At 40.1% G+C, this 144179-nt stretch overlaps 3 protein-coding genes across 3 annotated transcripts; 2 read left to right on the top strand and 1 right to left on the bottom strand.

Annotated features, from left to right (window-relative positions):
* The first annotated feature begins 20837 nt into the window (after window positions 1–20837).
* On the top strand, window positions 20838–24661 carry LOC109431601 (protein lethal(2)k10201). Its single transcript, XM_062856307.1, has 3 exons — window positions 20838–21074; window positions 21132–21333; window positions 24195–24661. Exons 1-3 carry the CDS (start codon window positions 20893–20895, stop codon window positions 24564–24566), a joined length of 756 nt encoding a protein of 251 aa, XP_062712291.1. The 5' UTR covers window positions 20838–20892; the 3' UTR covers window positions 24567–24661.
* On the bottom strand, window positions 24579–42160 carry LOC109623445 (delta-like protein 1). Its single transcript, XM_020077984.3, has 4 exons — window positions 41857–42160; window positions 25504–25801; window positions 25248–25439; window positions 24579–25190 (listed from the first exon to the last, which is right to left on the bottom strand). The coding sequence occupies exons 1-4, from the start codon at window positions 41974–41976 to the stop codon at window positions 24673–24675; spliced, it is 1128 nt and encodes a 375-aa protein (XP_019933543.2). The 5' UTR covers window positions 41977–42160; the 3' UTR covers window positions 24579–24672.
* Window positions 42161–57648: 15488 nt separating this feature from the next.
* On the top strand, window positions 57649–112257 carry LOC115267930 (autophagy protein 5). The gene is made up of 5 exons (XM_029875664.2): window positions 57649–58247; window positions 58305–58429; window positions 58501–58598; window positions 73495–73600; window positions 111789–112257. Exons 1-5 carry the CDS (start codon window positions 57892–57894, stop codon window positions 111899–111901), a joined length of 798 nt encoding a protein of 265 aa, XP_029731524.1. The 5' UTR covers window positions 57649–57891; the 3' UTR covers window positions 111902–112257.
* The last annotated feature ends 31922 nt before the right edge of the window (window positions 112258–144179 follow it).

Below are 144179 nucleotides of genomic sequence, written 5' to 3' on the forward strand. Positions count from 1 at the left end.
TCGTGACAAAGTCTGGCCACCCCACGAACATTTGCCCGGAAACCAGTTCATTTAACTTCCTTAGGCTACCCCTCCAAAATCCCCATATATGTCATGTTCAAATATAAAAAGTAATAATATGGAACGAACTCACCGGGTAATCCTGACCAGCTGGTTTTCTATGTTTGGCTTTGGTCTAAGCATGCAAACGGTCCAAACCATATTAGATGTGCACTCGTTCACACCACTCGCTAATTCTCCGATCGTCCATCGAAGAATCCGAAAAAAATACATAAGCGAGAATACCCGACGCACTGAAAAACAATCTCTTGGATACTAGCATTTCCGAACTCGGAATAACGACGAACACGAGCACCACGACGCGGGCAATGTGGTCTCTTGCCACCGAGCCATCGTCGATTGTTTACACAAAGTGCGAACAAAAAACACAAAGGATGTCTCACTTTGTTTGGAGTACGAAAAATATAAATATTTTGTTTTCTAAAACACCATTTGCCGAAGAAACTTCAGATAGAAATTTTCCTAAAGGAGTAGCCGAAGGAATAATAAAATGAATTGTTTATGAAATTTCTTAATAAGTTTTCGTGAAATATCAAAGAAATTCGTCTGTTATTCTGCTTGGATTTTTTCTTCAAGAAAATTCGACAAAAAATCGTAGGTAATATATCAGATATAATTTTGTTATTATTCCTCTGGAGACGAATTTCTGCGAAGAACTCCTGACAGAATTAATGAATGGAAACTGTACAGTTGTATTTTCTGGAGATTCCTTCAGTCATTATTCAGATAAAATTCACGATTACCAAGCAAATATGTTTTACTGACTTCACTTGAGATGGCCGAAATCCGGATCCGGAGGAACTGGACCAGGATCCGGAAGTGGCCATATGACCTCGGTGAGGTCTAAACCGGTCACCACTCGCATGCTTATTGAAAATAGATGTGAATTGATATGTCACACCGTATATTTTACTGACTTCACTTGAAATGGCCGGAATCCGGATCCGGAGGAACTGGACCAGGATCCGGAAGTGGCCATATGACTTCGGTGAGGTCTAAAATGGTCACCACTCGCATGCTTATTGAAAATAGATATGAATTGATATGACGCACCGTATATTTAGCTGACTTCACTTGAAATGGCTGGAATCCGGATCCGGAGGAACTGGACCAGGATCCGGAAGTGGCCATATGACCTCGGTGAGGTATAAAATAGTCATTACTCGCATGCTTATTGAAAATAGATATGAATTGATATGTCGCACCGTACATTTAGCTGACTTCACTTGAAATGGCCGGAATCCGGATCCGGAGGAACTGGACCAGGACCGGAAGTGGCCATTTGACCTTGGTGAGGTCTTAAATAGCCACCACTAACATCCTTACCAAAAATAGACATGAGATGATGTGCCGCACTCCATATTTAGCTGACTTGATTGAAAATAGCCTGGTGCGGAACCCGGAAAACCAGGTTCGGGACCTAAAAGTGGCCAAAGAGGCCACTTCCCGTCACTTGCCGGTCACGAGACCATCACCAATCGATTTAGCAAGGTTTTTTCCTTTGGGATACATACTTTTTATTGCTTCAAACCAGCGGCAAAAATAAGTTCCGTTTTTTGGCTCGATTTTGCCCACTGTGCGTCGTTTGGAAAATTTAAATACCACCATCACATGTCATCATCAATTCAGCGGCTACTCTCGAGAAAGAGCTGGGATAATCTACCGACACTACCCCCAGCAGTGCGGTGGTACGATGCGGCGCACTCAGAACGAATCGCCTAACTAACATCGATGGGAGATTTCCACTATTATTGCCGTGCGTTGTTGAGTTGGCTGGCTGCCAGTCAGGGGGAAAATCTTATGCCACCAGAACAGAAGTGATATATTGGATTATTTGTAGATTGTTGCTTTTCATTATCTGTCCCATAAAGACACTTAAATAAGCAAAGGGAGAATGCCCTCACAAGGGCCACACTGGGAAACTGATAATATAGAACAGAGCTATTTCATGAAATTAGGGGAATTTCCCGTGCGTCCTCGTGGCGGCGACGACGTTGATTCGAACCACTTGAGTGTGAAAAGCTGGTGGTTGGTGGTACGAAGGTAGATGACAATAGCATACCGGCTCATAGGGGTCACGCACCAGGAACCAGAGTCGGGTCAATTGACGGCGCGCATGCATGCATGCGCGCGAAAGCGGACGGAATGTGAAATTGATGAAGGTAGGAGCGAGCGGAAGGATCGCACCCCTTGAAACGATTTATGTTTGTAACTTCCCTCGTAATCACTCCTAATTGGGTTTAAATATTTCGCCCGGGGAGGGTTTCGGCTTTTGATTCGGAGCTGCGGGTTGATTGTTTTTGATTACTATTCAAATTTGAAAACTTTGACACGTGATAGTAAACTCTCTTTTTTAATGTAATGTGGTGGGGAGTGGGAAGTTCTTTAATTAGAGACTTTGGTCCTAAAGAGGTAAAAGGTGCTTGTGAGAGATGAAATTCCAATTGCAGTCTGTCGAACTCAATATTCAAAATATGTATATCGATTTTATTGTTAACTAGCTGTTCCGGCAAACGTCGTATTGCCTGCTTACTATGTTTTTGACATGCAGTTCTGGAGAGAAAAATGGAAAAAATATGGAATTTCTGGAATTTCTAATTCTCCCGGGCGATTTTTGCAGTACGAACACGTCGGACCACTGCACGATTTGTGAAAGAATTATGTAGATCCGTTGACCCGCTCTCGAGCCAAATCGTGACATACAAACTTGGATGAAATCTTAGGATAAGCTCCTGTCGAAATCAAGGAAGAAACTTCGACAAACCTACAAGAACTCAAAGAAGTACTCCGGGAAGAATTCAGTAAGAAGAAGAATTTGTGCTAGAAATGCAAAAAGAAAATCCATTAGGAATTCAAAGAAGAATCATATATAGCATAATTTGAAATCTCGCCCAGTGATTTCAATTCTCTGAAGCGCATCTTTTTGTTGAAATAGCATGCAGTTGATATTTTGGAGAAATTTCTGAATGAATTCCTGAAAAAAAACTTTTTGGGTATTTTTGTGGCGTTTCTGTCTTTCGGGAATCAAAACCAACTATATGTTTTCTACTACCAACGTTTCGATCCTTATTGGATCTTCTTCAGGATATTTTATTGAACGTTTACATTGATTTTTAACACGATACGCAACACTTAAAACATACCGAATAAGTCGTTGTTTCTTCGTCTAGTAGTTGTTTTTTTTTAACATTTTAACTGTCATTTCTTGTTTTTGCTATAAAAGGTTATTGGTAATTAAGGAATACCTAATCGTCACTTACTGTCACTTAGTAAGTGACAATTAGGTATTCTTTAATTAGCAATAACTTTTTTAGCAAAAACAAGAAATGACAGTTAAAATGTTGAAAAAAACTACTACCGTCTACCCCCGTTGGTTTGAACGACACCTCATGCAAACCATCGGGGTTCGTTTATAATTTGAACTTCTAGAAACCCTGTGGGCATCGAAAAACACACTAATGGTAACCCTTTTGGCTGTTTTGTTTTGATTCTGCGTTCCGTTTCACCCCGTTCCATAAGCAGAATGGCATTTGAACCATTTTTAGTTTGAATGATGTGCAGATTAGCGGGGGTCAAATTAAAAAGCGTTCAGATTAGATGTGGTCAAACCAACGGGGGTAAACGGTAAACGAATAAACAACAACTTATTCAGTATGTGTTGAAGTGTTGCGTAACGTGTTCAGAACCAATGTAAACTTATAGATTCCCTGAAGAAGATCCAATACGGATCGATACGTTGGAAATAGAAAACATATGGTTGTTTTTAATCCCCGAAAAGACTACCCCGAAAAATACCCAAAAAGTCTACCAAAGAGTCAACGCTGAAAAATACGGCTGAGAGATTCCTGTAGGCTTGAATACATGGATGAATGCACGGAACATATTCTGAAGTAATCTCTGTATTACATTCAGCTAGAACCACTGATAAAAATAAACATTCTTGAGGCTGTGGAGGATTCCTGTAGATTTTTTAGAGGCAACTCTGAAGGCATTCTTGCAGAAGTTCAAGCAGGAATTTCCGATGGAATCTCTGCAGAAATTCTTAACGAATAACGAATTCTTAAAAATGCTTGGAAAAATAATACTTCGCCGATGAATTTTCAAAAGGATCGCTAGTAAATTTTTAGAGAGTATCCCACAAGGCAATGCTTCTTTTTGAAGGAATCCTCAGAGGTATATCTGAAGGGATCCCAAAAGGAATATATTAAAGATCTTTGGCAGATTTTATGAAGAAATTCCAGGAGTGATTTCTGGAGAAATTCTGGAATGATTCCTAAAACAACCCGTGGAGCAATTTTAGAAGGAATCTACGGAAGGTTTCGTAAAAGAATACTCAGATAAATTTCTGAAGGAACTTTAGAAACATTTCTAGAGGAATCTCTGGAGTATTCTCTTCAGGAATTCCTGGAAATATTCCTGAAACAACGGGATGAATGAGAAGTTAAAGGCCAAAATTAAACAAACAACCACGCCGTTTTTGAAAGAAACTTTCGATGAATTTCTAAAGACATCTCTACTGAAGGAATTTTGAATTTCTGATCGATGGAATCACCGGTGAATTTCTAAACAAATTCCAAAAGGATCCATAGTGGAATCTCTGAACTTGAATCCATGAAGCAATTTCAAAGGAAATCTGTGTCGCTATTTATGGAGCAATCTCTTGGTTAAATCCTGAAAAAAAACCCTGGAAAATTTCTAAAAACCGCTGAACTTATAAAGGAATTTCTGGAAATTTTCTAAAACCATCCATACTGTAATTTCTAAAGAAATCCATGGAAGGTTTTAAGATATGATTTTTTCAGATATTTTTGGTAGAGATTTCTAAAGGAATCCATAATAAAGTTTCAAAAAGAATTCCTTGGAGATTTTCTAGAGGAATCCCAGGAGGAATTTCTTAAAATAACCATGGAAAACTTTCTATAGTATTCAAAGAAGATTCTGAAGTTCTGAAAGGAACATGTGAAGCACTTTGTTGTAAGTTTTTTGTAAATACATCTATCTTGGATGATTCGTGGAGTGATTTCTTCAAAATGCATGAAGAATTTTCTGAAAAAATCACAAGCAATCTTCGGAAAAATTCCAGAAGGAATCTCAAAAAGAGTTTCTGAAGGAATACATGGAGAAAGAATAAAGGGCAATCATTTTTGGGATGTGGTCAGTCCTATGTACACTAATAATTTATATGTTATATGAGAGATCTAAGCGAAACAAGAAATGTCTATATGGGGTGAAAATTCTGTATACCGGGAGAAACTATTAATAGTAGAAAAAAATGGGTTGGGCATGGTAATATTTTTTTCATTCTAATATAAGATTTTGTAAAAAAAACAATCCTGATAGAATTTCCTAAGGGGACATTGGAGGAATTTTTAAATAAGTACTAGGAATATTTTTACTGAAATCCTTGATGAAATATGGAAACAAAATCCTTAGATTAGTTTATTAAACTGAAAAAAAAACCTGAAAAATTTCCTTCAAGCTGCTCTGGAGGCATTTCTGAAGGAATCTTTTCTAAAGCAAATTACGGAGCGTTTTCCTAAAAGAAATCCATGGAAGAAACCCTTTGAAAAATCTCTTGGGACACCGAAGGATTTTTGATGAAATCCCAGGAGATTTTTTCTAAGAGCCTTTCTGGAAAACCTTCTGAAAAGAAAACTTCTGAAGGAGTTTTTGGTGAACTTCCTTAAACAATCCCTAATACATTTTCTGGACGAATCCCTAGAGGTATTCTCAGAGTAATATATGACAACCTTTTCAATGGATTCAATAGAGAAAACTTTGATGGAATACTTAGAAAGTATTTCTCAAAGAACTCCTGGAAGAATTCTAGAATGAATTATTGGAAGAATTCTTTAAAGACTCCTTGGAAGATTTTATTAATGAATCTTTTGAGCAACTTGTCAGTTAACCTTTGATTTTTTTTTCTGAAAGAATTCTTGAAGGAAACTTTGAGGAAATTTCCTAATTCTATCCTAGAATATTTTCTTGAAAAATAACAGATATAAATCTGAAGCAAAGTTTAAAGAAAACTTGGAAGATAATCTTAGAGAATTTTTTGGAGTCATGGCTGAAGGAATTCTGGGGGACTCCAGTTAGCCTAGTGGTTAAGGCTATGGATCGCCAATCCGGAGACGGCGGGTTCGATTACCGTTCCAGTCGGGAAAATTTTCTCGACTCCCTGGGCAAAGCGTATCATTGTACTTGCCACACAATGTACAAATTCATGCAATGGCAGGCAAAGAAAGCCCTTTAATTAATAACTGTGGAAGTGCTCAAAGAACACTAAGTTGAAGCGAGGCAATCAATGTCCCAGTGGGGACGTAGAGCAACAAAGAAGAAGAAGAAGATGTGGAGGAATCCTGTAGAAATTTATAGAGGAAAACTTGAAGAAATTACTGCAGAAATTCATTCAGAAATTTCACCCCAGCTTGAGAATCACTGAGTTTTGCACTCGCCACTTTATTGTAATAATTGAATCTGAAAGCCATTGTAACTTTCTCATGGCACTCTAGATTCTTGAGAAATTAGCCCGTGACCCTAGATTGGAATCTTCTGAGATTCACAACACCACTTTATTACAATTAGTGCTTCTTGTGATATAGAATTTAAAAAAACATTCAGACTTTCTTCTCGGAATTTCAATTCTTGCGAAATCAGCATGGCCCGTGACACCAGCTTGGGAACCACTGAACATTGCAACGCCATTATACTGTGATAAATGCTTCTTAAGACGCAGAATCTAAAAACCTTTTTCACTTTCTGATCGCACTTTCGGTACTTGAGAAATTATCATGGCCCGTGGCCTATGCTTGGAAACTACTGATCTGTGCAACACCACTTTATTGTAATACATGTAATATACATGCTCCTTGAGACGCAAAGTCCAAAAAAAATCTTACACTCTCTTAGTGGATGTCCTTAAATTTCTTCTTTAAGATTCTTACCGGCATTTTTTCCAAAATTACAGTAGTTCTTTTCGGAATTTCTCACGAGGTTTACCCGGAAATCCTCTTGCATTATTTTCAAGGAATTATCGTTAGCGCCCAGGATATTTCTTAAAGGTTCTCTCGGTTGAAGCTCTTCTTAAGTTTCACCCGGTTCATATATTTGAAGATGCCTTCAAATGTTGCTACCGGCTTGTCTCGCAGAGCTGTTTCCGGAATTTCTTAATGTGATCCTCCTAAAAATTATCTAACAGATTTTTCCAAGATCACTTCCCCAGTGTACTTCCCATAATCCCTGCCGAGAATCATCCTGGACTTGTTCTAAGTGTTCCATTCGGAATATCTCCAATAGAGGAGAGTTCTTGATCGATATTTCTAGGAGATTTCTAAGATCCCTGCAAAATCCGTGGGAGATTTTTTTTTATCTCTGGTAAGAACCCCGGGTATTCAGCATGACCATGCTGAGGGTGACGGGTTCGATTCCCGGTCGGTCCAGGATCTTTTCGTAAAGGAAATTTCCTTGACTTCCTTGGGCATAGAGTATCTTCGTGCCTGCCACACGATATACAAATGCAAAATGGTCATTGGCAGAGGAAGCTCTCAGTTAATAACTGTGGAAGTGCTCATAGAACACTAAGCTGAGAAGCAGGCTTTGTCCCAGTGAGGACGTTACGCCAAGAAGAGAGAGAGAGAGAGAAGAACCCCGTGTAAAATATCTGTAGAAATCCTAGGATAAAAATTCTAGGAACAAATTTCAGAAGTCCCACAAGGATCACCGAAAGAAACTCTGTGAGCTTATCCGAAAAAAAAACCCTTGGATGGAATATTGGGATAAGCTCCTGTTGAAATCTAGATAGAAGCTTCGACAAACCTCCAGGAATTAAAGGAAGAACTGCGTGAAGAATTCAGTAAGAAACTGTGAAAACTTCTAGATTTATTTGTATATAAATCCTGCAGAAACGATTCTGGAGAAATTTCTGGATGAATTCCTGAAAACATAAAAAAATTTCTATAGATATACTTGAAAGAAATTCAAGAATGATTTCTGAGAAAATACATGGATGAATACCCATAGAATTTTGGCTGTATGAATTTTAGCTGGAATTTCCTGAGGAATACTGCAGAAATTCATAGAGGAAAACCTGAAAAAAATTCTGCAGAAATTCATTTAGAAATATCCATTGGGATCCCTGAAGAAAATCGTGTAGAAATACCAATTTGAATTTCAGAAGGAATCTTTGGAAAAAATCTGAAAAAAATGTTTGAATGATTTGCTGGTGGGTTTTCAAATGAAATGCCTGAAAGATGTTCAAGACGAATTCCCGAAGGCTATTCCTTTTTCTAAGGAAATCCCCAGATGCATATCTGAAGAATTGCCTGGATAATTTCTTATAGTATCCTTGGCATTTTTTTAAGGAATTGAAGGGTAAATTGGAATTTGTGAGAGATTCTTTGAAAGAATAACAGGAGAATTTTCTTAAAGAACCCATGGAATTTTGGAAAATACTGTAGAAATTTCTGGAGGAATCTCTAGAGTAATTTCTAAAGCAATCCCTAAAGTATTTTCTTCAAGAATCCCTGGATACATTAACGAAGGAAACTTTTTATGAGATATCTTTGGAAGATTTTTTATAGGAATCATTGGAGAAATTTTTGAAAAGAATTCTGAATTTCCGCTTTTCTGAAGGAATCACTGTGTAATTTTTTGAAAGAATTCGTCAAATAATTCCAAAAGTATCCCATTTTTACTGGATAAGCATTCAATAGAGCTTCCTTCCAAAAGCTGTTGCTCCAAAAGCTGTGAGGGCCTGTCCATAAACTACGTAGACTCGGAGGGGGGGACGGGGGGTTTGGCCGAAGTCTACGGTCCATACAAATTTCGAAAATTTTGTGTGGACGAAAGTCTACGAGGGGGGAGGGGGGGTGTGAGAGTGTCAAAATTGAGTCTACGTAGTTTATGGACAGCGCCTGATGCAGCTGGGCATTTTTTTTTATTACCGTACGGGTTTGTGCCGAAGGGTCTTAGATTTTTATGAAACTTTTCCCACAGGCAGGGCTCTTGGATATAAGAACAATAAAAAAATTGAGAAAAATTCAAGGTCTCCTATTTTCTCGGAAAACTGTTTTCCCCTGACGCTACTTACACTCCCGTTCAAAAGTTTGGGGTCACCCCCTCAAAAACATGTCATTTTTTTAGGCCCATATCTCCGCTAATTTGCGTCCGATTTCAAAACTTTAGGTTTCATTCATAAGATAATAAGTCAAAGAAACTTTGAATATGATTTAAAAGAAACTTTTTCTAAAAATTTTGTATGTAAACTTAATCCAAAGTTGTCAAATTTTCTAAAAAATGAATATAAACCTACGGCAGTGTCACTGGAAGTTGGGTCGAACAAATTTTAAGATGAGAGCGGTAATATAACCCATTTTCTTGGCTTTCAACTGCTTTTTACAGAACTTAGCTAAAAAATCTAGAAAAAAAGTTATCAAGTAAATTAATCCTTGATGTCATCGACCAAAAGTTTGGGGTCACCCCTCAAAATGCTGTATCGGCCAAAAGTTTGGGGTCACTATCGTAAAACATGGAAAAGTGATTTGTTGATATCTTTGTCATCTTTCATTCAATTTTAATTCTTCTTGGCTTATTTGAAACAAAATGAATGATACTTACTGCATAGACATTGAACCACACACATTTGTTGAAATTTACATACTAAAACTTAACGTAAAGTTGCCTCATTTTTTGAAGCGTGGTAATATGTGCTAACTTTACATAACATTTTTATATACAAAAATCGTTAAATACGTTAAGTTGAAGACAACAAACGTAAATTTAGTTAATTATCTTTGAAATGAGCCAAAAATCATTAAAATTGAACTATATATGACGAAGATATCACCAAATCACTTTTCCATGTTTTACGAAAGTGACCCCAAACTTTTGGCCGATACTTCATATTGAGGAATGGCCCCAAACTTTTGGTCGATGACATCAAGGATTAATTTACTTAATAACTTTTTTTCTAGATTTTTTAGCTAAGTTCTGTAAAAAGCAGTTGAAAGCTAATAGAAAATGGGTCATATTACCGCTCTCATCTTAAAATTTGGTCGACCCAACTTCCAGCGACACTGCCGTAAGTTTATATTCATTTTTTAGAAAATTTGGCAACTTTGGGTTAAGTTTACATACAATTTTTTTTGAAAAAGTTTCTTTTAAATCATGATCAGTTTCTTTGACTTATTATCTTTTGAATGAAACCTAGGGTTTTGAAATCGGACGCAAATTGGCGGAGATATGGGCCTAACAAAATTACATGTTTTTGAGGGGGTGACCCCAAGCTTTTGAACGGGAGTGTACTTTGAAAAATCATAACTCAAGTACGATTGATTTGTCTTTATTAAAGAGACTTTCAGCCCTTGGCTATCCAACTTAAGTACGATGCATCGTAGAAACAAAGTTTTTCTTAGAAAATGAAAGCAAATTTTCTCAAAAATCCAAAAAAAAATATATGAACTGAAAAAAGTTTCCACAACATTTTCTACAGTTGAAAAAAATCGTAAAGAAAAGCCGGAAAACCCATGTCCAGACTCGTGGAAAATTATCAAAAAAAAAAAATATTTTGGAAAGTTATTTCATAAGCTTTAATCGTAGAAATTTTTGGAATGCATTTTTTTCTTTCCTGAGTTATGGCCAATTTTGTGAAAAATGATTATATAATATATGCGTACATGGTCATTTTTCACAAAATTGACCATAACTCAGGAAAGAAAAAAAAAGTGCATTCCAAAAATTTCAGCGAACAAAGCTTGTAAAATTACCTTTATAAAGATATATTTTGAAAATTTTCCGCTAGTTCGGGCATAATTATTCCGGCTTTTCTTTATGAATTTTCTCAACGGTGGAAAATTTAGTGGAAAACTTTTTCCACTTCATATTTTTTCTGGATTCCTGAGAAAACATGCTTTCATTTTCATTAAAAAAAACTATGTTTCTACGATGCTTCGTTCCTGAGTTATGATGTTTCAAAGAAAAGGCTTATATGGCATATTTGGACATTTATCAACAAAATTGGCCTTAACTCAAAAATGAAAAAAAGAGCATTCCAAAAATCTACCTGAGTTTTCCGGGAAAATAGGCGACCCTGAATTTTTCTCAATTTTCTTTTGCTCATATATCCTTGAGCCCTGCCTGTGAGAAAAGTTGCATGAAAATCTGAATCCCTTTGGCCCAATTTGCACGATAATAAAAAAAATCCCCGGTTACTTTGGGGCTGTCCATTAATTACGTAAGGGTTTATAGGGGGAGGGGGGGTTTGAATAATCTTACGAGCCATACAAAAATTTTTTGGCTCTCATACAAAAAATCTTACAAGGGGGGGTGGGGGTGTCGAAAAATCGTAAAAAATCCCTTACCTTATATTATGGATAGCCCCTTTTGTTAGTAGAGCGTGGAAGGTCTGAACGAATCCATGGAGCAATTTCTGAGGAATTCTAAGGAAAATGATTTAGAGGAATCCTTGGCGAAAGTTGTGTAGGAATCCCTTGATGAAATTCTGAAAACTCACTGATTCCTAAACGTTGCTGAACGTCTGAAGGAATCCCTGGAAGATTTTCAATAGACATTCATGCTGGAATTACTGAAGAGGCATGGAAAGTTTTTTACTGTAATCTTTAAAGAAAATTCTAGCAGGCGCTGATGATTTTGTGAAGGAATTCCCGGAAATCTTTTGTGAAACCTCCAGGCGATATTTTTGAAAAAATCCATGATGAATTTTGTAAAAGAATTCCTTGAAGTTTTTCATAAGAATCCATGGAGGAATGTATAAAGAAACCCTTAAAAACTTCCCAAAGTATTCAATGATTTTTTTTTAGGAAATTCTGATAGAAACAATAATTTCCTGAAAAAAAAACCTTCTTTGAAGAATGATTGAAAGATTCCGGATCTGATTTTTCAATATAAATGGAAGATTTCCAAAAAAAAAATCTCAGGAGGAATTTTTGGAGGAGTTGCTGAGGGAATCCTTTGGGAAAATTCTTACGGAATCTGTAGATGAGTTTCTAAGAACGTTTTGGAGATATTTCTTTGTGAGCTCCAGGAAGATTTTCTCAATATCAATCCTGATGGAATTTCCGAACGAAATTCTGAAGGAATTTTTTAATACATCCCTGAATTTTTTTCTGCAGAAAATAATGAAGGAAATTTTAAAGGAATTTTTGAAAAACTTTTTATGAGAATTTTGAGAAAAAATTAGATTAACTTCTGAAAAATGTACTGTAAGCCGCTCTCCATGGTCGGTTTTCTAGAGGAACCCTTCGAGAAATTTATGGGGAATTCCTGGACATTTTCGTTGAATGTCTCCATGGAAAAGCTTTAGAAGGGGGCGTTAGTGAATTTTCTGCAACAACCCCAAAAATATTTTCCGGTAGAATCTTTGGAGCATTTTCTGAAGAAATCCATGGAAAACTTTCTAATGGACTGCATCGAGAAAATTATGAAGAAATTTTTACAGGCATACAGGGCTCTTTGGAAGATTTTTTTTAAAGAACCTCTGGACGAATTTTTGAATGAACCAATGAACGAAATTCGAGATTGAAGTACATATCGAGAAATTTGCGATAGATTTTCTGAAAAAAAAAGCTTTGACGCAATTGCTCAGTGAATCCTAAAAATCCTGATAGAATTCCTGAAGGAAACTTTGGAAAAAAAATGTTAATACTTTCCTAGAATATTTTCTTAAGGAATAACTATAATAATTTCCAATGGGAATTCTGGAGGAAGTTCTGAAGGAATCCTTGTAAGATTATCTTTGATAGTCCTTCACGGCTTGAAGAATTGTAAATTTCTGATTTTCTGAAGGAATCGCGAAGAATTTCTGAAGAAATCCGTAAAAGATTTTCCAAAAGGATATCAGGTGGAATTTCTGGAAGACTCTCTATAAGGGTTCATGAAGGAATTTCCTAAACAATTTCTAGATAAATTTTTGAAAAAAAAACGTGAGAGATTTTCTGAAAGGAATTCCTCCAGGTATCCATGGGACAGCTTCGGAAGTAATCCATGACAGGTTTTCTAAGGTGTTCGTCTATGTGTTCAAACATTATTCAACTTTCATGCATAATATATAACTTTAAATGTTAAATGTAGTAAAATAAATTTGTATGCACTGCATTTTCTTCATCTACACTCGTTTAGCAAACACACATGCGCTGCACCAACTGAACAAAGCACAGGCAAATTATGGCATTGCTTAGAATTCGTGTGGGAAAATCCAAACCGAAACACCGGTTCGAACAATTCCTATCTGTCGTTTCAAATTGCCTCAACAAAATGCATAAAGGAAAATCCCTCCTGCCTGAGCATATCTCCAACAAACAAAAAGGAAACACATGTGTCCAAATGCGAACCCGGGTACCTAAGCATTTCCACCCGCTTGCCTCTGTGCCGTGGTTCGCATTCATTGACGCCAAGGTTAATTCTCTCTATGAATCAGCTCTACGCTCGGCACTAGGATATGCCTCAAAGCCATGCGCCAAAAAAGCATAAAAGCCATACCTATACGGGCGGATTGGGAAACACTTCTCGGTTCAACCAAAACGTTGCACATGCCGTTGGTTCCCAGGCACATATTCCCGCCACCACCACCTCGGTTCGTTCTTCGTGTAGTTATGCCTTTTTCACTTACTGGCATGCATGTTGCTTTATACATTTGGTAGTTGTCTCGAGTTTGTCATTCTACGAGCTGCGTTGCGTTGAATGAAGTCAACTACGTTTGGCTCGGTACGAGTCATATCTTCTAGGAGGAGTGGAAATCGGTGCGTGGAAGAATTAAACTGTGGTGTGTAAGAGCTAAATGGCACCCCGACGAGAGCAGTTTAAATTTCTTTGGTGAACACGTGTACAGTTCGAGTTGCCTCCAGCAGCGAGAGTATCAATTTGGACTTCAACGAAAATTTGCTACTCAGCAAAGAGAAGCAGTTATAAAGTTTATTGTTCTTAATATCATCAGATGTTTAATTTTTTTACAGCCTATGTCCAAAAATCTATTTTGTCGTATGCTCGAAGGGGAAGAAGCATAAACGCATATTTGGTATGAAATGAACTGATAGCGGGAAGTGTCTAAATTAGGGCCCTGTGCCCAAATGTTCCAAAAGACAAGCATTCTCGAAACATGTTGCAGATAAAAGGAAAGGAGCAAAATAAAACGAACATCGTCAATGTTTTACGCCTTACGGTTAGGCAATCTTCACCACAAAGAGAACTGTATAGAGTTCCAAGCCGATGCAGCTTTCATTGTAAAGGGAAAATTAAGTATAACATGCATATTCTGGTTTAGAAAATATCAAACAAACAAACACACGTTGCTACTTTGTGGGAGGCGGAATCTTTCAAAAGACTACGTAGATGGGGAGGGCTTGTCGTGGTCTAGTCACATGGTTGTCATAGGTATCTTGAAAATATTGTCTGTTCTGTATAAAACAGACAAGTTGTTGCAGTAATAGGACAGATCGGTGAAGTACTGGATTTGTAGTAATGAGCTGAATTTTAGTATGGTGAGAAGGTCAATTCTCCGTTTCTGCAATGCAATGGTGCAAAAAACGTGGGTATTATGATTCTTTGCCTAATTTGATGCTGTTTGAGCAAAACTTTGGGCAACAGTGTTGTTGTTTTCTCCTTTTCTTGCAACATAAACAACATAGTTATCCAAAGTTTTGCTCAAACAGCATCAAATTATGATTCACCCACGCTTTTTGCACCATTTCATTGCAGAAACGGAGAATTGACCTTCTCACCATACTTATATCACAGAGAACAGACATCCAAGTCTAGTTCCAAAACTGTGTAAGGAATTTAACGACCATTTCAAATCGGCAACACAAGTGGCAATAGCGTGGCGCTGCAATCGGTTAAGTTCCCATACTAATTTAATTCACCACTTGAAATGTTTCAATTCACCACTGATTGTGGCAATATGGTGTTTGGTGGCGTTAGTGTTGTCATCGTGTATTGGTTTGTAACCTTACTCAAGTAAAGATTCAAATCCTTACACAACTTTCCGAATGAAATTTGTTCTAGCCTGGATGTCTGTTCTCTGTGCTTATATTCAGCTCATTACTACAAATCTAGTACTACACCGAACGTGCCCCATAGACTTGGAAATTTGGAGCCTAATATCAAAGCAACGAAATTTTGAGATCATTTTTGAGGTTTTGTGTATCTTCCGGCCACTGTGAGTTTCGAATGTATTCAGTGGCGTAGCAAGGGGGCTGTGGAAGGTGCGGTCCACGCCGGGCCCACGAATTCAGGGGGCTTCCAAATCAGGGAAGATTTCTAACACCAATTTGCATAAAGTACAAGCTAAATACTTCGCGGATCTGCTAATAGTTATGTAGAAGCCTCTTTGTGATTATCAAGAGACTTTGAAATGGGGCACACATATGGCTAATATAAAATCTTATGAATAACAATTGTAAATGTACATTGAAATGTCCCTGATAGCCCAAATCATTCATGCAGTAAACTTTCTAGTAAACTGCATTCAGTAATAAATACTTGGCTCAAGAATGATTACATTTTTTTTAGAATGCGACGAATTTTGGATTTTTAAATATGTTTTTAGCTGTTATGCAGCTACATTTATTACTTGAGCAGTGACAGTTTTGACACAATTGTTTATATTTATACATCAAATTCTTGCTGATTCTCTAAGTTTTCTTTTATAAGTGCTAGGTTATGACTAGATCTTGCGTTCTTATTTCACCAGCTACCTAAAACACGTCAAAAATTCAAATGGCCATTACATCACTTTGCAGATCTACGGTTCATCTGTGAAAATACACTATTTTCTGAAAATACTTGCTGGACTTGAGGAATACAAAAGTTAATCTCCAAGGATTCCCTCAACAATTCGTCTGAGAATTCTTACGAAAATTTCCCCAAATACTACTTGGACAATTCAAATAAAATTTTACAGAAGTTCTTCGAAGAAATTTTCAAATTATTATTCCGGAATTCATTCAAGGATTCCTTCGTGATTTTTTTCCAATTGCCTTTTCAAAGATTCCTTTAATTTCCTTTAATTTTATCAAGTTTTTCGTTCTAGGTATCCCCACAGAGAACAGACATCCAAGTCCAGTTCCGAAACTGTGTAAGGAATTTAACGGCCACTTGAAATCGGAAACACAAGTGGCAATAGCGTGGCGCTGCAATCGATTAATTTCCCATATCAATTTAATTCACCACTTGAAATGTTTCAGTTCACCACTGACTGTGGCAATATGGTGTTTGGTGGCGTTGGTGTTGTCATCGTGTATTGGTTTGCAACCTTACTCAAGTAAAGATTCAAATCCTTACACAACTTTCCGAATGAAATTTGTTCTAGCCTGGATGTCTGTTCTCTGTGGTATCCCTTACGAGTTTCCAGAATTCCTTCCTTCGATTTAGGTAGCAGTTACCACAAGGACTGTAACAAAAATACCTCTAATATTGAATTCAGATACAACGGTTGCTTCAGAAATTCTTCAAGGCGTTGATTTGGGAATACTTCCAATGATTCCTTCAGGAACTCCTCCGAATCTTTCTTTAGGAATTTCTTCAAGCATACCTTTAGGATTCCTTCATAAAGTCCTTCAAGGAATCCTTCAGATGAACATTATCGAAATTCTCCAAGAATTCCTTTAGAGAATTCTACAAGGAAGAATTTTGTAGAAGTTCATGAAAAAAAATCTTTGATAAATTTCTGAAATCATGCTTAGAGTCATACCAGATAGCAAGAATCTTTGAAATACATCCTCGGAGACAACCCTGAAAGAATTCCTGAAGGAATGCAAAGAGAAATACTGAATGACAATCTTGTATTAACCACTTAAAAGATTGTTGAACGTAATTTATTCTTTAAGTAAGATTCCTTAAAGAAAACGGTTTCGAAACAATTCTTCAAAATAAAATCTTACGTTCATTGATATAACTCCGGGATGTATCTTTGCAGTAATCCCCGAAGAAATTCATTCTTCCGGCCTTTTTTTGGGTTTCTTAGTTGATTTCACCCGGGATTCCTTTAGGGATTCTTCCTGGATTCCTCCATTGATTCTATCTAAATTCTTTTAGGGATTTCACCTGGAATTCCTTCGAGGATTTTCCTGGATTTTTTTTCTGGAATTTCACGATTTTTTCGTTGATTCCTCCTGGGATTTCAGTTGAAATTTCTTCCGGGATGCCTACCGGGTTATTTCTCGGATTATTTCCAAGATTTCTCCCAGGATTTATTCAGGATGTTTTTCTTCATCCTTAGATTCCATTAGAAATTTCTCTCGGGATTTCTCCCAATATTCCTTCCTTATTATCTGCCGGGACTCCTTCAAAGATCTGTTTCGAAATTTTTTCGCGCATTTTTCCTGAGTTTGTCATGGATTCTCCCATGAATTCCTTCAGAGGTACCTCGCAGGTCTGCTTCATTGATTTCTACCGAGATTGTTTTGTGGATTTCTTCCGGATTTTTTTCTCTAGATGTCTTTATCAACTTTTCCCGGAATTCTTTTTAAGATTGTTCCCAGATTTTCTATAGAAATTTCTCCATTATTCCTTCTGATTTTTTTTCTGTGATTCCATTGAAAATATCACTCGGGATTCCTTCCGGAATTCCTTCAGCGATTTTTTCCGGTTTTTTAATGGATATTTTCCGGCATTCCATCAGGGATTTCTTCACGAATTTCTTCCAGGATTCCTTCCAAATTCTTCCATAAACTTCATGCCAGGATCCCTCCTGGATCCCTTCCGAAATTCTTTATATGAAATCTTTCGGAGTTCCTTCAGGGATATTGTCCAGTATTCCAACAGGAATTCCCCTGGGATTCCTTCAATAATTTCTTAATTGATATTCCCCAGGATTTCTTTACAGCTTTCTCTTGATATTCATTTAGGGATATTATATAGATTCTTCCAGGGATTGTTTAAAAAAATTTACTGTAATTCCTTCGTTGATTTTTTTCGGGAATCCCTTAGTGGATTCTCCCGAAATTCATTTCTACAATCTTTCAGGTGTTTTCCTCAAGATTTTGAGGAATTTCCTTTGGCATTTCTCCTGATTTTTTTTTTTTTTTTTTTGAGAGGTTTCTTTAGAAATTACTCCTAAGATTCTTCACTGATTCCTCTCAGATTCATTTTAGAAAATTCTCCCAGAACCTCTTCAGGGATTTCTTCCGAGATTCTATTTGAGAAAAATATGTACTGCAGAATTCTGGCATACATTGCACTCGGAATTGTATACACAATTTCTTCAGGAAATCTTTCAGTATTCTCTCTGGGACTTCTCTTCAGATTTATTTACTCCAAGATTCATGCATTGATTGCTCTCGGGATTTTCTACCAGGATTCCTCCTGGGTTCTCTCAGGGATTGGTTAGGAAATCGTCCCGGGATTTTTCCCGCGCTTTCTTCCGGGGATTTCTCCAGGAATTCTTCAGGGAAATATCCCGAGATTCCAACTGATATTACTTCTAGGATTTCTCCCGGGATTTTCCTGAGACTAAGTAGATTCCCCTAGGTTGAATTTTCGGGATTCCAGTAAGGATTACTAATGTGGGGGAGACAAGGGGACTTTTCGATAATGTACACCGTTAGGCAAAATAAAGTGTAGGGTAGCGAACCACTTGGGCAGCGCCCGGTATTCTGCGCACTCTTCGCTATAACTCAGCCAATTCTAAACCAATTGACTTTAAATGTTGTACACGACTAGATACTATGCGTATCTCATCGCGTTTCAAAATTGTGTCAATGGATTAACTACATCGGCTGTTTTCCTAGTCTCCGCATCGACCAATGTGGCGCTAGCTTCTATGCGCGAAAAATCGCTAAAAGTAAATCGCAAAAATATTGTTAGCGAATAGCATCTAAAGGCAAATTTATCGAAGTGGAATACATTATTCGAAAAAATATTTGGTAGTGGTTGTGCACAACGGTGACTACTATTGTGCCCACCAAATATTTTTTCAGTTAAAGCTTTCTACTTCAAGTAATTCAAGTTTAGATGTTTTTCACCATACAAAATAAAATAAATTTACTCCTGCTGATCAACTGTGGGTGTGCGCCAAGCGGGTAGTCCATTGGTTCAGAATTTTAGCAGAAAAGTGCCCAAAATGGGACCCCTGCCGAGATAGTTTCACTTCCCTAATCTTTTTGATACCTTATCTTTGATAATCTTCCAAAGTTATACCTTTATATGAGAAAATAGAATGCTCCGAAGGGTAGAAGAATGTTGAATGTTGAAACTTTATAAATAAAATGCAAGGTCATGTATGATTTTTTTTTTCATTACAAAAAGATCCTAGGTTGGCCTAGGAAATCTAACTCTGACAGTCTTAGCGCAGAGAACAGACGAACATGCTCGAACAAAATTGCTTGAAAATCTTGTGTAAAGAAAAAATAAGCTCAGTAGCGATATCGACGGTGACTTTCCCACATAAAAACTCCTTCCGACACCATGATGGCCCTTAATTGAGAAATATTTCAGAAGCGCACCTTCAAATATTCCTACACAGAGATTGAGTTTTTGCTCAAAAAACAAGATGTGTATGATTATTTCACTAATTCAGCAACACAATTTCAGCAAACCGTTGAAAATTAGTTTCACCACTATCAATTAGAAATGAGTTGAACAACAATACAATTATTATTTCCCTTGTAAACTCACAAATTCTCTCGGTGGAACTATGTTGGGGTGCACACTTGGCGATACTAGCGCCAAAAGATAAAACATCGGCGAATTCGCACCGCGATTCGAAATGTTACAGCGCCGCGTAATGGCCACATTGCAAGGTATTTCAAAACAACCGTTGCAATTCTTTACACAACTGCACTTCATGAGCTTGGACGTCTGTTCTCTGTGGTATAAGGTAGGACTAGTCCTTAAGAACGTGGGAGGCGTCGTCCGATGTTAAAGGCGGACGCCAGAAAGATAGGAGGGAGAAAGCTAGAGGAAAGTGGTAGGAAAGTAGGACGTCAAGAGAAAGTGAATAAAAGTGTAGCTAGAGCACGAATATAGAGGGAAGCTGACCTAAAAGTGTTTTCTTTTCCCGGAGTGTCACGAGCGTCTTGCCGACCCTGAGACTTGAAGACGGGGGTTTTATTCTTGCTGGAAGTAACGTGGTACTTGCTAAATTACAAAGATTGAATTTCTCTATTAGTTTTACCAGATTCGTTGCCCAAACTATTTCAAATTAAACGACGTCCTAGAGAGAGAATGCAGAGAGAGAATTGTCCTAATTTCACTTTAGATAGCGTAAAGCAAAAGTGTAATTTGGACAATTGCACAATTAGTCCAATGAGTATCTAATGAGTATCTAAATAAATATTACCAGTGAGCGAAATTTGGACCCGCGTGAAATTAGGGCACCCCACGGTAATCCTGACCAAGATTTAAATCTGTCCAAGAATTGCTTCAAGAGTTTGTGCTGGAATTCCATTAATGATACTGATATAATTTTCACCACGTACGTACAAATTCTGTCAGAAGTAGAATTAGCAATCATTCGATTAAATCTCGAGAAAAAAAAAACAAAATATCATACCTAAATGAAATTTCAGATTTTAACTAGTTGAATTTGAATATATACTATAAAAAAGAATATTCAATCTCACGAAGATAATCCATTTCGAAGAGCTTTCACCAACGGCTCACAACACTACCGAAGGGAAATCAACGCCATCTCTTACCCGACACCAGGAAACATTTTGACACACGAACCGACGAACAAATACACAGAAAATAAAAATATTCGATACATTTTTCCCCTCTTTCGATATTCATTCGACCCAACGAGAGCCGGCCTTTCATAAATATGCGTTTATTTGTTTGTAAACAGATGCTGTATAGTACGTAGAAGCTTTCTCTTCGAAAATGGCCAATTACACCCCGGCGGACGTGGTTCTCTCGCTACTGGACCGGTACGGAACCGGATTCCGCCCAAAAGATGACCCCTTTTTCACGGAGGGCAATTTCTACCTCAAAAAGTTCGTCAAACTCGGTGTGCTCAGTGAAATTCCTCAAATCGAAAATGATCAGGAAGATCAAAATGAGACGTAATTAATCAACGACATTATTGAAAGTGAGTTATTTCAAGAAAATAATTATTACAGAAAAATCGTCTGCAACGTACCGGACTGTCGGTACAGTTCCAGCTCGGTTGGCGATTATGAATCGCACTACAACTCCCAGCACCGGTATTCGTGTGCGGAATGCAAGAAGACCCTACCCAATGCGCACCTGTTGGATTTGCACCTTTCGGAGTCGCACGATTCCTACTTTGCCGCGCAGGTTCAATCTGGAAAGCGTCCGATGGTGAGTACTCACATGTGGTCTAACTTTTAACTAAGTAGGCCGGTATCATTTCGCGACTACGAAGTGGTCGAATGTGCGTGAAGGTTTACGTGAGAAAAAACGAGAGGGAAATATTTTTTGTCTATTTTTTTTTTTTTTCATGTGCCTACATTCTGAGAGTTCCTTACGAGGTTTTTCATTAGAGCTACAAAAAGTTGAAATCACTTTTACCTTCGTAGTCGCGAATCTAAAGTTAAAAGTTTTGTCCAAGAAAAACAGAGTTGGCCAAGTTTATGTGTAGAGAGTGAATGTTTCAGTTATCAGTAGATTTATTTTTTCAACATGTTAATATAAATTATAAGTTTATCTATAAGGCTATCTGACGTTTGATCACCTTTCCCTGTTTCGCTCCCGGAGAGGATAGGATAGGATTAGGGCTCAAATAACCATCATTCAGTCATCAGCAATCATCAATTATTCAAAAGCAGTTTTCTTACTAGAAATCCAAAAACCATTAATGAAAATTATTTCACTGCAATCCAGATGCTGAGTAGAGTACAGTGATAAATTTCCATTGCCATTGGTTGTGATTTCAGCGAAAAAAACTGCTTTTGATTTTCTGGTAAAGGATGATGGTTTGTTTCCTCTTAAACAAAAAAAATTGCTATCCTCTGTGACTGCTTGAGAGAGAAGGGTGATGAACGCTAGATTGCCTTATAAGCCCAGTTTCTTTTTTAAAAGTGCTCATACAGCCACAGTTGTAAAGGCGTGTGTATTCAGCATGTCCATGTTTAAAGTGTCGGGTTCGATTTCCGGTCAATCAAAGAACTCGTCGCCACACGATATACACATGCAAAATAATCAGTGGAGGATGAAGCTCTCAGTCCATAACTGCGGAAAAGCTCATATAACACTAAGGACCGATTTCTTCACCCTGACTAAACCAGTAGGCCAGGCTTACCAATATAGTTAGACTTGGTTTAACGCTTAAGCCAGGGTGAAGAAATCGGCCCTAAGCTGAGAAGCAGGCTGTAGGACGAACTTTGCAAGGCGAACTGCAACAAAAAACGTGAAGCTACCCTACTACACATCCCATGAACTCTACTGAAGCCCCTTAAACCCAAACCTGGAATCCCCAGAAACCTCTTGGAACGCTCAAAAAGTAAAAAAAAAAACGCCAGAGATACCCGTAGCCTTCTCTTAAAGTATTGAAGTCCCTCAAATCCACTGAAACGTCTTGAAATCTATAAAAAAAAACTCAGCCTCTGTAGACTAGGGATTCCCGCAGTATTCTCTTAAGCTCTACTGAAGCCTCAGACATCCTACACCCCTTAAAACTACTGCAACCTCTGAAACCTTTTGAAAATCATTGAAATCCCCTGGCCTTCGTGGATATTCCTTGAATGCAACTGAAACCCATCGAAACGTCTTATAGCCCTCCTCGGAACACTCTGCAACCCTAGTACACTTCTCTCGAACTCTACTAAAGTTCCCTAGAACCACATGGAATCACTCAGACCGCTTCAAAACACCTCAGAAAACCTGCCTGAGATCCCCGTAGTCTTCTCTTAAACTTTTCTAAAGCCCGTGAACTCCTCTGAAATCCACAGTAACTGAAACTTCCTGAAATTCCTTGGAACCTTGGAACTTTGAAATTTCTCTGAAGCCTAGTCTGCAGCTCTCCTGAAAGTCGGTTAGGCCCTCAAAACCCCCTGCGAACCTTCGACCTTATCTGAAAAGCCTTTGATCCCTCTGAAATACCGTCTACCCCCGTTGGTTTGAACGACATCTCATGCAAACCAACGGAATACATTTTTAATTAGAACGTCTAGCAACTCTGTTAGCATCGAAAAACACACTACTGGCAACCTGATTTGGTGTTTTGTTTTGGTTCTGCGTTCCGTTTCACACCGTTCCATTAGCAGAATGACGATTGAACCATGTTTAGTTTGAACTATGTGCAGATTAGAGGGGGTCAAACTAAAAAGTGTTCAGATTACATGCGGTCAAACCAACGAGGGTAGACGATAGTCTGTAACTCTTCTTCATAATACTTCAGTCAACCCCTTCGAAACCGTCTAGTCCTCAAAAGCCCCTTCAAACTCTCTGAACCCCGCATGGCATCTACTTCAATTTTCTAAACAACTCACTGTGCTGAAGCTGTCTGGCATGCTCTTCAGAACTATTCCCACTACCAAGTTTACACCCAATTCCTGACACGCGCTCGCAAGACTGGAGAAAAGTTCTACCGTCCGAAACTTGTAGTACTTGAATGTGTACTAGGGTAGCAGGGGTATTTTGGAGGGGTTCCAAGGCACAAAGCTCAGGGGATTTAACTGATGGATTTCAATGCGTTCCAAGAGGTTTTAAGGTTTCAAAAAAGTTTGAAGGAAGTCTAGGGCTTCAGGAAGGTTTTCTGATAGGTTTCAAGACGTTTCAGGAACTTCAGTAAAGTTTAAGAGAATACTACGGGGATCATCAGACAGGTTTTTTGAGGAGTTTTAAAGCGTTTCTAGAGGTTTCAGGGGGTTCTGGATGGTTTTTTGGGGGGCTTCAGTAGAGTTTTAGGAAAGTCTATGAGCACCTCAGGAGTGTTAAGGGTTGCATGGCGTACCGGGTGGTTTCAGTGGATTTTAGGGGCAAGAACAAACCGCATTCGGAGTTTTAAAGAGTCTTAACAGTTATTGAACATAGTTACGTAAAGCTATATGAACATGAACTTCGTTTATAGTGCTTCGCATTCCTAGAGTTACCTATGATTGCAGATCTAGTGACCTATACCCGAAAAATTTCTTTAAATTCCTTAGCCTTCCAACCGATCCCACGTTATTTTGTTATAGTTTTAACCGTATAGTTCTAAATGAACTTATGTTTTTTTTCAGTTTTCCTGCTTCCTAGAAGAGTGCAAGCACAAAAGCCAAACCCCAGAGGAACGTCGCGATCACTGCATCAAACAGCACAAATTTCCTCACAATTTCCGGTTTGATCAAAGAGTGTCCACTCAGAAGAAACCGGCCCGTTCGAGGGCGTCCCTATCCGAGTCATCCACCACAGATCAAATGGAAGTCGAAACTGCTGCCAGTGCTGCTAGTGCTGATTCCAATTCCAGTTCCGTAGCGAAAAACACCAAAAACTTCAACTTTGGACACTCGAAGGTGCGCTCATTCAAGCCGGACAAAACTGCCAAAAAGTCCGACATTTTGGAAAGCAACCGCATGGTGGTCGACTTGCTGGAAAGTCTTCCCAAGGACTGATGGCAACACTGATTTTTGTTTATAAATAGTTTATTTTGTCAAAATAAATAAGTTAAATAAATATGAATAAATAAATGCTCGCTTGAAAATTATGACATCCCACGTTTTAAGCTTCGTTGTCGACGTCTTCGGCACTGTATTCTTCGTTCAGGTAGTCTGCGCCTGGATACTGTGTCGTAACATTCCCCAACTGTAGTCTCAGGCTTGTCATCTGTTCATGTTCGTCGATGGGCGTTGGCGAAGTGCTAACCGTTGCCACCGTCGTCGTTGTTGACGACGAAGTAGTCGTCATCGACGGCGGTAGAATCTCACAGTTCTGACCCTTATAACCGGACGGACACTCGCACTTGAAGCTTCCGTCGTCCTTGATCAACGAGGTGCACTTGCCGCCATTTTGACACGTGTTTGGATTCTTCTCGCAGTAGTTCAACTCCTCGTCGCACAGCATTCCTCCCCAGCCGGGTTTGCAGTTACACTCCCAAGGTCTACGGCAGTCGCCGTTCTTACATCCCGGGTACGGATGACATTTGCCGCAGTCCTCACCCATCCATCCCACTCGGCAACGGCACTCTCCGGGACGTCTACAGTAGCCGTGCTCGCGGCTGCAGTTCTTGGCGCAGATGGCTACAACGGAAATTCGTTATCAATCAAGGCATATCTAAAGAAGGTACAACATCTTACGCGTTTGACACAGGATTCCAGTCCATCCAGGAAGACACTTGCATTCTAAAGGTTTGGTGCACGTTCCGTGCATACAACCTGGCAGCACTTGACAATCACGGCACGTGGATCCAGCCCATCCAAGTCGGCAACGACATTCCCCGGGCGCCTCGCAGTATCCACGTGATGGGTGGCAATCCTCTCGGCAGATAGCTGAAATAATCATAGTTGTTCACTGACCCTTGTTCAACCACGAAAACACCCCTATGAAACTCACGTTCCGAGCAGAAGATTCCGTCCCACCCCTTGTGGCAGACGCACTCGAACGACACCTTGCAGCTACCGTGCTGACACCCGGGCAGTGGAATGCACCGGTTGCAGCTATCGCCGTAGAAACCGAGCTTACAGCGGCACTCGTTCGGTCGCTTGCAGTAGCCATTCATTGGATCGCAGCCCTTCTTGCAAATCGGAACGTCGCACAGATCACCGGTCCAGCCAGGGAGGCACTTGACATCGCCGTTGTCGTCGCACACGTAGTGCGAGTACTCATTCTGGGAGTTGGGGATCTCGCAGGCCTGCAATTGATAAAGTTCCTTGTTAGTAAAAGAGAGTTCAGAAATGAGTGAATTTAAGATTTGGTGTTTCCGTGCATCAACAAATATCAACCTAGGATTGGCCTAGGATCATAAAAAATCCTACACAAATAAACAAAAAAGAAATGTACACGTCATGTAAACTTCATTTTAGTCACGTAAACTTCCAGATATGATGGGTTACATGATATATCATGTAAATTTGTGTTATGTGTCATGTAATAACTCTGAGTCATGCTGAATTACATGATATATAATGGAAGTTTACATCATATTTCATGAGATTTACATGATATATCATGTAAAATTCTGTGAAATCCCACGCTCCAATTATGTGCATTATATGTCACAGAAATTTACACTATCTTTTCGATCTGTGTAGGTTGGAAATCACCAAGCATTCCAATACCACTACATTGATGAAACTGCTTCCTAAGGCGAAACTGGACGCATTTATTCATTTTCTTCCCCTGAGTAAACCCTGAAACGCCACTGAGACTTCCAGGTATCTTCCCAAAGCCTGCTGGGACCTCCTGAAATGCCCCTGACACCCACTAAAATTCCCCTGAGATCACCAGGAACGACCCTGGGACCCCTTAAGCGTCGTTGAGACCCCCAGGTCTTGGACTATAGTGAAACCGTAGATCGGTAGACTAAACAACAGGTCTTAACTGGTTGACGAACAGAACGATAATAACTATTTATTGAACTATCAAATATTGTAACTGTTTTTCAGTGCTTGATTGGTTGCTAAGGATGTTCTCCGTCGCCTTCTTGATTTGCACCGCCATCACCAGGGACGCTTCTGAGACCCCTGAGACCCCTGAAACCCCTCTGAAACGCCGCTGAGACTCCCTAAAATACCCCTGAGACCACCTGGAAGTGCCACTAAGACCCCATGGAACCTCTTGGACCCCCCTGAGCCCCTTTTATGGCTCCTTAGATCTCCCAGTACCCTCAGAAACACCTATGGGACCCTTGGAAACACTTCTGTGATCTTCTGGTATTTCCTGAAACCGTCTGATACGCCTTTTAAATCCGCAAAAAGCAGTAGCCCGAAATGGAAGGCTGTTAATTTGGGACATTCTATTCCAATTTCAATTTAGTATTACATGTTACTTTAAATTAAAACTGAATCAATAATTTCTCGCCACAACACTAAGTTCTTGGCTGCAGTTCTCCATCCTCGATCGCGTCCCACATTTGCCAGATAGTTCTGTATCTGGCCCGCCCATCTTGTCGCTTAAAGCAGCCCTGTGAGTTTCCCGGAGAAGCCGTTCTCTACCATGATTTTCCAGCTCTGTGCTGTCGGTACTGCCGCACGCGCTGATGATGTGTTGGGGCCAGGGATGCCAGATATTTTTTTAAAATCTGTACCACTCTTTTGAAAAATCTGTATCCCATACAAAAATAAAATATCCCCTCTAGCTCAAATATCTGTATTTCATATAAAACGAAATCTATACGAATGCTCAAAAATCTGTACAATATAGATAAATCTGTATAAATGGCACCCCTGGTTGGCTTGATAAATTCCCACAAATTTGTTTACTTTAGGTATAAGACAATGGAAGAAGATCTGGGATAGTAATTTGTAGGCGGCAATCACAATTATGATCGTTCGGAAGTCCTTTCACTCGACTTCTCACCTTTCTTGTAGATGGAGCAAATGACCCCTTCTGCTACTCCTCCAGTAGCTGTTCGGTCTTCCAAATCCGGAGTATTGGTACAGGCAGGTGGCCTGGTCTACTTTTCCCGAGTTACGATTTACTTCCCTTTTGAAGGCAGAACTCACATTTTGCGAGTTTGCGAGTGGGATTGGATCCCAGGTCCTCGTCGTGATAGTCAAGTGTTCTACCCATCACACCAGCTACGTTCCACATTTTGTGTTCATTATATTTTTATTTATTATTTCATATTTTTTACAAATTTCTCATGACAACAAATTATTCCACAATGAATAAAGCAGAATATGGATTACAAGTTATTGTAATATACCGAAAGAATTCCCTAAGAATATATCCATGGAATCGCTAAAGAAATTCTCTAAGGTAAGAATCTCCAGGAAAGATTTCCGAAAACAACCTTGGAAGAATTGTCGATGAAATACCAGGAAGAATTTCCGAGATGTCCCGAATAAAAATTTGCATTAGCCTGACATTTAATTTTGATTTGTACATCAACATCAAGTTTTAATGTACTTCTGTCGTTGAACATTAGAATATATTACGATTAAGATGTGTTTATGCAAGGTAACATAATGTATACATCAGGAAATCAAATGTTTAAAGATGTCAAAAAAATTATCCAGAATATCAAAATCTGACGTATTCAGATGTTTTTTGATGTACAAAAATGTAAGATTTAAACGTTTTTCTGATGTATGTTGATGTAAAAAACATTAGATCCAGACGTTTCCTGATGTATATTGATGTATGGAAACGTTACATTCCAACGTTTTTTCTGATGTTTTGCGATGTATAAAACGTTAAATCTAGACGTTTTTATATGTTTTTTACGCACTGAAACATTCAATTCGAATGTATTTCTGACGTTCTCAGATGTTTTGTATGTTTTCTGATGTTGAACGTTAGAATACATTGCGATTTAGATGTGTTTATGCAAGGTAACGTAATGTTACATCAGGAAACCAATCGTTTTTTGATGTCAAGGATATTACCGAGAACATCGGAACCTAATGTTTTCAGATGTTTTTAGATGTGAACATTAGATTTAAATGTTTCTGATGTATGTTGATGTATGTAAACGTTAGATTCGAACGTTACTCTAATGTTTTTCGATGTAAAAAACGTAGCATCTAGTCGTTATCAAATGTTTGTTATATTCCGACGTTTTGCTAATGTCCTCAGATGTTAACTTGAATTTTCAAGTGTTGTCTCTACCGTTTGTTAAAGGGGTACATTAGGCCCAAAGAGGGTCATCATGTAGTCCGGTAACCCTCTTCTAAAAATGTAATCAGAATTTTGGATATGCGCAATACACGAGGCCGACACTTCCCTTTAGATGATAGGAGAACCAAGTTCGTTATCGATTGACCTTGAATCACTGAATTTCCCACATGGATCCCTCACGAAGTAATCCTTGGGGGAATTTTACGAAGTAATCCTGCAGAAATTCCCGAAAGAATGTATTGGATCCCTGGATTGTTTTCCAAAGGGACCCATAGCGGAATTTCTAAAAGAATGCATGCAGATATTTCGTCAATAATCCCTAAAAGACTTCCTGAAAGAGCCACTGGAGGAATTGCAGAATGAATATCTGGAGGATTTTGAAATGGAATCGCTGGGATAAAAAACTCCGAAGGAATTCCTTGAGCCTTCTGGAGGAATTGCTGAAAACCCCCTGTAGGAATTCGAAATGGTGAAAGAATTCACCAAGAAATCTATGGAGGGACTTCAGAAGGAATCCCTAAACTCGACAGATTTCTAGACAGATTAGCTGTACCAAAATGATCCTTAAGAAACTCCATTAGAAATTAGAAAACCGAAAAATTCCCATGTTTTTCCTTCGGAAGGGAAGTGAAATCGTGGATCTCGAGATGAACATGAATAATTAAAGTACATGCCGCCTACTTGGAATCGAACTCCCGATCTCCGTATCCAGTGGTCCTGATGATGTCCTCGCTGCCTCACTGCTATATATAAATAGCAATAATAGCATAAAAAATAGTCCGTTTTGTTTTACTTCAGACAAGGCTTCATAATTGTGTCACAAGAAACCTTACCCAACTTCATGTTGCTGCAAAAGCTTGTGAAACGTCAAACGCAATAATGTTTACATTGAATAAGCTGTATGGTTGCGCCAACAGGTTCTTCGTCACAGCTTCTAGCTGAAAGAATGTTCTTTAAACAGCTACGAAGCGCTGCGTTTTGTGTATTTGGCAACATTACCAAAAAAAACGTACTGTATAAACGCAGCTGGTTTATTGGTTGGGACCCTCATTCGATTTGCACATCTTCCGGCAAATCTTCCGGAGTTGGATTAAAGTGCAATAAAAGCAACCCAAATAATTTCACAGCACAGAGATGGATAGCTGTAAAGTATTTGTGTAGTAGCTAAACATCCCGCTTGAAGTTTTTTTTTTGACAATAATGTTTACATCCGACAAACCATGTTGGTATACCAGTTTCTTTAGTACAGCGTCTAGCTGTAATGATATCGCATAACGGCCTTCAAAGCGCTTCTGGTTTCTGGATTTGTAAGTATCACGAATTGTACTGTATAGTAGCGGCTCTTTTGCTAATGGGGACTCCAATTCGATTTGTTCAAGTTTTCACATCTTCCGGGAAATCTCCTGAAGTTGGAATAGAGTGCAGTAAAGGCTGTCCCAGTGAGTTTATTTCTGAAAATCGAGTTTGGTAACTGAATGGTGTTTGTGTTGCAGCCGTGTATTAGCTTATGGTTTATACCTATTTGACTAGCATCTTTTGTTCAGCGTTGACTGCTTCAATTCGATTGTTACACAACAGAAAGCAAATGACTGAAGCTTATAGCGCTGAAAATGTTAGTTGGGTTCCTCTACCAATGACCCTTTTTCATGTGTATATCGTGTGGCAGGCACGAAGATACTCTATCCCGAGCAGGAACGAATAACGGACACATAACTGCAGCATACCAAAGTCAGGTATCATACCAAAACTAGTTATTGGTCGGTTATCCTGATTCAGAAAATAATTTTCTTTGTTATTTTGTAGGTATTGATAAAATACTCCAACAAGTTATCGGTTTGGTATTGAGGACTGCTTGAGGTATTACTCAGTTATGGAAAAATCGCTATTTGTATAAAAAAATCGCCCATTATTATTTAGGTATTGCCACACCTGATGTCATTATTCACGTGTTATGCACAGAAAACGCACCAGTTATTATTTTAGGTATTTTACCTCTTATGCAGGGCTCCTTAATACCTCATTCAGGTTGTAGGTATTCGGTTTTCCATACTTGAGTTTGTTATTCTTCAGCTATTTTCTCCTGCTCGGGATGCCAAGGAAGTCAAGAAAATTTCCTTCACCAAAAGCTCCTGCACCGACTGGAAATCGAATCCATTACCGCATCCACGATATATAGACCCTTTTAACTGAAGCTCTTTATTGAAAATTTATTGTTATTTATTCTAGGGTATTGGACAATATTTCAAATCAATCGGTTTGAAATTGACTTAGTTATAGCGGCAAGTGCTTAAAATAGGTACACCTGCCCAAATGGTACAAGACCCCATATATTGAGGCAAAAAAACTTACGAACGGGTGAACCGATCAGCTTGACTCTTGCACGGTTCGATTTGTATCCATCAGAAGGCCGGCTCCAACCCGAGCAGGAGATAATAGCTGAAGAATACCAAACTCAGGTATGGAAAACCGAATACCTACAACCTGAGTGAGGTATTAAGTAGCCCTGCATAAGAGGTTAAATTCCTAAAATAATAACTGGTGTGTATTCTGTGCATAACTTGTGAATAATTTTTTTTTTTTTTTATCTGTATTAACGAGATTTTTAGCCCTAGGCTAGTTCATCTCGGGACCCACACTTTACTTCCCTTCCGAAGGAAGAACTCACATTTTGCGAGTTTGTCGGGAGTGGGATTCGATCCCAGGTCCTCGGCGTGATAGTCAAGTGTTCTAACCATCACACCAGGTCCGCTCCACCTTGTGAATAATGACATGGCAATACCTTAATAATAATCGGCCATTTTTCCATACCAATAGTGAATTTTCTATAACTGAATAATACCTCAAGCAGTCCTCAACACCGAACCAATAACTTGTTAAGGTATTTTATAAATACCAACACAATACCAAAATTAGTTATTTTCAATGCCAGGCTAACCGACCAATACCTCATCTTGGTATGATACCTGATTTTGGTATGCTGCAGTCATGTGTCAGTTATTCGTTATTGCTCGGGAAATATGCTTATATGCTAGCTTATATGTATAAAACAAAAAAAAAGAATCGCAGTACAGACAACTTGTTGACGCACTGTTAGCAATTGGCCATAGTCTACTTTGATTTGGGCCTAAATACAGGTAGCGGTGGCACCCCCAAGATGCAGGAGAAATTTGGAACCCCCATTTCACACCTCGATCTAGTTTTCATCGCATCGGGAAGCCCAACGCCAGCAGCGAAGGAGGCGCCGAATCACCTGGTTTGGTGACTTGGATGCAAGGGCAACCGACTAACCGCATTTATATATGAGCTGGCGCTGCTCTGCGCCAACCGCCGAAACCCGTTATGTTGTTGATCGCGTAATAGTTCGTGCTTATTGCATTCCCTCCTCCGTCTGTCTGATGGGACTCTAGCTAGGCCCAGGTGAACGAACAAAACTGAAGATGAAGGAGGAAATGACTGAGGAGTAGCGAAAGAAACTGAACTGCTCTCATCCGCCCTCGGCTGAGGCAGGTTGGAGGAAGTAAGCTCAAGTCCCTTCTTCGCGAGTGAATGGCAATTTATGAGGTCTGCAGCGTAGGTAGAAAGCACCAGCAGATCGTTGCACGGATGAGGAGAATTTGTGAGAATCTTTCAGAGTAAAGTGGACACTTGTTGCAAAAGAAACGCAGAAAGAAATGTACTGTTACGATTTGTGTGTTCTGCAACGCATACGCCCAGCTAGAAAGGAAGGAAAAGTTGCTAATTGTTTGTGGATTTAAACATGACGGACGCTTTCTTCGAGGTTGTGTACCTTCACTGCTAGTCCAAAACTGTGCTCATTTCTCCGGGCGTCCAAATGCGATGAGTCAATAATGGAAATACGTGATTCAATTGATGGTGGTTAGTCATAATTCGAAGTTGTTGACGGTATTTGGTCGCAGCTAACGAAACGAACGTGATTACTTTCGATTAATTGTAACTTAGTGGAATAGAGTAGAAGCTTAGTATGGACTACCTCACTATTTTGCTTTTCAACTCACTTTCACGAATATTGATTGTGTATATAGTGAAAGGTTTAGTTCTTGTTTTTCTGATAAATTAGTATTATTACTAGCATACCTTATTTGTAATCGTACTACACCACTGAGAAAATTCATTTAGTAAAAAAGATCTAGTTACTCCCTTCAAAAATTGCATTATCCCGGTAATCTCGGTTCATGTTAACAATTTTCCATCGATTGAACTCAACAAAGCTAATAATGATAGTTAAATACCGTTTTGAAAAAAAAAAAACTCAAATGGTAACTACAAAGAGATTTTGAAATCTCAGAGAAATCAACCATATAATTAGTTATTCAATATTCTAATAAGCCAAATTGACATCTGGGTCTCTTTTGAAACAAGCACATAACCACTGGGATCGATGTTTGAGCTCATTATTAAAATAACTTATTTTAAATAGAAAATGAGTTAACACGCTAAGTACTGACAAGCTAAAACAACATGGAACTTTTTTTGAACAGCCATAACTCAGGAAAAAATGGACTAAATATAAACTAGTTCATAGAAACGTGTAGTGAGATCTGATTGGAATTCCATGCAGCTTCCGCTGAGAACGAAGGGAACACATTATGTCCACATTTTTAACTTCTTCCGGTTCCGTTGCAACACAACAACCACTATTGGGTGATGAATTCCATAGTTCCCTATTACCACGTAGCACTAGTGTACATAGTTACGCCCGGTACGACTTTGGAAAGATATATCGCGAAATTGAAAATTGGCATGGTAAGAATGCAAATTCTCCGCTTCTGCAATGAAATTGTGGGAAAACCGTGGGTATGTTTGAGAAAAACTTTGGGAAATTGTGTTGTTGAAGAGACAAGAAATGAAAAGAAAAACCAACAACACAGATACCCAAAGATTTGCTCAAACAGCATTAAATTAGGCAAGGAATCATAAAACCTACGCATTTTGCTCCATTTTATTCCAGAAGCGGAGAATTTGCCTTCCCACCATACAAAAATTCGGCTCATTACTACAAATCTAGTACTTAAATGATTGTGTCCTATTATACCGATCATTCCACTAAACAATAACGACACAAAGATCGATTGATAACCACGTAGAGATGGCTTCTGAAATAGGTCGATGTTTCATCTGCCCCCACATTTTCGGACCAATCTCACCAGATTCTTAATGATGCCTCGAATAAATTGGGAATCTCAACTGATGAACGTTTGGGCCCATATCAAAACCTCCAAGAAGGCCTCTGGTTTCGATAAAGTCCTTAATCTGGAACTCCTGAATACCTGAGTGACCGATTCTTCGATCATCTGGCGAGATGTTCAACCGGTGCCTAAGACTTAGCTACTTCCCGTCGCAGTGGAAGTTGGCTAAAGTCATTTCCATCAGGAAACCTGGGAAAGATCCTTCCTCCTCAAAGAGCTATCGTCCCATCAGCCTTTTCTCGGAGTCGTCGAAACTCTTCGAGAAAACCTTCTAACGGCACATTTTATCATCTGCCAAAGAAAAGAACATCCTACATGAGGAATAGTCCCTCTCCAAAACCTCTGCCATGGCGTTGCTCGAAGTCGAAAAGGCACTCGACAACGTCTGGCACAAGGGTCTGGTATACAAGTTGTACCGATTCCATCTACCCACCTACCTGGTGAAAATAGGGTAGTGGACGTATTTTGGCCCGGGGCAGGTATTTTGGCTGACCTTGGGAATTTTATTATGTTTATCATATAATCTCAAATCTATGGCAAATTTGTATTGGAAAACTTGGCAAAGTTTTATTGGAAGTTCCAATAATTATTTGCCAAGATTTTGAAAAGATTATAAATGAAATTCCCAAGGTGGTCCAAAATACGTCCACTACCCTATCTGTCGAACAGGATATAAAGAGTCTCGCTCTAAGGAGTAAACTCCGATCCGCACAACATCCCTGCCGACGTTCCATAGGGAAGTATACTAGGTCCGCTCTTATACACCCTCGGATATTCATCCGCTGTCAGAGAATATGGTTTTTTGTAGTGATGTCATGGTAGGTTACTCAAGGCTTCCGAATTTCAGTGCCCCCTGTACTGGTGCCTTATTAAGAATAAAAAAGACGTAACACTTCGAACATTTTGCGGTTTAAATAATAGTCACGGAAACATGTTCGCCCAACAATGCTAAAAGAACTGAGTTTGACTAACTATCAATTAGGTGGCGGTAGTGAGCAAACGTCAAACTCGAACAAAAACGATGCGAGCGCCACGGATGGCCAGTTGGTCAACTATCAAGTTTTTAAATAGACCGGTATATCGGAATACCATGGGAATTATCAGAGTGTTACGCCTGTTTGTCTGTGAATTATCCATTTTTTTTATAAAAAGTAGTTGTTTGCAAGATTTTCTAGAATGATTTCAGCCGAAAATTCTCCAAGCATCCTTCCTTTTAGAATGCATTCTTGTCCATGTATTTCCTAAAAAAAAGTCCATTGATTCCTCCAAAGATTATTTAAGAAATTCCTTCAGGAATTTTCCTTGGGTCTTCATTAGGAGTTTCTAAAAAAAAAATCAAAATATTCATCTTGAAATTAGTCCACGAGATTCTTCAGAAATTCATTCAAAAATTCCTCCCGGGATCCTTTAGGACATTCCTTCAAAGATTGCCATAGAAGTGTGTTCGTTCATGTATTTCTATGAACATTTTTGAAGGAATTCCTCCAAGAATATGATCAGAATTTCCTCCGAAAGTTTTTCTTTGAGATTTCTCTACAAATGCTCCTAGCACTTTTTTCAAGAAATCAAGGAATTTCACCAGGGGATTCCCCTCGAATTCTTCCAAAGATTTCTTCGACATATGCAACACCAGAAGTATTTTTTACAGAGATCCGGAGATTTTTTCAGATTTTTTTTTTTATTCTTCAGGATTTTCTTTAAATGTTTCTACACGTACTTCAAGGTTTTTTGTGTACCTTCAGAAACTGTTTATGAAATTCTTCTAAATATTCCTCCAGAGCTATCTCCAGGAGATTCTAGGATTACTTCAGAAAATCCTCCAGGTATCCCTCACAAATTAATTGAGTTATTTCTTCACGAATTTTACCAGTATCTTTGTATGCAAATATTTTCAAGCGGTTTTGTCAGGAAATTCCTCCAGAAATTTCTCAAACTATTGTGGTTCTTCCAATAGTTTTTCATAATGTTTTTCTAGGAATAGAGGATAAGATACCTCCTTTATTAGGAGTTTTTTTTTTAGATTTTCTTTCAGGCATTTATCGAGGAATTCCTCCTGAAAATTTTCAAGAATTTCTTCTGGTATTCTCCATAGGTATCCCAAAGAGTTTTTATAGAATTCCTTTCTCAAGAGATTTTTTTTTGGAATTCTTTAGAAATCCCTTCAGATATTTCAAAAAAAAAAATCCAAGTACTTTTTGGAAAATTCTGGAGGAACTTCTTGAAAAAAAAACATTTGTAACCATTCCTGTAGGAATTTATAAAAAAAAAAAATCTCAATATATGTATATTTCAAACGTAACCGATGAACCAATTTTTAAAACAAATTCATTGTAGCATTTTTTTTAGAAATGAATAAAGGTAAGAATTCCTAGAATTATCCTTAGAAATCATGTCGAAGAAATTTCTGGAGAAAAACGTGGAGGAATAATATCTGGAAGACCTGAAGGAAACTCTGAACTCTTGCAGGATTATCTGGATGAATCACTGAAGAATTTCCGTAGGAATCTGTGGAAGATTTTCTGAAGAATTTTTGAAAGAGTCACTGTTGAAAACCCTGAATTGATTGATTGATTGATTTGTCTTTATTTAAGAGACTTTAAGCCCTTGGCTGGTTCGTCTTATGAAAACTCTGAAGAAACTCTAGCTGAAATCTCGGAAGTATTTTTATACTAATCCCCAGACAAATTTATAAAGTAATCCCCCGCGGAGTTTCAGAAGAAATGCATGGAATTCTACATTAAAAAAAATTATAACAATTTCTGGAGACACTCATGAGGGAATATCTAAAAAATCCTGAAGGATTTTTTTTAAGAACTCCTTGAAAAAATATCAATAAATCGCTCGAAATGTTTCTTAAATAAACCGTCAGAGATTTCAAAACAGAATTCCTGAAGCAATTTCTTAAGAAATTCGTGGAGCAATTTCGGAAGGAACCCTTGAAAGACTTTTTGAAGGAAACCTTGGACATATTAATGGTGAAATCTCATAAATAATTTCTGAAGGAATCTCCAGCGATGTTTGTGAGAAATTCTGAAGCAAACTTTCGAAGAATTTCTGAAGGAGCCTGTGAATGATTTTATAATGAATCCTTTGGAGATATTTTCGGAGGCATCGGTAGGGAAATATCTAAATAAATCTCTGTAAAAAACTAAATAAATCCCTGTAAGAACGTATAGAAGAATTTCCGACAGAATAAAGGATGATTATTGTATAAATTGCTAAAGAAATCGTGGAACAAATTCCTGAAAGAATGCCAGCAATATTTCTGTTATAAGAAGGGATTTCTGAAGAAATCCCTTGAAAAAGTCCCAATATCAAGAGCTTTTTTTGCACGTATGAGAGAACAAAATATTGAAAAACTCACAGAGGTAGCTTTTGTTGAGATATCTTTAACTCTATACTTTTTTGGAAGGCTGAAAAGTAGTTCGTGAACTCTATGCGTGTCTATTCGTATTATTATTGAAATATCGTATCGAGATATTGTAAATTAAATTATTTAGAATTGATTGTTCATTTTAGATCAAATTATAGACGGACATCATTCTATTAAGGACAGACTTGTTAGAATCCCAAAATGGCCGCCACAATGGCCGACTCTGGCACCTACTCACGATTTCGAAAGCACAAATTCCTTCGTAAACAAAATCAACACACCTGAGCTTCTTATTTTGAGCTAATTACAAGTGAGCAAGAACAGAATAATAAAACGCACTGTTGCTTGAAGCTTGCTTCTCGAGATGTGTGCTTTTGAAGTTCTGATGCACTGTTGAAGCGGGATTTCAAGACGTTTGTCCTTCAATGGTACAAATTTAGCGTTATTAGTCCGAATATAACAACTTTTCGCACCTTCTTGAACCTGGGTTGGAACCAGTGCGCAAAGTTTTCGAGCAGATGGGCTGAAGTTCACCGTGCGGCAATTTTCATTCACTTGCCTGCATATTCATATTCAGCTGCTCGATACTCGTTTGTCAACTGAATGAAAGTCAATGAATATTTGTAAACATCTTACAAAGTGTTAAATTGCTGATAAAATATTAACGTTTCAATCACATTTAACGGTGCTTTACACAGATCTTTTCCCATTTGATTGTTATGGAGTGATTTTGGAAGGAATCGTAGCCATAAACGTAGGTAATTATGCAGATGTTTCTCGATCGGCTTCATATTCAATGACTACGAATTGACTGACTGTGTGAAGAGGGAGAGCGAAAATGAATTTGTTTGTTTAGAGTATTCAGCACAGAATCATTCAAATTCGTGCTGTTTTCAGTCAATGACTATGAACATTTTGCACCCTGGTTGGAACTGGATCGGTGAAAAATGTGAAAACAAATATGTAAACGTCAAACTAATTTTAGTGCAAGCGAACCTGAGTTGGGTTGATTTTGCATAGAAATCCTCTACATAGAGATAAGCGGAAGTTACATATGTCGATTCGGCAACACTGTTCATTTTGTTTACATCAGCTGCCAACACTTGCTGCAAAGCTAGATGTTCAAACTTTGTGCGTGACTTCGTAGTGGTTCAAGTTGTTTTGTTTACATTTTCTAATTATAATAGATTTTTTTTCAAAATTTTGAAAAAAAATAGCGGAGCAATCGATGAAATCTGAAATTTATTGTAAAGTGTTAAGCTAAACATATCGGCAGAACTGAAGCAAGAAGCAGCAATGAAAGTTTTTTCGAGAAGTGCAGCAACAAAAGTTTCGTCATAAGCTTGAGCTTTTGAAAGCAGAATTAATTAAATTCTATCTTTTTACTAAACTTACATATACCGTCAATTTCTCGATATTAAAAATAAATAATTTTAATTTATTTAGCTCGATTTGCAATACCGTTCAATCGACGCCTTCTTACGAACGATCAGCCTGTTCATTTGGCTCACACTTTGACAGTTCTTTCTGCACGATTGGCTTACAATGGCCGCCTCCGCAGATCTCTATAATGTAGGATTACTAATTTTGCAACTGTGATCTGATCCAGTTCCAACCCAGGTTGGAACTGAATCAAAAACAAATTCGACATAAGTGAAACGTAAACATGTTGCAGTTATCGAACGTCTACTGTAATAGGGTAGCGCTTCAAATATATTCACACAATCAATTTTCTTTAAAGTTCTTCCATTAAAACAGAATTGTAGCGTCCTCAGCCGATGAATGACGTGGATCCCATAGTGATCAACTACCCCCCAGATTACGGTATCGATAATTTTATTTGAGAAATCTTAAAAAGTACTTAAATAGAAAAAAAAAAGCTTTTCCAAATAAATCTTTTCGAAATTCATATCAAAATTTTATGACGATTCATTGAACTTTTTTTCAGTGAAATTTCACCAACTCTACTTTTACACCGGAACTTATTCTATAAAGAACTAAGCCAACCATCATTCCATCAGAATTCCATAAAATATATTGCGCATTTTCCATTTCACTGGACCCCTTTCGCAGTTAGTATAAGTGCGGGATCGTAAATAAAACTACGGTTTTGCATCGGTGTCTGCTTCGCACTTATTCAGCACCTTCCTTGTTAATGCAAAAATGCGCAGAAGACATTGACGACATTGACTCCATTCGATGATTCCAGTGGGGTGACACGGCTGTCAAACTCGGTACATCGCCGCTCCACCCAACATCATTTTTTTTGGTACGGCGCGTTTTGGTACCCACTTTCTGGTCGGTTTACCCCAACTTGCTCCTGATTTTCGGGTGTGTGGCTCGTGTGTTGCTAGTGCTTATTTCAGAAATTACACATTTCAAACGAAATCGTTGTTTTTGATGATTGTTTTTCTTTCCTTAGCACTTTGCACGATATTATAAGTAGCAGCGAAGCAGTGTCGATGTTTCCAGCGCATTTTTTCCATGAATTAAGCAATCAAAACAAAAAGATTGGACGCCATGTTGAATTGAATGCTGGGTAGATGATTCTGGCCCTTCGTCATCCCCCTGGATGATTCACGATCCCGCACTTATACTAAGGCGCTGTCCATAAACTACGTAGACTCATTTTGGGCCATCTCAGACCCCCCCCTCCCCCTCCGTAGACTTTTGTTCATACAAAATTTTCGAAATTTGTATGGACCGTAGACTTTGGCCAGACCCCCCCCCCCCCCGTCCCCCCTAAGAGTCTACGTAGTTTATGGACAGGCCCTAACTGCGAAAGGGGTCCAGTGGGGTGGGAAATACGCAATATCATTGTAAGTCCTTCCGGAGTCTCTCTTTTCCACTGTGGCCCTAGCATATATTATATAGGGCATTGGTTCCCTTATTAAACATGTGGCTCTCATTTTCATCCTACGAAAAATATATGGTAGGAGCGTAGTTTGTTTTGTTTCTTATTTTTGTATTTTTGTTAGAAACGAGCACGCATGAAAACAAAAAGAACGGAATCAATCGGTGCCGTAATCGCTTGTTTCGAATCCCAAGGAACAATTCAAAGTCATAAATAAGCATGCATGTCGAACTATTGTTGGTTTATAACAGTCGTAGCTGAACAAAACCAAATGCTGAATAATGAGCTGAAATGATGCTTTTTACATTGTAAATAAGCCAGAATACAACATTTGGCACGTATGTGAACAGCAATTGAATTATAAGCCTAACAAACGTCAGCAATTTTTCTTTGTTCGATTTGCCCTTACTAGCTTTAATATAAGCTGAAGAAGAACTTTTTTCTACGCGTTTAAAAGCTTATGTTCCACAGTTTCCGAAAGCTGATTATTGTGGTCTACATAAGTAGAATAAATGCTTTTGATGTTTAATACTTCAGCTATTGTGGGAACGTTCAATAATGGTTTAACAGTAAGCTGTATAAACGGGTTTATGATTTATTTGTTCGATTATCACTTTTCGATTGAATAACAGATCAAAGTGATTATGATACAGCAGTTCTGGAACGTTCCTCATTATTAAATATGTATTGATGTGTGTTGCACACCAATGCGAAATAGTCGAAGCATTTGCTAATTTTCATAGCAATTTCAAAGTTGTAGACATCTTCACAACTTTCTTTTAATAAATATTTACAACCTTTCATAAATCTGAATATTGATCTTTCACAGCTTTGTGAAGATGTTTCACTCTTAGCGAGCAACTTACCAATTCCAGGATGGCGTAGTCGGTAAGGCATGCGACGGGTGATTGGAGATCACGAGTTCAAGTCCCAAGTTGAGGAATTTTTAGAAGAGCTTGTGTGTTATAAATGCGTTTAGATGCGACAAATAAACACGATTGGACTATGATTGCACCTCGCACTTCAATTTGTTTTTGTTTTCGCAGCAGATTATTATAGCTGAATACAATTTTAATATGAGGCTGATGTAACACAGATTACTTCCTACTGTAAAGCCTGTATCGCGCTTGCAGAAAAGATTGCTGAATAACTTCTCCATTTTTGTTTGAACAACGCCTGATTACAAGCTGTGATGAAATAATATTAAACTGTTATTCAATTAAATGTTTAATAAAAATGTCATTGCAATGTTGGTTAAATGAGTGATTGTTCCTTGGGATAGGTTGAATTTGAGAGTGTGAGATTTCTGATGGCTCACATCTTCTACATTTAAACGAAGTTTGTACCGTTATCTAGCAAGAATTTCAGCTAGGGACTAGAAAAACCACAGGAAACTCAACAACTGTTTCACCATAATCCAATCATAATTTCCCGCTGTGCTGTACCGGAAATTTCTCGATCCACTGTCCAATACGCCCATTGGACCCATATGATACACACTCATTTTAGAAATCGATCGGAAATCGGATCGATCCGGATCGCTTCCAATCCAACTCATTTGCTTCACTTTTAGATCTCTTTCCAATTCAAACGACCTATAGGTAGGTAGGTAGTTGGTGTACTTTCAATGAAAACTAAGTGCACGAAACTTTCTTCTTCCATCGCATCGCATCGTGCTAGGCTACGCTAACCTGTTTCTTCCACTTGGGCACGTATCGAACGGCTTCCGCTGGTGTCACCCACAGACCGAGGCAGATGCTTCCGACGGCCGCGGCCACAATTATGATTTGATAATAGCAGTTATTGCTCATTATGGATCACCACCACTTCCCGGCACGGCAGGCAGGCAGCGCATCCGAGTCCGAAATGTGTGCGAGCGGACGCGGACCGTGTGAAAAATTTTAAAACTTTTTTTTTCGAGATCGCGAAACTCAACTGGGAGGAAATTTTCGATCGACCGACACCGATGGAACCTGGAACGAAACTGGCCTTGGCGATCGTCTCCAAAGGCTTGCCAAGGTGGAGACGAGCACTCCGTGTGGAAATTTCTCTCAACTCAACGAGTCGTCGACGCAGAGTCAGTGGTGAGAAATATGATCGCGCTGCACTCGCATGCGAACGCGATGATCCAGCATGATCGATGGTTTGTGGGATCCACCACTAGAGCTTTCTTTTGGCATTTCACCATAGTGTACGAAGACGATCGATCCGTTCAAAACACGCCAAGCACGCGTGATTTGCATTGAGAGTCACGTGGTCGCCTACTTTGGAGTCCATTGGGTCCGCAGCAGTTTTGAAGAGTTTTAAAGTGCCCTTCAGTAGTGCCAGTTCTTACATTTCGGCCTTAAGCTCATCTTTGAACATGATTTTCTTATTAAGCTTATGAAGTGACTTTAATCACAATTCTTAGAACAAATAGTTTACGCTTTTTTGCTATCATGTATTCGTTGACGATTTTATTACTAGAAAATTATATATATCCTTACAATACACAACTATTCATTTCGCTTGATCAAAATCAGTTTTACGCCACATCATGCGTAGATCCGTCATCCTTCGAAGCAGCTGGTTGCAATGGTTTCTCTGGTCGTCGTGGTCCCATTGCCGGTTCCAGCACAAAATCAGCAGCACCCAAACGGTCTATATCATCGAAAGGGTTGTGCCTTTTTGCCCGATGTTCAGCAGCAACTTGTGATGCAGCATTCCTTTCGATAAGACTCTTCTCTCGGTACGGGAGCGCTGAAACTTGTGTCACTACGCAAGCCACAGCAAAAGCTATGAATAATGCTAGTAGAAGCTTCATCACAGTATTCTAAAATGGTAATCGATAAACTAATATGATTTCTTCACGTGTAATCCAAAGTAGGTGTAACTTCGAAGAAAACTTAATCAGCACTAATCGATAAGCGTTACTGCGCGCTTTTATACGCAATAATCCCTGACGCGTATACGTATTCAAAGAATCATTACATCAATTCCATCTAGCTGCATAATACAACCAACATTGATAAGGGGACGTTCATTAACCACGTGGTCCTAAGAGTGGAAGGAGAGGAAGAGGGGGTGTGTTGGGGTTTTTGTAGACTAAGATCATGGTTCTTACAAATTGAAAAAAAAAACACGTTTGCAAATGAAAAAATACCACGTGGTTTATGGATTACTCCTAAGAGTAGATGCAATATACATCCATCAATCGGCTATCAGTTAAAGCGTCAGCTAGCCGGCATTGAGCTACCTAGTGAGAATTGTTGTGAATTAACCGTTTCCAGTATGATAATGAACCTGAGTGTTGAACTAACAGTTTTGTTCCAAGTAAATAAAAATACAGATGTATCTAAACATACACAAAAAGAAATTCTGAAAACAACACTTGTCGTACATATTAATAAAGGTTTAAAATTTCATTTTATTTCACTCAATATTATATAAAATAATTACACAACCTGTAATTTTGCAATCTGATGAAGGTCAATTTGTTACTATGTATATTTAATATACACAAATCGATACTACGCGTTATCATCAATCATCAATCATCAATCATCAATCATCAATCATCAATCATCAATCATCAATCATCAATCATCAATCATCAATCATCAATCATCAATCATCAATCATCAATCATCAATCATCAATCATCAATCATCAATCATCAATCATCAATCATCAATCATCAATCATCAATCATCAATCATCAATCATCAATCATCAATCATCAATCATCAATCATCAATCATCAATCATCAATCATCAATCATCAATCATCAATCATCAATCATCAATCATCAATCATCAATCATCAATCATCAATCATCAATCATCAATCATCAATCATCAATCATCAATCATCAATCATCAATCATCAATCATCAATCATCAATCATCAATCATCAATCATCAATCATCAATCATCAATCATCAATCATCAATCATCAATCATCAATCATCAATCATCAATCATCAATCATCAATCATCAATCATCAATCATCAATCATCAATCATCAATCATCAATCATCAATCATCAATCATCAATCATCAATCATCAATCATCAATCATCAATCATCAATCATCAATCATCAATCATCAATCATCAATCATCAATCATCAATCATCAATCATCAATCATCAATCATCAATCATCAATAATCAATCATCAATCATCAATCATCAATCATCAAACATCAATCATCAATCATCAATCATCAATCATCAATCATCAATCATCAATCATCAATCATCAATCATCAATCATCAATCATAAATCATCAATCATCAATCATCAATCATCAATCATCAATCATCAATCATCAATCATCAATCATCAATCATCAATCATCAATCATCAATCATCAATCATCAATCATCAATCATCAATCATCAATCATCAATCATCAATCATCAATCATCAATCATCAATCATCAATCATCAATCATCAATCATCAATCTTCAATCATCAATCATCAATCATCAATCATCAATCATCAATCATCAATCATCAATCATCAATCATCAATCATCAATCATCAATCATCAATCATCAATCATCAATCATCAATCATCAATCATCAATCATCAATCATCAATCATCAATCATCAATCATCAATCATCAATCATCAATCATCAATCATCAATCATCAATCATCAATCATCAATCATCAATCATCAATCATCAATCATCAATCATCAATCATCAATCATCAATCATCAATCATCATCATTAATTAATGACATAATCAATCATCAATCATCATCATTAATTAATGACACCCGTTGACAGCTAGTTGGATGGGTTCTCTAAAATCTGAGAGTTTTCCTAAGTTCTAGCAGGATTTCCTCTCGAATTCCCCCAGAATTTCCTCCAGGAGTTTTTCGGGAACTTTGGAAGGAGTTCGCCGGCATTCGCTCCAGAACATCCTCAAAAATACCTCCTTCCTGCAGATCCTTGGGAATTCCCCAAAAAAAAAATTCTCATGAATTCCAACAGGAATTCCTCCTTGAGTTGTCCTGGGATTCCTCCAGAAGTTTCCCGGAGATTTCTCCAGGAGTTCGCTATTAACCCGGGAGCGGTCGCGTCGTGTACTGGGTACACGCACCATGAAAAATGCTCGCATGTGGTACACAGCGTGAGCGGGGTGTCGCTGCAGGTAGTCAAAGTAGCGACTGCTCGAGGGTTAATTCTTGTAGGAGCTACTCAGAAATTTCTCCAGAAGTTCCTCGGGGATTCCTCCAGGAGTTCTTAGGGGATTCTTCGAGGATTCCTTCAGGAGTTCTCCGGGGATTCTTCCAAAAGTTTCCTGGAGAGTCCTCCAGGAGTTTTTGGGGGATTTTTATGGAATTCAGTGGGAATTCCTTCAAGTTCAGAGTTTCCCAGGGATTCCTCCAGAAGTTCCCCGGGGGTCCCTCAGCGAGATCTGCAGAGATTCCTTCAGGAGTTTCCAGAAAATTCCTTTAGAAGTCCTCGGAATTTCCTCCTGGAGTTATCCGGGAATATCTCCAGGAGTTCCCCTGAGATTTCTTCAGGCTTTCTGAGGGGGCTCCTCTAAGCATTCTGCGGAGATTCCTTCAGGAGTTCCCTGGGCATTCCTCCAAGAGTTCCCCGGGGGTTCCTCCAGGACTTCCCGCTGGGATTCCTCCAGGAGTTCCCCCTGGGATTCCTCCAGGAGTTCCCCGGAGATTCCTCCAGGAAATCTTCGAAGATACCTCCAGGAAATCTTCGATTCCTCCAGGAATCCTTTATAGGATTCCGGGATTTACTTCAGGACATCCCGGGATTTCCTTCGGGTGTTCTCCGAGGATTCCTTAGGAGTTCTTCAGGGAAGTCTTCAGGAGTCTGCCAAGAATTCTTCCAAGAGTTCCCTAGGAATTCCTTCAGGAGTATCCTAGGACTAGTCCAGAAGCTCCCCGAGGATTCCTCCAGGAGTTCTCAGCGGATTACTCCAGGAGTTCCCTGGAGATTCCCTCCAGAAGTTGTCCTGGCATTTCTCTAGAAGTTCCCCGGGATTTTCTCCAGGAGTTCTCCGGGAATATCTACAGATGCTCAGAGACTCCTCCAGCAATTCCGAGGCTATTACTCCAGGAGTTCTGCGAAGATTCCTCCTGGAGTTTACCGTGAATGCTTCCATGAGTTCCCCAGGAATTGCTCCAGGTGTTACTCGGGGATTCCTCCAAGAGATCCGCGGGGATTTCTCTAAGAGTTCCCCGAGGATTCCTCCAGGAGTTCCCCGACAATTTCTCCAGGATTTCCCTGGAGATTTCTCAGATTCCGTTAGGATTTTCTCGGGAATTACTTCAGTAGTTACCGGGGATTTTTGGAGGAGTTCCTCAAATATTTCTCCAGGAAATCCCTAGAGATTCCTTCAGGAGTTCCCCAAGGATTCCTCCAGGAGGTTGAGGGTATTTCTCCAGGAGCTCTGCGGGGGTTCCTCCAGGAGTTCACCGGAAATTCCTCCATGAGTTCCCCAGGTAATTCTTCACTTATTACTCGGAAATTTCTCCAAGAGTTCCCCGGGGAATCCTTCAGGAGTTCCTGTGAGATTTCTCAAGGAGTTCCCCGGAGATTCCTCCAGGAGTTCCTGGGGGATTCATCCAGGAGCTCCGGGAGGGTTCCTCCAGGAGTTCCCGGAGAATTCCTACAAGAGTTCCTCAGAGATTTATACAGGAATTCCCTCCTGGATTCCTCCAGGAGTTTCTCGGGAATTCTTATAGGAGTTTCTCAGAGATTTCTGCAGGAGTTCCTCGTGAATTTTTGTAGGAGTTCCTCAGAGATTTCTAATGAAGTTCCCCAGAGATTCCTCCATGAGTTCCACAGGGATTCCTCCATGAGTTCCACAGGGATTCCTCTTGGTGTTACTCGGGTATTCCTTCAACAGACCTCCGGGGGATTCTCTAGGAGTTCTCCAGAGATTCCTCCAGGAGTTTCCGGGGAATTTCTACAGGAGTTTCGCGAGGATTCCTCCAGGAGGTTTCCGGATTCCTTCAGGAGTTCCTCAGATATTTCTCCAGCGGTTCCCCGAGGATTCCTCCTGGAGGTCCTCGGGAATTCTTATACATAGGAGTTCCCCAGAGATTTCTCCTGGAGTTCCCCGAAGAGTCCTCCAAGTGTTACCACCGTCATTTGGCCGAACGCCATTTGGCCGAATGTCGCTTGGCCGAACGCCATTTAGCCGAAAGAGTCATTTGACCGAATGTCATTTTATCTTATGTCATTTGGCCGAATGCCGTTTGGCCGAAAACTGAATGATGAATTTATGTGACCATGTCACTGTTCCCCGCATTAATACAGTAATGTTCTGATTTTATCACGCCCTCCGCGCATCAGTCCTTCATTTTTCATTTATTTGCTCATACATTTGAGAGCAAGTGGTTCCCCTCTTCTTCAAGGCGAAGGCTGAAGGCGCGTTTTGCAACGTTAAAAATATTGAAAATGCGTTTACATTTTGTAGAATATTTAAAAGCATTTTTGAAAAGGGGCGTGATATAATCGGAACAATACTGTATAACTCGACCCAAGTAACAAGTACAAGTAACAAGACAACAAGTTCCGCGAAGTTCAGATAAAGTTCCGAATGGAACTTTCTGGCTGCTTAAGAGGCTAACAATGAGCCTTGCTGGAACTTTGCACACAAGTTCGGGCAAGGCTCATTGTTAGCCTCTTAAGCAGCTGTGACAGAACTTTCAAGTTCATAGAAGTTCATTTCAGTAACTTGTTGTGCTTAGATTTTTTTTTTCATTTTAACAAAAACAACTTCATGAGAACATTTTCATAAACATTAAAATGCAATTTACCAAATTAGTTATTCAAAAGTGCAAAAAAAAACTGTGACGTCCACCGGATTCGAACCGGAAGCTGGTGCACGCACCACTCTTCCCTACACTCTACCCCAACACCACAATTGTAATAAAGTTAAACACGGGTGAAATCTGACTTGAATCAATGCTTTGTCGACACCTATAGGTTTATGCATAATTATCCGATAGCTAACTTTGAAAAGTTACTGTTATATTTTCGGATTTCATGATCTGAACTGAATGCAGAAAGTTCTTGCGCGGTTTCTCCACAAATTTATTCAAGGATCCCTCAAGAATTAATTTCTGTGATTCCTCAGGAAGCTCCATCTGAGAACGGGGGATTCTTCAGAAGTTCCCTCTGGAATGGAGTTTTATTTTATTGAGATTCTAAAAAGGTCTCATATGAGATTACCCAAGTAACCAAAAGTTCCGCTTCCCATGTCAAAATGCACTTTTAAGTTTCACAAAGTTCAGATAAAGTTCCAAACGGAACTTACTAGCTGCTTAAGAAACTAATAATGAGCCTCGCTGGAACTTATGTGCGAAATTCCAGCAAGGCTCATTGTTAGCCTCTTAAGCAGCCAGAAAGTTCCATTCGGAACTTCAACTGAACGTCGTGGAACTTGAAAGCTGCTTAAGATGCTACTCTGTACTTTGTTGGAACTTTCTAGTTCCATGAAGTTCATTTCAGTAGTTTGATGTTCTAAGGATTTATTTTTGTTATTTTAGTAAAAACATCATTATAAGCAAATTTTCATAGACAACTAAATTAAATTCACCAAATCAATGAATATGAAGTGCAAATGAAAAAAAAGACGCCCACCAGATTCGAACCGGTAGTCGCTGCGTTACAGCCCTACACTCTATTTACTCAAGTAAATAAGTATGTAAAGTAAGTTTGAGCATGTTTCTCAATAATACAAGCAACAACAAGTTGTGATGAATCAGAAAAGTACATTTTTGTTTTCACATTCATCTTGAGGAAGTTCAGTCAGAAGCTGCTTAGAAGGCTATCCACTTATGTGAACTTTCAAGTTCCGAAATTACTTAAAAAAGAAGCTGCTCAGAAGGCTAAAGAACAACCTCCAACAAGCTGCTTAGCTTGGCTACCGTCTACCCCCGTTGGTTTGAACGATAAATAACCCTGGGGGCATCGAAAAATACACTGTTGGTAATTTTTGTTGCTGTTTTGCTCTGATTCTGCGTTCCGTTTCACCCCGTTCCATTAGCAGAATGACGTTTGAACCATTTTTAGTTTGAACGATGTGTGAATAAGAGGGGGTCAAATTAAGTGTTCAGATTAGATGAGGTCAATCCAACGAAGGTAGAAAGTACCTGCAGGAACGACTTACAGGATTTATGGAATCTTCCAGGAATTCCATCCAACATTCTCCTAATTGGGTTTTTATATTTTGAAAATCTATTATTTTTTAATTTTATACGATAGAGCACCTTTTTCTGAGCCTCCATGTTTTTTTTTCATATTTTGAGAACTTCATTTTGGTACCTAATATCAATTTCAAAGATATTTTTCCATATCACACGCATACCAGGAACCTAAGTATTATCGAACTTGCATGAACCTAAAATCTTTTTCCATAGGGTTTTAGTTTATGGTCTAACCTTTAAGAAAAGCCTTGCTTCAAAATATTCTATCGGCAAAAATTGAAATAAATCAAGTTTGAAGATTTTGTATCAAATGAGGTATTAGGGCAGTTCAAACTTTAAACATGTCAAAAATTCAAAGCTCCCATATGTTCATTACAATCCTTGGTGCAAAACTAGAGTCCTGCCAAATTTTCAGCCATTTCGGTGGTGGTTTAATGGTGGCCCAAGAGCAAAATAGGTTTATATGGGAATTACTATTGAGAATTTTCGAAAAAGGTTCTCCTCGTTGTAGAGCATTACCACATGGATAAAGTCATAGGGTCAAAGCCGAATTGAATTCTTCAGATTTCAATGATGAATGTTGCCGAAGACCGGAACTCACTTCGACAATCGGATAAAAAGTTATTAAACAAATTCTCACTCGCATGCGCATCTTTATACATGATTCCCTTCAAGGTGTGCAAGAAGGTAACACGCATACTATGATTGCGTGTCAAGCATGTCGATCGAGCTGTGGTCTTCTGTTCATGCATGCATGGATGGATATCGATTAATAACTTCTGTCTTGTGAGTCGAAACGAGTTGCGGTCTTCGGCAACATTCATCATTGAGGTCTGAAGAATTCAATTCGGCTTTGACCCTATGACTTTATCTATGTGGTGAAGCCCTACAACGAGGAGAACCTTTTTCGAAAATTATCCATAGTAATTCCCATATAAACCTATGTTGCTTTTGGGCCACCATTAAATCACCACCGAAATGGCTGAAAATTTGACAGGACTCTAGTTTTGCACCAAGGATTGTAATGAACATATGGGAGCTTTGAATTTTTGACATGTTTAAAGTTTGAACTGCCCTAATGAGGTATATTCAGAGCAAAATTTGACGTTTTGCTATGCTCAGAAAGATCTGTAGGGTCTCGTAGTCAATCCATTCCTAATAAGTTATTATATAAAGCAAGGCAGGTATTATTGATTACTTTTACGGACTCACATTTACGTCGTCTATCTATGACAAACAAATAATTTATTTCCAAATAACCCGGTCGTTAGTCAAACACCGTTAGTTGTTCAGAACGTTTAGTCACATTATATTTTGGAGACGTAGTTGCATACAGTTATGTGTCATTTTCGTTACCGATCACGCGCCCAACACCTACCTTGGCTCTTTGAAAAAGAAAAAACTACAATAATCTTCCGGCATCCGATTGATATAACCAGCCCAAGGAAGTCTGCCGTACAGGCGCATTTTTCCTGTGAACCACAACATGAACATTATATTGCACGACTCTTGAAGTAACACTTTACAAATGATTAATAATTATGAGCTACATTAATAGTTTGGATGGATATTCATGCAAAAAATAATATTATTGGGTCTCTCATCATTGTTTAGATTTCTGTAATAATTTCACATTAATTCCGTGTAATTGTTATGCAACCAACGACCCTGCCATGAACTCAAGCGAACTTAACTTGTGTACATTATCCGTTGCGAAGTCGTATGGTCGACTATGTTAATAATGAATTCTGGCCGAGTCTAAATGGGTGCAAATGTCGCAATATGGTAAGAATTCTTTGTTTCAACCATTCAGAAGTCGAGCTGTTATATTTTGTACAACTTGTTTAAACAAACTTGCATGTTATACTGTTTAACCGTTGTGCTGTAATAATCGGAAGGTAAAACTTTTTTATTGACTTGATAAATTCCAATCAAAACTAGTAGAGATTGATAGTTTTACTGTTAATAAATGATCGTTTGGGCATTATTTGCCATGTTTATTTTTATGTTTTGAATTCCATGAGTGTACTCAGCATGTAATTTAGTCCCTTCGCCAACCCAAATGCTTGCATGGTAGTGATTTGTTTTCAATTTTTTTTGGTAATAATGTTTGAGAACTGTAAAAATATTAAAATTTTCCGTATATGGGTTTCATGCAATAGATTTCGTGAGGCTTTGATTGTAAAACAAATGTTTATGTTATGAACCAGTTTTTCAAAATTTGATAAAATAACTGATTGTGTTAGTGGAACTGTAAGTGAATCAAGTATGGGACACTGAAGACGACCTTACAGTTGATGTCGGAATATGAATCCGAGCGCGCAGTAAAGCAAAACAAACACGCTAGACATTAAAGCTGAGGGGCCATTTGGCCTGGTACGCGCATTTGCGCTCTAACTATACGCATGAGCAAATGTATTGGGAATCCTTGGGATATTTAAGACCAACCTTGTTACACTGCACCTACAAAACACACGTTCTTTTGTTCCGACATATGAAATCAAAATTTCAAATAAGCCCGAAAACATTTAATCAAATTGAATACTGTATACGTAATGAATGTTTTGAAACAACAAAATCAACTATTTGAACATCATTCATGGTAAATAGATCCATATAATAGAAAAGAATTCCATAGTATTTATCAGGCTAAAACTTAAAAGCAAGATACAATCAAAAAGATACTTTATTGTATGGCAAACATTTTACATAATACGTAATTTAAATCGTGCAAAGGCAATACGATCAATTGTTCTTCATCAGTTACATCCATGTAAAAGGACGATAAGGATGACATCCCAAGTTGACTTCAAAAATTGAAGTTTACACAGATAAATGGCATGCCTCGTCTTCTTGTATACCGTGTGCCTCCCCACATACACATTGTTATTCTCGTTAAATCTTCTCATTTGTTTTCCACTGAATTGTTAGCAGAATGATGGCATAATTTAAGCTACCAAGCTAATCACGTAAATAAAATGTGATTAAATTAGGGGTAAAGAAGTTGGGAAATCGTGCCGGCGAATGTTCATGTTGTTTAAAATATTAAACAAATATATCAATTCACACCGTCTTCAGCCAGAGGCTGAACAAAATGAACATTACTACCACCAAATTATAAACAACACACAGAACCCAGTTAGGATTTTTTTTTCCAAGCTTCTTCTGACTCTCACTCCAAGACTTTTTTACACCACTTAAACATTTGACACCACTAATCGCACGACCACGAAGCTCACCCAATTAAAAAAAAGAGCTAATTAATCACGGCAGACCCCCTTGGGCTGATCATATAACGCATATACCGGAGAAATGACAAGTGAATATAATGTTCAAAAACCTAAGAAGAGGCCATCGGGTATGTTACAGGTCACGCACGACGCCTAGTTGTTTGCAGTTCTGGATGATCAACAAAATTATGCTCTGGATATTCCTCATTTGATAGAAAATCTTCAAACTTGATTTATTTCAATTTCCACCGATAGAATATTTAGAACAAAGGCTTTTCTGAAAGGTTACATCCTAAGCTTAAACCCTATGGAAAAAGATTTTAGGTTCATGCAAGTTTGATAATACTTAGATTCCTGGTATGCGTGTATCACCTTTTGACAGCTGGGCAACTGCTTGACAGTACAAAATCCGGCAAGGGGTGATTCAAAATTCTCTTTAAAAATGATTTCAGGAACCAAAACAAATTTCTAAAAATCTGAAAAAAATCATGTTGGTTCATAAAAGGTTGACTTTTCGTAAAAAATCAATATATTTTTCCAAATTTAAAATACAATTGTTTTTTTAATGTCTTGGACTTTGAATTTCCAGAAAGTATTCCTGTAAAAATGGAATCGCGAAACGAACTGAAGTTCCATCTGGGATCTTTCCAATAATTTCACCCAGAATTTCTTCCGGGATGATTCCAGGGGATTGCTTCTGGAATTCCTTCCGAGATTTTTTTAGGAATTCCTTGCTAAATTTTGTCAGAGATTCCTTCCAGGATTTTGATGCGAAATTCTTTCCGGAGTTGCTTCTGGAATTTCTTGAGAGATCCTTCCATTGGAACCCTCCAAGAACTTTTTTTTAGTATTCTGCTACATACTGCTCCGGGATTTCTCCAGGAACTTCTTGCAGGATTCTTTCAAGATCTACTTCTGGGGTTGCCTCAAGAATTCCTCCTGGGAGTCCTACGGTTATTCTACCGACCGTCGGTGGTTGTTCTACCGGTAATTCCGGGATTCCCCCAAGAACCTCTTGCGAGATTCCTCCAGGAATTTACTTCAGGGATTCTTTCGAGAGCTTCATCTGGGTTTCTCAGGATGATGATGATGATAATGATGACAAGGAATTGCTCCAGGGAATTTTTGAATAATTCCTTCGTGAGGTTCTCTGGTAATTTTTTCCAGTATTATTCCGGAAACTTCTACTAAAATTATGCCAGAAATTGCTTTCGAGATTTCTTTTTTCCGGAATCCATCTATGTACTGTTTTCTGAATTCCCGGAACTTCTGGAGGAATCTCCGGGAAACTCCTGAAGGAATCTCCGAAAAACTCATGGAGGAATCTCCTGAGAACTCCTGAAGAAATCCGCGGAGAACTCCTTTAGCAATTCCAGGACATATTCCCGGAGAGCTCCTAGAGGAATTCTCGAAGAACTCCTGAAGGAAGCCCAGGGGAACTCTTGGAGGAATTCCCGCGGAACTCCTGGAGGAATTCTCGGTAAACTCTTGAAGGAATCCCCGAGTAAAGGTGTCCGGCCATTTGGCCGAATGCCGTTTGACCGAATTATGATCGACAGAATTCAGAGGAAATTTGTGACAGTCTAACTACCATTATGATCATCACAAATATTTTCTTCTTTTAATTATAGGCTATTCTTTCTAGTTTTGACATTTTGGGTTTAGATGGCTTTGGAACTGCCAATACTTTATCAAATATTTTTCCTTCTTTGAATCATAGGCTGTTCTTTCCCCAAGTTACCAGAAGTTCGGATAAGAGGGTACTTTATAAGCTAAGCAGCTTGTTGGAGGATGCTCTTTAGCCTTAAAAGCAGCTTCATTTTTAAGTAATTTCGGAACTTGAATGTTCACACAAGGATGCTTGTTAGCCTTCTAAGCAGCTTCTAATGAAACTTTCTCAAAATGAATGTAGAAACATAAATTTACTGTCCAGATTCACCACAGCTTTGTATTGCGCGGAACATAACCCAACTTACTCTACACTGAACGGCGGCTTGCGGTGAAAATTACTATTCTGAGGGCCAATTTAAATACACAACGCCACTAAATTTGTGCAGACTGAGTTTCGTTTTAATTCAACAGAATTGTGTTTCCAATTTTACCATGGACTCGATTTTCAATTAAAAAAATTTCTGTTCGCAACCGGATTCGAACCAAGAACCTTGACATCACCAGGCTCGCATGCTACCACTCGGCTATCGAACCGGCTGATGTGAGAAGAAACAAAATGCACTCAAGAAGCGCTGGTAGGTCGATGATCATGTTTTGCCATGGTACATTTAACAACATTTTTATGCTTGTAATTACTGCAAGCCGCCTTTCAGTGTACAAAATGCGACGAGGGGTGATTCGACAAATCGCTCCCAAAGAAATTTCAAATTGATTTTTAAATATCACGCTCGTTGAAAACTACTCTCAAGTGAGTAAATTATACTCACTTTCAAACTTTTGCTAAATCTGTCAAAGGTGAGTAACATGCATTTGTCAAAGTGAGTTATTAACTACTCTGTCACATCGGATCTTTGCTTTACTCACTTTTGAGTAAGGGAACGTTCAAAAATTACGTCCAACATTTGGGGGAGGGGGGGGGGTCTAGAAAAGTGTGACAGTACGTGTATTGGGTATAGGGAAATTGCGTGACAGAGGGGGGAGGGGGGGTCTAAAAATCCCGAAAAACGATGGACGTAATTTTTGAATCTTCCCTAAGGCGTTTTTTTCTACGAAAAACTCACTAGCCGTTGTGATGTAAAAAAAAACAAGTTGCAGGAGATTCTTGTTTGCCAAGATGTAAGCCGGCGAAAAACCTGAAATCGACGCTGAAATAGATCACGTACAACAGCAGTGGACCCGGAAACTGTTCAGCAACCAACAGGTGAGACTTGAAAAACAGTTAATTAATGACGCCAATTGATGACATGTGAAATTGTTGTCGCAGGTTATGTGGCTGAGCGGCGGAGCTGAAACGCCACTTCTGGGAGGTTCTCTTCCTTCGAGACTTCCTTAACGCCAGTTAATCAGCTAACAATTCGTATGTTCAGAATATAGGAGCATATATAGACGGTTCAATACAAGGACCAAAGAGGAAGATTGATGGAGCAGGTTCCCAAAGAACGAACGGCAACGGCAACACAACACCGCTTATTCGTAAGGGTAAAAGTAAGTTGTATTTAGTATTTAATGAGTTGTAATGATCATCTATTTTCTAGTTTCAGTCCACGACTAACAACGGCGAAGATTCGGCCGATAAAGTGCGGTAGATCGTAGATCCGCACAGCTTGCATAAATCAGCCACTTCAAATAAGGCAACTGTTCGTAGTAATGAACAGCCAATCCCGAGGCCAATCTAAAGAGCATCATCAAAGTTGAGATCAAAGTCCAAAGGTAGTGATTTTATAACTTTATTATAATGTTGTATTATATTTAATTAATACTAATAGAATAAAAAGTAGGCAAGATTTTTGCTCAACTTAATTTTTGTGTTTTTAAATATTTGAAAATGAAAAACAATTCCAAAAACCATCCCGAGGAATTTTTATCTACTCACTTTCGCTACACTGAACGGCAGCTTGCGGTGAAAATTACTATTCTGAGGGTCAATTTAAATACACAACGCCACTAAATTTGTGCAGACTGAATTTCGTTTCAATTCAACAGAATTATGTTTTCAATTTTACCATGGACTCGATTTTCAATTAAAAAAGTTTCTGGTGGCAACCGGATTCGAACCAAGAACCTTGACATCACCAAGCTCGCACGCTACCACTCGGCTATCGAACCGGTTGATGTGAGAAGGAACAAAACGCACACAAGAAGCGTTGTTGGGTCGATGATCATGTTTTGCCATGGTAAGTTTAAAAACATTTTTATGCTTGTCATTACTGCAAGCCGCCTTTCAGTGTACACTGAACACAAATTGGCCCTCAGAATAGTAATTTTCACCGCAAGCCGCCGTTCAGTGTAGTTTTGCAAAAAAAATAAAAGTGAGTAAATAGTACTCTCTTTCAACAAAATCAATGATTACTCTAATGAGAGTGAATCCGCTTTACTCTCTTTTGAGCTGATGCACTTTGTAATGAAGTGAGTGGAATTCTACTCACTTTAGAGTAGTTTTCAATGAGCGTGTAGGTTCCCGGGCACAAAAATTGATGAAAATTTGGATTTCGGCTCAGTTTGGCATGCAGATTCAGAATATGGAATTATCTCAACACCACTAAAGAAGCCAATTTCGTCGCGAAAGTCTGATTATTCGTAAAAAATACAATAAAATTTATGACATTTGTGTAGAATTAGTTTTTTGTGTTGTTGTCTCTCCCGAAAACGAATCAAACCCATTTCAAATGTTCGTCAGTGGGCGAGATGGACCGTTATCGGTCTTAGGCTGTGAACCATTTCGCTTGTTCGTTTAACTTTTAGTTAAAATTTGACTTTTCGATAGTTATTTTGAAAATAACCCTACTCGTGAGCAGGGTTAGTCTTGACAGTTCGATAGTTATTTTTTGTTCGCAATGATTTGGCTGCGTACTGTATTTTGTTCCAAATAACTACTCCTCTGTCAAATTTCAAATGGGCCACCGTCGTGGTTATTTTTTAACTTTTCGATGGTAAATAACTATCCAAGTGTCAAATTTTAACTAAAAGATAAACAAACAAGCGAAATGGTTCACACCCTTAGCCGTGTCTGACAACAGACCCCACAAAGAAAAAATGTTCGTCGCGAAATTTCGTCGATATTTTTGACAGATTGCGAAACTCGAACCCAAACAAACCAGAAACCAGTCAGTGGCAATGAGAGTATATTACAGGTGGGGAAGAAGAAGTGATGGCTATGTATTAGTAAGGGAAGAAAAATGTAAACACAAATAGTGACGTCACTATTTGACAGGCGTTCTTATGGGAGCTCGCAATGCTTGTAGTAGTGGCATGTTTTGCACCAGACACGGATCTCACGCACACGAAGTATCTTCTTCCCCACCTCTATTAGACTCTCATTGAGTCAGTGGCGTTTATGAGGCACAGCTCCTCGGGCCAAACGGAAAACGAAACTCCAACAACAACAAACCAGAAACCACTGGCTGAGAAAATTATGTGCAAAACTCTTCATTATTTTGTGAAATTTATCAAAACTCTCCTTTAATTAAGTAGTTTTTGGACAAAACCAGACAATTTAAAGTGATATCTCTCTTTGTGCAATGGAAGTTTTACCAATCAGTGCTTAATTTATCCAGAAGTGCAGAAAATCAAACCCCGGACAGCGACTGTTTTTGTTTCTGTGGTGCCGGTCCTCGCCTTGCCTCGCCACACCCCGCCCATAATGGCAAACGATCGGGAAATCCTTCGTGAGATCTGGGAGGGCAAAATCCCGGTTCAGTTCCAGCTGGCGTCGGACGAAACCGATGTGGAACCGGAGCAGTTCTTCCTGCTGATTCCTCGCTTGAGCTACTTCCCGCTGGTGTCGGACAAGGTGCGGAAGCATTTTCTCCGGTTCGTGTCGAATGAGCTGCAGGATGGGGAGATGTGGCTGGACAGCAATGGAACTCCGCTGAAGTGGCACTACCCGATCGGGTTGTTGTTTGATTTGCTGGTCGGTGGGGATGCCATTCTGCCGTGGTTGATTACGGTACACTTTTCGAAGTTTCCGGAGGACGTGCTGTTCCGGTGTCCTAATAAGTATGACATAGGTTTTAGGTTACGTGGTAGCATATGTTTAATTGTTTTCAATTTCAGAGACATAGTTGAGGCCCACTTTATGTCCGGTCTAAAGGAAGCGGACGTGTTGAAGCATCGGGGACAGGTGGTTTCAGCTATGCAAAAGAAAGACCACAATCAGCTTTGGTTGGGATTAGTTAATGGTAAGTACCAACATTACACAGTTAAACGTTATTTGAAAGATGCAATTGATTGTTTTCTTTTAATGTTTTAGACAAGTTTGACCAATTCTGGGCCGTCAATCGACGACTAATGGAGCCTATTCCGGACCAGGACGGCTTCAAACACATTCCAGTTCGATGTTATTCCGAGGTAAGTTATCTTTGCTAAAAGGAAACAATCTAAATTTCTTCTGACTCACGGAATTTTTTGAATCATTTATTTTTGAATTCCTCGGTGGATTTCTTCTGGAAATCCTTGAGGGATTGCTACAGGAACTCTTTCAGAGGTTTCTCCAGGAATTTCTCCAGGATCTCTTCAGGGATTCCTTCTAGAATTTCTCCTAATATTCTTTCCTGATTTTTTCCCCAGAATCCCTTTGTCCACTTCGGGCTTGTGACTCTTCGGGGATTCATCTACGATTTTTTTCTTGTATGCTCCAAACATTGCTTAAGAATTTTTAATAAAAATCTGAGATTTTTTTTCATAGACTCCTTTGGGAATTCCTGGGATTTTTCGGAGTTTCCTTTACGAATTTCTTCTTTACTTTATCCAGGATTTTTTCAGGGATTTTCCTGAAAATCATCGAGGGATTTATCCTGGACTTGCTGGGTATATTTCTCTATGAATTCCATCAATGATTTAGCCATGAACTCCTTCAGGAATAACTTCTCGAACTCTTTCAGGGATTTCTCCAGGAACTCTTCAGAGATTCATCCTTGAATTAATTGTGGGATTTTTCCAAGAATTGCTTCATAAACTTTTTCAATTAGTGAACGAATACCTAGAATGCTTTCCTCAAGGAACATGAGGAACTCCTAGAACTCCTTCAAGGATTCCTCCACGAACTTTTTGAAGGATTTTTCGAGGTATTCTTTCAAGAATTTCTCTTGGAATTTTTCGAGTATTTCCGTGGGTATATCGCCTGGAGTTCATTGAAGGTTTTTTCTTCTTGAATTGAGAGATTCTTTCAAGAACTCGTTTAAAGATTTCTCCAGGTGTTTCTTTAAGGATTCATCCACAAAGCGCTACTGAAATTTCTTCTTGAAACCCTTCAGGGATTTTCCTGGAATGCTTTAAGAGTTTTCTCCTGAATTTTATGGAGAAATTTCTCTTGAAATTGTTGGAAAGGTTTTTTCAGAAACTTGTTGTAGGATTCTTCAAGAACTCCTTCAGTGATTTCTCTTGGAACTGTTAGAGTTTCAGACATTTATGCAGGGTTTCAATCAAGAATTCCATCAGCGATTCATCTAATTCTCTAGGAATTCCATCATAGATTACTTCAGAATCTCCTTCATGAATTCCTCCAGGAAAACTTTCGAACTTTCCTTCAGTAACTCGTTCTGGGATTCCTGCGGGGATTCCTTGGGAGATTTTTCCTGAACTTCCTTGGGCGTAGGCGTAGAGCATTTTCGTGCTTGCCACACGACATACACATGCAGAGTCATTTGCAAACCACTCTCAATGAACAACTGAGAAGCTGTTTTTGTTTCTGTTTGTACGATATTTACATATAGGGTAGCGAATCACTTGGGCAGCGGCCGGTATTTTGGGCACTCTTCGCTATAACTCAGTCAATTCCAAACCAATTGACTTGAAATTTTGTACACGGCTAGATACTATACGTATCTCATCGCGTTCCAAAAAATTGGTTCAGAATTGGCTGAGTTATAGCAGAAAAGTGCCCAAAATAGGACACCTGCTGAGACGGTTTGCACACGTGTACTACTTCTCGACTGGAACATTTGTCGATTCACTTGGAAAATTGTCAAACAACCGAACCGTATGTATATGCAATGGTTACGACAAGTCACAAACTGTCTGAGATGAGTTTTGCCGTAAGTGACGAATGGATGGCATCGTTACTGTTTATGGGGTTGTCGAAATACTATGCTGGGGATGGAAACATCTGGTCGAGCCATGGGTCCAGCTTTATCGGCCGATTCAGTCAATCCATGATTCTTCAGGACGTGAAGTCAGTGTTTGGACGAAAAAGTGATCAGTGAACCACTCGGCAGTTTTTCTTCCCTTCTGTTGGTTCTGTTTCAATTACCAAGCGGTGTATGTTCTCTCGTCGAGTCGCATGGTTCACGAAGGAACACAAAGAGGATACTCCGATATAAACAAGCTGCGGCGATGAGCGGGCATCGCTAAGTGTAACACTTACCGATGATCGCTCATCGTTGGCTTGGGGCAACTTCATCAGTATTTAATGCGTTTTCGCTTTAAAAACGTGAAATACTATTTAATTTAACTGTATTCATGACGTTGCAGGTTGTGTAGTCACAATAAAAAAAGAATTATGGCAATAAAATATTCTTACCGAATGCATCGCTTTTATTAGCGTCATCGAGCATCTTCTCTCTTGATTGCGCTCTCGTATCGAACCGGGCAAGAGAATTTCGGGGAGCGTTCCCGATCATGTTGGTTCATGAAATGTTACATTCGCGAATGTATCACTTGCTGAGCATGGACCCTTCAGTGGTTCGCGATAAAAATCCACACACTGCGTGAAGTCGATGCATGGGCCAAGGAGTAGAAATGATAGAGGTGCGTTCTACAGCGGTGAGCAACACCAAAGACGATGGCATTTCGAGGTTCAAGGCAAGCATGGCTCGAAATGGGGGTGGACATCAGAAGACGTACCCATTCACTCATGAAGTAGATTTTTTTTTTTGAGATTGAGTTTCCAGAGCAGATCGAAAGGGTAAACAAATCCGGTCAAGCCGGAGATGATGACAGAGGAACCGATTTCGAAAGCAGCGAATACGTGAATCTGTAAGAAACTCAGCCAAAGAGTTCGCTAGTGCGGACGAAGATGATATCTGGGTGGTCACCGAACCGGGAAAAACGGGAAAACCGGGTAAAAGACGGAAATTCGGAACGACCAGGAAAAAAGCGGGAAAAAGTCGGGAATTTGTTAAGAGTAACTTGATGTGCATAGGCTGAGTGTTCCAGTTATCGCCATAGTGGTTCCCTATTTGGCCATAGTGGTTATATGAAATATTTCAAAATTTTGCATCATTTCAAGAGTTTTAATGGCAAGATACCTTTAAATTCTTGCTACTAAAACTTTCAAAATAGGATAAAGCTTCAAAACTTTCTAAATTCCCACTATGGCCAAATAGGGAACCACTATGGCGATAACTGGTACACTTACCCTATTTGAATGTTTACACCTCATCGAAAATCTGCAAAATCAAAGCCAAACCAAAATACTCCTGGGATACTTCTACGAAATCCCAAGGAATTCGCCTGTGCAATCACTTGAAGTTTCCTTTAAACAAAATTTGGGATTCTTCAAGAAGTTTCTTCTAGAATTCCTCTAGGTTTTGTACCGCTTGATTATCTCTTCGAATTCGATGAGATTTTTTCGAGGAAAGAGTTTCTTACATCTGAGATTTTTTCAAAAGTTTATTTTTGGATTAACCCGTGTCCTTTCTTATATTTATTCTAGTTTTTTTTAATAGATAAGAAAATCATAACCACTAAACTGGGCTTTAATCAAGACAACCTATTGCAATTTATTCAAGAGTTCCTTTTAAGATTCATCAAGATTTTCCTTCCGCAATTGTAACAGAAATTGCTCCAATCTTTAAAATTTCCTACGGGAATTCTTCCCAGATTATTTTTTGAAATCCCTCCAGATTTTTTTTTTCTTTTTCTTCCTGGAGCTTCCTCTGGGATTTCCCTAGAATTTTCTTCTGGAATTCCTCCGAAAGTTTTTTTTTAGAAATCAATCGGGTGTTATTTCTGGGATTCTTTACAGAGTTTCTTCTGGTATTTCTCCAGGATATAATTCTGTTACTCATCCATCTCTACGAGTTTTTTGCACGATTTTGCAGGAGTGCCTTCTGAAACTTTGGTTTGGAAAACTTCCAAGAGGTGTTGCTGAATTTTATCTTTATTTTATATTTGCTTTTGGAATTTCTCCAGTGTTTCTTACCGCATTTCCTTCAAGAGTTCTTCTTGGGCACCCTCCAAGAGTTGCTTTTGGGCATCCTTCAGAAGCTCCCTTTGAAAATCACCCAGGAGTTCCTTCTGGATGATCTTCCAAAATTTCTTACAACAACTTTACGATAGCTATTTCCGGAAATACTCCAGAATCCTGAAAATCAAACTACTGCGGGAGTTTTGAAATCGAGAACTCTTCCATGAGTTCCATGGGAAACCTTGTAGACATGTGGGAGATTCTTTTGGGAATCCTTCAGGAGTTCCAGGAGAAATCCCTAAATCGAATTCATGATCCCAGACCAAAAGTTCTATTCCCTAATTGCCAACAGACTGACTAAAATCCTAAACTCCCTAAAGGAACCTCTTCCAGAATAAATCCATTAACCCTCGAGCGATTGCGCTGCTGTGTTTTGTACAACACGTTGAAAAAATCTCGCTTTTTGTGTTCAGTATTAGCGTGGTGCTGGCGGTGGCGGCCAACCGCGCTAGTTATGGATGGTTAAGGAATTTAGAGGAATCCACAAAAGATATACAAGGTGGAATCGCTAACAAAAGTTACTGAAGAAATCCAAGATACCTAGTATTTTTGGAGTAATCGAAAGATGAAATCTCGGACAAAACTTTGTTAGAATCTCCAGATGTAAGTTTTTGGGAGAATACTCAGTTGGATATCCTGGAGGAATCCCCGGAAACAACACCAATGAAGTTGCGTTAGGGCACCTACGCTAATGAATACAATTAAAAAAAAAAAATGATTCGATTATCCTCCATGTCCCGGATAATCGAGTGCGACCTTTGCTGATTTTATATGCACATCTTACCTATTGTAGATCTGTCATAGTTAGCTACCACTTCTACACTTGTTTTTTTTTAATACAAGAAAATAAGTAAAATAATGAATAAGGGAAAGCTTGAATTATGCACTATTTGGAGCTGAATGAAAATATGTTGTAAGTAATTGTGTAGCACACGCCTTTTATGTCATCATTGGTAGGTACTTTCATTTTTTTCATAGATGCATTACGTAGAGAACAATATTAAACTATCATACGCGCCAACTTGTGACGTAGTTGGGGGGGCGAGGCCTCTCGGAATCAATGAAATTCGACAAATATCAACGCAGTTCATTTCATTTAGTCATATTCACGTGAAAACTAGTACATTGAGCTAAAAAAAGTTGAATATTGTCCAATTTTGGAGAGCTTCGCCCCCCCCAACTACGTCACAAGTTGGCGCCTATGTAAACTATAAATATCTAGTACATACCCAAGTAACCACAAGCATTATATCATTGCACGAATTAGACTGAATATCAACCTTTGCAATGCAACATGCAGTAATTCCACACTTCTCATGCAATATACCTTTAGATTGGCATTATCAATGTATTGATGCATTACATTTTGTCTTTACATTAGGGTGCATTAAAAGGTGATATACGATAATTCAATAATTCAACACTGCAAAAACTGAATAAATGCAATGTACAAACTAGCAAAGGTTGCCCTAACAATACAATTATAAAAGCTTGACTCTAATTGTAAACAAATGAAATCAAAAAGAGTGAACAACTTTACGGTCAACTCTAGCGGTTTTCAACACTTCTGGTTTGGCTCCCGATCAACTTAATCTCCGTTTGAAGCGGTTTGAACCACCGATCCACGGCTTTCTTCAGCAAAACCTTTTTAAAGATGACTTTTCTCTTTTCTGTTACCTGCTATCGCATGCAAATAATGCTGGAAACCCCAATTAGCATATAAGTTGTGTGCGAGAGGTGTTTTAATTTTCTTATATTGAATAAATATATTCTAAAATGCATTATGTATTTTTCAGTGATTTATCAGAATGTAATTACAGGGATTCTATTACATATGACATAGTCGTTTTGCCCTCTACAGCAATGATTGAGACAGAAGAACAGTTTCCTTTTAGTTAACGAAATATCTTTTGTTATCACTGCAGCAGAAACAGTCCAAGGCGCCAGCACGTATGGAACTCATCTAGCGGTCTTCAACACTTCTGGTTCGACTCCCGACCCGGCAACAAAAAAATGATGGTTAAAACATTCATGTGGGGGGCATTAGTACCGTCGATAACGAAACGGTGCTAAAAATAGATTTTTGTTTTGGTTTTTCATGTTGCACGTATTAAGCATGTGCAAATGCAAATGTACAGCACATGCATTTATGTCACTTTAGCAATGGCTGTCAACGTGCTGCAATATGTGGCACTAATCTGATTTTAGTGGGGCCCTTTTCGACTTTAATATTGCTTCAATGAGGTGTATAAAGTAATGCAGCATTATATACACAATTTTAAATATGAATATATGGCAAAATTGATGCACTTATATACGGCTTCGTGGTTACTTGGGTAGTATTCACAGGATTGCAAGTTAAAATGCACATGGTACTTATCATCCATATGATACGACAATTGAACGTTATCTTCTAAAAAATGTGCATTTTAAAAACCGGGAAAATTTCAGAAATCGTACCGGGAAAACCGGGAAAAAGACGGGAATTACAAAACTGATATTTAGTGGCCACCCTGTGATATTGAAAATGCCAAAAATTGGCACCAACATTTCAAAATACGCTCCTTCTGCAATTTGTAGACCCAACTTACCCTGTGCGTCAGTTTAGGCGCAATGGCCGGGAGTGATACGATTCATATAGCACACATACTCGTCAACACGTTTCCCAATAAACCAACCCGATCCATGAGGTGAGCGATCCAAACTTCTTACAATGAGATATTGAAGCTACCGGACCGGGACCTATAGATAAAATCTAAGCGGCAGGAGATCGAAGCCCACGGAATGTGGAAACCAACGGAATGTGGAAGCTTTAAGAATGACCGAAAGAGCGGAAAGCCATCCGGAATAAATGGTTGTTTACCACCAAATGAAGCGTCGATTGACAGATCGAGCGATACAAGACCCGCTTGGTAGTCAAGGGATGTTCTTCGAAATTGATTCCGGGTTTTTGGGAACATCCCTTAACGACTAGTCGTGCGTTCTTTCTTCCCAAACTTCCGTTAGCTCCTCGCTTGATTGTGATAAAACCTATTTGTTCCGGATATCCTTACGTCCTTCGTTCGGGTAGATTCGATAAGGCCCAAGTCTGATTTTCGTTCAACGACGTCATCTCTTCTAGCACCGCCTTGATCCAATGTTCTTTTGCGCGTGCGGTCGACTTTATTTCGCTTGCGCTGAGCCCTGTTCGGTTTTATAGTCCATTTGGTCAAATTGGAACTATAGCGGTATCCAACGAACGTCCCTTTTGTTGCTTTCGGGTCGCACATCCTACACACTACGAAAAAATCAAAATTACTCGTGACGTAAATTTATTGCACAGGACGTAAACGATTTAATGACGTAAATTTATATGTCTGCTGACTTAATAATACGTCATTCTTGTAAAATTGATTTCAATGTGACGTAAATAATTTCTAAATCGTGCATCATTACGTTTCATATGACTAAATATTCAGTCAAATGTGACAGAAAATCACGCCACTTGGGCGTTTAAATTTACGTATATGTGTTGCTTGAATATGTGCATCCAGAGTGACGGAAATTTACATGATTTTTTCTAAGTGTGTACCCTTGACCTACGGTATGTGAATTGCCACACTCGCACCGAATACTTTCAGGTGTCGCCAATCAGGTTCATATTTCCTCAGAAGTCTTGAGATTTTGATTTCGTTGGAAATAATTTAAGGACAGACTTGTAAGAATCCCAAAATGGCCGCCACAATGGCCGACTTTGGCACCTACTCACGATTTTGAGCGCACAAATCTCGTCGTAAACAAAACCAGCGCATCTGATCTTCGTATTTTAAGCTTATTGCAAGTGAGCAAGAACAGAATAATGAAATGCACTGTTGTCTGAAGTTTGCATCTTGAGATTTGTGCGTCTGAATTTCTGGTGCGTTGTTCAAGCGGGATTTCAAGACGTTTGTCCTTAAATGCCGCCTATGCTGTGCTTTTTGCCTTAGGTAATATTCCGCCACTTTTTTGCTGGCGTCATATAGAAACATGATGAAATATCGACTGCCGCCGATGGAAGGCACTTGCACTTCAAACTAGTCCGCATAGGTCCGCATATATCGGAAGACTCCAACTCCAGAAGATCCGAAACCCTAGAATAGCTTTTCCGAGCTTGCTTACTGATCAAACACGCTGTACACTAGTCGCCTAGTCGTCTACCTTTCCGCTTTGAAAATCTACATCGTCCGTTACGTCCGTAAGTTGCTTCAAACTTTTCTCAGTTAGGTGTGCCATCTTACTAAGCCAAAGCTGGATTCTGTTTGCCAGGAAAGTTCGCTCCAGCTGCTTCACTCGGTACAGGCCGCCTTCTTTGCTACCAGAAACAACCAGTACGCCAATCTCGTTTCAAACTTCGCATCTATCCGCTGTGCCGGTGCTTGGAAAACGCACTTACGGACACCAGGTTAGTTGCCAAATGCGGTATCTTCAGTACACCATGAGCATCAATCGTTCCTTCTGGAATCTGCGCATTTCATCCGTACCTCTTTCCAACTCTTCCATGTTTGAGTTATTCGTGATCCCGACGGCATGTTGCCTCGGAAATTCTTCAGTGAGCTTCTTATTCGGCCTCGCCATACGACATGTCGCCAATAGCCACAGCTGTAAAGGCGTGTGTATTCAGCATGGCCATGCTGAGGGTTCGATTCCCGTTCAGTACAAGAACTTTTCGCAAGAGAATATTAATTTGACTTCCTTGTGCATAAAGTATCTTCGTGCCTGCCACACGATATGTGGCTAGAAAATGGTCATTGTCAGAGGAAGCTCTCAGTTAACTGTGGAAATGCTCATAGAACACTAAGCCACAGAGAAACAGACGTAACACTTAGAACAAATTTCATTAAGAAACATCGTCACGAAAACGTAATCGCCCAATGCTAAAAGTACTGTGTTTGGTCAGGCTGCCACTAGATGGCGGTAGTGAGCAAACGTCAAATAGGAGCAAAAACGATACCACCGCCGCTAGTGGTCAATCGACCTACATTTGAATCAACCGTTAAAAAAGTGATCAATGGGAGGCAATGAGAGTGTGACGTCTGTTTCTCTGTGACTAAGCTGAGTAGCAGGTTTCGTCCCAGTAGTGATGTCACGCCAAGAAGAAGATATGAAAAGCCGCCCCTTGTCAAAATACCTCTCTCCAGCTTGAACCCGAAATGGAATTTAAAAAAAACCCTGACATGGAGCCAGATCTGAAAAAAATTATCTCTATGACCCACGCTTTATACCGACGGATCGAAACAAAACGCTTTAACTGCTTTAAAATCATACAGCTGTTATTCGAAGTTAGTATGGGAATGTATTCTCTTGCTACAGCAATAATCTGCTAACAATACCATCAATATTTACTGGGTGCCAGGGCACCAAGGAATAGATGGGAACGAAAAAGCAGACGAACTAGCAAGAATAGGATAATCAAAACCTCTTCTAGGCCCAGAGCCTTTTTGTGGCAACTCTCCATGCTCCATAAAAATGGAACTGAGGAACTGCGAAAGGGTTATGGTTTATGCAAATTGTAATAAAACCCAAAGAGCACAGCAATCTAAAAAGTTCATTACTCCAAATGTATCAATTACAAACAAACTTCTTTCACTATCCAAAAAAGACCTGTGCACATATACAGGACTAATAACAGGACACTGTCTTACCAATCTTCACAAGAAAATAATGAGAAAAGTTGAAGATGATACTTGTCGATTTTGTGATGAGGAATCTGAAACCTCTGCATTTTTGATAAGGGATTCCTACAGCCCTCTGAAATATGGTACACTAAGGTCTTTTTTTACACGGGTAGTTTTTCTGCTTTAACTCGGTCAATTTTAAGCCAATTCACATGAAAATTTGTACACAGGTAGACACGGTTAGTACTACCTGTGTACGGAAAATCAGATAGGTAGGTTCAAAATTGACCGAGTTAAAGCAGAAAAACTACCCGTGTAAAAAAAGACCTTAGTTTACTTACAGCCTTGTAAAGTAATTAATTTTATGCGACACATTTTCTGCCGTTATAAGCATAGTTGTCCCATGTTACTTTTTGACGATTTTGACTTTTTTGCACCAGGCGCTCTATTTATACGTATATTTTCATATAACATCAAAAAATAACATACTTTGTTCGAAGACTCAATGAAAAGCATGCCAAGTCAAATTGTCCCACTGTTGAATTTCTACGCATGTCTGTCCCACAACTGAAATTCTACGCATAACAGTCCCACTATAAAATTTCTACGTAAAACCGATACAATAAGCATTTTTAGTAACTTAGCTTCACCTGATAGCATGGCTATTTCAATACTGCATGGTATAAACCCTTCTTTTATGTTGGCATTACGGTCCAGCTGGAACAAAACTTGTTTTCCAGTTAAACAAAAACTGTTATTTCTTTGCAACTTGCAGTTGCAATCTGAATTCAAATACATATTGCTGCAATGCGCGTTGAGCTCATAAAATTTTAACTTAATTAAGAGGCTCAAATGTCGTGAAGCATGACGAAGCCGATCCAATATAATGACAAAGAGGTTGCTGAATTGAATGACTGGTATATGTGAAAATTTTCAGAATTTAAGCAAGCTTGAAATATTGTTGGTAAGTGAGTTGATGAGTTTCACTTTTTTATTTCAGTATGTTATCCCAATAATTTGGTTGAATTAGTGTGTCGGTTAGTGAGTGGCTTAGTTATCGGATATTTAGAAAATAAAAAGAACACTTTTGGGTTAAACTCAAATCGAAGATGAACTGCTAAAGGCACTGAACAAGCAATCAATATATCAATTGATGAGAGATCAACCGAGTAAGCGAATTGAAGAGTAAGTGAGTGACTTGGTGAGCGAGATTTTGTAAGTGTGTGGGTTGATGAGTAAATGAGTAAGATGATAAGCGAGTGTTTTGATAAGTGAGTTGATTTATTATTGGGCTGATGGGTAAATGAGTGACTGTTTTGAATGAATGTGTTAATGAGTTATTGAGTAACTTGATAAACAAGTGACCTAGACGCTCAGAGACTTGATGAGTAAGTGAATTCTTGAGTAAATTGTTGTTAGTAAGTTATGTCGTAGATAAGCGGTTTTCTGTGTGTATGTAAAAGAAATGATAGAGCCCAAAAGGATTATATTCTTATTATTGTATGTGTATTAAAAGTGAACACAGTACCGTAACTGTTTGTTTTCGAATAGGATGAATATAGAACCGTACCATTATCAACGGCATTCTGACCCTTCATATAAAAATAAAGATACATGAAGCATGAAGCCACTAATGGCAAATCACTCCCAATCTTTGCTAGGGTTCCTATTCATATGACCCATACAAGCAGAGGAAGGCATGGTGCAGAATGTTTTGAAAACTTAAGCTGTTGTATTTCTAAACATATTTTATTTCAGTGATATGTACATTTTTCTAGTCATTTAAAATTAATACAAAAGCTTAATCAGTTGTATGCTTTGTTGGTCATTAGGCAAAATAGTCCATTAGGCCGAAAAGGTCATTAGGCCGAAAAAATCATTAGGCCGAAGAGGACGTTAGGGCCGAATAATTCAGGTATAGAACAAGGTCATTTCGCCAAGACCTGGCCAAAATACCATTTCGGCCAGAAGACCTGTTCGGCCTGAAGACCTGTTCGGCCTGAAGACCTTTTCGGCCTGAAGACCTTTTCGGCCTGAAGACCTTTTCGGCCTGAAGACCTTTTCGGCCTGAAGACCTTTTCGGCCTGAAGACCTGTTCGGCCTGAAGACCTTTTCGGCCTGAAGACCTTTTCGGCCTGAAGACCTTTTCGGCCTGAAGACCTTTTCGGCCTGAAGACCTTTTCGGCCTGAAGACCTTTTCGGCCTGAAGACCTTTTCGGCCTAAAGACCTTTTCGGCCTAAAGACCTTTTCGGCCTAAAGACCTTTTCGGCCTAAAGATCTTTTCGGCCTAAAGACCTTTTCGGCCTAAAGACCTTTTCGGCCTAAAGACCTTTTCGGCCTGAAGACCTTTTCGGCCTAAAGACCTTTTCGGCCTAAAGACCTTTTCGGCCTAAAGACCTTTTCGGCCTAAAGACCTTTTCGGCCTAAAGACCTTTTCGGCCTAAAGACCTTTTCGGCCTGAAGACCTTTTCGGCCTGAAGACCTTTTCGGCCTGAAGACCTTTTCGGCCTGAAGACCTTTTCGGCCTGAAGACCTTTTCGGCCTGAAGACCTTTTCGGCCTGAAGACCTTTTCGGCCTGAAGACCTTTTCGGCCTGAAGACCTTTTCGGCCTGAAGACCTTTTCGGCCTGAAGACCTTTTCGGCCTGAAGACCTTTTCGGCCTGAAGACCTTTTCGGCCTGAAGAGCTTTTCGGCCTGAAGACCTTTTCGGCCTGAAGACCTTTTCGGCCTGAAGAGCTTTTCGGCCTGAAGACCTTTTCGGCCTGAAGACCTTTTCGGCCTGAAGACCTTTTCGGCCTGAAGACCTTTTCGGCCTGAAGACCTTTTCGGCCTGAAGACCTTTTCGGCGTGAAGACCTTTTCGGCCTGAAGACCTTTTCGGCCTGAAGACCTTTTCGGCCTGAAGACCTTTTCGGCCTGAAGACCTTTTCGGCCTGAAGACCTTTTCGGCCTGAAGACCTTTTCGGCCTGAAGACCTTTTCGGCCTGAAGACCTTTTCGGCCTGAAGACCTTTTCGGCCTGAAGACCTTTTCGGCGTGAAGACCTTTTCGGCCTGAAGACCTTTTCGGCCTGAAGACCTTTTCGGCCTGAAGACCTTTTCGGCCTGAAGACCTTTTCGGCCTGAAGACCTTTTCGGCCTGAAGACCTTTTCGGCCTGAAGACCTTTTCGGCCTGAAGACCTTTTCGGCCTGAAGACCTTTTCGGCCTGAAGACCTTTTCGGCCTGAAGACCTTTTCGGCCTGAAGACCTTTTCGGCCTGAAGACCTTTTCGGCCTGAAGACCTTTTCGGCCTGAAGACCTTTTCGGCCTGAAGACCTTTTCGGCGTGAAGACCTTTTCGGCGTGAAGACCTTTTCGGCCTGAAGACCTTTTCGGCCTGAAGACCTTTTCGGCCTGAAGACCTTTTCGGCCTGAAGACCTTTTCGGCCTGAAGACCTTTTCGGCCTGAAGACCTTTTCGGCCTGAAGACCTTTTCGGCCTGAAGACCTTTTCGGCCTGAAGACCTTTTCGGCCTGAAGACCTTTTCGGCCTGAAGACCTTTTCGGCCTGAAGACCTTTTCGGCCTGAAGACCTTTTCGGCCTGAAGACCTTTTCGGCCTGAAGACCTTTTCGGCCTGAAGACCTTTTCGGCCTAAAGACCGTTTCGGCCTCAAGACCTTTCCGGCATAAAGACCTTTTCGGCCTGAAGACCGTTTCAGCCTCAAGACCTTTTCGGTCTAAAGACCTTTTCGGCCTCAATTCATTTTCAGCCTAAAGACCTTTTCGGCCTTAAAACCTCTTCGGCCTAAAGACATTTTTAACCTAAAGACCTTTTCGGCTTCATGACGTTTTCGGCCTATGACCAATCCGGTTTAATGAAATTTTTGGCCTTATGACTTATTCGGCCATATAAATACTTTGATGTAACAATATTTTGCGGTCACACGACGTTTTTCCGACCAAACGATATATCGGCCTGGTGACATTTTAATTCACCAGGCGCTCACTTAATTTTGGAGCACCTCACATTCATCCTCTCATCAATTCACTAATCAACTCACTCACCTAGTTCCTACTTAACCGATTATTAAGAAAGTGTTAAAATGTGATGTTAGTCTTTTGTTGTCTTTCGGCTCCGTTTTGCCTCGAGACATTTGAGCCTTATGCATGAGAGTCTTATAATGTTATAAGAGAAGCTAACATTGTTTGTAACTAAAAAAAATATAATTAAAAAGTATAGAACAGACCACATCGAGCGTGAAAAGAGACGACTAATTATCGTGGGACTGATATGCGTAGAAATTTCGCCAACAGGACCACATTTCTAGGCATAACAGTCCCACTAATAATGTTTTTACTATAAAACACTATATTTTTAAAAATATTTGATTGGAAATACTTCAGGCATGAAAATATAAGCGATTTCTAACGATACTATGAAAATTTAAATCCGATTTGTTGCCCCATTTGGTCAAAAAACATGAAAAACCTGTTTGAAACTTCAATCGCGATTTTCTCAGTTTCAAGTTTTTCAACATGGGACAACTATGCGTAGAACGGCAGTATCCCTGCGGGGAAACATCCGACGATCTCTGCTCATAGTGACCTATCGCCTTGATATGTGATTATATAGATTAAAGCGGGTGGTGTATCACAAAAGATCTGAAAATTGGTCGCAGTGATAAGTTACCCTACAGAAAAAAAAATGACCCACGCTAATACTCACCACCGTATAGGTCACTGCATGATATTCTCTCCTTCTCTTTCACTCTTACAGAAATTTTGTAAACAACAAGGCCAAGAAACGTCAAAATCCCATACAAAATCAAAACAATGCAGTGCCCTATAGATTCTTGAGTGAAATTTCATTAGAGTGTGCGTCGAAGAGCTTTCATTCCAAACATCCCACATGTGGATCTTTAGATCACGAATGACGCGTGGTTTGCATACATTTAGGCTTATGCAATCAAGCTCGAATTATCTGCGTGATTTTTCAAACTGCTAGAGATATGCCAACTTTCAGTTCACGCAAAAACGCCTTCGCTCAAAAATGTGTTCGGCCTGCACATTTTTAGTAAACATCCATGCCGCACATGACTGTGTTGGAGACACACATTTTTTTAAAATTGCTCGTACGCTCACATGAGCATGTATTTTGCAATAATTTCGACATGGCAACCTCACTGGGTTTATAAACCACCTTCAAATACCGAAAAGTATTGATATTTTGCAAAAATGTGAGCGTATGAGCAATTTTAAAAAATGTGTGTTTCTAACACAGTCCCTGTGCGGCATGGGCGTTACTCAAAAATGAGAGCTTTTGTTTTAGAGAGTTTGCAAAGCTTTATGTCATGAAGCTTTCCTAATATTTTTTGTTTTGTAATATAAATAGATATATAATCAATAGATTAATACATAAAATTCAACTTTCTTTATTTTCGTTCAGGACGGTTCCTATCAGCAAAAGCTAGTCGCACCGAGCACCGAGACGGGCCAGAAACGCACCCTCCAGGATCTGTTGGAGGACTTCTCGACACCTGTCCGGAAAGCAGGTAAGTTCTCCGTAGTTTCGTCGTCCTACCTCGCAATGGTGGGGTGTGAAACATTAATTTCGAACCGAAACAGGAAAAAGGACAATTTGTCCTTGTTTACTTTCACCTTTTTTCCCGGTTGGGCTTCGGGATCTTTGTCGATAGCCAACAGAGAGGTGCCGAATCTTAGCGCTTCATGTAACACGTCGTCGTCGTTTGCGACCATTCGGTTCGCACCTTGCTCTCTTTGTCTTTGTCGCCTCCGTATCCTTTCCTTCCCATCGTCATCATCATCATCGTCGTGATGAGGAGAATGCGTGCCTATGCATACAACACAATACCTGAGCTATGCGCTGCGCACCAGTGCGACTATTTGTCTACATGTGCACACGCATAGGCACTAGGTACCGGTCGGTACCTACCTACATATGCTAATGGCGTTTGATTTTCGGATATTTTTCTTTTCGAGAATAGAAGCAAGCAACGGTCTCTGTCTCGGTCTAGGTCTGGGCCTCGGCCAAGGTGTGATTCTAGGAAGTGGACGGTTTCGGCGAACTTGAATGGATTGCGAAGGAGGGCCAGGTGTGCGTTAAGCAAATTTCTCACGGATTTACGAACGCAGTGTATGCGAGCGAGAAGTGATGCATTTTACGGTAATGAAAACCGCATTTTTTTGCTGCATGAGAAGCAGTCCGGAAATTTACGATTTTAATGAATTGAAGAAACTTCAAAGTTTTTGGCAACGAAGTTGCTTTTGACCATTGGTTTTTACTGTTCACATATGCTGCGACGTTTTGAACACGCGCGCATGAACACGCGTTGAACTTATGTGGACTTTTTTTTTTGCTGATGGCGCTATTACCGAAGTGTTATTGAGTCATGTACTAAACAATTATTGTCAGGACAGTTAAAGTTAGTCGAAACACAAGAGACGAAGCCAGAACATTATTTTTCCCCTGATGAAGGCAACATCCCTAAGTGACAAAATTTTGAGTAAATTAATATTTTTATAGGAATCAAGACTGCGTATGTTCACAGTAAAGAATTTCAGTCGATCCAAGCAATTAGTACAATTTCTAAAAGAATTCCTTATTCACTGGAAAATCTATGGAGGAGACTCTGTGGGAGAATTTTTATAGAATCCTCCAAAAATTCCAAAAAGGAGTCACTGCAGATATCCTTGTTAAATTTTCAGGTGAAATTTCTGGAAGAATTTCAGGAGAAATTACCCGAGGAATTATAGCACAAAACTCTACAGGAAATTCTGTAGGAATCCCGTAGGATATTTCTGTATCCTAGTACAGGTATACCTCGATTTAGTGGACCCTCGATTATATAGAGGAATTCCACGGAGTCATGTCAGTCGATCCTGAGCGACCATTTCAAAAATATCTGAAACTTTTCACAGTTTTTCAATTTCGTCTAAATCGCCATTTTTTGATATCAAACCTTCATATTCACTCGCGACTAACTTTTCAAAAGGGTGCATGCGAAAATAGTTCAAAAATATTCTAAAAGCTGTACAGCAAAAACGGGTTGTTCGATTGTTATGAATTTTTCAGCAAAGTTAGATAACTAAATGATGATTCCTTAGAAAATATACACTGTAAAAAAAATCTTTTTTTACTATAAAAAAATATGGTCTTTGTCACAAAAACTCAAATATCTCAAAACCCTATCTTTTTACCAACGTCAATTTTTTAGGGCAATAGGCCCATATTATCAGCTATCTACCATAAAATTTTGGTGATGGTAAACTGATAAACAAAAAAGTTATGACATTTCAAACATTTCACAATTTTTACATTTAGTAACAAAAATTTTTTTTTTTCTGTGTAAATTTTTTCGAGAATTATATTTTGATGCTGATGTTATTGTAAAGGCTACCGCCTGAATTAAACAAGTTGTTTTCATGATATTTTTGTTTGATTATTCATAATTACTATAGTATCTATTTGAAACTTAGACGCGATCTAGTGTTGTGATCAAAAATATTGAGAGTGTCATACTTTTTATTGTACGTGACTGGTGAAAAAAATCCTTGATAGTGTTGAAAAGCTGTTGATCATAAGTAAAATGGAATTAAACTTATTTTTAAGACGAAAGCTGCATAATAAAAGTTTTATACATACGAGTATACGTCTAGTTGATCTGCAAAAAAAATACCTCTTAGAGAACAGATTTTATGATCGGAAGAATGCGAGTTACTTCAACAACAACAAATGCATGAGAGGTACATACCACAGACAAACAGACGAAACGCCTAGAACAATTTTCGTGAAAATCCATCGCCCGGTTCACACTACCACCACCTGGTGGAAATGTTTCACGAAACACTGCGTTGTGCAATATCGTCATCAGAAGGCGCTAGTGTGAAACGTCAAACGCAAAGAAAAACGATGGGCACTCTTCTGGTTATGAAAGCCTCAACCAAGATTCAAAATGATCGTTAAAGGCGTGGTCAATGGAAATTTCGTCAGTGTTACGTTTGTTTGTCTGTATACATACCATGACAATGCTAACGAAAAACGCAAAAAAATACTACCGCTATGGATATTAAAAATTTTATAGTAAATTTTTTCTTCAGCCAAGCAAACAACACCAAACTAGTCAGTTAAAACTAATAAGTGATTTTGTTTATTATAATCTAACGAACAACATGAACAGTCGCTTTCTCAAAGGTCTTCAACTCAACGCTCTCTTGTAGACCGTTTGATGAAAAAAAAAATGTTCAAAAGAGTTACGAAATCTCACCGAAAGCACCATAGATAAACTGAAAGAGACTGGTTATGCCCAAATTGAATACAAATTTACGCATTTGCACGTCGTGCCGTCTAGACTTTGGCAAACGAGCCATCTGTATATCATCGGTAAAGCAGGGCGCAGGAAGTTCGAAAACGACAACAACTAAGAAATAGCCAGAAGTGCTAAGTGCAGAAAGTCATGCCACCGTACCATCAGCGACATCTGTTTAAACAATTTAATCACGCCCCTTTTCAAAAAATGCTTTGAAATATACTTCAACATCTATACCCATTTCAATATTTTTAACGTTGCAAAACACGCTTTCAACATTCATCTTGAAGAAGAGGGAAAACACTTGTCCTCAAATGTAACAGCAAATTAATTAATAAACGACTAATGCGCGGAGGGCGTGATAAAATCGGAACATTACTGTACATATAATATACATAATACATAACAAAAACAGCTTGATGTTTTTTTTTTATCTGTATTAGCGAGATTTTTAGCCCTAGGCTAGTTCATCTCGGGACCCACGCTTTACTTCCCTTCCGAAGGAAGAACTCACATTTTGCAAGTTTGTTGGGAGTGGGATTCGATCCCAGGTCCTCGGCGTGATAGTCAAGTGTTCTAACCATCACACCAGGTCCGCTCCACTAGCTTGATGTTTTATTCACGCAAGGCCCTTAACAATAAAATCAGCATCAAACTGCGATTTCCGTCCGAAATAATTTACACTAAAAAAAATTTATTACTTAATGTGAAAATTGTGAAATGTTTGAATTGTCATAACTTTTTTGTTTATTAGTTTATCATCACCACATTTTTATGGTAGATTGCTAATACAATGGACCGTCTCCCCTAAAAAAATACGTTGGTAAAAAGATAGGGTTTTGAGATATTTGAGTTTTTGTGACAAAAATGATATTTTTTAATATTAAAAAAGATGTTTTTTCACAGTGTATATTTTCTTAGGAATCACCATTTAGTTATCTAACTTTGCTGAAAAATTCATAGCAATCGAACGAACCATTTTGGCTGTGCAGATTTTTGAATATTTTTGAACCATTTTCACATACACCCTTTTGAAAAGTTAGTCGTGATTCAAAATTAAAATTTGATATCGAAAAATGGCGATTTAGATGGAACTGAAAAACTGTGCAAAGTTTCAGTTCAATAGAAAATCATGAATTTAAAAAAATCCTTAATTTTGATGCTGTTGCTTGGAATCGCTCTATAGACCCTCGATTTTATGTACTTCGATTTTATGTACATTTTTTTGTGGTAAAATTTTCAATATTCAATCAGTTTAAAACTTGCAGTTTGTATCCTGATGACTTATAATGCAGGGGTTTTCAGCCTTTTGACACGCGGAGCACTTCATATCAATAAATTGTTTTGTGAAGTACCCATAATTGCGGCAAAGCATACCTCATGACCTACTTAGTTTTATATATTTACCTTAATCTCATACTTCCCTTTTTGATTCCATATTTTTCATAAATATCTCTGGCTTTGTGGATGATCACGATGAGCGGAGTATATAGGGTAATTTTCTGGTGATATTTTTTACAGATCCCTGAGCAATGGCAACATTTTTGGCAGATGCATGCAAACTGCTCATTCGCCAGACTTTTCCTTAAATTTTTCTAACAAACTTTTTTCAAAATATGACTTTCTCACCAAGAATTCTATTAAATTCCTGATATTTTCGGTAGATACCTGCTGATTGAATTCCAAAATGTGTACCAAATTCCATAAAAAGGTCATTGTAATGCTTCGGTAGATTACTGACAAGATGTGTGATAAATTATTTCTAGTGCTGTCATGGTAGAATCAGAGCTAATTAGTCGTGGTTCCCCGATTTCAGTGTCCCTCCACGTGTACATGCCCAAGGATGAATTCCTGGAGGTATCTTTGAAGGAACCGCTTGAGAAATTCCTGAAGGAACTGCTGGAACAACTTCTGAAAGAATCCATGAAACAACTTTTGAAAAATCCCTACGGAAATTTCTGAAATAATTCAAGTAATATTGAAGATGTCTCTAAAGATTTTTCTTTAAGTGTCGCTGAAGAAATTTCAGAAGGAATTTCAGAAGGAAAAAAATCTTAAGAAGGAATTTCTGGGAAAATGCATAGAGGAATACCCGGCGGAATTTCTGATAAAATCTCTGTGTCAATTTCTACAGGAATCTCGGCAAGAATGTCTTCCAGTTTTTCCACAGCAATCCTCTGCAAAATCTGAAGAAAAAGTTCTGAAGTAATCCTCGAAGCATTGTTTAGAAGAGGAATGTCATGAAGGAATATCTTAAGGAATGTAAGGAAATTTCAGGATATTCCTTAATAATCTCTTGCAGAATTCATAAAGCAATCCTTGGAGATAGTTCTTTAGAAAGCTCCTGAAAAAAATTTGAAGGAGTTTTGAGTTTCTGATTCTCAATGTATTCGCGAATCATATTCTAAAAAAAATCATGGAGAATTTTTGAGAAAGCTCATGGAAGGTTTTCTAGATGAATGCTTTGAAAAAAAAACTGGACGAATCTATTAAAGAAATATGAAGAAATTCGTAGATAAATTACTGGAACAATCCATGCAAGGTTTTTTAATCCATTATGGAAGCTTTCCGTGCAAGACTTTTTTAAGGAGTTCTTGGAGCAATTTCTAAATGAAATTCTACTTAAAGTCTAAAGGAATCCCTAGAAGTTTATGTGAAAACATTTCTGACTGAATTTCCTTAGGATTTTCTGGATGATTTTTTGAAGTTAATCTACGGGCAGTTTCCAAAGATTCTTTTTAAGAATCCCTGGAAGATTATTTCAGTAGCTCGTGTAGCATTTTTAAATGAATCCTGGGATGGATCTCAGCGAAGGTTCATGTAAGATTTATCAAAAAATCTGTGGAAGTTTTTTCAAAGTAATCCTTGGAGATATTTGTAAATAATTCTCTGGAGGAAAATCTAAAGATATTTTTGAAGAATTTATTAGTCGAATTTAAAAAAAAAAGCCAAAATTTGTGGAGGAACCTCAGGGTAGTTTCTATAAAAATCACTGCAGAAAATTCCCGAATGAATCTTACTTTTTTAGGAGTCCCTGGAGGAATTTCTAGAGAAATCCCAGGAGGAGCAAACCCCGGAGAAAGTTTTGGAATAAATCTTTGGGGGATCGTTTGAGACAAGGCTAAAAGGAGTTTCCTTCAGGAGATTCATCGGAAAAAATCTAAAAAAGTCTCGGAAAAAAGGAAATTTCTACAAAGGAAGAATTTCTACAAAAAAAAATCATACACAACTTTTTCTGAAACTTCTAAAGAAATCCCTAATGAAATTTTGAAAAAATTGGAAGTTGCCGTAGGATTTTTTTGGTGAAATCCTGGAAAGAATTTTCAAAGTAACCACGGTTCTAATTTTTGGAGAAAGTTTTGAATCATTTTCTGAATAATTGTTTCTGAAACTTCTATTAAAGGAATCTCTGTAACAATTTCTGAGTGAATGTCTAAAGAAATTTCTGAAGGAATCTCTGAACGCATTATTTGTATGAATTTCTTCAGGAATTTCTGCTAAAATTCATGGCTATTTTTTTTTTTGAAAAAAAAGTGTAGGAAAGTCAGAAATAAATCATGATAAATGCTTTGAAAGAAATTTTTGTGAAATGTATAGAATAGAATAAATAACTAAACAAATCTCTGAAGAAAATTTCAGAATGAATCCATGGGATTTCTCAAACAATCTCTGAAATGATTTGTGAAAAATCGTGGAGAATCGGTTAAGCAATGCATGCCAAACCTCGTTAAATACTTCTTTCTGACCCTTCTGAAGGAACACATGGAAGATTTTCTGAAATATTCTGTAACACGATGATTTGATGTGGGGATTTTTATTCGAAGACGTCGTAATAAAGTTGAAAATTTTGCATTCACTTAATTTTATTTAAAATCTCAGAATTGCAACAAAAGGCGACCGAGCAGATAGCGGTTCAAACCAACACTATTCATACAGAAAAATCGATCGGCAAATACAGGACAACCAGTAACCACGCTCTATCGAGTGCTTGTCACGAATCTCTAAATTTCCGAAGAAGCTCTTGCGGAATTTCAGATGGGATCCCTGGAGGAATTAATGAAGCAATTTATAAAAAAAATTCCAGGGTGAATCCTCGGAGATATTTTCAAAGGAATTCCTGAATGAAATTCTGAACTTTTTCATTTTTTGGAGCTTTTATACAACAAAGTTATTGTGTATGTCCATTGCTCAAAATATTGGCTTTTGAAGCAACTATACACAGTTCTGGAGACGAAAGATTTCGATGGTAACACAATAGCAAGACTAAGTAGTTTATTCGTTAGTTAGCGAGAATTACTAATACATGCCAAAAACTCCGAGCCTTTTATCGAAAACTCAATTTTCATGCAATTTTTATATGTTTTGGTACATTTTGATACAAAACTTTAATAAAAATAAAATAAAAATGTTTGCTTCGATTTTATGTAAAATTCGATTTTATAGACATTTCAAAAATTGAAATGTCCACTAAATCGAGGTATACCTGTAGTGTTACCGGCAGAGATGGAAAATGTGGAATTTCATGTAAAAAAATTTCATGGCATTTTTCTATTTACACCACTTTAGTCCATAACGCTAAATAGTAGCTGATAGGAAGGATGAAATTAAATCACCAAATCAGCTAAATCCTTCAGAGGTATAAGTTTATCGTCCATTATGTTGAAAATAATGGAAAAACTAGTAGACGAGTATATCGAATCGTTATATTTAGCAAAAAGCCCTTTGAGCCAAAACCAATTTGCATATCAAGAGGGCAAACCTTCAGTAACAGCACTTCATAAGTTGGTTACAAAATTAGAAAGATCCTAGAAGATTTCACTTGCTGCGTTCCTTGATATTGAAGGAGCGTTTGATAACACATCTTACAATTCAATGAGGAATGCTATGTCAAGACGTCAAGACATGGTTTTGACAGATGCATTGTTGATTGGATTGGGGAAATGTTATCAACAAGAGAGATATCTTCTAACCTTGGCAGCTCATTTATTACCGTTAGAGCTGAGCACAAATGATGATCTTCTCAAAAACTGGAAGCACAGGGCTTCGAAATAATTGGCTTCGCTGATGACATAGTCATATTAGTTCGTGGTGAATAAGACAACGTCATCACTAACACAATGCAAACTGCATTAAATTTAGTCTCCTCGTGGAGCGATAAGGAAGGATTGAGCATAAATCCTTTTAAAACCACGATCGTGCCGTTTACACGACGGAGAAAATTGTCAATTACTAATTTGAAATTGGAAGGAACTTTTTTGGAACTTTCAAAAACAGTCAAGTATCTTGGAGTATATCTTGATAGCAAACTAAATTGGAACGTCTGGTGGCCTAAAACAAATTGACGAATCTCTAGAAAATTTCAAGAGTAATTCTTAGAAGAATCATTGTTGGAATTCGTATTCAAGTTTCTGAAGAAAGCTCTGTTAGGATTAAGATGAAATTCCTTGGAGGGCCCATATTACCGATGCGGTTAACGCACGGGTATTCGACAAGACCAGGATGAGTGTGACGAGTTCTATTCCTAATCGATTCAGGAAGTTTTCGTAGAGGAAATTTTGACTTCCTTGGACATTGAGAATCGTCCACCCTTCCATGCGATATACAAATGTAAATGTGTCATTGACAGAGAAAGCTCTACGTTAAAAACTGCGGAAGTGCTCAAAGACACTCAAGTTGAGAAGCAGGTTTTTCCCCTGTTAGGATCTTACGCCAAGAAGAAGAAGGTGATAAAATTCTTAGAGAAATGCACGGAAGTATTCCTTGAAAAACTCTAGCATGGATTCAAGAAGAATTTCCAGCAAGAGTGTCTAGAAGAGTATGCTGGAATTCCGGATGAAATCATAAGAGAAATTTTTGAATTATACCAAGAGATATTCCTGTAGGGATTCCATGAGGAGATATTTGGCCGATACAACGAGTTTTTTTTTACAAAACGTAAGGTTGAACTGAAAATGAAAATGTATTTTTTTAAGTCAAGGATACTTAACAGAAGGTTATCACTTTTTCTGTACGGAGCAGAAGTAAGGCGCAAGGTGTCGCTCTACTTTCATACTCCCCCTAGAATGACTACCGACTTAATTCAAACCGAAAGTCCAATCTGATGGAAAATGAGATTCCTGCAGGATTACTTCTTTTAGGATTACTTCAAGGGAATTCTTCCGAGATTTTTCAAGGAGCTCCGGGAATCCTCCAGGAATTCCAACCGAGATTTTCCTAAGGGGCATCCATTTAGTATGTCACGCAAAACTTGGGAATTTTAGACCCCCTCCCCCCTTCGTACGGATTTTTCGTATACCTCTAATACATTGCTTGTCACACTTTCGGTAAACCACCCCCTTCCTACCTCTATGAGCGTGACGTACTTCATGGATGCCCCCTAATAGCTTCTTTCAGATTTTTTTTCGACTTCCAAAAGGTTTTCCTGAAGTGAATCCCGGGAGGAACTGTTAGAATAGAAGGAACTGGTTTAAGTATTTCTTCAAGGAAATCCTGTAGAAACTTCGAGATGAATTCCATAAACAAAAAACTGCTGGAGAAATTCATCAAAATACTTCTGGAGGAATTTCCTAATGAACATCAAAAAGTATTCCAGAATAAATTTCCTGAGAAATTCCAGAAGGATCTGAAGGAATTCTCGTCAGAACGCTTGGAGGTAACCAGAAAAGAGCTCCAAAATGAATTCTGGAAAGTTTTCCTGAAGAAATCTCGGAAGCAGTTTCTGATAAAATGCCAGAAGTAGTTCCCGGAAGAAGTTCCAAGAGGATTCCCTCGGGGTGTGGGTTCGATTCCTGCCCTAGTCGTGAAAATTTTCCCAGTGAACCACTGGGTGTTTCGTATTGTGTTAGGCTGTGTAACCTCTGGTTGAAGACTTCTAAAGTGTCTTTTAAAAAAGAAGTTCCTGGAGGAATCCCTGAAAAGTTTTTGGAGGAATACTGAAATAAGTTCGTGTAGGTTTCCTGGAATGATCTCAGGAACAACTCCTGAATTAATACCAGATGGAACTCCGGGAGGAATCTCGCATGGAATTCCAAGAAGGAATCCCTGACGGAATTCAGGAAGGAGTTTCTGAAGGATTACCGCAAGGAATTTCTGTTGCAATCTCCGAACTGGATGGTCCACCTTGCGATTCGATAAGCCGGCATTTGGGAAGCGATTGCTTATGGAGGGTAACAACGATGATCTATCCAGCGGTGATCTAGTCGGAACCCTAAGCCGGGCATGTGCCGCAAGAAATGCAATAGGGGTTATTAGCTCTTCTCGCATTGAGCCTACAATTAACAGCTAGGTACTAAGACACCCCGCCTGTTAGTTTTTTGCTGTTCTCAATGTTCCTATCGCACCGAAAAACCTCGTAATCGTTACCAAAAATTTGGCGGGAAAGTGTTCGTGCATCCTACCAAGTCTCGGTGAGAACGATGATGTCGTAGCAACCACCAGAGACAGCAACACGGAAATCCGCGACACTACTGTTCATACTGCCAACGTTCTGATAGTAAACGGTGGTCTCTTGATACCTGCTGGGCGAGGGAGCTCTAGATGACGACGGAGAAGATGTGACGGCTGGACCATCATTTGGACAACTGGAAACAACACGTATTTCAGTGCATGAGTTGCGCAATGGGATGTTGTACTTGGCTGCACAAGAGTTTCGGAAGACCTCTTCATTGACAACACATACAGGACCGGGACGGCTGCAGGTCGTTGGCGGGAGGGGCTCGACTGTGGTGGGTGGGTCCGAGGCTTCCAAAAGGCTGGGGGCAGGCGTGCGTCCCAGTGTCTGGATTGAGGATCTACCCAGCAAGGGTAGATGGATACACAGGCTCATACCGAGCGTGTCCAAGTGGACGAGTGATCCCCATGGCGAGGTGAATTTTCATTTGACACAATTTCTGTTAGGTCCTGGATGCTTTAGGTGGTATCTGCACAGATTCGGACATGCAGGTTCCCCCGCATGTCCGGAGTAGACTTCGACGAGACCGCGGATCATGTGCTCTTTGAATGTCCACGTTTCGTGAAGTAAATGTCGAGTATGCAGGAGGTATGCGGTAGAGATATCACGCTTGACATTGTTGGAAAGATGTGTACGGGGACGGACAAGTGGGATTCCGTTACTTCCACGGTTTCTCGAATGGTCCTTGAACTACAGAGAAAATGGCGAGCCGAATAACAGCTAATTGAGTTGGTCCCCCTTCCCCATCCAGGAGCTTGTGTTCAACGGATAGGCTACATAAGTACTAGCCAGGACCCGAGCCTCTAGGGAGAGTGAACAACTCAAGGCGGTAGCTGATGGAACGCTTACTGTTACAGTGTACTCATGTACGCCCCTCCCTTCTCGAAGGCATCCCTAACGGGCGAATCGCGAAGGTAAGGAAGAGAGAGAATGAGTTTTAGTGGGACGATCCCCGCATAGCCTTAGGAATTACATCTTGGGTATCTGATCAGCAGATATGTTGACCCTTCGTGTTGAACATTTACTAGTCCTCCAAAATCTGAAGACCTTCGATATCTCAACTTCAGTATGGTTCGAAAAGAAGTTAGATGATCTGTGAAGAGTTTATTTTATTTCTTCCTCTTCTTCTTCTTCTACTCCTCAGGGGTGGCCAGACTGATGTAGTCTATACTGCCAAGGGTTGTCAAGTATCATGAAGCGTGTTAAGGGCATCTCCATCACCCTTGTATTTAATATCGGTCGCGTTCTATATTGATCTTTTTTGTCAAACAATTAATAGTGGAACTGATCTTTTTAGTCAGTTATTACTGTAATTAGTTTAGATAGAGTAAAAAACCGTTTTTTGTGCTAGGTTAAATCGTAATGTTGTTAATTTTAACAAATTCTGAAATATCTTCGTAGTCTTTAGTGGCAGCTTGGCTCAGTAAAGTTTCTATGTTGTTGTGTAATGTAAGTATTTTGTATTTGGCTCTTGTATGTGCATATTTTGGGCATATGAGTAGGATATGGTTGGAGTCTTCCTTTACCCCACACTGATCACATTTATCATCTTGTATTAGTTTCCATATGTATAGTTTATCTTTTGTTGCAGTGTGGAATGATCTAAGTCGTCCGATCGTTACTATTTGTTGTGTGTTTAGTTCTAATTTTTCGAACCATGGTTTGAATGTGGGTGTTTTCATTAGATTGTAATGTTTCGTACCTTTCTCGGTAGATATTGATGTGTATTCTTGTATCCAGTCTTGAAGGGCTTCTGTTTTTGCTAGGTTTAGTGTATCATTTAGTGGGATTCTAGTGTGTATAATTTGTTCACTTGTGCAACCTTCTTTAGATAGGATATCTGCATTTTCATTTCCTGTTATTCCCTTGTGACCTGGCACCCATTGTAGTTTTATTGTTTTGTTTGTTTTATTAAGTTTGTTTATTATGTTGTAAATTATGAAATTGTCTTTGCTGTTTTCGTTTTTTATACTTGAAAGAGCGGATTTAGAGTCCGAACATATTACAAATTTTTCTTTCTCTTTTGTTTCGATTACATCTATAGCTATGTTAATAGCCATTAGTTCTACGTTCATGATAGACATGGCTTTGTTTACTTGGCATTTTATTTTTTCGTTATTTTCTTCACACCATATTCCTATTCCACAGGCTTCTGATGTTTTGGATCCATCGGTATAAATTTTGTTGAAATCTGAGTAGTGTTCCTTAATATAATGACTGGTTATATATTTAATTGTTTTATTGTTCATATTAGTCGTATTTATATCTGTTATTTCTTCTGTTATCATATTTTTTAGATTAATTGTTATATTCTCTTTTTGTTTGGTGGAGTTGCTTGTTAATACTATTAGATAGTTGTTTTCAAATATTATTAGTTCTAAGAATGTGTAGTGTTTGGGAAGGTTATTAATCTCTAAAAATTTTGATACAATTTGCGTTATTGGTTTATTGTTTGCAAAGGTGTTTATTACTTCTTTTTTAGCTAGCCATTTCGCTCGTATGTAAATTGGAATTTCGCCGGCTTCTGAATAAAGCACGTTTATTGGTGTCGATTTAAGTAAACGTAAACAGGTTCTAAGTGAAGTATTAAATGATGAGTTTAATTTCAATAAGTTAGATTTTGCTGTTCCTCCGTATAATGTTAGCCCGTAGTCTATTTGTGATCTGATAATAGCTTTATTTATTTTTAGTGCTGTTTTGGGGTGAGCACCTTTGTTCTTTTTACAAATCATTTTCAATACATTTAGTCTTTTTTTAACTTTATTGTTAACATGGTTTATGTGTGCTTTATGTGATAGTTTTTCGTCTAAAATGTATCCCAAGTATTTATGTTGTTCTTTTTGTTCTATTTGGATGTTATTTATTTGGATGTTGATTTTGTCATTGGTTTTTGAGTTGAATAATATTACGGCTGATTTGTCCGGATTTATATTGATTTTTAGTGTTGTTAGTTGTTCACTTATTTTTCTCAGGATTATGTTAGATGTCATTTCTATTTCTTCTAACGAGTCCCCTATAATCGTTATCGAAAAATCATCTGCAAATTGCACCAGAATGACTTTATCTGTGGTTATTTCGTGTAGATCTTTAGTATAAATATTAAATAAGGTCGGTGATAGAGGACACCCTTGCGGTAGTCCTTTGTTAGTGTTTTGTGTAAAATCTCCTTGCGATGTTTGCATTATTATTTTCCTGTTTTTAAGATACAATTCTAACCAACTGATGATTTTGTTCGGTGTTTTTATATTATCTAGTTTTTTGAGTAAGATGTTAACATCTACTGAGTCAAATGCTTTTGTTAGATCTAAGAATATTGTTGCTACTTTTTGTTTTTGTCGTTTTGCTTCTGTTATTATTGAGGTTATATGGTTTACACAGTTTATGGCTGAGTAGCCTGCTCTAAAACCGTATGATAAGCTAGGTAATAGTTCATGTTGTTCAATAAATAGGTTTAGTCTTTGTTTTACTTCGTTGTTAATAATTTTTAAATTTACGTTTATTAGTGCTATTGGTCTGTATGACGATTCTTTAAGTTTGTCTTTTCCTGGTTTTAAAATGGGTATTATTTTGACTAATAGCCATTCTTCGGGTATTATTTCGTCTTTCCATACTTTATTTGTTATTTCAAGAATTTTGATTAGAAGATTAGTATTGATATTTTTTAGATGAAAGTAAGAAAGTTTGTTTTGCCCTGCTGCTGATGAGTCTTTTTTCTGTCTGATTTTTTCAATCATTTGTTTTATGTTTAATGGAGCTAAATATTTTTCTTCTGTTACATCGAAGTTAGTATGTACTATTGGCTCGATGTTATTAATTTCTTTGAAATTGAGATCGATGAATTTAGTTGCTAATTCTTTATTGTTTGTTATTTCTGTGTTATCTTTGTTTTTGAAGTTACCACTAATACATCTGACGATTTTCCACATTTGGTTTACACTAGTCTGTTCGTTTATTTCTTCTATCATTTTGTTCCTGTAATTAAAAACTTCATTTTTTAAGGCTTTTTTGAAATTTCTTTCTGCTTTTTTGAATTCATGTTTATTTTCTAAGGATAGGTTATTTCTGAATTCAATATGTTTTTTATTTTTTATCTCATATAATTTTTTGATGTTATCGTTCCAGTATGGTTTAATTTGTTTTTTGCTGTTAGAAAATATGGTGTATGTTGCATTGTTTAATGCATTGTTTATTTTTTCGTTTAGATTTTCTGCATTTGTTATTGAGTTTGGATTTATTTGATTAAGGTTTTGTATAGCTTTTTGTTTGCTTATTATCGTTCTTGCCGAGATGTTGTTAAATTTGTTGTAAGATGTTATGTGACATTCTATGAGCTTGTGATCTGATCCTAAATCTTCTGTACTTGTGTCCCAGTGTATGTGCGGTGCTATGTCTGGTGTGGTGAAGGTTAAATCTATCGCAGATGGATTGCAATTTAAGTCTTCCCATCTTGTTGCTACTCCTGTATTTAAAATAACTACGTTGTTGTTGTCTATTAGTTCACTTATTAATTCTCCTCTTCCGTCTGTTCTTTTTGAGACGTTATCCCAGGTTGGGTGATGAGCATTTAAGTCACCACCCAGGAAAACTGGTGTGTTGCTGTTAGAAATGAAGTGAAATAGTTTTTCAAGCGGTTCTTTGATCTCCGATATCGGTGTATCAGGTGGAATATATGTTGATATGAAAATTATTGGCTGTTTCGTGTTTTTTATTTTTATTGCTGTTAGTTCTAAGTCTATGTCTGTGAGATTTATATCTTCATATATCAGTGTTGGGTGAATGAGTATTCCTGTACCACCGTAGCCATCAGGTCTACAGTTTTTGGCGAATTTGTAATTGAGAAATTTGTATTTCTCGTCTGGCTTGAGCCAAGTTTCTTGAATTAGAAAGATGTGAATGTTTTTGGTTTTTAAGTAAGTTTTGATTGTTTCTCTTTTATGTATGGGTCTTATGCTATGGATATTTAGTTGGGCTATATTTAGGTCTTGTTTAAAGCAATTGTCCATAATTGTCGCAGTTATGGATGTTTATCATGTTTTATGATGAGAATTTGTTAATTGTATCAAGTTTTGTATCATCGAAGCTATTTCGATGAGCAGTACGTCTGATTCGATTTTATTTTCTGTGTTATTATCTGTAATTTTTTCAAAAATGTATTTTAGTTGTTTTGTTAGTTTTTCTTGTTCAGTTTGTAGTTTTTCTGTTTCTGTTACTTTGTGTGGATTATTTTCAATCACTCGAACTTGTTCGGGATAAATCTCTGTAGTTGGGAATGTATTTCTGTGTATTGTTGGTTTGGGCTTTTTTTGTTGATCTTGTGTGTTGTTCTTAATTTCATTAACAATTGTTCTGTAATCGATTTTCGACTGGTTAGTGTGATTAATGTGTCTGAATTGTGAGTTTGTTCTACTGGGTTGTTCCAACTGTGGGAATTCAACGGTAGACTCAAGCAATGCAAACTTGTTTGATGTTCTTATGTTGGATTTGGGATAAAGTTCTTCAGCTTCTTTGTAGGTCATTTTGTTAACTGTCATTGCGATGTTTATGTGTTCTGTTCTGATACGTTCTGGGCAATTTTTGTTAGTAGGAAGGTGGTCCCCCCCGCAATTTCGACATTTTTTCTTCTGTTCGTCCTCGTGTGTGTGATTTTCTGTTTCGTATTCCCCACATTTAATACAGGTTTTTTTGCTTTTGCAGGCTATGTCTTTGTGACCTAACCTCCAGCATTTTGTACAAATTCGTACTGGGTAGATGTACATTTCCGGGACTTTAATTACTCCGTAGATTGAGACTGTTCTGGAAAGTTCAGCGCCTTCGAAAGTGATTTTTATAGTACGTGTGTCGGTTAGTTGGGATTTCGGGTCTTTTGGGTCGCTTCGTTTTTTAATTCTTTCAATTCGTAAAATCTTTTTTTCTGAAATTGTGTTTTGAAATATTTCTTTCTCTGTTAGTGTAGTGGGTACTTGTTTGATGATTCCTGTGGTTTCAAGCAACATTCGTGGAATGAATGCTTTGTAGTTGTTTTGTTTGAGAATATGTGTTGAGTTTAGGATTTTTTCAGCGTCTTTTGGATTTTTGTAAATTAGTTTGTATCGATATTGTCCTGCTCGTCTTAGTTCATTGAACTGATCTAGCTCTACTTCGTGTAGGAATTTTCCTACCTCCATAGGTTCGAGTAGCTTCTCACCTTCTTTGATCGAAATTGGTTCGATAAAGAGTACATTATGTTGGTTGTTTTGGACCCATGCTGTTTGATCGGTTTTGTTCGTATTTTTGTGGTTGTTTGATTGTAGATTTTTTTCGGTTGTGGTGTTCTTGTTTTGGGTTGGTGTTTGGTTTCCGTTTGTGCTTTTTGTTTGTTTTTGTGTTTGTGATCTTGTATTGTGTTGTGTTTGAGATGTTTTGAGTATTTTGCTTTGCTTTTCTTGGGGTGGAATTAATTCTCGTCGTTTGCGTTGTTGGTATTCGTTTTGTGATTGTTCGTATTCGGAGAAACCATCAAATGGATCATCCTCGTCTGTATGCGGTAAAGAAACCTCCATCCAATCCTTACCTTTGTCCGGTGGAATTTTGGGGTCGTCTGTATATGCGGCAGCCATTTTGGAGTCAACCAAGCATTCGCTTGGCTTCCCTCTTGGCTTTTTTTTTTTCACTTAACCTAGCTTTAACTAATGACTATTGTTTTTTCTCTTTTTAATTACTATTTACAACTTATACACTAGCACTTTATTACGGATTTTTACTCTTTACTTATAAATTAAAAACTTATCACCAAAATAATACTATTAATTGAACGAAAATTAAAACCGATATAGATTAATTAGGAATGAAAGAAAAATTCGCACGCGTTTTCAAAAGCTTCACTTCACTTGACGTTTGGCTTGCCAATTTTCTCGTGTGGTCTGCTTCTGACGACTGCTTGCAGAGGAGTGTATTTCTTCCTCATTTTGCACCAATCAATCGAGATCTGTCGTCTAAAGTAGAACCTCTGCTATAGAAGCGATTCGGAACCAGAACAACTGTCAATTAATCAAGTCCTGATCTACCATCTCCGGCATGTGCAGCATCCAACAGTGAGAAAGCTCTTTCTCTACGCTTGTGTGATCTACTTCTGAAGCGCTCGCTTCAGTTGGACTGACAACAACAGCTTGATTGACGGGGCGGCGGTGTGCAAAGAATGCGGTTACGCACGAATAATCGAAATGAAAGACACATCCTAGTCAGCTAGTCAGCCCATCCCGGCCCGGGGGTCTTGGCAAGTGACACCGTGTGTACCGCATACCTGCCTACTAAGTGCGCGCTCGCCACTAGCTTAGTTGACAGTTTCGCTTGCGCGCTTGTTTTGCTCGTTGCGCGATGAGTTTGTTTGCTTGGTTCAGTTTAGTTGGTGTGGTGACTCAATGTCTGAAAATATCCAAGTAACCATCGCATCGCCTCTGCCATGCCGCCGCCGCACTGGTTTCGGTTGACGAAAAATTCAATCAGCTAAGTCCATGCGCGAGTGCGAATGGCAATTCCGAGAATCAGAACGACGACGACGATGGCGACGGCAACGCGACACTTCAAAAAGATCTGCGAAGAGATCTGTCCAATGGACGTGTCGTTTTTTACTGCCTTTCAAACGTGAAATTATGAATAATTATCGTTCGCCAGTTAGTTTGCGCGACTGTTTCGGCGGCTGTCAACTTTCGCGCGGCTTTCGTCATCGTCGTCGTCGTCCCGGCAGACCAGTCAGAAGATTTGAAATTGAGAACGGAAAATCAGGGAAGGTGCAGTTGAACGCACGAATGATGCATGGTAAGGCAACAGGCAACGCAACGCATCGGAGGAGGCGAGGCGAAAGGAGAATTTTCTCGAGCTGTTGCCACGCAGTCTACTGCGATCGTACGGACGGCGGCGGTGATCCACTCTGTGGACTGTCCGCGTGTTGACGAGGCAAGTTGCACAGTGGCTGCACTGCACTGTCAACTCGACACCTTTTCGATATCCCGAAGTTAGGTACTGAGATATAGCAGGATTCACTGTGGAATATCAGAAGGCCTTCGGAAAAGATGGTTTTGTCAACTTCGACTAGCCTCCGACCACTGTAAGCCGGGAGAAAGAACGAGGTGAAAACTCGGAGTGACTCGGAGTTAACGACCTCGGGAAGAGATTGGGATGAGATTATGACCTACACGGCCATTACGAGGCAACTGCGAAGAGAACGAAGACTACAGAAACGAAGCGTTTTGACCAAGTGGTGAATGATGATTGATTTCGACAGAACGGTCGCACAAACGCTCTGATGTGTGTTAATGGTGGCAATTTTCGAAAAAAAAAAGACTTCGAACATTGACTTTCGATTGGCGTTTAATATTCCTTTGGCATTTATCATTCCTGGCGATCAGAGGATTAACAGGTTCCATGCCTATTATAATGCCAGTTTCTCACACCTTGTCGCGTCGTCCAGTCTCTCTCGCGGTAGGCAGTCAGTCAGCTAGGCCTGATCTTGGGCCTGATCCGGAACGGATTTTATTAACGACAGGCTCATTTGACATGGCACCCTTTGGTTTACAATTTGGACGGAGCCCCAGAGCATAGATAGGTGCACAGTAGGCCGTGAGTATTTTCATTTTTTATTCTGGCAGTCATTTATGATCTCATTAAACCCACTTGCTGACTGCTACCGACCGCGTGGCGTGTGTTGTAACCTTGCACATTTGACACCGTGGTCTCGGTCGGTCGGTTGGTCAGTTGAGTATAGCAGGTGAGGAACCCCCCTGGGGAAGGAATTATTAAAATAGCCCATTACCTCGTGAGCGCTCTGTTTGCGAGAGACAAGAGGACGCTGCGCGCTGGTGAGGAGGCTCGACCCAACAGCGGCGGCCAATGACGGTTGGAGGGTGTTTTTTTCCTTCTCCTCGCCGAATACGTGCAGCTTCCTACGTTGTTGGTTGAGATTTGTGTATGAGATCAGTCGTCGTCAGTCTTAAAATATATATCATCTTAGGTAAGCAGCCAGCAGCCAGCGGAGCGAGAGATAGAGAATCGCGTCAATCAATCTCTTCGAAGGGCGCGTCACATGATTGAAACCGGACAAAAGTGGTTCCCGCGCAGCGCTGTGCTGAGGTGATTTTGAGTCAATGATTGTAGCAGGCCGGTGGCTGTTAGTGGGTAGGTTGGATGGGAGCTTATCGAACGACCGAATTGGTGATCACTTGACCGAGTGGAAAAATTTAGTTGAGTCATGACTAATGAGGTTTGAATGGTGTAATCATTACGTTTAGGCAACCTCAACAAATAAATTCACATTTTAAAACAACATAATGCCTTCTTGTGACATCCAGATCAGTTACAATCAACTTTGCGAGCTTTATCTAATGTTCGTGTCATCCGAAAAGCAGAGACCAGATTTTGTAAAAAACATGCCACCGCTTTTGAGCATGTCTCGTCGCTTTACACTTTACGGAAGATCCTCAATAATAAGTAAGCTATAAACCCGAGTGCACATGCCTGTTGACCCAAAAATCTACGCTCGGAATCAACCTTTGGGTCCATCATCCTGTGCTAGAAATGTCCCGCATACTTTGTCATTTGAACATTGAAGCCAACTTGGTAGTCCTAAGATTGCCCAGCCCATCAATTTGGCAGCAGTCAGTTCGAGCTCTTCGATCGATTCACCATAGACCTTCAGTTTAGTATTGGCAATAAGGCCGACAATGTCCACGCCCACTAAGAACTTCAACCTCAGCACCTCGTCGTACATAACATTCTACTTCCGACCCACCTCTGTGTCATATACCAGTACTCGAGGGTCACTAATGTACGGTAGCGAAATCCCCTTCCTTTACGCTGAACTGGAGCGCTATCTCGGCGGTTTTTGTAACCGTCAAGATAGTATCTACGGCTGACCTCCCCTCCCCGAAGCCGAACTGGTTACACGAGAGACCATCTACACCCTCGATGTGCCTCAACAGCTTGTTCAGGACGATCCTTTCGAGCAGCTTCTCAGCCGTGTCGAACAAGTATATTGGTCTACATTCCGACGTGCTACCTTTGGCACTATGCCTCGTTCAAACATTTTTGCACAGCAGATCTGAAAATCACAGGAGTCTGCAATAGCTACTCTTATTACCAGGTTCGAAACTCCATCCGGATCTGTGACCTTATCTACACTAAAGTGTTTTATCAATCCCGCAAGTTCCTCAACGTTGACCATCACCTCATCGCAAGCCCTAGCCCTCAGAGGTCCTACGGAAGGAGGCCAAGTACTTGGATCATGACAAGGAAGAGTTCATCGGTGGTCCTCCCCAGGGACCCAGTAAGCCAAATAGCCACAATTGTAAAGGCGTGAGTATTAAATATGACCATGCTAAGAGTGACGGGTTAGATTTCCGATCGGTCCAGGAACTTTTCGACTTCCTAGGGCATGGGGTATCTTCGTGCCTGCCACACGATACGCAGTTGCCTTAGTCGCCAGTTAAGAATATGACTAGACTACTAACCCCAATTCAAGGTGTCAAGAGACCCGTGCCGAGTGATCGAAAGTGTGAAAACGATGCCTGATCGTTAACGGAGCCTGAGGAGTACCTGGGCACCCTCCACAGTATTTCATCCCCTACCGCGTTAATGCAGGGCTCTGGCGTGGTGAATCTCCTTTGCCGTGCAACTCGTGGGATTAACTATGAAATCAAATCAAAATCAAAAACAAACAACAGGCTAACCCCTTTGCAAGATGTGGGTTATCGAGATCTCCGATTCATACCCCGGCTAGCCAGGAGAGATAGTGGACGAAGCGTGGTTGATGAGGGCCATCAACCGAAAGCGAGACGGGCTGTCCTCGATAGAGGTGGCTGAGCAGCAGCTGGGCAAGATCATCGACTTTGCGTCCAGCATAAGTAAGGACCTGAAAACGGCCCTGTTGCGACTTCGTAAGTCGATGCCAAGCAAGATTACGTGACTCGCGAAAACTGCAGCAGCGCCGGAACCGACGAAAGTAAAGGTCACGGAGCCAGATGGAGGCCTTCGCTTTCGCAGGAAGTCCAAAAGGTGTGGCTAATACTCGTAATAGGTTGGCAGTAATGCCGGTAAGTCGAACCCCAGTCAGGCGTCCCGGAAAGCTGGGAAGGTTGGACCCGAAAAGGCTGGCCCGTCCTGGATGGAAGGGAACAGGGGGTTGCGACCGTTGTTAGGCCCTTGGCAACCACAAAGTAGAGTGAACCAAGGGGAGGACCCCCTCTGGGCGAAAGTCGAGCGCAAGAGGAAGAAGAAAAAACCGCAGGTCAAGGAGATCAGGGACGTTAAACTAAGAAGGCGTAAAAAAGTAGGTGCCAAGCGTGAGAAAGGCGAGGCGCTCGTCTTCAAGACTGAAGTACTCGGAGGTCTTGAAGGCGATGCGAAGCGACGCCAAGCTCGTGGATTTGGGAGCCGGCGTGCGCAGTGCGGGATATTGCCATCATTGCGGTCCCATTGCGAGTACCCGCTGGCAACGGCAATTAGATCGCGAATGGGTCCAGAAAAATGCCGGCGATATGAACGACGGGTGAATACTCCGTGTGTTTACTACCTATGAGGTTTCCGTGGTCGTAAAAGTAAACGGTATCTTCTTCTGTAGATGTTATGTGCCTCCGTGGTGGCCGATCGTGATGACAGGGCGGAGGATGGTGGTAATAGCGGGTGACTTCACTGCCTAGGCCGGGGAATTGGTAAGCCGTTTCACGAAACAGCGGGGTCAGATCCTGCTAGAGACACTGACTATATTAGATATCGACCTGCCTAATGTCGGTACCAAGAGTACCTTTAGTCGGAACGGTGCGGAGTCGACAGTATCGACTACAATAACAGCAGACAGCGGGTGGAGGAACCGACGGCTAGGCCCAAGGCCAAGCCCTCGCAGGTGGAAGACATCATACTTCGACGAAGGGGTATTTAGGGAGGCGCTCCGCCGTGAGCGAAACTTAATCGGTTTAGACGGCGACGAGCTGGTAGCGGTGCTCTCACGTGCGTGTGATGCGACCATGCCTAGGCGAGTCCACCCTAGAAATGGGAGGCCACCGGCTTACTGGTGGACCGACGCGATTGCGGACCTGCGCCGCGCCTGCCTACGGGCTAGGCGGCGGATGCAGCGAGCACGATCAGAGGAAGAGCGAAACGAACGGCGGGTGGTGTTCGTCGCTGCAAAAGCCGCGCTTAAGACCGAGATAAGAGCAAGCAAAAAGGCCTGCTTTGAGGGTCTCTGTCAGAGTGCCAATACGAACCCGTGGGGTGACGCCTACAGGATCGTTATGGCCAAGACGAGAGGTGTGATGGCTCCTACAGAGCAATCTCCAGAGATGTTGGAGGGGATCATTGGAGGACTTTTTCCGCGTCATGATCCTAGTCCTTGGCCTCCTTTCGTAGGACAGCCGGGGACTGGGGCTGGCGATGAGGAGAGGGTCACCGATGTGGAACTTGCGGGGATAGCTAAGTCCCTTAGCGTAGGTAAGGCCCCAGGTCCGGACGGAGTTCCGAACCTGGCCTTAAAAGTAGCTATTGCAGAGGCTCCCGAGATGTTCAGGTCTGCTATGCAGAAATGCCTGGACGAGGGAGTTTTCCCAGAAGCTTGGAAGAGGCAGAGCCTGGTACTATTGCCAAAGGCGGGGAAACCACCCGGAGACCCGTCGGCATATAGACCAATATGCTTGATTGACACGGCGGGGAAGGTGCTCGAAAAGATCATCCTCAATAGAATGTTGCGGTTCACCGAGGGCGAAAATGGTCTTTCGAGTAACCAGTACGGCTTCCGGAAGGGGAGGTCCACCGTAGACGCTATCTTGTCGGTTACAAAAACCGCCGAGAAAGCACTCGAGCCTAAGAGGAGGGGAATTCGCTTTTGCGCGGTAGTGACTCTGGATGTAAGGAATGCGTTTAATAGCGCCAGCTGGTCTGCTATTGCCGATGCGCTCTTGCGTCTGGGGATACCGGAGTACCTGTACAAGATTCTCGGAAGTTACTTTCAGAATCGTGTACTAGTCTACGACATGGAGGTGGGTCGGAAGTGCTTTCACATAACCTCAGGAGTCCCGCAAGGTTCCATCCTGGGTCCGGTGTTATGGAATGTCATGTACGACGAGGTGTTGAGGTTAGAGTATCCAGTGGGAGTGGTGATTGTCGGATTTGCCGACGACATTACGCTCGAAGTCTACGGTGAAACGATCGAGGAGGTAAAGTTGACTACCAACCACTCGATCAAAGTTGTGGAGGCGTGGATGCGGTCCAGGAAACTGGAGCTGGCTCACCACAAGACAGAGGTGACGGTTGTTAACAACCTGAAGTCGGAGCAGCAGACGGAGATCAGTGTAGGAGACTGTACTATCCTGTCAAAGCGCTCCGTCAAACACTTGGGCGTGATGATCGACGATAAGCTTACCTTCGGTAGCCACGTCGATTATGCCTGTAAAAGAGCCTCCACAGCTATTGCGGCACTGTCCCGGATGATGTCCAATAGCTCTGCGGTGTACGCCAGTAAGCGCAAGCTTCTGGCTAGTGTTGCTACATCCATACTTAGGTATGGCGGCCCGGCGTGGGGCACCGCGCTAAGTACTAAATGCTACCGACGGAAGCTGGAAAGTACTTACAGGCTTATGTGCCTGAGGGTTGCGAGCGCGTACCGTACCGTGTCACACGACGCTCTCTGCGTCATTACTGGTATGGTGCCTATCAGCATTCTTATCAGTGAGGACATGGAGTGCTTCGAAATGCGCGGCACAAGAGGCATACGCAGGACTGTCAGGATGGCCTCTATGGTCAAATGGCAGCGCGCGTGGGACAGTTCCACCAAAGGAAGGTGGACCTATAGGTTGATACCGAGGGTAGATAGTTGGATTAATAGACGCCATGGGGAAGTCACATTCCACCTGACACAGGTCCTTACAGGTCATGGTTGCTTCCGACAGTATCTACACCGTTTCGGGCATGCGGATTCTCCCGAATGCCCAGTGTGCAATGGTTTAGAGGAAACGGCGGAACACGTTTTGTTCGTGTGCCCGCGTTTTCGCACAATGCGTGACCGCATGCTTGCCACTTGCGGGGAGGACACAACTCCGGACAACTTGGTCCAGAGGATGTGTAGGGATGAGTTTGGCTGGAACGCCGTTTCAACGGCTATTACCCACATCGTCTGGGAGCTACAGAGGAGGTGGCGCGTGGAATCGGAGAATGGCTAGTCCAGATGCAGTACAAGAGGTGGTCCAGGGGTTCGGAGTCGGCTTCGTAGGTCATACCGGTGCCCTGCGGTCGAGATCGACCCTTACAACGATTAAGTGGCCGCGGAGAGGAAGCCCCGGTAGCGGTGCTGTCGTGGCGTCGGTCTACTGGGTTGGATCCGAGCCCGCGGTTGGAAAGGGGTCCCCGGCAAGGGTCGGGGTAGGTGAGATCCTGCTGTCTGCAACCTACGGGTGCATCTGATAGGGCCTGAAGGGTAGTGATACCCTTCCTTACGGGCAGGTCAGATCGGGTTGCACGTGGGCATCTGTTCTTGATGTCCGCTCAGCAGTAGGGCGCGGGCGGGGTTGACCCTGCCCGCCTTCCGAGGACAAAGGGAGTGGCGAGGACCACTCGGGAAACTGGCTAAGCGCCAGCATGCTACCGTGATGGACTCTCCAAAGCGAGTCATCGATGTTCGTTGCTGCAGGCTACGCAGCTAACCTTGTGGGTGCGATGTGCACTAGCCCCTCTCTGAAGCAATACCTTCTTGGTGGTTCCGGAGAGACGTAGGGTTTGGCGACCATAGGAATGGTTTAGTGGGTACGAGGAGAGAGTAGTCCTGGATTTTACTTTTGTTGTAGAAGACGGCCTGTCAGACCTACACTACCCTAACCTTCTGTTAGGGTGTCTGTTGAGCAGATTATCCCCCTATGGTTTAGAAGGAAAAAAAAAAAAAAAGGCCATGCTCTTGAAGGTGGAAGACTTCATACTTCTACGAAGGGTTATTTAGGGAAGCGCTCCGCCGTGAGCGAAACCTACGAGCTGGTAGCGGTGTTCTCGCGTGCGTGCGGTGTGACCATGTCTAGGCGAGTCCACCCTAGAAATGGGAGACCACCGGCTTACTGGTGGACTCAAGTGATTGCGGACCTGCGCCGTGCCTGCCTATGGGCAAGAAGGCGGCGGATGCAGCGGGCACAATCTGAGGAAGAGCGAAACGAACGATGGGTGGAGTTTGCCGCTGCAAAAGCCGCTCTGAAGACCGAGATAAGGACAAGTTAGTTAAAAAGGCCTGCTGTGAGGGTTTCTGTCAGAGTGCCAATCCGTGGGATTGAGTGCCAACGAATCCGTGGGATGAAGCCTGCAGGACCGAGATGGCCAAGACGAGAGGTGTAACGGCTCCTACAGAGTTATCTCCAGAGATGTTGAAAAATATCATCGAGGGGCTTTTGAAAGTAGCTATTGCAGAAGCCTGGATGAGGGAGTTTTCCCAGAAGTTTGGAAGAGGCAGAGCCTGGTTCTATTGCCAAAGGCGGAGAAACCACCCAGAGACCCGTCGGCATATAGACCAATATGCTTGATCGACACGGCGAGAAAGATGCTCAAAAAGATCATCCTCAATAGAATGGCACACCGAGGGTGTAAATGGTCTCTCGAATAACCCGTTCGACTTCCGGAAAGGGAGGTCGACCGTAGACGCTATCCTGTCGGTTACAGAAACCGCCGAGATAGCGCTCCAACGTAAGAGAAGGGGGATTCGCTACTGCGCGGTAGTGACTCTGGATGAAAAGAACGTGGTCAATAGCGACAGTTGGCCGGCTATTGCCGATGCGCCCCTGCGTCTGGGAAAACCGGAGTACTTGTACAAGATTCTTGGAAGTTACTTCCAGAGTCGAGTACTAGTTTATGACACAGAGGTGGGTTGGAAGTGCTTTCACATAACCTCAGGAGTTCCGCAAGGTTCCATCCTGGGTCCGGTGTTAAGGCATGTCATGCACGACGAGATGTTGAGGTTAGAGTTCCCAGTGGAAATACGACATTCGCTTGCTCTAGGCCCTTATATCGTACCAAAGCGGTCGTCGTTGATGACGGAGAGGTTTGAACGGAAACTAGCCAATGCCAGCTAGTGGTCAGCGCTGATGCTAGAACCCGAGCGCCATAATAGGTTCTGAGGCCAATAATGTCGTAAATGTATCTTCCACCAATCATAACGTGTAAGTGTAAGTATGACGAAGGCTTGAAGGTGACGGAGTCGATGATACGTAAGCCGTTTTCATTCGTCAACTGATGGGCATTGACCTATCCTATCCTCGGTTTGAATTTCTGGCCTAGGTACCTGAGCAATTTTGTCTCATATGATGATCTTGATGCAGTGGCTTGGGCAGCTTACTCGTGTTCGACCTTCGCGAAAAAAGCGTCTTTTATCATCATCTGTGCCAATGGAGTGTTAGTTGTGCACGTAGATTAGGGGTCGTGCACAAATTGAACTGTTCCTAGCTCGTTCCCCTAACTCTGATAGTTAGATTTATATCTAAACCTCCGTACCATGGATTCTGCCCAACACATCTCCTGAAGCCCAACCCGCTGTCTTTCAGTAGATCGGCGAGTATGCGGGTGCTCCCAATGAAGTTGAGAGATCGGTAATTCCACGTAACAAGCTTCCAATCGCAAGTCCTTTTTGTTCGCTGTGCGATCGTTGCCATTGGTCTTGGTTCGTATTATTCTGTTGCTAATTAGGGGCTGTCCATAAACCACGTGGTCATGGGGGGGGGGGGGGGGGGTTCGGCCAATGACCATTTTGTATGGACGAATAAAAAAATTTGTATGGACTAATGACCACGCGGGGGGGGGGGGGGTTGAGAAGTCCCAAAAAAATGACCACGTGGTTTATGGACAGCCCCTTATGTTTACAGCTGATTTGTTCGACCGGATACTAACCCCCTAACTTTCCGGAGAATCATAGTATTCAGTTGAGCTTAGAGTCCACCACTGACACTTGGAAGATGCGTCGATCAGCCGCCCCTATCGTGTGGAACAGACATTGCTGTAAGCCGCTTTTAAACCTAGGAGAACAAATGCTTAGGTTTGCAGAATCCCATAGTCCGACTGTTTCCAAGTGAATGTGGGATATAAATTCCTGGAAAGAGGCTATATTGATAATAATTAGCCCAAAGTACACTCGAAAAATGGTTAAGTATGTAGATGAGAGCAGGCCATCTATAGAAATCCTGAATGACCCCAACTATTCTGGCCCGTGTCAATGAAAATGCAAGCGGCCTACATTCTTGAAGCGCCTTTGTTTTACTCTCAAAGGCAAAAGCCGCTGGCAACTGTTTAGCTAGCTAGCAGAAGCAGCACCACTTTCGGACGTAAGTGCCCAAAATAGATGAATTAGTAGGTAGCTATAGCTAGGCTAAGCACTGCTGGTGGTGATGGCTGTTGGTACAGTCATTCTTGACGCGCCAGCAATTCGTTACAGCAAATTAGAAGACCCAGATGAGGAGAGACAGTGGGACACCGCACCGAACCGTTCAAAATCGAGTGCATGGCTCTCTGTTCGAAACGAAACTAGAAAATTTCCTTCCACACCTACCACCTACCTACTGCATCTGCACTGAGTGCAGTGAAGCGCGGTGCATAAGTCTTAGAGCGAATGGCGACAGCCCTAAGGCGAGAGGTGTCAAGTGCGAGCGATGATTGATGCGCGGGCGCCATTGCTTCGACGGTTGAAACAAACTTCGCCTTAAAGACGGCAGTTCGTCAGTTCGACAATTTAAAGTGTAAGTGCAGTGTGACTAAAACGTTCGGACAAGTGTGATAAGCGCACTCTCTAGGCGGCTAACGGTGCATTACACTGCCGTTGCTGTTACTATTTATAAAAACGGTTGGAATGCGCCTCCTCGAATCGAGGTTGATGCAATCTTGTGAAATTTTCTTTTTTGATGATGATCTAATACCCAATGCCTGCCTGCCTGCCTACTGCAGAAACTCGGCAGCGACAATGGCGACTTTTGAGCCAAATATTTCCCCTCATTGCGCTTGTTGTTTTTTGTCAACTTGGCTGCAATCAGCGCCGCGCCGTGTGGTTTACCTCTATAGCCGAATTCATCGTCGTCAGAGAAGAAGAAACGCAACTCGGCTCCATTAGACATGGTGGCGACAGAAACCGGGACTGTCGTCAGTAGCAAGCAGTAGCAAGCGAACAGGGCAGAATGATTGAACGGTTTGGATTGCGTTTTGTGTTTTTTGGAAATCGTTGGAATTTGGACTTTGACGGGCGCATTAACTGACGACGACGACGACATCGGCGAAGTCGCACAATGCCGGCGTCCTTGAATAGGCGCGATTGCCCTTGGCTAATGGGTAGATGTTTCCAGTCACGTTCACGTAATTACTTATGATTAATGCGATCTATTACGTTTTGAACCGTTATCACTACTGTTCCAGTATGCAGTGATGATGTGATTGGTGTAGGTTACGAATCGCTGATAAGTCCAAGTGATATGGCTAGATTTGGTCACCGAAAGGGTACGGAATACAAGACAGGCCCGCTGTTGCGGTCACACCTCATAGATCAGGAAAATACTTGGGTGCCACCTGCAGTTCATGGCTGTACACGTTGTAATGTTAATCATTATCTGTACATACTCTAATTTTATTACTGATAAGATTAAAATCTGACGAAATTTCACTTCTAGATTTCTTGTTCAAACATGTGGGTGATTTTTTATGATTAGTTCACAACCATCAATTCTACACTAGTCCAATTACTACACATTTATGATGAGTGCTTTCTTGCACTCTTCTCCAATACTAGAACTAAACTTATGCAGTCAAACCAGATTTTGATTTTGTTTTTGTCAGATCGAAAATAGGACCCATACCCCACACAAATACAATAGTAGACGCGAAGGTTTTTCAGCTAGACTATGCTGGCTGATGGTGACGGATTTCGTTTGATTCCCAGTTGATCCGAAATCGTTTCATAAATCTTAGATGTTTAATTGGGTTAGAAAAAATAGCGCTTCTCAAACTATGGGCCTATCGGCCATGACATGACCAACTGATGGGTCGCGAAGATTTAAGCAATATCATAATGAATATCATCTATAATAACATCTTTTGACACATTACAGCGGAATTAATAACATCTTTTGACACATTACAGGGAGCGTCCATAAATTACGTCACGCTTTAAGGGGGGGGGGAGGTGGGAGGGGGTGGTGTGGGTTCAGAAAAGTGTGACGACCCATACAAAACTTTCAGAGGTTCCATACAAAAAGTGTGACATAGGGGGAGGGGGGGTTGAAAATGACCAATTTTTGCGTGACGTAGTTTATGGACGTTCCCTAACGTGACCGCACGAGGAATCGCCTTTCGTAAACAAATATTATCTTCGTAGACATATGGTTCAGCAGGTTTTATATCCAGCTCTTTAGATGAATGTTCATATACAGGGGATGGCCAAAATGTTTGGGATAGGCAACTTTTTTTCTCCCACAAAAAAATTCAACAAGCTATAACTTTTCATAGAGTGCATCAAAAAATCTCAAATTTTGACTGTTTGTCAACCTATTATATGTGCATTAGACTGGGTCAACAAAGTCGATTTTTCGGAACAAAGCTTTTTCGATTCATTTTAGCGTCCAAAGTAACTGTGCAAAATTTGGGAGCGATTGGTTGATTCCCCGTATTCCGCATTGCGATTGAAATTTGTATGGAATTTAGTATGGGAAAACGTGCTTTTTTGAATTTTTCTCAGAAACTGAAATTTTTCGTCTAAAACAATCTAACCAATAACGGTAAAGTATAGCCTAGGATATGCCGGAAAATTTTGCCGAAGACTGCAAAGTGATCCGACACTTGTGAAAAAAGTTATAACGTACAGATTGCCCGGTGGTGCTTAACATTTAACATGTAAAGGAATAATATCAATAATAAAATCTCAATTTTTGGCCTAAGTTACCAGACGAATAACTTTTTTCACAAGCGTCGGATCACTTTGCGGTCTTCGGCAAAGTTTTTCGGCATATCCTAGGCTATACTTTAACGTCATTTGTTACATGGTATTGGACAAAAGAATTCATCTTATGTGTGAAATGCAAAAAAGTACGTTTTCCCATACTAACTTCCATACAAATTTCAATCGCAATGCGGAATACGGGTACGCAATCAACCGCTCCCAAATTTTGCACAGTTGTTTTGGACGCTAATATAGATTGAAAAAGCTTTGTTCCGGGTTGATACGATCAAATTTAAAGTTTCTCCATACAACGTTGACCCACTCTAATGTGCATCATTGGTACAAATTTGGGCTGTATATACAATACTAGCTGTCCCCGACAAACTTTGTCTTGGCCACTGCGTTTTTCGACGTTGCAAGCCCAGATCCCCGTCAAGTCCCCGGAAAATCGTTATTTCTCTATGTTTTTTTTACCTCATAAACCTTCCTTGGGTGAAAACTAACAGAATAAAACTAAGACGACCTAAATCTGACCTTCCGTTCGTAAGTTATGCGTGGTCCCACGTCTGCCACTGCATTTATATAGATTTATTTTAAGTGGTTAAGTGTTACATTTTGTTACTTATTTTTAAATTTCAAACCGAAATGTTTCGAAATGATATATGCTGTTAATTGTATATCTTAGACAAGGATGTTTTAGATCAACTGGCAATCATTTGACTCATTTGTCTATAATTCAGTTCAGAAGCCTAATATTAAAATGTGATGTTCGACAAACTTATAGATTATTATTTTTTCTACAATTATCACCAAGGACGCCGTATTCTAACTCTTATATTTACTGCGTAAAAGTGTTAGTACTACTTACTCATACTAAACGATCGGATTTTTCGATCGTTTAGTATGAGTAGGTGGTACTAGCGCTCTCACGCCGCGTATATGAGATTTATGATATGGCGTCCTTGGTGATAACTGTACACTCAGCGAAGTAAACTACCAAAATTCATCAAAATACCTTATGAAATTTAGGTACAACTGTAAAGTATGGGATGCCATAAGAATTCCTTATGAAAATTAAACATGCCTATTATGACCTAATTACATAAGATAAACTTATGAAAAGAGCAGAAAAATCGTATAATGATGCAGACTGCAATCGATCCATCACTGAGCTCGTGTCCAACCCACGCGGCTTTCGACGCTTGAGAATATCGTGGTGCTAAATGTGTATAAAAGCCAAACTTATGACCTTATGAAATTCAATCTAGCCGTTATGAATTGTTTAAAGTCCATTTCATAACTTAGATCTTATGATAATCTTAGGTTTATTTGCCTGAGTGTAGGAAAAACACTTATTTACAAGTTTGCCGAACATCTCATTTTAATATTATGCTCGTGAACTGAGTTATGGATAAATGAGTCAAATGATTTCCAGGTGAACGAAAACATCCTTGATCTTAGAAAATATTTTTGATTTTGTTTCGCGAGCGCATCGTTACATTTGAGTGAAAACAGTGTCTCGTTACGGTAACATGTTGTAAGGTATGTGTTCCATCACGCTCCCATATTCATTCTATTCGAAAACAAACGGTTACGGCACCGATTGATTCCGTTATTTTTGTTTTCATGCGTGCTCACTCCTAACAAAAAAAAAAACAAAACAAACAACGCTTCAATCCTTTGTTTTTCGTAGGATGAAAATTGGAGCGACATGCTTAATAAGACAACCAGTACCCTAGATCATATGCTTTATAGATTGTATCTTGGTCCTCGGCAAAATTTGTCCGTCAGATGAAGTTATCCAGTAAGGATAAATGAAGCCTTTAATCCGACTGGCCCTACGGAAACCGCTGGACGGAGCCCATATCTAACCTGTTTTGAGGATAATTTTATCTTCAAAACTATAATCATGTGATGTCTCTATCTTCACGGTTTCCCACCTTCTACATTTTAATGACCAGAAGGTTTAGTGCAAATCTTATTTTTCTGTCTGAATGAGGTTTTCTGTATGCGCTGGATTTCATGAATCATTTACTTTTTCATCAACATATAATAATTTGTACTCACCTAACTTTTGAAATGGGCTTATGAAAAAAAAAATCTTCACAAAAACTCGTAAACGGTTAGTTGGATTGAAGATGTTTGAGGTAATATGAAAGACTTTTAGAAAAAATACACTAAAAGTAATATGCATCGTGTTAGATGTCATAATTTCAAATCAATTTTCCAAAAACCTTACCATTCGATTTTTAAATATTTTTTTCTGTAGGAACCTTACTCCCAGCCTTAATATTTGCCAAGTACTAAGGATGTTAAAATACTTCTTTGTCGATTTTTGCTTAGGCTAATTAAGCTAAGTGGAAATTACAACGTTTGATCGCTTTGACATTGATGCACACAACAGAAATACGTGATTGATTAACAAATTGAGATTCGATTTATGTAAAGAAATCCACGTGCTCCAGTGGGAATCCAACCCACGACTCCCAATTCGCTAGACGGGCGCTTCTTTCCTCCAAGCTACGGAGCCACTTGACCATCTCTGTTCCCTGAATGCACAGAACTGAACTCGATTCCACTAATGCACATGGTTTGTCCCTTTTCACAATCCAAATCTCCTTCGGATGGAATTAGATAAACATGCACGCGTTTCTGTTGTGTGCAATGTGCATGGATGTTCGTGCATGTCCGACGGCATACTAGTTATCATACCGATAAGTCATCGGATAGACAAGGCCAGAAGCTCACGACAATTTTCAAAAACATTTCTTCCGCTCCGACACTTTTAATAAAAAAAAATAAATATGGGATCTTGTGAAATGTTATTAGATATGTTTTGACTGTTTTACAGAAGAAATCTCTAAAAGAATCCCTAAATTATTCTTGGGATGAATGCCTTAAAAAATGCCGGAAGAAATCCCGGGAGATAGACCCTAAAGGAATACCAAAAATCAATGGAGAAATGTCGAAAGGAATCGCGAGAAGAATCTTTGATAAAATTATTCAGGCATTCTTGGGAGGAATCTCTATAGGGAAAGGGAACCCGGGAATAATTAACAAAGAAATCATGGGAGGAGTTTCCGAAATAGTCCCGGAAGGACGAAATAATTCTCTAAGGAATCCCAGGAGAACATCCTTGAGTAATCTTTGATGGAGGAATCGATGAACAAATACCGAATCCCTCAAACAAATCCCGGGAAAAATCCACGAAAGAATACCGAGAGGAATCAATAATCCTAGTAGCAATTCCAGATAAATCCTGGAGGAAACCCTAAAGGAATCTCAGGATATGTTTCATAGAGGAAATCCGGGAAAGATCAATAATAGAATCCTGGAAAGAATCTCGAAAGGAATCACTGAAGGAATCTCTGAGGGAATCCCTGGAAGACATCCCTGGAGAAATCCCGGAAGATATCAATGGAGGAATCCCTGGTAGAAACCTTGACATGATCTCGGAAGGAATTGCGGGCGAAATCCATGAAAAAAAAAATCTAGAGGAATTCCTGAACAATCTCAGGAGGAATCTTTTCCAAAATACCGAGAAAATTTCATGAAAGATTCCCGGAAGGGATTCTGTTGCGTTCGGGGTCATAATGTTCCGGTCGTTATGACGCTTATCTTGTGAAATATCGTCCATAAACTTAGATGCGTCATAATATCTTATTTGCCTTCTTTCCTAGGAATTTGTGGTACATCTGCAATCTCCATGTTTGGGCGTTTTGCCGCGGATAAATGCACCTTTAATTCGTTATAAGATTCTCGGGTGTTATGATACTACGCCGTTCAGAAAAACGATCAATCATAACGAATTGAATGTGTCTGAGTTTCTCCAACACTTGTAGCTAGTGTAGATATAACTTCCTTCCTTCAATCATTTCATCAAAAAATCCTCCAAGAATTCTTTCAGCGCTTTCTCCAAGGATTCTTCCAAAGATTCCTTATTGAATTCTTCCAGGGGTTTCTTCAGGGATTTCGCAGCTGATTGCTTTGGAGATCCATCCTCAAGCGATTCTGTTAAGAATTTCTTCAGGGATTTCTTTGGAAATTCCCGCAAGGGTTCATCCTTCAGATTTCACAGCGTAACAAAAATTAACTTTTGGTCTGTCTCAAGAGCAAACTTATGTGTCTCTGACAGATTTTGGGCCGCTGAATCCGAATCCGGGCTCAGATTTGCTCCAACACGTCACAATTTTGAGCTATACCTCAATTTATAGGGCAAAATATGCGATATTGGGCTTTTTTGACTGCATGTTATTAAGCATGGAAATATTTTTTTTAAGCAATCAAAAGGTTAATTGGCCAATTAACATCTAAATCAACGACTCATTCAAAATATTTCGTTACCCAAATCTAATTTGATAGTTTTAAGCGATTTATGTTAGGTACGATATTCCGCATACAAGTCACCCTCCAAAAGTTGCATGCAAGTTTTCATACTAACATAAAATGCTTAAATCTATCAAATTTTATTACGTAAAACGAAATATTTTGCATGAGTCGTTAATTTAGATGTTAATTGACCAATTAACCTTTTGATTGCTTAAAAAAAAATATTTCCATGCTTAATGGCTTGCAGTCAAAAAAGCTCAAAATGACATATTTTGCCCTATGAATTGAGGTATAGCTCAAAATTGCGACGTGTTGGAGCAAATCTGAGCTCGGATTCGGATTTAGCGGCCCAAAATCCTTCGGAGACACATAAGTTTGCTCTTGAGACAAAAAAATGTTGCGCTGTGTTTTGTTTGTCAATTGCTTCGTGAATTTTTCCGAAGATTCTTCAGAGAATTGCTCCATTGATTCCTTCAAAGATTGCGTCCGGAATTTCTCCAGAGACTCTATTGGGATTTCTCCAAGCATTCCTTAATTTGAGAATTCCTTCATAGATTTTTTTTTGAAATTCTTGCAAGGAAACATTTAGAAATTCCTGAAGGCATTTCTTTCAGGAACTATTTCACGGATCCTTTCTGTAATGTCTCTGCTTTCTACACTTTTTTTTTATTGGGGATTCTTTTAAGAAGAAAATCTCTTCGAGACTCCTCAATATCAAAATTGCAACTGAATCAGAGCATCCTAAAGTCAAATTTGACAACGACTATTATAAGCCTCATTTCAATATTTTTAAACTTTTTTCCCTCAATATACCCATGGCTGTTTTCGAAACCAATCTCATTTTTGTAAAGAACGATTGATTTCATATTGACTGAGTGATTCACGATGCCCTATTGACGATCTTACGCCAAATACGACGCACAGGCAAACAAAATTGTCCCACCACAAAATGTTCACACCGGATTCAGCATAGGGTCTTGTACCATTTGGGCAGGTGTACCTATTTTGGGCACTTGCCGTTATAACTAAGTCAATTTCAAACCGATTGATTTGAGATTTTGTATAGAGTTAGATACTGTACGTGCCTAACTCTATACAAAAATTCAAATCAATCCGTTTGAAATTGACTTAGTTATAACGGCAAGTGCCCAAAATAGGTACACCTGCCCAAATGGTACAAGACCCTACATTGGTTGAAGTCGCCGTTACAGTTTTTCAGCAGCGTGTGCCATTGTGGGGCGGTGTTTCGACTACTAATCGGTTTGTTTAAGCACTGTTTCTTTTGTTGTTGGATGTGTGAACATTGTGCTTTCTAAGATTAAACATTTGCACGAGCGTCGCGAAGTTTTTGCAATGCTCGATACATATTCTAAAGACATTGTGCTTCTTCTGCTAATGAAGATAAAAATTCTTCTTCTTCTTCTTGGAACTTGTCATGTCTCTCTTCAACTTAGTGTTCTTTTGAGCACTTCCTCAGTTATTAATTCAAGGGAAGAAATTGTATATTGTTGCCACACAATGATACAGTTATTCTAAATAACGTTAGTCCGAAGGGATAAGAAGTTAATTATTAGCGTAGAACTAATTTAAGGGCTCCAAAACATTTCTACTATTTGAGCTCGGAAATGGTCATTTTTTTATTCTAAGCATCCACACGAGGTTCAGAAAGCAACTGAGTAACTTTTTTTAGATATCAAAGGTTCTCCATAATATCCTGAAATTAAGAACTTTATGATCTGTACTGAGACTGAGGCACTCGCAAAACAGCCCCATATGAATAGGAACCCCAGCAAAGATGGGATTCAAGTATTCCTTCACAGGTTCCTGTACAAGTTTCTTCTGGGATACTTCTAGAAAATTTCAAGTTTTTTTTCTATGCAATCACTTGGAACTTCTCCAGAGCATATTTTAGATTGTTCCAAAGTGTTATTTCTGGTATTCATCCAGGTTATCTCGTACCATTGTGCTTGGTTATCTCTTAGAATTCGATGAGCATTTTTTGAAGAAAGAGTTTCCGACTTCTTGGACTTCTTCAGGAGTTCATGCTCAGATTTACCCAGATGTCCCTTCTACAATTAATCCGGAAGTTTCTTCGGGATTTTTTTTTTTCAGGAATACTACCATGAATCGAAATTCGTTCTGAGTTTTAATCAAGATATCCTCTTGAAATTCACTTAAAAGTGGCTATTGAGATTCACCAAGATTTTTCTTCTGGAATTTCTGCAGGAGTTCGTCCGATTCTTCAAAATTTGCTACGGGTATCCTTTTTTTAAGTCTCTCCACAATTTATTTCTGACATTCAGGAGTTCCACCAGAATTTCATTCTGGGATTGCTACAAAAGTTTTTCAATGATTTCATCGGGAGTGCTATCTGGGATTCTTCAAAGAGTTTCTTCTGGTATTTTTTTTCCTGAAATCTTTCTGGAACTCATCCTAACATTCCCCACGAGATCCCTATAGGGTTCCTGCAGAAGTTCTTTCTAATATTTGTGCAGCAACAGTTCCCTGGAGCATTGATTTAGATAATGTTCAAGAAATTTTGCTGGATTCTATTTTGAATCGTCTTTGGAATTTTTGCAGAATTTCCTACTGCGTTTCCTCTAAGAGTTCTTTCTCCAGGAGTTGTTCTGGACTCCCTCCAGAAGTTACTTTTGAGAATCCTTCATGAGGTCCTTCTGAAAATCGTCCACAAGTTCCTTCTGGGATCTATCCTTGTATTCCTTATAGAAACCTTTCAGGAGTTATTTATAGGAATCCTCTAAAAGTTCCTTCTAAAAATGCTCCAGCAGTCCCTTGTGGAATCCTTCAAAAGTTTATTTTAGGAGTTCTGCAGGAGTTCTTTCAAGAAATCCTCCAAGAATTTTCTTGTGGAAATGCTTCAAAAGTGATGGGGTTTCTCTAGAAGTTTCTTTCTCGGAATCCTTCAGGAGTTCCAAGATAGATTGAATTCCTAGTTTCCAGACTAAACTCATGCTGCCTAAAAGAACTAATTCCTAACAGACCAATCTGTTACATTCTTTAATGGAATTTCTGAAGTATTTGCTGGCGAACTTCTTAGATGAAATCCATTGAGGAATCTGAACGAATCCACAGAAAGCATGCAAGCTGGAATCCGTAGCCAGAATTATTGAAGAATTCCAATATTGATCCAATCTCAGAGAAAAAATCTGTAAGAATAAAAGATAAAAGTTTCAGGAGGAATACCTAGACGGATGTTCTGGAGAAATCCCCGGAAGGAACACCAATGAAGGTGCCAAACAACCAGAAATCCCTCAGGACGCTCTTACAACAGTTTTTCGAAATGGCGTTAAAATCCCTAGAAGCAACAGGAAACGCTTTAGCCATTTTTTTAGGAGCTTCGTCTAATATTTCTTCAAGTGTTCATTAGACAATTCTTTTGAAAATTGTGATCCAAGTAACATCAAAAATTTCCTCATAAATTGACACTAGAAGATCATCAAAGTTAATAGCATATTTTCTGCAAAACTAATTTCTACTGATATGCAGCTTTTTGAACGTTTCCAAGTATTGCTATAGATCTACTGACACTGCGTTGTAGTGAGTCGAAAATATTCGATAATCTTCTAAAAAGCGATACGTGATTTTTACATCATACATATACAAGTTTTTATAGATTCGTAGAAAAAAAATGCAGAATCGAAATGTGATTTTCGATTTTGATTTTGTGTGTCCACCGTGAATTAATCAGCACTGCACCTTTTTTATCGTTTCAGTGGAAGCCCGAACGCATGGAGTCACAGTTCCGGCCACGACTCCCCTACAGTGGCTCTCCGAGCACCTCAGCTATCCGGACAACTTTCTGCATCTCTGCTTGATCTACGGTTAAGTATCTAGACTACAAATATGCCTCGTTCTACTGTTTAGAAGGTAAGCATTCAGGTGGTTCTCGTTTAGGCCCATGGAACTATATTTCCAATCGTAGCTTGTAATATGACCATTGTTCTTGCTTGGAAAAAAACATTGACGTTACGGTAGAAGATAGTGGACGCTAAATCGCTTTGCATTCGTATATTTGTAAGGGAAAACAACTCAGTGGGAAGTATGTATTAAGTTTATATGTCTGAATTGCATCCTAGTCTTTATTACCTTACATATTTCATTACATAAATTTGCCTCTTAAGCTGACCGTATCTGATGGGTCTCATGACGATACATGGATAAATAGTGACGACAAACATCAAATATCTCAGTCCTTATTAATGCTTAGAACGAAAAAGAAACGTCCTTTTTGGATTTGTTCTTACTGATAAACCTTGTCATGATTTAGTATGAGCTTCAATATGGATAGGAACAAAAAAAATCGCGAATAACTTGTTTTGTTTAGGCTCATATTCGCGGTCGTGACGTCAACAGATCTGCGAGTGAGACCATATCAGTGTTCAATTCCGTTTAGCAATTTGACCGCAAAAACTTGAAAGAGGATAAGTAACATTTCGCTCCAAGGTTCCTACCAATTTGCTTTCATTCTTCTCCAGCCAGGGCATTGCACTGTGTTTATCCGAAAAAGGTGTGAATATTCTATTGCCGTCATAAAGCAATAAATTAGCTACCCGGGTCGAGCCAACACAAGAAAAACAGAGCACGCAGGACCCCCTCCCAATAGGCCGGGCTTTGTTCCAAGCTATCCTCCTCCTGGTCTCAAACGGTGCAATAACAATAATACACCAAACAACAATACGCTCGATCCCATCTAGGGACGGAACGGTTCGTCAAATTGGAAGAAGATCTCCGACGAGCGACTGACTTCAGGTGCGCTGCGCACTGCATTCCTCGATCCCCTTAGGAACAGGAGGAGGTACCAGACAATAATTGTTATATTCGGGGTCCTTTGCTTATTATTTTTTCTCACTCTCCTAGCAGGTTAGTGGGAAAATGAGCTGCACCTTGTACCTCTCCCGGCCGGATGGATGGGACTCCGGGTCGGTCTCCTCGGTCGAGGAAGGTGGATTAAACGCATAAAAAATGCAAATTTTCCGTCATTGTTCGAATGGTGCGTTCTGCGTTCATGGTACCTGAAGTGGTGAGCTTTAATTTCAGAGGTGCATCTTCTGCAACCGAAATTCCCCCGTCTATCAGTGCACCGGATCACAGAAGATCATAAAATATTTGCATAAATTATGATCGGCTCAAATCGGAAACATGTGCTTCTTTCGGAGCGACATACAGGAGGACTCGAAAGCAAAATGCGTGGGAATGGTTTATGATTTCAAGGGCTTTAAATTTTCGGTTGCAGCAGGTATACACGTAGGGGATGCAATCTTAAGATTCCAATTGTCTGAACAGTCGCATATTTTGAAATGTGATATTCATTTCGATCCGCCTAGCGAACAAAGGAAGAAAACGTGAATCCAGCTGAATTCCAGTACCAATTTGGGCTCACCGTTCTAAAAATAAAAAAGTGAGACACTTTCAAGGACGAGTTCCAAAAATAGCGATCACAATGCTTCGCTCGTACTCCTAGTTACATTTTCAAGAGCTTACCTTACCTTACCGATCAGGCTAAGGCTGGGGTGGCCTTTGCTGTACATAGTAGCCGTCTCCATTCCACTCGGTCCATGGCAGTTTGTCTCTAGTTCCGCACTCTGCGTAGGGTCCGCAGATCGTCCTCTACTTGGTCGACCCATCTAGCTCGCTGCGCTCCACGTCTTCTTGTACCGGTCGGTTGACACTCGAGAACCATTTTAGTCGGGTTGCTATCTGACATCCTGATGACGTGACTCGCCCACCGTAGCCTCCCGATTTTCGCGGTATAGACGATGGTTGGTTCTCTCAGCAGCTGATGCAGCTTGTGGTTCATTCGCCTTCTCCAAGTCCCGTTTTCCATCTGCACTCCGCCGTAGATGGTACGCAACACCTTCCGTTCGAAAACTCCAAGGGCGCGTTAGACCTCTGCACGTAGGGTCCATGTTTCGTGCCCATAGAGAACGTTTTGTAGATACTTAACTTCGTGTTACGGCGAACTTTATTCGATCGTAGAGTTCTGCGGAGTCCAAAGGAAGCACGATTTCCTGCCACAATTCGCCTCTGAATTTCTCTGCTGGTGTCGTTGTCGTCGGTCACCAGTGAGCCCATGTACATACACGAATTCTTCAACCGCCTCGATTTCATCACCGTCGATATAAATTCGGGGTGGCGGGCGCGCTGATTCCTCCCTGGAACCCTTTGCCATCATGTACTTTGTCTTCGACACATTAATGACTAATCAGATTCGCCTGGCTTCACTCTTTAGTCGGAAGTTTTTTTTTTATTATTATCTTTATTAAAGATACTTTCAGCCCGTGGCTGGTTCATCTCTGATTTTTTTTTAGTCGGATGTACGTCTCCGCCATCGTCCCAAATTTGCGAGCTATAATATCAATATCATCAGCGAAACCAAGCAATCGTTCCACTCGTGTTTATCCCCGCTCTCCTTATTACACCCTCTAAAGCAATGTAGAACAGCAAGCACGAAAGACCATCACCTTGCCGTAACCCTCTGCGAGATTCGAAGAAACTCGAGAGTGTCCGTGATACTCGAGCTACGCACATCACTCGATCCATCGTCGCCTTGATCAATCGTATCAGTTTATCCGGGAATCCGTATTCGTGCATAATCTGCCATAGCTGTTCTCGATCGATTGTATCATACGCCGATTTGAAATCGATGAACAAGTGATGTGTGGGCACGTTGTATTCGCGGCATTTCTGCAACACCTGGCGGATGGCGAACATTTGGTCCGTTGTAGCGCGTTCACCCATAAATCCAGCCTGATATTGCCCCACGAACTCTCTTGCAATCTGTGATAGACGGCGGCATAAAATTTGAGAGAGAATCTTGTAGGCAGCGCTCAGTAGTGTGATCGCGCGATAGTTCCCGCAATCCAACTTGTCGCCCTTTTCGTAGATGGGGCACACGATACCTTCCATCCATTCCTCCAGTAATACTTCCTCCTCCCAAATCTTGGTAATAACCCAATGTAGTGCTTTCACCAGTGCTTCTCCACCGTATTTTAGAAGCTCGCTTGGTAGTTGATCTGCTCCAGGGGCTTTGTTGGTATTCAACCGGCCAAGAGATTTCAAGAGCACAAATCTTTAAAATTCGTGAATCAAGGCACCCCATTCTATTTTCCTTCCATGATCCCGGGAGTGCTTCAAGAATCTCATTTGGATATTTTTCAAAGGTCTTACGAGGGATCATCAGAATATTTTTTTGTTCAAGAGTTCGAATATTTTCTAGAAATCTACACAAGATCTTATCAAAAATGTTATAACAACTTTGATAGGAATGGTGCCCAACAGTTAACGAGAAAATTTTCAAAAAATCTAGAAAATCTAGAATAGTGGCGAACAAACGATGCGACCCAAAAAGCAACCATTCTAATCTCAACCGCATGGAGTTCCAAGCAATATTTCGATGATCAATTGGGTTTATAAATTTAGAATAATGTATTGATTTTTTGATTTCAAACAAAAAAGCACTTTTTTCTGAGCCACTATGATTTTTTATCAGAATTTTTATAACTTTATTTTGATACCTAAAACCAATTAGGCCGATGCAAATATTTAATTTGTTTTATTTCACCCCCCCCCCTTCAAAAATCTCAAAATATTGAAGGGGCGAAAAAAAAACATGGCGTCTCATGACTCCATTTTCAATAGACATTTTTTTTACAAGCAACTATTTTTCAATAGTTGAAAAATATTTGTTTCAATAGTTGGTAAAAATTCCAATTTTTTAATAGTTTTTTTTTTCGTTTGTTCCTTATTTATTTTTGTCCCCCCCCTCGTACCTGATGAGAGGTCTCGGACATAAAAGAAAAATAATATTTGCATCGGCCTTACAAAGAGTTTTTTTGAAAATTCACGTTCCATGGCGACCGTAGAAATTTCAGCCAAATGGTTCACCAGAGACCGAACATCACATCGTCAAACTTGGTCATCTTGTATGAAAAATGACCGGTGGTCTTATTGTTTTGTCCGACACTGTAACATGAACTCGAAGGATGTCCTTTATAGTTTCACATTTTTTTTATTCCACTATTATTATGAACCCAATTATTGAGCACTGGCATAACACTAACTGTTCCCATGACTGCCACATTTTTTTTTTTCACTTTTACTGATCGTGCATTTCCACGGATTTCAGGAGCGTTCCAGAGATGTTACATCGATCCAAGGGTTTTCAAGGGGTTTCAGATGCATTCCAGAGAGTTAAAGGGAGTGCCAGGGGTTTCCAGACGTGTTCTAGGGGCTATCATGATACCACCTGAAATCCTTGAAACTCATCTTAAAATTCCCTGAAACCCTAGAAACCGTGTTGCAAAAAATAATCTCATTTATGTGAACCTACCCTGATACCTTGTTGGCTACAAAGTAACTTTACTCTAATGCCGAGCATATAGTAGAATACCATCTTCGTCGGTCTTGGGCGATGTCCCTCCAGTTTCCCCTAACGTGTAGGGATCGCAGACCTGCTTCAATCGCGTGAAGCCAACGTGTTCGTTGCCGGCCACGAAGTCGCCGACCGCTACCTGGATCCCTGAAGAGTAGACTGGCCCAAATACAAAAAGGTCGAAAAATTCTACGGGGCACCCTCTAGAATCGTGCCTTTGGATGAGAAGAACATTCTGTAAAAAATTCAGCTCAATCGGTTTAAAACTGAGCTGGCGCAAATGAGTTGAACGTTTGTATGGGATCTTCAGCCCAAATATATGGGAAATTGGATGATCTCCAGTCTCTCATTCAGCACGCTGACTGAAAGAGTTTGATTTGGCTCATAATTGAAAAAATAATAGTTGATAGAAAGAGACGAACCAGCTCAGGGCTGAAAGTCTCTAAAATAAAGCAAAAAAAAAAAAATAGTTGATAGCCTATGGAGCAACTTTGTAGAAGACCATATCATGATAAAACTTAATTTAGTTACGGCTTCAGCTAACGAAAGTAGGATGAGGACATCTTCCTCTGTTTACTCTCGGTTGTTACATGCATCACGTGTTTGCTGTTCGAAACTTGCGCTTTACATCATAGGCGGCTATGTTGTCCTTCATTTCAATTGCTCACGCACGTGGGCGAGTATCGAAACAATGAAGAATTACATAGCTGCCTATGATGTGGCGCGCAAGCTTCGACTGACAAACACGTGCTGCATGTAACAGCCGAGAATAAACAGGGGAGAAGTCCTCATCCTGCTTTCGTTAGCTGAAACCGCAACTAAATTAAGTTTTATCATGATATGGTCTTCTACAAAGTTGTTCCTTAGGGTATCAACTACCATTCTTTTAATTCTGAGCTAAATCGAACTCGCTGAATCGGCGTACTGAGTGAAAGACTGTAGGTCATCCAATTTCCCATATATTTGGACTGAAAATCCCATACAAACCTTCAACTCATTTGCGCCAACTCAGTTTTAAACCGATTGAGCTGAATCTTTCACAGATTGTTCTTCTCATCCAAAGGCAGGATTCTAGAGGGTACCCCGTGAATTTTTCAAACTTTTCTTTCTTGCCATACAAATGTGGGCCGGTCTACTGAAGAATGTTGTTTTCGCTATTTTTCTTCTGAAACTTGCACTACGTGTCAGAAGCTAATGCCAAAATCGACATTTCTTAACCCTCTCTCCCCTCCGTAACGCGTTTTTTCTATGATGAATATCCTAATTTTTTTATGAACCGTAACTCTCGGCCATGTAGCGTTTCGCGTATCAGTCTAATTTATTTCGCCGGAAAACCACGTTATGACATTATCTGCCAAAGCCATGGCCAAAGCTCATTTCTTTTCACTGAATCGTACGTTGCTCTAAAATCAATGAATAGATGATGAGTCTGCAAGTTGTATTCCCGAAATTTATCTTGGATCATCCGCAGGTTAAACATTTGATCCGTCGTTGAGTGAAACGGAATCCACAAAGACCAACCTGATATTCTCAGTCTGTTGTACAGGACACGCGACGGTATCTTATGTACCGAATTTAAAAAGGTAATCTCTCTGTAATTGTCACATTCTAATCTGTGCCAATTTTATTGTAGATTGGGCATTCAGCTGGTAGGCTATTCTTAATCCTCCCAAATCTTTACAGTAATCTGGAGTATTGACCGATGTAGCTGCTCGTATCCGTGCTTAATAAGTTCGGCCGGAATCTCGTCCTTGACAGCAGCCTTCATCCAGTGATGGTGGTCCCACTGCTTGATCGTCATTCATTATGGTAATCCTGTTGCTGGGTGTTCCTTCGCGGCTACCATTCAACAATACTTGATGTGCTCCTTCCACCTGTCTGTCACCATATTGCACCGGTCATTGCACATGGCAGGCACTGGCGTATGTAGTCTTGTACCGCGCACCATTAACAGTTGCATAAAACCACCGCATATAGTATCTGTCCATACTTTTCTGCGCTTCAGCAACCACACTCTCTTCGTGCTGTTGTTCTGTGTTTTACTGAAGTGGATTCGTTTGTTTGCTGCTTTTGTCACCATGTACTGCTCCCTGTTGAGTCGGGTACTGGCCACCAGCATTCGACTTCTGGCGGCATTCTTTTCGTTCGTCACTCGTTGACACTTCTCGTCGAACCAATCATAACGTTGGCGTTACTGACCAGTACATATCACCTCATGCGCTGTTGTTGTCACTGCTACATGGATACATCCCCATAAACTGTTGATATCTCCAGATCTGCTGGTCTCTCCTATCCTCTCATCAAGCTTCTGATGGTACTGTGCAGCAACCCCTTCTGCTGACAAGCGTTGGATGAAACACGTCGTTCTGTTGTTTCTTGAACTCGACGCTGGATAATCGCGCCTGGATTTTTGCGGCTACAAGATAATGATCCGAGTCAATTTTCGGGCCTCTGTAGCACCTCACATCTATGACGTGCGAGAAATGTCGCCCGTCGACCAGCACGTACGTGGTCTGGGAGCGAATTTCATCACTCGGGTGTCCTCAGGTGTGTTTACGGATATCCTTACGTGCGAAGTAGGGTCTACTGATTGTCATCCTTCTAGCAGCAACGAATGTCACATGGCGTAGACCATTATCGTTGGTAACGGAATGAAGGCTTTCCATTCCAATGACAGGTCGAAAGAAACTGCCGATTTGCGCATTTGCATCTCCGATGACTATGTTGACATCTTGTTTTGGGCACTTGCCGTGAGCCTCATACAACTCATTCTTCATGTCATCGGCTTTATCGTTTGTTGACGCATAAATGCTGATCAGGCCGTAGTTGAAGAATTAGCCCCTCATCCTCAACACACAGATTCCGATCGCTTATCGACTTCCACCGAATAACTTGCTTATGCCTTATCGCCGCCGCTGTAATAGATCTAATACTTGAATAAAGTGTTGACAATGGCATCAACTGCTCGGAATTCGCGTTCTCTAGTTTTGGGCTAGCGTATCTCCTGCCACATTAACGCCAACATTCTGCAGTTCACGAGCCAGGAGCCCAATATTTGCGGGTTCATTCAAAGTTCTCACGTTCCAAGATCCGAATTCGAACAATATTCCATAACACCCACATGGAGTTCAGAATCTAGAATCTGAAGACGTTCAGTTATTGTAATTATTGGAATCATTGGAATAGCATTATGAGAGTAAGAAAAGAACACTTAAGTGTGTTTTGGACTTACTGGGCAACTCAGTCATTAATCATGGAGAACATACCATCATTGATAGTTATTCAGAACCCGATACCCATGGAATAAGTATGTTCCGATTGTTTTTCGACCCTGATTGAATTCAAAAGTCCCAAAACGAGAAAACAAACCAAACCAAAAAAATATGAACTCTACGCCGATCTTTCGTCTTCCAGAGAAGAAAAAGATCATTATGTATCGTATGTGCTGCTTTCATCGGTTATACTCCTGTCTCGTCTCCTCCCTGATCTCCGCATCCCGGCAGGTCCTCCCCCGAGTCGAGAGGGTTCACAGTTTCCCGTTTCACCATTGCGCGCCACGCATCATCCATCGGTTTATTTTGCGGTCGCCTTGGACCGTCCGTGCCCGTCCCGAGCGAACACCAAAGAAACCCAAAGCGCGCAACAGGGAGTTCCATTTCCATGCTGGCTTATCATCGACCGTCGTCGGTCGGGTCGGGCGCGTTGGCCAGAGCAGGACGGGTGAAACCGCTTGCTGGCGGCTACGGCCAAGAGCCAAGTGCCATGAACACAGACCATGCCAGACAACCAGTCGCCAGGGAAGCCGGCCACAGCCGCGCAGCTAAACGCCTTTCGAAGGTACATATACGGATTGCGGTCCGCAACGCGGAGGTAAGAATAAGAAGGAGAAGCACCAGAAACGGCTTCGGTGTTGGATTCCTCTGTCCGTCCGTTCGCCCGCCCGTCCGACCGTCATGACGTTGTTGTTGTGTAACGAAAACAGCGGATAATCCGCTGGCTGTGAGTGGTTTGAATTAAATTTTCGGTGAAATTTTACGGTTGATCGATAAGACAGGCCTGATCTCGTTTGGTTGGAATATGTTTTTTTCACGCTCTTTGTTTGAAACCAAATGCGGCGGATGTCATTGGAGCTGATTGGTGGCGGAATGGCCACCACCGTGGTTTTTGTTGTTGGGTCGTGAAAAAGGACGTCATTAAACATAACAATGTTGATGATCATTTTCCCTTGCAGTGCGAGTTATTATTTTTAGTAAAGGCATTTTTGTGTATCATTAGAAAATGGCTTCTTTAAAATGATTACCCGATTCAGTTTTACATAGTGTACCTTCAAGATTGTTATGTTGTGGATATGACGCTCTCCTCTTCTATAAAATTCACTTGCCATGATTGGTGTATAAATATGTTAAGGCTCTAATAATCATCATTCAGCAATTCATCAATCATTATTTATAAAAAAAAAACAGTATGTTTGCACTAATCCACAAAACTGTTCTTGTATCGACTTTTCGAACCCTCAAAGCAGAATACATTCTTCAAAAAGTTACCTGATGGAATCATTCAAGGAATCCGAAAAGATCCAGAAGAAATTCCTAAAGAAATCCCGGGAAAACACTTGAATTAATCTCGGGAGAAATCCCTAAAAAGACCTGGGAAAAAATCAATGAAGTAATTCCATGAGAAATCAATGAAGGAATCCTAGAAGAAATTCTTGAATCCTTGAATAATCCTGAAGGAATTTCTAAATTACGAAGAAATCCCGGGATCAATACCTGATGGAATGCTGAAAGGAATAACTAAGAAATCTTAAGAAATTCCGGGTGGATTTTTTTAATGGAATTCCAGAAAGACTTCCTGGAAGAATTCTCGTCAGAATCCTGGAGGGCGACCCTAAAAAGATCAATGAAGTCCTGGAAAGAATCTCGAGAGGAATCCTGGGAAAACCGCCGGAAAAATCAACGAAGAAATCCCAATATGGAGTTTTGAAGGAACTCAGGGTGGAATTCTTGATAGAATCCATGGAGAAACCCTAGGCGTAAACCCCGGAGAAGTTTCTAATGAAATCCCTGAAGGATTCCCGATGGAAATCCAGAGAAAATGCTATAAATCCCTGAAAGAATCCTGGGATAAATCAATGAAGGAATTTTTGAAGGAATACCTGAAGAAATTCTTGACGAAAAACCAATTGACAGTTTTAAGAAATCTCTGGAGAAATCCCTAAAGGAATTGCTCAAAGAAGCTCTGACAAAAAATTCCTGACGGTAACGGAAAACATGAATGTAAAACATCGTTCTCCCATAGTGATTTCCATGCAAACTTTGAAGGGTTTGTGCACTCTCAATTTTCAACCAAATGAGCTGAAATTTTGGGAGAAGGCATAGAATTTGGTTAAGAATCGGTAAGCGATGTGGAGCACAAACGGTTTTTTGGACCACGCTAATGCGATATGTTCTGGAAGTGGTTGTTAACTTTATCGGGCAATAGTATCGGGCTTCGGCTAAACAAGAGAACTGGAATTGCTCCTCAGCCGATAAGCCGAATCAGATAGCAGATGGTGACCTGGCATGGACGGCGGAACGGATCAGAATGCACGGAAGGTAGTACGGCCCAGATGGTGGCACGGCACGGTTGGAATCTACTTAACAGAATTCCAACAACAACACAGAATGCCTTACGATTCTGGGACGCTTGTGTGGATACCAGTTTTCCAAGTATTTAGTGGTTCTATATGAAGGTGGTTTGTAAACAGCATGTATTCAAAGACGTAGATTGATATGGTGCAGGCCTCGACTAGGCGCTGTTCATAAACTACCTAGGTTCATTCTTGACCTTCTCAGACAAACTACACCTACCTCCCCCCCCTTTCCATCTTCGTAGACTTTTACCCATTCAAAAATTAAAAAATGTGTGTGGAGCGTAGACTTTGGCAAACGACCCGTCTGGGATTCCTTCAATAGCTTTGACCCGGATTCCTCCTGGAAAGTACACCTGAGAAGAATTTTCCTCTGATTTCTTAAGAACTACCTTCTGAGATTACATCCGGAGTTCCCAAACTCCAAATTCAAAATTCCCTCCGGAATGTATCTAGAAATTAATTTCGACAATCTTCCAGGGGTTCCCGAAGCAATTTCTGATAGATGCTCAGAATAAATTCCCGATATTATTGTAGAATTCCCAGAAGTAGTTAATGAAAGAATCCCGGAAGGAGCTCTTGGTAGAATCCCGGAGAAAGTTTTGGAGTAATCCAGAAAGAAGTGCTTGTCGATTTCCTGGAAAGATCCCACAGAGAATTCTTGAAGAAATCCTAGAAGGAACGCGCATGAAATGCCTGGAAGGAATCCCAGGTGGATTTTTTTAAGGTCTGTAGGAATCTTGGAAGGAGTTTCTGCAGCAATCCCCGAGAGAACTCCTGGAGAAAAACCCGGTGAAATTGCTGGAATTCTCAGGCATATTTTCCAGGAATAACTTCTGGAAATAAACAAAAACTTTTGAAGATATTCCAAAAGAACCCACTAGGATAATCTAGGATGGAATTCCTAAAGAGTTCCCGGGAGTGGAGCGGACCTGGTGTGATGGTTAGAACACTTGACTTTCACGCCGAGGACCTGGGATCGAATCCCACTCCCGACAAACTCACAAAATGTGAGTTCTTCCTTCGGAAGGGAAGAAAAGCGTGGGTCCCGAGGGCTAAAAATCTCGTTAATACAGATAAAAAAAAATCCCGGGACTTATTGTGAAATCCCGGAAGATATCCCTTGAAGTCCGAGATGGAATCTCTTAAAGAATCCTAATAGGAGTTCCTGGAAGAACCTTTTAGAAGTTTAAAAAAGGATCCTAGAGGGAACTTTTGAAAGAATCCCAAAAACAATCGAAGATGAAGCTTCCTCCGAAATCACAAAAGAAAATCCTTAAAGAATCATAGAATAAATTTGTGGAGAAACCAAGGAAAAATTCCCAGAGTAATCTCAGGAAAATTTTCTGGGGTAATCCTAAAAAGAATTTCTGGGAGGAACCTAGGAATCAATTGCAAAATAAATTCCGAAACTCCTGAAGTAATCGCAGGAAGTTTTTCCGCAAGAAATTATTGAAAAATTCTCTGGAAGAATCTCGGGAGTACTTTCTGAAGGAATCCTGGCAAGTGCTCTTGAAGCAATCCCAAACGGAAACTTTTTTGGGATCTCAGGAAAAACTCCTGGAAGAACCCTGGAAGATTTACATCCATGTGAATACATTAACTTCGAATGTTAAATCTGGGCAGAGGACGCAATCAGTGAAGTACTAGAGTTGTAGTAATGAGCTGAATTTTTGTATGGCGAGATGCTATATTCTCCGTTTCTGCAATGAAATGGTGCAAAAAGCGTACAACAGTATGCTAAAATATTGTGTAATTCTCAAGATATTCACTTCAAAAGTACTATCCTATAAATAGGATGCTTGGGGGATATGAGTTAATATACCCTCAATTCACTATTGTACCATCTAACTACTCATGTGTGGAAAGTTTTACATCCATATGTATCGCTACAGCACGACTATTACCAATGCCAACGTGCAAGTTCCCGGAATTCCAGGCGCTTAACTTCCTCCGATTAAAGTGCACCGCCACGCCGCGCCGCTCTCTGCCAGCCAAGAAGGCGCGAAGTCGTAAAAGTGCGTCGATAGCAGCCATGCAGCCAAATTCAAGTCGCAACGACATTCTCTGTAGTCATCTAGTAGCTCTATACCTGACTAGCTAATGCAATATCGTTGTAGCTCGCTGCTGCTATGAGCAATGATAAGTATTTGCCTGCCGGACGACGACGACGACGACGATGACGGAATTCATGACTGTTGGTGGTACCTACCAACGACTCTGAACCGCATTAGCAGGCCCGAAGCGACCACGTGTAGCGTAGCGTCGTTGTCGTCGATTCGCTTTCGGTGTACAAACAAAAGTAGCAACAGCGTAACCTGAACGCCAACGGCTGTGACGACAGCGAGCAGCAAGAGCAACAGCCTACTACTACTGGTGCTACACACTTGGCCCAGCCAGCCAGCAGTGAAGATATGTACTCTTTTCCGGCGTTGTTGGTGCTGCTTCACCTCATTGGCATTAGACGGGTATGGTGGGACAAGCGAGCGAGCGAGCGGTAGGCATAAATGGTCGACTGTTGCCGGGATGTCTAGCGCGATCCGCTGCCGCGCCGTGCCACGCCGAGCCAAGAGGAACCCAAACAAGAAAAGAAACGAATCAAATAAAGGCAAAAGCATCGGCGGCAGCAAACGAGCGAGCGAGTGGCGGCACGCTGAATGTGTTGTTTTTTGTTGTTTTGTTTGGTGTTCAAGTTCCGCAGGGTAGGGATAGGGACGACGACGGAGCGGATCGACGAAGGAAGAGACCTTATAAGGGCTTGGCTTCTTGGATGGATCCTGGGCCTGGGCGGACGCGCGAAGACGACGGCCACGACGACGAATGTGAAACGTGTGCATATAAGCCTAACGTTTGAATATTTTCCGGTGCTGATGGCGATAATGGCGCAGCAGCGCATTCAGTTCCAAGAACTGATCATCCAAATATTGAATTATTTTTCGAGAAAGAAAAGAATAGAATTTAAAGTTTTACAAATTAGCTGATCGAGCCAGTAGTTTTCAAGGTCTCGAAAAGATTCCGATTTGACATTCTCAAAATTCACGTTTTCGATTCGAACGCAGGAACATCAGCTTAGTGGGAACGAGCGGAAACGTGAATAAACGAACAGTAGGTAGAAGGTAAACGTGCCAGACTTCTTGACGCTAGAGGTTGTGTTCACTTGTTGTTCTTGATACACGCCAACTGTATATCCAAATGATTTAATCATTAAAAAATGAATTTTCAATTCTATCTTGAAAACTGTGGTATTGTACGGCAATGAAACGTGGTGTGTATCTGCCGTATCGCGTTCTACCTGGTCCACCCAGCGTGCTCTATGCGCTTCATGCCTTCTTGCGCCAACCGGAACACCAACTTTGTAGCATCGTTGTCCGGTATCCTTGCAACATACCCTGCCAAACGTAACATCCCGGCTTTGGCCAACTTTTGGATGCTGGATGCATCGTAGAGTACAACGAGCTCGTGTTTTATCCTTCACCACCTCACTCCGTTCTCCCGTTCTCCTGAACACGGCCCAAGAGCGTACTTAGCACACATCGCTCGAAAACTCGGAGTGTTTGCAGGCAGGACCTTTCGAAGATTCGTGGTCATAGATGACCACCGGTCTTATTAGTGTTTTTTTTGTAAATGGTATATTTGGGGCGAGTATCTTTTTTGACTGAAGTTTCTTCTGGAATTCACAGAAGGCATAACTTTCACTTATAAATAATGCACCGCCATATTTCACGACTCACATTGTTGTCAGCCGTCAGTAAGGATCCGAGATAGACGAAATCCTCTAATATTTCGAAGGTACCGTAATCCGGGGTCAAATTGATCACTTTAAAACAACTTTTGCGGATAACATCAGTAGCAATTCAAATATTGCCAAAAGAGTTTCTGTAAAACCAGTACCCAGTGGATCTCCATGGAACCATGTGACAGAATTTTGTTCAACAAATTCAAACTTTTAGTTAAATAACTCCAAAAATCAAAAAATTGGAAATGCCACTTTGGGGCGAAATTGATCAGTATACAAATAAGCATCGGTTGAAAAGGAAAATTTCCTTCTCCGCTTAATTTTGCTCTTCTAAAACCGAATAACGCGTTTAAAATCTTACAACTAGTGAATTTAATACTTAAAATGCAAAATTAAATTTTGAAATTTCCCCTTAAACGCCTAAAGGTAGGCAATTTCATTTGAAATAAATTATGTCTCTCACAATAAATGACTATTTAATCAGAAAATAAACTTTTTTTTAACTATGTCTTGTTCTGATTAGCTACATAACTTCCCAACCAAGGCTCCACAAAAATGTTAAAACAGAGAATTTACGGGAAGTCCTATTAGCAATCGATTGTTTAGTAGCAATGATTTCAGCTAAATGAGAAATATTTTGCAAATTCCTTAGAAAATAAGGCAAAACTAACTTTTTTCTAAAAAAAATAAAAGTCTTCGCTCATCTCTAGACATCTACGAACCAGATGACGTTAAAAGTTTAAGATCATTACGACGCTTAAGAGTTCCTAGTATGGAATTACAATGTAGTATCCGAAAGATCAATTTCACCCCGTTGATCAATTTGACCCCGGTTTACGGTACCCCTGTCTATTATGACCCGAGTTCAAAATTGTCATTTTCAATGAGTGAAATCAACGTGAATTTTAAAAATGCTCAACTGAGGATCAAAATAAAATTCGTTTTGGTGAATGTTTTGTTTCCCTTATTCATTCGTTTTTCTGTCACTGACAATTTTCACTGAGAAACAAAACTAGACCAAAACTCCCTGTTATACTTTCAATCACCACAAAACTTGGGTATAGTAATGGATTGGAATACTATCCATCTGTTACATTTGTTCATTGAGTCGAATTTTGTGTTTGTTAACAGAATTTGATTATTTTACGCACATCGTAAGAAAATACTCATGACAGGGAATTGAATGAAAAAGAGAGGCATTCTGCTGACAATGAATGTGGCGAAATGAAAAAATGAGAAGGTCAATTTTCATTTTAAATCTTCGAATTTTTTACACTCTGATCATGATACTACTTCCTAAACGAATGCTGTCGTATTCGGTTCAGCCTACTGTTGTGACGGGAGGTACACAATATGACTGATCTATCCTTCTCAATACCTACTACCATGCACTTTGTTTTTGACACATTCACCACTAGTGAGATCTATTCAGAGTGTCTGAAAGCTCATGTATACATGAATGAGACAGTGTGCCATGTGCTGGTTTGAAATGCGTTTCAAGAAAATTTGTGAGATTTGAGATCATAGCATGCTCATGAAAAATGTAGTGTACGTGCCTCAATGAGACGTCTCGTGAGACTCGTCTCATTGAGATGTCTGTCAGTTTAAATCGAATTGGATCGAAGTGGTTTTAGAGGCCTAGATTAGTTCGTGTGAACCTGGTCCTACATCATAATCAAGGCAGGAATACCGAGATCGATGATTGTTCGAGAATTCATCCCACTTATCTACGAGCGGTAATAGCGGTGGTTCGGATATTGACGTTTCTTGGAGGAAAATCAAAGCGGTTCGGTTAACCTTCCTTCGCTAACCGTTCGGTAGCGCCTACCGTTGCATCCCACATCAAAATCGCAACCGCTAGCTTGTGGCCACCACCGCCATTACCGGTCGCGGATTAGAGGGAAAACTGGGCGGATCAAATCAATATTGGTATTGGTTGTATCGATGAAGACGGCAATATCCCTGACCATAGCCCACATCATATTCCAAGCTTTGAAGGTCTCGTCAACGAGCCTGTGTGGGCCGTATCACCCCAACAATTTACAACTGCTTACCATAATAAATCTCATTTTTCAACATTGCGGTATGTAGTGACTACTGTATTAGTCACAGAAGACACCTCAAAACTATGCTCGTTTCTAGTCGCCCCTCTTTCCAAATCGATGATGGTATTTGTAGGTTTAAAATTAAAGAACCATTGTTGAAACTTCTATTATCACCAAATACAATCGATCCAAAGAATAACTTTGGCACCATTTCCCTTCAACTCAAGCGACCCTTCATCTTTGTCCGTTAGTCAAACAGAACACGCTCAGAAAATCACACACGATCACACATGATCCAAAGCATGATCCAAAGCTTCTCCACTCCCGGATAAAGTCAATCCAATCCCAGCTGAACATCATATGGAAATTGTAATTTAAGTGTAGAATTCGAGAGTAAATTAAAATGGTATTCACGATCGGGTAATAACAAGCTGTACGTGGAGCTTGTCTCATTCTGTCTCAATGAGATGTCTCATTGAGACTCGCAATGCCAATGTGATGCGCAGTAACGTCGCGAGTCTCAAGCTCACGGAATTTTCATGTGCTCACAGCCAACTTTTCTCAATCTCGTATTGAGATTTGTGCGTACAGATACTCTGGATCTATTCTGCATCGCGATTCAGGTAGGTGTACGTACAGCTCTGCCACCGCTCCAAATGTTCTGGCGATAGTGTCCATGTCGTCCGCAAAGCACACAAAATGACCGGATTTTGCGAAAATCGTTCTCCGGCCATTGATCCCGTCTCGTCGCAACACACCTTCCAGAGCGATGTTGAAGATTAGGCATGAGAGTCCGTCACCTTGTCGCAGTCCCCGGCAAGATTCGAATGTACTGGATAGTTTACCTTGAAATTCTAACGCAGTTTTTGCGCACTATCTATCGTTGCTTTGAGTAGTCTGGTCAGCTTCCCAGGAAAGCCGTTATCGTCCATGATTTTCCACAGCTCTGCGCGCGGTCGATACTGTCGTACGCCGCTTTTAAATCGATGGTGATGCGTTTGGACCTGAAATTCACGGCATTCGCCACACGGTGAAGATCTGGTCCGTTGTCGACCGGTCGTAGATGAAGCCGGCTTGATAACTACCCACGAACCCGTTCGCAACCCAAGGTGTCTCACAATTTAAATCTTCATAAAAAATTGTTTTTCAACAGTCAAGTTTCAATAGAATAAACATGATTTCTATCCAATGGGTGTCCTTGAGGCCAATAAGCCTTCTTCTTCTTCTTTGTGGCTCTATGTCCGCACTGGGATTTGGCCTGCCTCGCTTCAACTTAGTGTTCTTTGAGCACTTCCACAGTTATTAATTGAAGGGCTTCCATTGCCTGCCATCGCATGAATTTGTATATTGTGAGGTAAGCACGACCGGAACGGGAATCGAACCCGCCGTCTCCGGATTGGCTATCCATAGCCTTAACCACTATTTTGGGTAAATATGTAGCTTTACTCAAATTTGGGCTGAATGAGGTGGATCTTTGGTTGAATTTACCTACTCTTGAGTATATTTTTAGCTGGATGTAAAGGCAATTTACCTAGCGTGAGTTTAATCGGTTTACTCAAATTTTAGCTTATTGGGCCGAACTGTGGGATTGCATCAAAAGAACTCAATTTCGGGTAGTTTGGCGATTCCGTGTAGGTATATCGAAAAGCCTATTTCTCTCCGTTTTTCTATTTTTCTCTTAACCTTCCACTCTCATTAGCTCACACGCTCTGTTTGAATACCATTTTTTCTCTGTCGAAATAATTCAGAGATTCTTCATAAACTATGTAACGCTATTGTAGGAGGGAAACATTCTAAAACAGTATTACGCTTCTCATAAAATACCAAATTTTCCATTCCAAAACAAACCCGGCAGAAATCCTTGAAGAAATCCCAGGAGAATTCCTTACAGGAATTATGAGAGAAATATCTGGAAGAATCCTGATAGCAATCCTGGTTGTAAGCTCGACAGGCATCTCTGAAAGAATCAGGAATCCGGGTACTTATACCTAAAAGAATTCGCATTAGATCCTCTGAATATATCTTGACAGGAATCTTTCAAAGAATGTCAGAAGGAATCCTTTAAATAATCTTAGCAGGAATCTCTGATGGAATGTCGGGTAGAATTCCTGAAAGAATCATTTTAGGATTTTCCAAAGCAATTCCGGCAGAAATCCCTGAAGTTATTCCTGAAGGTATCCCGTTGAAAATATCAGATGGAATTCTTAGGAGAATTATGGCAGCAATCCCGGTTTGAAACTAAGCAGGAATCCCTGAAAGCATCATAGAAAAAATCCTGGAAGGAATCATTGCAGAAGTTCCTGAAAAAAAAACTCCGTAAGAATTTTTGAAGGAATTCCATCGGAAATTCCGGCATGAATTCCTCAAAAAATCCAGGATTGCCTGAACAAATCTTGGCAGAAATCTATATTCTCTCATATTCCTTTTCTAAAGGAATTCCGGCAGGAATTTTTGAAGGAATTCCAGCACGAATTCTTGCAGGGTTTTCTAATGCAATCCCTGCAGAAATCCCTGTAGAAACCTCAGGAGCAATCTCTACAGGAATTCCAGAAGAAAGATTTTCGACAGGAATGCCTGAAGCAATCCCGGAAAGAATTCCTGAAAATATCTTGTGAAAATCTCATCTAATTTATTCACCCTTCCATCTACCTTAACCCTCTTCCTTCAGTAGGTTGGCTCCAGAGGAACGTTCTCCTCCATTTGGGAAATATGTACGCAAAATGTGGTAGAAATTGGTTAAGGCATTCCAGAGTTATACCAGAACATGCATGCATTTATACATACAAACAGCAAAACATACAAATATACAAACACACGATGAGAAAACTGATCTGGTCATAAGTCTGTGTTATGGAATTTCGACGTAAGAAAAAGTGTTGTCGAATCGTTCTTTGGGAGCTTTGTTCTAATCGCTCTCGTGGTCGCGACATTCCACTCAATCGAGACTCCATCCGTTCAAGGTTCCCGTATATGCCCGCTCCTCCGATACTGTTGTTGATCTGTTTCTCCCTCTTTTGACAGTTCGATTTCGCATCCTTACACTGAACCAAATAGGGGAAGGTGGGGTAATATGCACTCCCTAAGCAAACGTGGCCTAATAACTAAGATTAAGACGATTTTATGAGTGTCTTGCGTATTGAAAGTTAGTTTACTTACTTTCAAACATAAAGTGACGCCAACTTTTGGTCCACGTAATATAAATTTTACCAAATCAAATTAACAATTTAAAAAAGTGTTACGTTTTGGGTGCTGACAAACTGTTGGGGGCAAAACACACCTTGACGTGGGGCAATACGACCTCTGGCATTTTCCGCTTTGAATTCTAATAAAATACCAGGCGGCTCCATCTTACTATTTACGGCAGCAAATGGAAGGTGTAGGAGGCGGATGGTAGTTAGTAGGTTGATTCCATATAATCAGCGCGCAATTGCTTAAATTGTGTGCGCTTCAAATTAGACAATCTTTCCAAATGTGGAAAATCATCGTTTGCCACGCTTTTCATTCGAATATTCTCGTCATTCATCGTTCGGCTCAATTTTACGTCTAGTTTCATTGTACCTGACGGAACTCCACTTATATAGTGAAACAGCGTGAGGGTGTTTTGCCCCGGGGGTGCGTATTACCTCAGCTTACCCTACTTCTTATTTATATTTTATTGCACATAACGCTACAATACTCCTAAGAAATTATTACGAAATCATTTCAGTGGGCATCCTATGAAATATTTTTTGGGCGATTTAAAAAAAAACGTCGCAAAGTGGAATCGAACTAGCGACGTCGAGGACGGAGAACGAGTGCTTGACTTACGCGCTCATCGACGCTTCGGAAATTGAGGTGGTTGGAGCCCAATTATAAGTTTGTTTTTTTTTTGGGATTTTTCTTATGATTTCAAAAAGAGCGTTTTTAAGACCGGTCAAATGAATTTCTTAAGAAATATTTGCCTCAGTGTTCAAACATATAAATATACAGGGAATGACCAAAATGTTTGGGATAGGTAACTTTTTTTCTTTCACAAAAAAATTCAACATGCTGTAACTTTTGATGGAGTACATCAAAACATCTCAAATTTTGGCTGTTTGTCAATCTATTATGTGGTGCAAATTTGAGCCCGATTGGTGAATCTTTCGCATATCCAGTGAACCGAATTTAATGAAATTTTTAACGTTTATTAACATTACATTAATAATTGATACGTCGTTATAAAATGTAATATTTTCTCACAACGAGTAAAGTAATACTGGTTTGACATTTTTACCCATATAGGGGAGATTAAGTCAAAATTATAATACCACACAGAAATTACTAAATGTGTCCTTCCTTTAATCCAATTAGGCTCTATTATATCTTAATAGGAAATTCTTGAGAACAGAAGTAGAATATCTATGAATATCAAAAAATGTATTGACATTGGTGTTAAAAATTTACATTTTTTTCAAGAAAGATCCAAAAAGTGTCAATCCATGATAACTTTTTTTCATTCAGATCGCGGTTTATACCAGATCAGATCAATCACGACGGAACAACCATTGACATGTACTGTCAGTCTAAGCTAAGGGCCCAGCTGGACATCATCAGAAATGTCACCCTAGTGGAGGATTTAAGAGTCATGGGTGCAGTGTTGTACTTGGAGTTTACCTCATTGAGACACGCAATACTAATGTGATGTGCACCAACATCGAGAGTCTCAAGCTCAGGGAATTTTCATGTGCTCACAGTCAACTTTTCACAAGCTCGTATTGAGATTTGTGCGTACAGATACTCTGGCTAAGGCAATCGAAATGATGATCGCTCTAGAGTTCTAGAGTTCATCGGAGTGATTCATCCACCTTTCAATAACCTAACGCCCGTCCGCCAAGAGGCTTCCGTTCTTGTCCCTGCATATTTTGGCTCGCGATACGTTGTGGGATGCGTTGAGCTGATGGTAGCTGCTGCTTTCTTATTAGTTGGCAATGGCACAGCAGCTCCATTTCCTTGCACTTCGCATTTTCTATGCGGATCCACAGTTTTCGCTTCTGTTTGTATCGTTCCACGTTCTACCGGGTTCCTTGCTGCAGCATTGCCGCCCGCGCTGCGTTCTTTTCATCCATAATCGCTCTGCAGTCTCTGTCGAACCATTCGTTCCGTCGACTCCGTTCAACGTACCCGAAGTTGCTCTCAGCTGCGATGTTGATGGCTGCTCTTTTTTTTTTTATTCCTGTTCGGGTTTGTCACTGCGACCAGTTTTTAGATCTATTGTGACATTACCCGTATCCTTAGTGTAGTGCATGTCGCATTCATTTACTCAATTGCCATTGAGGAGCAATAAAGTATCGATTTTGATACAGTTTTTGTTTTGTTTTCTTAGAAAACAGAACAAGAGTACTGATATTGGCCATGCATCGGAAATCCACCATCACCCTTGTTTTACTGCTAAATTCTCCCCAGAAGGAACCGGGGTTTAACATTAGCTGCAATATCATTTCAATATTGGAACATGTGTTCAGTAATAAGGATTCTAGTATGTTCCTTACGTACTAGCACTTTCCAGTCTTCGAAGAGTTAGTACATGCATGGATCCCTAACCCAATTTGATTTCCTTTGCATTGAGTTTAGCCTCAGATGGTGAGGTTTTTAACTATATGCAAAGTAAAGCTGGTAAACTCAGTTTTATTCAAAAACTGGAAGTCACCAAAACACCAGTAGTAAGGACTAAATACTCTAATTCCTTGAATTACCAGAACACATATTCGAACATTGAAAGCTAGGACAACACTAGATTTCGGTTTGGTAGATCTATCACCGCAACGCAACCCAAAAAGGCGATCTACCTACGCTACGGGCTCCGTTAAAGATCGAGCATCTTTTAAACCCCCTCAACCATTCATCCCTCAGCACGGGTCGCCTGACACCTTGGATTGGGGTTACCTGTTTGGTGGACTTTTACCCCCGGAACAGGTGGTCCGTAGTGCTATTCTAAGCCGGCAGCTACACGGGCAATGGCAATGGCTGCTCTTACTGTACTCGAGCAGTCCTCCAGAGGGGCCACATGAAGCTCGCCCTGGTCTGGCAACGCTACCTCGAGATTATGCGCTTGTGTTGAGGCGTCGTCGAATTGCTTTATAGTTGCTCTAGGTTGTACCGTGGCACACGCCAGTACCGTACATTGTTAATGACAAAGAGTTTCGATGTAAGTCGATGTAAGCGCTACGATTGCTCCTGACGTCGATAATGTCGGAGAAGTGCTGTCCATCAATCAGAACGTGGTGGATTTGCGATTCCGTCTGCTATGGTGATCACCAGGTGTAACGATAAGGGAGGCTGTGTTGGAAAAAGGTTACGTATGGACATGTTTTTGGAGCAGAATCGATGAGTCGTATGCCGTTTTCTTTCGTCAACTGGTGGGCGCTGAACTTCTCAATGGTCGGTCTGTATTCCTCCCTTTGGCCAATCCGAACATTTAGGTCTCCTATGATGATCTTGACGTCATGGCTTGGGCAGCGCGTCAGTGCTTCCGGAGTGAGGGCTGTGAAGATTTATTATGCTGAAGTTGAAAAATCGGCCCTTGATCTTCAACCTGCACATTCTTTCATCGATCAGCTGTTCCCAGCTTACGTGTATTGCCGCAACTCTGGTAGATGGTATGATTACCTCTAAGCGTTCGTATCATAAATCCTGCGGGGCGGACGCCAATGCTCTACTTTCCGGATGACCATAGTGCATAGTTGGACTTAGAGTCCACGCCTTGCAATTTGGACGCCGATCAGTCACCCCTTCAGTCACATGTGGAACAGGCGCTGTTGTGAGACGCTACTTCTGGAGAACAGACGCTAAGGTTTGCAGAGTTGGTTACCCGACCTGCTCTGAGATTGCTCGCACTTTCCGGTCAATACCACGGGAAGATAGGGATAGGAGTTACTAGGAAGATACTAAGGATCTCAATGGGATCTGTGTAACGCACCTATGTTGACTTTATAATGATCATCGTTGTCCCACAGATACTATTTACATCGGTGATTTCACTTGAAACTTCACTAGAACTAACCACAGCAGGCAGCAAAACAACGCAACCCTTTGTCAGTAGATAGTTATGACATATGTTCGACTCATGCGATGATGATGGAGGATGCAGTTTAGCAAAAGTCAAAAGCCCTGCCGAAAGGTTATCGTGTATTTAGTAAAAGCTAAAGCAGCCAAGCCGCTAGTTGCCAGCGACGGCGACCGATGACTTTGGGTTGGCGCATAGCTTGCGCTTAGTTGAGTTATGACAGATGGGCTGCGGTACGTTGGCCGGTCCGGCGCTGTGATCATAGTGTACAGTAGTGGTCAGCCGTCTGCCTGCCTGCGGCATGGCGGCAATGCGGTGGTCATCATCGCTCTGTTATGGCCATTATAGTAAAAAACAGAGTGATTTGTTCACACGTGAATCGCCGCCCCGCGCGAACGTTTGCTGCGGTAATTAGCGGTTTTAATTGTACACACACAAGTTTTGTTTTTCATCGTTTTTTTTTCTTTCAGGGACCATTCATAAATCACGTAGACTTGTTTGGGGGCTGGGTCTGGTCAAAGCCTACGCTCCATACAAATTTCAAACTTTTTGTATGGGCGAAAGTCTACGTGGGTCTGAGATGGCCAAAATTTGGTCTACGTGGTTTATGAGCAGTCCCTCAGTTGTTGCCCCCATGTCAGACGGCGGACTGAGGCTTCTCCGGTCCTCGGTCATGGCGGGCTTGCACTTTAACAGTGTTTAACCATCATCAGGCACCACACAAGAGGCGCAGACAATGTGCGATGGGTTATCTTCATCAAAGTGAAATATAGCCGCCGGCTCATGTGCGGCGACGACGGTTAGTGGCGGCACGCTGACTGGTTTGATGGCGAAACATCTCCGCGCTACGGTCGAATGTCACAACAGATCCGTCAGAAGTGCCAAGCGGGGAAACACATAAACTATTATTTTAGTTTTCAATAATTGCGTGATTTCTGCATGTGAATACTAGAATTGAACGTTCACGCATGGCAGTAGTAAACATGCGATGAAATTTTGTCTTCCGTTTGTGCAAGAACCTTGGCAAGAACACAACTTCTGAAGATATATAACACGGATTTAGCTAAAATGCTATACTCAGTATACTGAGTAGAGCATAAGACGGCCATCTTTTGGAATACAAACTCGCAACATGCAAGTGATGTTTGTGAATACTCATAGGTCGAAATAATTGATCAATCAGCCTTCATTTATAAATCTGCCCCATATGAATAAGAAATCAAGCAAACATAGGGCAAACATGCGGTTACAAGCAGCGTCACAAACATTACATAGCTAGTTGCTTCGTCATCCAGATCCCGTCTCGTCTCTTAGCGTCGCCTACATCCATACATGACCAAAGCAACTTTTTCCAGCCTGTATCCCTGTTTCCTTATGTGGCTTATAGAATGCAATGTCGTGTGTACCACTGCTTGTGGTTCGACAATGACTCAAGCTCCATAAATTGCAACTTTTAATGATTACCAATCACCCCCGCGAGCATGCAGTTTTGATGTCACAGGAATTAGGCGCATAAATGTTCCTGGACTCAAATCACTACATTATACTGGGCGAAATTCAAATGACAAGAAATGACTTGGTCAACAAGATCAACAAGCTTTTTCGATTCTTTTTAGCGTCCAAAACAACTGCAAAATTTTGGTGCGATTGGTTGCGATTCTATTGAAGGCTGTTCGAGCCCGTATTTAGTTAATCATTAATATTACCCAACTTCTTTTCTCGATCAGCCTAGATCAATGTTGAGATCAGGTGAGATTTAATTTTTTTTCTATAGTAGAAGACTGAAACTGTGCTTAGCTAATGCCTTTAAAAGCGCTACTGTGGCAAATCTAGCAGTACCATTCAGTGTATCTAAATATGTGTCGCTCACATTTTCATTAAATTGTTTTGTAAATGCGTTGATTTTCCGCATTTGAAAAAAAAATATAGTGAATTTAAATCGTACTTACAAAAATATTGAAATCGTGTTTATGCCTACTTCTCAAACCGTTGTTAATTGAACTTTTATTAATCGAAATAGAACGAACTGTGAACACATATGAACAGAACACTCGGTATGTATTCTCAACCAGATTGATTTATCATTGTTCTTAAAAGGACTTTTTCAACGACTGAAAGTCAATGTTTGGTCACAAGTAGTCAGACTGGTGGAGAATTTAAAAACAATTACAAACATATGTTATGTGAAAAAAGTGCAAAAATATCGGTTTGTTGCCGAGGACTGAAAATCTCGATAATAAGGAAAAATATTAATAATAAATATCGGTGTATTTTCAAATGTAGTTACGTTTTTCCAAATCCACATCCAGATTCAAATCAACGAGCTTCGTATAAACTTGAATGCTTGCTGTGTTTTAAATCAATTATCAAATAAGTAAATATGGCATATTTAAATGGAATTTTACGCAGAATTTTTGGTATGTTATCAAATTAACTTCAGTAAAATTTGGAATTCCTCCGAGAAGCTTCAACTGATAGGGTCTGGAACCATTTGGGCAGGAGCACCTATTTGGGCACTTGCTGCTACAGCTCAGTCAATTTTGAACCGGTTGACTTGATTTTTGAGACCCGATCAGATACGCACAGTATCTAGCCATGTCAAGTCAATCGGTTTGAAATTGACTGAGTTATAGCATCAAGTGCCCAAAATAGGCGCTCCTGCCCAAATGGTGCCTGACCCTATTCATGTTTTTTGCTTGGAAATTCCATGAATAAGTCCGCCTACGAGTTGAAACGCAATTTTTCTCGTCAATTAGCAAAAATATGTTCTTTTCATAATTTTGACAAAAAACTAATCACAATTCATGAATGTCTATTATAGGAGTATCCAAATATATTTTTATTTAGATTTCCAGAATCACACAAACCCTTCAGAAATACGTCTAGCAATTTTGCCAAAGAGCTCACATAAATACCAATAATTTTGTAGTCGATGCTTATGTTTAATAGTCACAGCATTTTTATTATCTTAGACAAAACTTAAACTGTAAGCTTGAATGTCAAGGAGTTTTTATGATTCAGTTCACATTCTCGACTTATAATTCAACACTTTTGATGTTTTCTAATCATTGAAAAAATCGTCCCCCTTTTTAGTATTTTCGCCCCCCACTTTTGATTACTTAAGTTTTCGCCCCCCTGGGCCTGATTTTCGCCCCCAAGGGGGCGATTTCGACCACTTTGGGAATCACTGGCCTAGATAGTGTCGTTAGCGTGTCATCGCAAAATGGCTTCTTCAAAATCATTGACCGAAATCAACTTCACACAACATTGCACCAATACATATTTGTAAAAAATCGACACTTATCTTATTTTATAAAATAATCAATTTCACGCGAGATATTCGGCATAAATATGTATTCACACTACTTCAAATACAAGCCTCTTTCCAAGTAATCACGATACTAAGCATTAGTTCACTCGAAAGTAGAAATTTTTAACGATTTGTTTCGACCCACGTTTCGACCGCACTAAACTGTGGTTGGCGGTGTTTACCACCCACCGCAGTACCAACGACGACGGCGGCAGCGCGGTAATGTCTTTTGGCGCGCACAATCATTGATTATTGCACGCAGTGATGTCGATCCTGCTGGCCAAAGCATCAATGAAAATGATCGAAATCAATAGAGGTAATCACGTTCAAATGTATGCGTGCCTTTTTTTGTAGATGTAGTTGTGAAACTGCGAGGAAAATATTTGTTTTACCCAATTCGATTGGGTAATATTTGCATATGCAATCTGAATAGCCTTTCAATCGGCGCGCACTTTTGTGTGAGGAAAAACTTGCGCTAGTGTTCGTGTGTTGAAATGTCACTTATCTCTATTAAAAAATCCAGTCAAACACATTGGTTATGCGTCATAAAATCAAAAATAATTTGTGGGGTGATTATTTTTTAACTTTTTTACCACAATTGTTAGTGAAATAAGCAAAGCATTATAATTTACGGAATCTTCACCAAGCGGTCCGCCAGCACTGCTGTTGCAGCAAACATAAACAGTGAGAGAGTGTACCAAAATAATTCGAACATTTCTAGCTTGTTGCATAAAAAATCTAACATTTTTCGTGACATCTGGATATGTTTCCTTGTTATTCATTGAAGTAGAGTAGTTTACTGCTTGAGTTGCTTTCAAATGATTCATATTCTCGAAATGTTTACATTGGAAGTACCGAGACAAAGAGGTGCTATTTTTGTTTGTTTGTTTATGGAATTGGTATAGAAAGGCTACACAACTACTATCGTGCTTGATGATTGTTTGGAATAAGAATCAAATAAGAAGAGCAAAATTTGAGCTGACACGCTAAGGGGCCTTAATTGACTATGAATAACACTACACTGCAAATTTTGTTTGCTGGTATTCAGCAAACTTTGCCGATTTTTACTGAGTATAAGCAATTCTAGATTGAGTTTAAATAAGGGCGAAAGTAACATGAGAGAGTTCTCTTCACCGACTCTCTCTTCTGCAAATTAAAGTGACAAGATGCAAATTCAATCGAACTTTTTTACACTTAGACGCTAGATTGCATCGCAACCTAGCGATTTATGACCAAAAAATTCAACAATACTTGCATCTTGTCACTTTAATTTGAAGAAGAGAGAGTCGATGAAGAGAACTCTCTCATGTTACTTTCGCCCTTATTTAAACTCAATCTAGAATTATTTTTCAACTTGATGAACCATCCAGCAATTTTGCTGAACTTCAGCAATTTATTTTGCTGATTTTTTTTGTGCTGGAAGCATTTAAAAAAATTGGTGTGTACAGAACTGTTCAGGTGGTACAGGGGATAGACAAAATGATCGGGACAGGCAAAATTTTCACTTTTCAAAAAATGGTCAAATAGCTGTAACTTTTTGAAAAGTGCATCCAAAAATCTAAAATTTTTACTGTAAGTTGATCAACTAGTTGTGTATCAATGGTCCAATTTAGGGGAAAGTCGGGGTATTCTACATCCGATAGTCAACTTTGAGCTGTTATATCTCTGGATTCAATTAATCAAATGCAATGAAATTTTGAGCGTTCATGACTTATATTATTAGCTTTGAAAAACTTTTTACATAACCTTAAATTGTTCACACGGAGGAAAATTATAGCGTTTAGAATATTTTTCTGATTTAACACCAAATTATCGAAAATTTCAACAAAGAAAGGAAGTAACAAAATAGACCAGTTTATTAAAAAATCAATAAATAATTTAAATCTGTAACTTTCTTTCTTATTAATGTTCTACGGGGTATGACTAAGTTTACGTAAAACTTGGTATGTTCGGCTTTCAGTCACAGAAAAGCGTTGATTATTTTAGATCATTGCCAACGTTTCGATCCTGTGGTTGGGATCTTCATCAGGGCCTATTTATTTTGAAAAGGAGGTTGATTATTCTAGATATGGGTTTGAATTACATTCGATCATACTTGGACCCTAGCACCTCGATTGAAATGGTGGGTGGGTACACAGTTCGAGTCACAACACTTGGCACTTTGGGAACACTTCTGTTCGTGCTGGCCGGGATGGAATTACTGCACGCATAAAAATCCGTTCCAGAAATCGTCAACAATTAGTCACGATTTCTTGAACAAGTTAGATTTTCCTTTACGATTATACACCATGAATCAAAATCACAATAACGTGAACTTTGTTCCATAGTGCAAACGTAACGCCTGCAAACTACGATTCCTTTCACAAAATTGAGAACTTAGTTCATGGCGAGAGGAATTTTGTTCACGGAAACATGAAGCCAAATCACGGTACCTGGAACTTAGTTCATGGTCTGCAAAATCGTTCTGCAGAGAAGAACACAGATTACGGAAACGTGAAATTCGATCCGGACATGGCAACGGGTTCACGGCTTCGGTCTTATTTTTTTGGACAGTAATTACGGGAATCAGAACTTCAGTACACTTTAATATAGTCTGCACTTTTCACTTTCAATTGAATAAAACTTACATTTTTCAATGATAATGTTGACGGCATAAGTTAAAAACCAACACCATCCACCATGATGAAACAGCGGCGGTGCACCGTGGAGATCCCGTTGTTTACCTGCTTCATCAACGTTGTGCGCTTGCTCCTTGGTTTCTGGAGATGCAGTCTGCTTCGGAATAGCCAAATAACACTTTTGAACGCGTCAGTTACAATCTATTGCGATTCATTTTAGCAAAACAGGATCATATATAACCAAACAAATGTTCGGGCACTAAAGATTGAAAGCACTTATGTTGCCGTGAGCGCGAGCGTTATCAATAATGACAGCGCGCGTGAATGAAATTCCCATTTTTGGAAACAAAATCCTAAATTCGATTTCTACTTTTCTCGATATCGTGAATTGAGATCCTGTTTTTGATTGCGTTACTAAATGAGCTATGGGACTGAGAAGGCTTGAACTGTGTTCCTAATTTTAAGATAATTTATCGCGAATGCTGGCTGCTTGAGTCACGTTCACGGGAACTATATCACGATTGTGATCAACCTATCTGATCCGTTCTCTATGATTTTCTGTTCATGGATATGGGAACGGATTTTTTCGCGTGTGTGGGGTGTTAATAGTGGTTTCTGCTTTTAGTAGTGTTGCGTGTACGTACACGCTGCATTACACGAACACCACTTGAGTTACTGGTTGAAAATAGTAAACAAAGATCAGCTGTTTCCAGCAAAATCAAATGGGCATATTTTCAACCAGTAGATTTGCATTAGTGTTCGTGACACCGCGCTGCGAAACCACTATAGTTGGCGGTGTGTCAGGGTGATCGGATGTGATTGTGTTAGTTGGGTGGTTAGACCGTTTGTATTTTGTCGATATTGGTTAGGGGTAGACGACGCATTTCTCTCTTCTCTTCTATTTTTGATCGTCGAGAGTGGATTTGCGTACGCACAGCTTAAATTATCGGTGTATGTCCGATGATTGACCGTGTTGGAAGTCATCGCTATATGACACATTTCCAACACTTGCAGAGCTTGACTCTTGTAGGTGATATCGACAATGGTGTTTTGTTGGATGTTGAAGCGGTGTTGGTGGTTGATGCAGTGGTCCATCAGTGCCGATTTCTCTTGCAGCTGCTGGATTTCGGTATCAGTGTAGTGGTAACCTTCTGCTAATCTAGCTTCGTGAGTGTTGACGTGGGTTTGGTGGCCATAAATGCGAGTGCGCAGCTTGTTGGTGCTTGTTGGTGGTCATCCCGATGTAGATACTGGGACAGTCTCTACAGTCAATTCTGTATATAGCGTTGTTTTTGTTGAGCGCCGGTATGGGGTCCTTGGCGCTTCTGTACAAATTCCCGACAGTGTTTCTGTTGCTGTGAGAGATGCCCATAACCAGCCCACTGTTGTTGATGATCTTTTAGATTGCAGGTGTTCGACCGTGGATGTACGGAATCGATCGATAGACAGCCGGTTTGTCTGTATTCTCGGATCGTCGTGGTTGATGAGAGTGTGGGGGTAATCGTTTTTGTGTAGGTGTTGGTGGATCAGCTGTCTATCGATCGATTCCGTACATCCACGGTCTAACACCTGCAATCAAAAAGATCATCAGCAACAGCGGGCTGGTTATGGACATCTCTCACTTCCTTGTTCTCCCCCTTGCTGAAATTCCTCATGCAGGTACAGTGACGATTCGTTCGTTGAGAGCTCGTTAGATGGGCTGTCTCGATGGTTGAACTTTCACTGGTTGGGGCAAAACCCAACTAAAAAGCACTGTCAATGTCAAAATAGATGTAAAAACGAGTTTGACGTCTGACCGCCGTCGCATCACAGCTCCTGTATACAGAACGTTTGCGCAAGTATGTGAGTGATCCGAGTCATATTTCCCGTCACTTGCGTGTGTCTAGAGCATTTTGATCAGTTGTCAGTTGCCCCAACGAACAAATACGATTCGCTAATCGGGGCGCAGTCGTGACCCAACCAGCGAATCCGGACTGTATAGCTGAGATTCCCACAAAAATTCCTCCTGATATTTCTTCAAAATATTCTACTGAGATCGCTTCAAGACTTTCTATAAGGATTCCTGCAGCAATTATTGTACTTGAAATCTACCCAGTAATTTCTGCTGGAATTACACTTGATATTTCTCCAGTAATTCTAGCTGGGATTGCTCCAGGGATGCTTCTGAGAATCATTCAGAAATTTCTGGTAGAATTTCTCAGGAACTTTTTGTTGGGAATCCTCCAAGAATGCTTGGAGGACTTCAAGAGCATTTGGACGCAATCATTGAGGTACTAGATTTTAGTTTAATGAGCTGATTTTTTGTATACTGAGAAGGCAAATTCTCCGTTTCTACAATAAAATGATTCTTTACCTTATTTGGTGCTGTTTGAGCAAAACTTTGGGAAACTGTCGAAGAGACAAGAAATTGAGAAAACAACAACACAGTTACCCAAAGATTTGCTCAAACAGCATTAAATAAGGTAATGAATCATAATACCCACGCCTTCTCACCATACAAAAATTCAGCTCATTTGTACAAATCTAGAATTTCACTGATTGCGTCCTATTACTGAAGAATTTCCAGCTGAAATCCCTGCAATAATTTACGTAGAAATCCTAGCAGGAATTTCAGTTGGTATTCCAAGAGAAGCTCCTAAGGAGAGAAATCAGAAAAAAATCATGAGAGGATTTTTTTAGCAATCATTGGAGGAATCATAAGAAAGATTTGTATAGGAATATTTGAAGAAACTGCTTTCCTCAGGAAGCTTTTTCCATTAAACATTTGATGAGGAATTCCAAGAGGATTGTTTCAAAGATTCCTCCAACAGTTTCTCCTTGCATTTCTCCGTGGATTTTTCCAACAGGGATCTTGCTGGGATTCCTCACACAATTCCTGCTGGAAATTCTCCAGGAATTCCTGATGGACTTCTGCACGAAAGAAATGCAGAAATGCTATCTGGAAATGCTTGAAAAATCAATAATGTTTATAGAAAGCTTGGTAAGAGTTCCTGAAGGAATCCCAGCAAGAAATTTTGAAAGAATTCAGAGAGAACTTCCAGGAGGAATCCTCCAAGAAATCTGTAAAATAAGCACAGGAGCATTTTCTGGAGGAATCCTTGTAGAAATCCATGGAGGAATTCCAAGAGAATTTTCCAAAAGATTTCTCCAGAAATTCCTCTTGTAATTCCTCCAGGGATTCTTCAAAACAGTCCTCTTGAAGTTCTTCTAGGAATACCTGCTATGATTCATTCAGAAATTTCATCAAGGATTCCTCTAGAAATTCCTCTTGGAATGCATCCAGTAATTATTGATGGGATTCCTTCAGGAGCTCCTTCTAGAATTTCTTCGGGATTTATTGCTGGGATTTCTCAAGTATTTTCAACAGGAAC

Source organism: Aedes albopictus, chromosome 3, assembly GCF_035046485.1.
Source record: "Aedes albopictus strain Foshan chromosome 3, AalbF5, whole genome shotgun sequence".
NCBI classification, from domain to species: Eukaryota; Metazoa; Arthropoda; class Insecta; order Diptera; family Culicidae; genus Aedes; species Aedes albopictus.

Bases quoted from the DNA above. Each gene is read 5' to 3' on its own strand.
- LOC109431601 (XM_062856307.1), top strand. From the start codon at position 20,893: ATGGCCAATTACACCCCGGCGGACGTGGTTCTCTCGCTACTGGACCGG. The intron at 21,075-21,131 runs GTAATTAATCAA...TAATTATTACAG, and splicing joins CAGGAAGATCAAAATGAGAC to AAAAATCGTCTGCAACGTAC. The intron at 21,334-24,194 runs GTGAGTACTCAC...GTTTTTTTTCAG, and splicing joins AATCTGGAAAGCGTCCGATG to TTTTCCTGCTTCCTAGAAGA.
- LOC109623445 (XM_020077984.3), bottom strand. From the start codon at position 41,976: ATGAGCAATAACTGCTATTATCAAATCATAATTGTGGCCGCGGCCGTC. The intron at 25,802-41,856 runs GTTAGCGTAGCC...TATCAATTGCAG, and splicing joins TGCCCAAGTGGAAGAAACAG to GCCTGCGAGATCCCCAACTC. The intron at 25,440-25,503 runs GTGAGTTTCATA...TGATTATTTCAG, and splicing joins CGGAATCTTCTGCTCGGAAC to CTATCTGCCGAGAGGATTGC.
- LOC115267930 (XM_029875664.2), top strand. From the start codon at position 57,892: ATGGCAAACGATCGGGAAATCCTTCGTGAGATCTGGGAGGGCAAAATC. The intron at 58,248-58,304 runs GTATGACATAGG...TTTCAATTTCAG, and splicing joins CTGTTCCGGTGTCCTAATAA to AGACATAGTTGAGGCCCACT. The intron at 73,601-111,788 runs GTAAGTTCTCCG...TTATCGTTTCAG, and splicing joins GACACCTGTCCGGAAAGCAG to TGGAAGCCCGAACGCATGGA.